The 112,989-nt window shown below is 38.8% G+C and overlaps 2 protein-coding genes and 1 long non-coding RNA gene across 3 annotated transcripts; 1 reads left to right on the forward strand and 2 right to left on the reverse strand.

Annotated features, from left to right (window-relative positions):
* Window positions 1–4,843: 4,843 nt before the first annotated feature.
* On the forward strand, window positions 4,844–78,971 carry LOC148873237 (endonuclease III homolog 1, chloroplastic-like). The gene is made up of 10 exons (XM_088970041.1): window positions 4,844–5,138; window positions 5,250–5,347; window positions 13,256–13,319; window positions 21,424–21,548; window positions 37,480–37,546; window positions 37,975–38,066; window positions 38,232–38,369; window positions 38,445–38,549; window positions 70,670–70,753; window positions 78,544–78,971. The coding sequence occupies exons 1-10, from the start codon at window positions 4,904–4,906 to the stop codon at window positions 78,685–78,687; spliced, it is 1,152 nt and encodes a 383-aa protein (XP_088826167.1). The 5' UTR covers window positions 4,844–4,903; the 3' UTR covers window positions 78,688–78,971.
* LOC148873238 (uncharacterized) lies at window positions 21,836–79,205 on the reverse strand. Its single transcript, XR_016107275.1, has 3 exons — window positions 78,990–79,205; window positions 52,664–52,725; window positions 21,836–22,205 (listed from the first exon to the last, which is right to left on the reverse strand). It is a non-coding gene; the product is annotated as an uncharacterized LOC148873238 (long non-coding RNA).
* A 6,012-nt stretch (window positions 79,206–85,217) lies between these two features.
* On the reverse strand, window positions 85,218–107,550 carry FTA (farnesyltransferase A). Its single transcript, XM_088962392.1, has 5 exons — window positions 107,132–107,550; window positions 99,488–99,597; window positions 90,765–90,885; window positions 86,169–86,264; window positions 85,218–85,931 (listed from the first exon to the last, which is right to left on the reverse strand). The coding sequence occupies exons 1-5, from the start codon at window positions 107,360–107,362 to the stop codon at window positions 85,491–85,493; spliced, it is 999 nt and encodes a 332-aa protein (XP_088818518.1). The 5' UTR covers window positions 107,363–107,550; the 3' UTR covers window positions 85,218–85,490.
* Window positions 107,551–112,989: the final 5,439 nt, after the last annotated feature.

Here is a 112,989-nt window from a genome sequence, read left to right on the forward strand (position 1 = left end):
GCATCATGGGCCCACTCCAACATCTATGAGGGAAGTCAAGAGAGTGGTGGACATTCTAGCCAAAATAGCAACTTAGTACCTTGGAAATCTTCTAGAGACACAAACAATAACCTTTAAACTTATGCTTGTTATAGAGAAGTAAGTTGTATTGCTTCTTTTGCTTCTTAGAGGGTTTCAAAACTTTGGCAACTTGTTTAGTACCTTTTTTTGACCGTGCTACATTCCTCTGTGGTTCTGATGGCTTAACACCACTAAGGGCTGGTGGGGATTCATGATTCCCTTGATCAAGGAGAGGGTCTAAACTGGTGTGATTATGGACCTATACCTTCTTTGTGGTGATGGGCATCTATTGTAGGGCTGCAATCGAATTGAGCTCTAATCAAATAGTTTGGGCTCGATTCGAGTTCCAACCTTGGGGTAAGTTTGATTAGTTATTTGAAGTCGAGCTCGAGCTCGACCTAATAAAAAGTTTGGCTTGAAAGCTTGCAAGATTAACACATCCATACATGCATACGTACATAATAAACATACACTATATATTACAAAATTATCATATATTTATTTATATTATATATAATATAAGAATATTTGTTTTTGAGCTTTCGAGTCGAACTCGAACTCATTGAATATTTAGTCGAACCAAGATCAAACTCGAACTCATTGAATATTTAGTCGAATCAAGATCGAACTCGAACTCATTGAATATTTAGTCGAATCAAGATCGAACTGGAAACTATAATTTGAGTCAAACTCGAGCTTGAACTCAAACCTAATAATATTTTAATTGAGCCGAGTCAAGGCATGCCAAAGTTCAGCTCAACTTAGCCTGATAGAAAATCTCAAGATATGGCACAGTTCTGAGCTTAAGTTTAATTCAAAATTCAGTTTTCATGATAATTTTAATTCATACTAAATTTCATGATATTTTAGTTCATACTGACTTTAATTCAAAATATCATGATATTTTATTTCAGCTCCACGGTTCCATACTTTCTATGCTTTACTTCTTGCCCAAAAAAATTCGCCAATCTGGACTAATAGCACAAAAAAGTAGCGTATAAATAAATTCCATTAAAAAAAAATTAAAACAATACATTAACTAAACAATTTAGAGTGCAAAGAACTAAAGTTCAAACATACTTTAATTCAAAATTCAGTTTTCATGATATTTTAGTTCATACTAATTTTCATGATATTTTAATCCAACAGTTTTAAATTGTCATATGATGAGTGCAATTTCAGTTGTTGAATGATGGGAGTGAGGGCTAGATGTTCAGGTTCCATATTCTATTGTGATAGATCATAAATCTTTATTGGAAAAAATAGACCATGAACATAACAAGGCAGGAATATTAGAGGTGATAAAATCATTAATTGGTAAAAAGTGATAAAATCATTAAACACTCCAGTTGTTATAAGTTATTTTGTGTCATTTTTTGTTTCAATTTGTTCATAGATCTATCATCTATTAGTTGAACTGATGTAGTCTTGCTGCTAGGCTGGCTAGGAAGTGATAGCTTCGTAAAATCACAATATTGAAGCATCATGAGGGAGATAAAGGTTGTAAAGGGACTTGAATTGCAATTTTAATTGAGTAGTAAGAATAGCCAAGGCAATGGCAGATGCATTGGCTAAGCAAAGGGATAAATAAACAAGATCTGTTCTGGGTGCAAGTTGGGTATATATAATGTATATCAACCTTATGTTAGGAAAAGTTGATATATTTGCAAAAGCCAGGGAAAGAGTGATTTTTGAATTCAGTCTTTTTATGGAATTGGTTCATAGGGACTGGATTTTGAGTATTGGGTATTGGGCATGCCCTTCTTTTTCTACACAATTTCATCCATTTCTCCAAATACAGGTCTCTCTCTCTCTCTCTCTCTGAGTTGAGCTGATCTGATAGTTATAATGGTGTCACTTCTGGTTCAGGATGTACAGATGGAACTATGCAGAACTTAATAGCTTGGGATTGGATTTAATTTCTTGGTTATTTCAAGGTGTGTTGATAAATGGTGTAAGGAATCTTTGATTATTTGTTTTTGTTAGGTCTAGAAAGAGTGGTAATCAGCTTGTTTGTGAAAATAAATTGAGATGCTCGTCTTGGTAGTTTATTACTGAAATAATTAGTTTTTTAATTTACTATTATTAATTTCATGTAAGAAATTCTTAGAAGTTACAAAATTTGAAATAACTTTACATATAAAATGCATATGGGGTATACATCAATAACGAGTAAGCATTTACATATTCTTTCTCTTTAGAGAATTTTTTTGTTCAATTTTATTTTTGAGAGAATTTGTTTACATTTAAAAACATTATAATATAATTTCCATTTAAACTAATTATTTAATTAAAATAAAAATTATGAACATCATATTGAAGAAATGAGGGTGTTCGCCCTCGCTTCAGGCATTTTAACAATGGATAAGATTGGAAATAAGAAACTAGGGAGGGGTAGGATTCCCAAAATCTATTTGTCATATTCGCTTCAGTCATTTTAAGATGGGAGAGGGGTAGAGTTGGAAATAAAAAATTCAGGGAGGGGTAGAGTTGGAACTATAAAATCAGGGTATTTGGATGATGGACGATTCGTCCATTTCTCTTTTTTATAATGGGTAAGATATTTCCAATTTTAATGTCATTTTCTAGTTTCATTTAACCATTTTATATTTTTATTGGATGAATTAATTATTTATATGAAACAAAACTATAAAATTATTATTTTTTAAATTGTTGTTGCAATAATTGGATTTTTCATTTTTCCTTGAGATTTTCATTATATATATATATATATATATATATATATATATATATATATATATATGTATGTATATAAAAAAAGTATGTATGTATGTATATATTACTTTTTGTAGTTGTAAGTACCATGAAATCTTAGCAGTTTGTCAAGTCTTTGAAGGTTTTGAGAGATGATGGGGATGAGAGAAGACGTCAGGAAGAGAGGAGAAGAGAGAAGGGAAAATCCCCTCATGAGAAACCCTAAGTCCAAAGTAGACCTGTTCATGGGCCGGGCCGGGCTTTTACTGTATATTAACAAATTTTTTTAAGGTCTGAGCCCGAGCTCGGCCTGACCATCGGGCCTACAACTTGGGCCCGAGTCTGGCCCTCATAAAAAGCCCGAAGCCCAAGCTTGGGCCCGGGCCCAAAATTTAGCCTATACTATTATTATTATTAATGTTGAAGCAGCTGAATAGAGAGAGATAGAGATTGAAATTATAAAGAAAAGAATAATATATATATATATATTAAATTAAAAATATATATTTTAATAAATATTATATTATTTGTATATTTTATATAATATATAAAATGCATATTGTATATTTTATAAAATATATAATACTAAGTCGGGCCGGGTCGGGCTTTTTTGACAAATCCCGAGCCCGGCTCGAAACACAATCATGCTTACTGTGTTAAGCCCGAGGTCAGGCCCGTGGGCCTAATTATATGACCAAGCCTGATCGGGGTGCGGGTCGGGCCGGGCCGGGCCGGGCCGTCGGGCTACCCGACCCATGAATAGGTCTAGTCCAAAGTTGTTGTCCCCCCTTGGGGAAGAATTGCCCTCCCCCTTTTTATAGAGAGAAAGTTAAGGCTATAAAGAAATTAAAGGAGTTCTTTTAGGAAATGAAATCTTTTATTTATTTGACTATTAAGGGAGCATCATTAGAGAATCCTATCAATTCCGAATTATCTCCGTATCTAACCCTATTATATTGACGTGGCGTGAGTGATGTCATTATTCGACAGGCGTACTTTCATTAGACCCACAAGCGGAATTTAAAGATGCACGTGTAAGCAATATTTATTCCTGATCTAATGTGATTCCACAGTTCTGTAATAGTCTTGGGTTCATTGCAATTCTACACGTGTCTGAAGTTCATCGCGAATCCATGTGCGTCTTTATAGATCATCACAAATTCGTGCATATTTAAACTTTATCGCAAGGTTATGTATGTCTAAGGTTTTATTGCGGATTTGTGATAGTTGATGTTCATCGTGACCCATTTCGAGTATGGGTTCATTGAAGATTTGTGATGAACTCATCGCAAACGTGCAATGGGTTATGGATATGGATTCGTGCAGTCATTCGTATAATGTTGGTTTGACACCCTTTGTACTCTCAAGGTCTTAGTGACCATTATATACTTACTGTAGTAAAAACAAAAAAGAAAATGAAACAAAACGTGGAAACTCGACTTGGTCCAACCCAAGGCCCATGAGCCACAGGCCTAGGCTCATCTTGGCCCCCACCCCCAACATACACGGGCTATGTTGGCACGGTTTGCTAGGGTGTGGGCAATATGAAAATGTGGAATTCACATATGCGCGGAGTGCATATGTGAACTTGAAAATGTGGGCTATGCTAGCACACACTTTACACCTCTGCTCCTTTCACCAACCATACAACACATTGCTAGTACATTCGGAACATCTATCGTAGTTGTATGTTGTTATTAATGGGAATATTTCTAATTTGTAATGTGATATTGTGTTGTTGGGTTGGTGGTGGGATCAGATCCGGTCACGTCCTAAATGGCCAACTGACTCGCAATGCACGAATTGATGATGTTTGGCATCAATGTTATTTTATGAAAAAATGGTAGCATGTAAGAGTCACATCATATATGCCAAATTCAATATTTTCTCAGCCGTCTGTGAGTGGTATAATGATGTAGAATAATCTTGAACGTTGAATACTATAGCCAACGCCATAATAATGATATCAAACAAAACCAACTGCTATTTTTTTTTTCTAAAAACAGCTTACGTGGCAGTACCATTTCCAAACAAAAAAAATAAGCACCGGAATAAAGTGTTGCAACACCCACGCCAAACACCTAGTTAGAAAATCCCGCCAATCGTAAATTACACATGCTGACATGCTATGCTTCTTCCCTCGATTCGAATGTTGTCTCATAATCTCTTGAGAAGTTTTGTACTTCCGTGTTCGTATGCACTATGCACGACTGAACTTGAGTGTCCTCTTTTATTTGACCCGACCGAGAAACTTCATTACCATGGCAAGGGAAAGCCACTGACCTTGAGAATGTTGAATACAAGGTTTTCTTCCAGAAAATTTGCAGCCAAATCCGATGCTTCAGTTTCAGAGACAAGCTCGAGTAAGAAACTCAGATTTCTGAATAGGGGTTTTATTTTTTCTTACAAATATTGAAGCCATATTTAATTTTTGCTGTTTTTATTTATTTGTTTTTTTTGACTCCGTTGCTTAGGTTCTAAATCTTCTAACGGCGTTTCCGGACGAAAGAGAGTTAAGAGGACAGTTGAAGTATCATCAGTGGAACCCAAAACAGAACCTCTGGAAGAGAAAGTAAGATTTTAAAATGACCTCTCCTGGTTAGTTAAGTACAGCTTTCACTATATTATAACAACTTACAAAGTAGCATAAAAAATGACATCCCTGGATACCCCCTGTTTAGCCAGAGAATCAGCCATAGTATTGGCTGACCCACTTACCCATTTTACCTCAAATCTAATGTTCCTAGTTAACCACTTTACTTTTTTGATGAGTTCTTTGTAGCCCCAGATGGTAGCATCCGGGTTAAGCAGCCACCTTGTTATCACCTGAGAATCCCTTTCAACTAGGAGATGCTCCGCCCCAAGCTGGTTAGCATTCAGAATTCCTTGTACTGCAGCTAGTATTTCCGCCCTAGTAGAGTCCCCCACTCCCACCAGTCCTGAGAATAAGGAGATGATGTTGCTGTCTTTGTTCTTCAGGACACCCCCAAAACCTGATGGCCCAGGGTTACCTTGGCTGCTTCCATCAAAATTTAACTTGATGATACCTTCTAACGGCGGATCCCATTCTGATAAGCGTTTGTTATTCTTTGTAGAAGTATTAGCTATTATTAACCAATTCCTCTACAAATCATCAAAAGAGAAATCATCGAATATCTCCAAGGTTTTCAGCCGATGTATTGCTCTTGTTAGATTCTTTCATTCTTTAAGAAAACTCTTGCAATCCTTTCCTCCCAGTGTCCATAAGGTTGCTGCCCTGACACATTTCCACATGAACTTGCCTCTTCTAGTGCGCCAAACAAAAAAAGAAGGGTTAAATAACATACTCAAATCAGTTGGCGGAGACCACCTCCCTCCAAATAAACTAAGGCTCCAACTCCATAAGTCTGTAGCAAGGGAGCAGGAAATTAGCAAATGGATACAGTCCTCATTCTGGGCCTTGCACAAGAAACACCAATTTGGGGAGAGACATAGAGAGGGTCTCTTTTTCTGCAAGTTTTCCAAGGTATTGATTTTCCCGTAGTAGACTTCTCAATAGAATACAACAATTTTTGTAGGGATAGGTCAGGCCCAAATCTCTTTGAAGGGGAATCCTTGGGAGATGGGGTTGGAATTGAGGGATTTTTGAAAAGAAGAGCAAGTGAAAACACCTTTAGGAAGGGGAGTCCAGACTCTTTGATCAGAAGAAGTGGGGTCCAGACAAACAGACTCTAGTAAATGAAGAAGCTCAGTGATACAAATCGACTCACCATCCCTCAAACCCCTACGAAAACCAAAATCCCAGTTTAAAGACAGGGGACTCAACGGGTTTGAAAGAAAATTTGCAATTGGCTCATTTATGTGAAGGGATAGGGAATAAAGCGAGGGGAATCGATCTTTGAGGGGTTAAGTACCCACCCAAACATCCTCACAAAATGTGATAACATCACAAGAGCAGGCATCATACCTGATAAAACTGAGGAAGCGAGGAACAATGCCATGTATAGCTTTCCAAGGTGTTGTGAGGGTAGCTCGACGAGATATCCCGACATCCCAAACATTTCCTGAGCAGCCATGAATACTCAACACTACCTCATGCCATAATCTCTCTCTCTCTCTCTCTCTCTCTTGGGGCCATCTCCATAACCACTTCCCTAGGAGAGTTACATTCTTCAGCACTATATTCCCTATCCCTAGACCTCCTTCTTCCTTAGGTTTATTAACTATCTCCCATCTAACTAGATGATCCTTCTTCACCTCCCTTGGTTCCCACAGAAAGTCCCTCATTATCTTCTCCAGTTTCTTAGCCTCCCTTGGTGGAATCCTGAACATTGATAGTTGCCCTCGGCCAAATCGAGCATCAACAATTAGTTTATATTTTTCTTATCTGGTTTTCATTTTAATTTGTTCTTTGATCACTCTCACATATTCATTTTGATATGTGCATTCTTGTAGAATTTTGAAAACATTAAAAACGAAGAACATAGGGGAGAAACCAATTCGAGGGTGGGGGGGCTCATAAGAGAAAACCCCTTTTTTGTGTTTTTAACTTTTGATTCCTGAACTAATCAAGACATACAACATCTAGAATTTATAAGAGCGAAAGTCCTATTTTCTATATTAATCCATCATTCAAATAAAATCCTACCAAATGAAACTATTGATTAAAATCCTATTTGAATTTATCAAACCTAAATCTAACCCTCTGCATGACTACTTGCTATTTTAATTTAACTAATAATACTAATATCTACATTTTCACAAAGGCTCAGTTTGGAAGGAGTACAAATACAAATATGCTGAGTGCAAACCTTGTATTTGATATTATTATGTATATATTTCCACTTTACATATTTATATTTGTACTCTTTGCAAACTGAGCCTATTGAAATCTATACCATATAATGCTGATACTAGCCTTTGTATCCGTCAAAGCCATGATCTTTTTCTTTTTTTTTTTCTTTTTTTTTTTTAAATTTGGGCGGAAAAACCAATTCCATTGATCCATTCAACAATCAATGGATACAAGCACTTTTTCATGGCCAATGAGACATTTCATGCATTTAGGGATAGAAGTCCACACGTTACAACATTTACAGTTAACCGCTACCTTAGCAAGTAATTTAATCTTAATAGCATCATATCAAATAAGATTTTTATAAATAGCATTTGTTTAAATATTTTAGTCTTCAAATCCTATCAATGGATTAAGACATTTTTAGGAACTATTAAAAAAATCAAAATCTAAATATCTTTTCACTTTTTAATTTTCAACCCTTTATATTTACATGCACACGTGCAAGAAACATACCTTTATACTAATATTTAATAAAAATTATGAATGTATCATTCCACTTCCCTTAAACAACATCTACCCAGATACCAAATTTTGAGGGATCTATGTAAGATCATCACCATCATCTAAGCATGTCCCAACTAAATGAGGTTGGTTGCATGAATCTTGGTTTGCCATTCTGTTAGGGATCTAATCTAAGATCAATGGACCAAAAAAGAGTATCATTTTTGTGAGCTACTCCTTGTCCTTGGCTGCATATGTTAAAGCACAAAAGCAGTAGCACCATCTTCTCCATGAGACTCTCCAATGATAATTGAATCAGAATAATCATCATGATGGCACCAATAATTTAGAGTGGACATTCTTTAAAACTGAAAGAACTAACATAGCTAATCAACTCAATCTTTATGTGACATTGGATCCTTTAAAATCACTATTAAGTGTGCATGTGCTTTGCACATGGTAATTCTAGATGATGATAATGATAGTAATAATATATCCAATTTTTTTTATAAACTTTATGTATTTTTTATTTTTTTGTTTTTTATTAATAATCATGTGGATTGAAAATCCAAATCTGATTACATAAACACCTAATCCAAATATGTGATAACTGGATTGAGTTGTGAAGTTTCAAGTATCATTGGTAGGCCTACTTGCTTGGCTAGATCATTCTTTTTGTAATATTTAATCTTTTTAGTGTATCTTTTTTTTGTTCATTTATAAAAAAATGTAAGATTTAAATAGAGTGAATTGAATGGGGTGAAAAGTAGTAGTTCAATTTGCAATTTAAACCTCATAATTAAATACGGTCTAAATTAAAAAATGAGTATTTTAGTCAAAAGAAAGTTCCACAATCTTATTCAAAATTTTAATAGTGGTGTAAAAATAGAATTATACATGTGTTCAATTTTTTCTATAACTTTTTTTTTGTATTTTTGTGTAAAAATAAACTTAATATGTCACACATACTTTTTGTTTAATATGATAAATATATGATATTATACATGTGCCTATTTAAGGGTTAATATGTTTAACCCAAAGTTTGAACTATATATTGATCTTTGCCAAACAGTAAAATAATTTCATTTTTGGTCAATTCTAAATTATGTATTTCATTTTCATTACCAAGAAAAATAATTCTTGTTTATTACACTTATTTTTTTTAATTTGATCTTAATAAAAATATCATAAATGTGTCTAAATTTTTCTACATTTTTTGTAAGTCTATATATTTATTTCTATTTTAAAAATTTTGTTACCTAACTATGACTTCATAGGTTGATCAATTTGATTTAGATGGTTGAATTGCTTAGCCACCACTTGGATTAAAAATGGTTTGTTTTTTAGTCAGTTTTAAAATATATGGGTTTATATTGTTAAAAATATTGACACAAATCTAATTTCATAAGAGAAAATGAGAGTTAATAATTTAAGTATAAGACTTAATGAAAGGGGATTAAATTAGGTGGGAAGTAATAATCGAAGTTACATTTTCAACCTTATCATTAGAGCTGGCATTAAAGCTGTAATAAAATGGCTTTTATACCCTTTTTCAAGCAAAGAAGTAAAGGGTAATTTTAGTCCAAAAAAAGTTTCACATTGCATTTACACTTTTATATATAGTATAGATTATTGTGATTAGATGATTTTTGTATCATCATCAAGTACCATATAAGTCATGAAAGTTTCATCAATTATTGTGTGGTGCCTTGGTGTTGTCGTTCATCCTGCATTTTTTAGTCAAAGCTGCATCTAACATTAAAAGCTTTTGAAGAATCTTATTGAGAAATGAGAACTAGATTATTGCTTGTAGGCATTCTTTGGAAGTTTGATCAGTTCTTCCTTTTGACAAACTTTGGTACTGAGAATCGAACTGATTTGATAATATCTGATATGTGCACTTTTCGAAAGAAAATAAGAAACAAATAATATAGGGGAGAAAACACTTTGCCCAACCCCCCACAGTACTTCCTTTTATACGGTCTACAGCTTGAGGCATATTAGTAAACTGGAAGATTGGCTAAGGAGGACTTAATAAGCGTTATCCTATCCGCCCCCCCCCCCCCCCCCCCCCCCCCAAAAAAAAAAAAAAAAAAAAAAAGCAGCAATTCCTCTTAGACAACCAACTTCTTTTCAAACTTCTCTACTATAGGATTTCAAAAGCTAATCCTTCTAGGTTTGCACCTAGAGGGAGCCCTAAATATTTGATAGGCTACTCACTCGAGAAACAACTAACTCTTCATCCCATGCCTCAATTTCTTCATTGCTCATATCAATCCTTGCTACTACACTCTTGCTCATATTCACCTTTAGTTTCAATAGCTTCTCACCACCAGTAACCCTAACCTCCTAGCTCCTTGCTCTGCGTCACTTTCACAGAAAACAATGATGTCATAAGCAAATTGTAAGTTATAGTACTATTTCTTGTACTCCACATAGCATCAGTAGTTTTTATTGTGGAATATGTTAATTCCAATAATATTTTGTGCTGGTTCCCATGGAAATGGAAATATAAAGGGCAGCCCAGTGCATGAGGCTCCTGCCGATGCGGGGTCTGGGGAGGAACAGATGCACACAGCCTTGCCCCTGCACATATAGAGAGGCTGTTTCCAAGATTTGAACCCTGGTTATGGAAGAATTCTATACTATTGTAACATACTTTTATCCATTGAACCTTGATCTTTGCCTTCACAGTAGAATAATAGCCATTAGTCAAACAATAATTGAAGCATATATGGTTTCAAACTACGCGATTTCTGTGACTAATGGTTGAATATTGCATAGTTTTTGATTGATATATATTGCACATTTGTTGGTGGAAACCTTGTTACTTGGTGGAATAAAAAGCAACCAGTGGTTGCTAGGTCAAGTGCTAGGATAGAATAGATAGCTATGAAATGTGGGGCTTGTTAATTGCTATTTCAGGAATTGGTGATAAAAAAAGAATTTTACTTCAGGAATTAGGGTGCACTGTTGAAGGTCCAATGAAAGTATATTGTGATAAGAAGGCAATGATCAGTATCACCATAATCTTGTAACACTTGTTTATTCTTCTCTTCTCTTCTTTCTTTCTTTTTTATCTTCTCAAAACCCCTTGGATCATTTAAATTTCTATAGTAAAACTTTAAAACAAAGTATAAGCGACATTTTAGTATATAATAGAATGTATTCACACATATTAGTAATATGTAGCCATAGTAATTATATTATAGTAAGGCACCTGCCCTCAGGGTGGCAATTTCTAACATAATCTACTTGACCCATCCAACCCATCTACTTGTAACCCACCTAAAACCATCCATTTAAGATGTGGGTTGAATATATGTTGATTGGTCCATTGTGTTAAATAAAAAGGGTTGGGTTAGGTTGGATATCCATTTGGGTCAATTATATCATTATATCAAAGATGTATATCACCATCATTGTAATTTTTATTCTCTCTCCTCTCTCTTTCTTCTTTCAATTTTCTCTCTTAATTTCTCTCTCTCTCTCTCTCTCTCTCTCCTCTCTCTTTCTACTTCCAATATTCTCTCTTAATTTCTGTGGTAGGGTTGGGAGGGGTCTCTAGGGACTCAGAAGGAAAGACATTAGCATTGTATTCAGGACCATTAACAGATGGTAATGCATTGAAAGCAGAGTTGTGTGGATTACTGCATGGGCTAAAATTTGCTAATCAATTCGGTTTCCACAACTTGGAGGTGGAAGGGGACTCACAGGTGGTCATTTCATGGACGAGAGGTGACTTCCAAGTCCCATGGGTCTATAGACTAGAAGGCATATCACGGGAGCTGAATGTTGTCTTCAAATGGTGAGAAGATCAGCAAATGGGATGGCAGATGTATTAGCCAAACGAGGGACAACAAGGCACCAAATGTTCTGGGCAAAATTATAAATTAGAAAGAGTGTCTCTAAGGTGGAATTTCCACCTATTGCAATACTTGATATTGATATTAATAAAATCTTTTTCTTACTGATAAAAAAAATCTCTCTAAATTTTTTTCTCCCTACTCTCCTCTCTTCCTCTTTCCTCCCTATTCCTTTTTTTATACTCTCCTACAAATTCTCTCTTTTCTCTCTCTTTGTCTCTTCTCTCCCTTACGTTTTTCTATCCTCTCTTTTTGGTTCCTCCAATATTTCTTATATTTTCTCTCGTCTCTCTCATCTCTCACATGGATTTTCTCTCCTCCCTGTTCATTTTTTTCTCTCTTTTCTTTCTCATCTTTCCCTCCTCATGTTTTCTCTGATTCTTTCCTCTCTCTTGTTCCAATTTTCTTTCCACTTTTCTCTCTCACAGATTCTCTCTCCTCTCCTTATTCCCTATTTTTTTCTCCTCTCCTACAAATTCTCTTTTTTCTTTCCTATCTCCCTCACATTTTTCTCTTCTACTTCCTTGTCATTTTCTCTCCTCTTGCTCTCTCTCTCTCTTTCTCTCTCCCCCTATGTCTTTTACCTCTTCCTCTCTCATGAATTTCTCTTACCTACATTTCCCTATCCTCTCATCCATTTTGGTCTATTTTTTCTTTCCTCTCTCGCTCTCTCTCTCTCATTCCTCATTTTCTTTCTCTATCTTACTTTTTAACGAATATTGACTTTTGCATTTGTATTGAATCAACCAAGTAATGAAATGTGGCAATATAGGAAAAAAACATTTTTTTAATTTTCGCAATAAAGATTTATCATTTATCTACACAGTTTTATATATATAAAATTTCAAATAGGTCACAATGGGTGGGTTAGGTTGGTTTGCAACCCATGTACATACAAGATGTATGAGTCATCAATAGATGTGGATCATTGATGGATGGGTTAGACTTCAACCCACATCCAACCCACTCCAACCCCTCCATTTGCCACCTGTACCTGCCTTGTGATTTTTGTTCCCTATGCAGGAGCCTAGTCACCTACCTATACAGGTGCCTTGTTGCTATATGTCATGATGTTAAGGTGAGGAACCAATCCGGTTAATTCATGATATAAGCTTATAGCAGTGATATAGCCCGTTTACTGTTAATTCTTTTGTTGTAAACTATATAATTATACACTGTAAAAGTCAACTCAACTCCAGCGTTTACAGAACTTGGTATTTCATCACTTCAGTGGAGTTTAGAACTGTGCTATACTGAGTCATCATAGAACTTATGTAATATTGGTGGCTGGTGTAACTATGATGGTATGTATCTTATTCTTATATGTACTCTGCAGATTTGTAGTGTTCCTGACATTGAAGAGTTTGCATATGGAAAGACAAACAGATCTTCTAGACCAAGTAAGATTCTTGCCCTTTGGATCAGTATCTGTTAATCTGTGTTTTCAAAACTGTTCAAGGCATTTAAAACAATCTTCAAGCTATACGTGAGATACAGCTTGCATGCAAATCACATGCCTCTTGGCTTGAGACCAATGATACTTGGATAGCTATACTAGGGTGCATATTGTGTCTGGTATTTCATTTCTGTGCAAATTCTGTATCTGACATCTTATTCAGCTGTGTCGCTGGGGGAACATAGGTGTAGATGCGACATAAGTTGTATACATCACACAAGGCTTTACACTTTTGTATTGCCTCCAGCCACAGCTGTGCAACTTATATGCTATATAAGAAGAAGAATTTTAGTAACTTCACTTTTTAAAATTTGATTTAAATGCAAGTTGAAAGGTTTAGAAGAGCTAGGGAAAGCCTGGAAAGGACATGTCTTGGAATCATTATAGGGCTGATAGACATTATGGTCGAGCACAGTGGAATAGGACTTAACTCCCCTGATAGCCCTTCATCTTCTATCTCTAACCATTCTCCACTGTTCACCCCCCCCCCCCCCCCCAAATCTCCTTCATTCCCACATCAAAAGTCTCCAGCTTTGTTTTCTATAACAACACTACCTCTGGGTTATTCTTATTAAATTCCTCATTACTGCCCTTCTATTTCTCTCCCTCAATCCCCTGACATTCTAACTTAACACCCTCATCCAATTCTCCCCCTTCCTATTTCTTTGAGAAGTGTAGAATTTCAACCCTTCACTGTTCTTCATCCAACAATTCCTCCTCGTCCCAACCTCTATCCTTCCCTATTCTTTCCTTTCTTTTGTTTTTCTCCTCCTCCTATTTTTCTCAAACTGCTTGAAAGCAGTCCTTACAAATTCTTCTCCTCCCCAAAAGAACAAACCCAAGGGTTTGCCCACTATCACCTCCCTCTCCACTAGTTTTCTGATTTCAACTTCCTCATTTTGAATGGTTTTGTTGCTTTCTTGTACTACACCCCTTCTCACCTCACCCCCTTCCTCTCTTCTACTCCTGTAACAGTCCCCACCTCATCTCTCCCTTAAGCCTCAAATGGAAAATTTCTCTTCCTTCCTTAAGCCTCAAATGGAAACTTCAGGGTTTTCTTGCCTTTCTCATACCTAGCAATCACCTAGACCCAATCTTCCTTTTAATTTTTCGATATCCCCTTCTCCCACTCTTTCGAATTACCCCCTTTAGTTAGTTTTTTACCAAATGTACCCTTGCCTCTTGTTACCCCCAATCCATTAGAATGAAAATTAGTTCTAGTTTTTTTTAGAGCCTCCTTCCCTTTTGTGGACCCCACTCGAAATAGACTTCCCTCTAACTCCCTCCGCCATTTGTGACCTCATCTCCCATTGATTCTTCACTCGTCCTTTAATCTTCCTCTTTCCCCACCTTCTCCTCCTCCACGTGTCCTCCACTACTAACTCCTTTGTCCTCCATGTCAGCACCCAAAATTGGACTCCGCAATCCCTTAAACTGCAAATTTCCCACCCAAAAACCCCACTTAACCATTCAGACACCACCAGAAGACTCCAGATACCCTAAAACCCCTTGCTTATCAAATTTCACCTCGAAATACCTTGGTTCACCCCTTGATCAAGTCAAGATTTAATTTCAGTTCATTTCATTGGTCGGGACCTATGATCCTTGAATCCCCTATATCTAAGCTTCTTTGGACCAATCCTGGGACCCTCGAAAATTCTACTCAATGTTAGGTACATCCTTTCCTAATTTTCCTTCTTTCAGCATGGCAACTCCTATCTTTTGCTTCCAGTGATCTCTTCCAAACTAGATTTCTTTCAACATAGTAACTCCTATCTTTCCCATTTTCCCTTATTTTAACTGTTGAAAAGCCCTTCACCATCATTTTCTTTGCCACAAAGTCTTAACCCCGATCTTTACTTTCGTCTGAGTCTGCTGCTTGAGCAAAAACTTCTTCACTTGCTGCTTTAAACCCCAAACTTTATCTTGGTGGAGGGGTGGACACCGATTTATTATTACTCAAAAAAGCCTATGAGGGGGCACTTTAATACTGTTGTAAGGTTTATTTAATTGTTACTTTATAGTTGTTGTTAGTAGGCTGACTTCTTAAGATACTGTTAGTTAGTTACTTGTCCTTTTTTCCCTTATTAGTTTGGTTCTAGGGTGTGCCGCCAGGGGCATACTTGTAATTCCTATTCTTTTTATTAAGTTAATATAAATAGAGAACTGGCGTCAGCCAACAATATCTTTTTCCCTTCTCAATTGTATCTCCCTTTTCTTCTCTTTCTCTCTCTCTCTCTCTCTCTTGTCTCCCACTCTCCATGAATGATTACATGGTATCAAAGCAGGTTTTCTGGGCTGTAAAAGACCTACGATCCCTCCTGTTTCGAGCAAGGTTTCCTTCTTTAAATTCTTGGATGTGGAAGACAGAGAAACCCTAGTAGGTTACTGGCGGAAACCCTAGCAGATTTCTGGCGGCACTTCCTGTGTTTTTTCCTTGGTCGTAATACCAAGGAAACCCTAGTCGGAGAAGGGCGATGCTGATAGAGACTCCCTTCCTTCTCTGTTTGATCCTGTGAAGTCGATTTTAGGTTGGCACCTTCGTACAGGTGCTGGACAGGTGTGTTCTTGTTTTTGTCTTCCTTGGGCCAATGGTATGAAGGGCTTATTCCTTGGTTATATATATTTGTTTGGATGTTGGATTGTTGGATTGTATGAGCTGCAGTCGGACTGATAGTAATGTCTGCCTTGGTTGTGTTGAACTGATTACCGGGTTGGTTTAATGATTGAACCATCTCAAAGTTGATTTCATCAGTGTCTTGTTCTCTTCCGCACATCCTAGAAGTAAATTCCTTGAGGGTTGGTATTCTGTTTGTGGCTGTTGTGTAGTTGTGCGGTGTTTGGACTGTTTTTCAGCAATATCCTATGGCGAATTATGAATCAACCTCATCGGGGGTTACACCAACTTGCAGCACAGTTGGTATGGGAGGCGAAAACATGATTTTTCCCATGCCAATTACCCCTTTAAATGGATTGAACTACCTGGAGTGGGCTAAAAGCGTAAAACTCTATGTAACGACAAGGGGTAAAGCTGGTTACATTAATGGAAGGGTGAAAGAACCCAAGGGTGAGACAACTGAACATGATAGGTGGGACCAAGAAAACAGTATGGTGATGTCTTGGCTCCTCGCAGCCATGGAACCTGATGTGAAGAAGAACTTTATGTGGGTAGACACCGCTTGTGAGATTTGGGTACAGGCCAAAACTACCTATTCTGAGCAAAGGCATTATGCCAAGGTTTACCAGTTAAAAGCTGAATTTTCATCCTGTAAACAGGGAAACCATAGTTTGTCTTCATATCATTCAGCCCTTACCTCCATATGAAAAGAATTAGATCATTATCAGACTATAGAGTGGAAACATGATGATGATGCTAAGGCCTACAGGAAGCTGGTCTCTCAGCAACGTGTGTTTGCCTTTTTGTTGGGATTGAACCCTGCATATGAACCGTTGAGGGTTCAGATCCTAGGAAGCAAAGAGTTGCCGACGGTTCACGAGGTATACTCCCTTGTTCAATCGGAAGAAAGCAGGCGGAGTGTGATGGTTACAGCTGACGGGGAGCAACAAGTTGCTTTGGCTACAATGAATAATAACTCCACGGGGAAGAAAAGTGACACTGAGAAGACTGATGATAAAGATAAGTTGTTTGTACCCACTATCGGCGTTCATGACATACACGTGACACTTGTTGGGACATCCACGGGAAACCCAAGTGGGCAGTGAAGAATCAAGAACAGGGTAAAAGTCAAGGTCAGAAGAAGATGAACACAACACAGAATGCAACACATGTGGCAACCCAAGATACTCAAGTTGCCGGTAGTACCCGGGACCACCCTAATAAGTCTGACCCCAAGGAAGATATAATGAATTCCTTCAGAGAGCACCTGGAATCTTATGGTAGGGCTTTGCGACAAATGGACAACTCAGTCATTGGTACTCCCTCTACTTCATTTGCATCTACTTCAGGTAGTACGGCTTCTGCATTCCATGTCACTCCCACGGATTCCCCTTGGATCATTGACTCAGGGGCCTCCAACCACATGATCGGTAAGCCGAATTTGTTTCAGACTTATAGCCTTTTGTCAGGAAGGGATAGAGTGAGACTTGCAGATGGTTCTTTTTCCTCCATTGCAGGCCAAGGATCAATATCTCTTCCCCATGGCCTTAACCTGAATTGTGTATTGCATGTCCCTCAACTTCCTATAAATTTGCTTTCAATTAGTAGCATTACAAGCTCTTTAAACTGTAGTATAACCTTTTTTGCTGACTCATGTGTTTTTTAGGACCTAACTACTGGGAGGACAATTGGTAGAGGGAGCCTAGTGGATGGTCTCTACATTCTTGACAACAAAGCTGGTCTCTCGGTGTCATCCTCAGAGTCACATAGTTAGTCAAATAAGAGTCAATTTTTTTTTGTGGCATAGTCGTTTAGGTCATGTTTCTTTCGAAATAATAAAGTCTTTGTTCTGGTTTTATTTAAGTCATGTTCAGTGTCAGAGTTCCAATGTCAAACGTGTCAGTTGAGCAAACAATGTAGAATAACTTTTTACTCAAGTAATAAAAGATCAAATGTTCATTTTCATGTTGTGTATTCTGATGTATGGGGGTCTACCAATGTAATCTCTGAGGGCGGATATAAGTACTTTATCACATTGATCGATGATTACTCTCGCTATACATGGGTAATTCCTATGCGTAGTAGAGACGAAGTTCCAAAGATTGTGAAAGACTTCCAGAGGATGGTATTTACGCAGTTCCATGTTGAAATATAGATCTTCCAATCCGACAATGCAAAAGAATACTTCCATGGGGAGCTCAATGAGTTCTTTGTCTCCCACGGATCTATTCATAGGAGCTCATGTGCCAGAACACCACAACAAAATGGTGTTGCAGAAAGAAAAAATAGATACCTCCTTGAGGTAGTTCGTGGGATGATGCTACATATGAATGTTCCAAAAAGTTTTTGGGTGGATGCTATACTTGTAGCTGCTTATGTCATCAATTGCATGCCCTCGAAAGTGCTGAACTACATGGCCCCTCATTAGTTATTGTACCCTCAGTCTCCTTTATTTTCCATTCCAATGAGAGTCTTTGGTTGTCGTGCCTTTGTCCATGATTTGTCTCCATCTCGAGGTAAGTTAGACCCTCGATCCATTCTTTGTATCTTTTTGGGGTATCCCTCCTCTCAAAAAGGGTATCGGTGCTTTGATCTTGTTAGTCATAAGTTTTTTGTGTCTATGGATGTGCCATTCTTTGAGTCTGAGCCATTCTTCCTTGCTTCTCCTCAGGGAGGGAATAGTAGTGTGGAAGAGGAGAAGCAGATTCAGGTATCTCTTCCTTCTATTCCGGACCTTGCTCCCTTCCGTGTCTTCCAACGTACACGTCGTAGAGATCAGTGATGTGATAGAGATGTGGAGCAGCCAAACGTTGAGTAACCGACACCATTAGACTCCCAGGAGGTAAGTCCACTCCCTAACCCTACTCCTACTGTGGATGACCTTGACATTCCTATTGCTCAACGAAAGGGAGTCAGGTCATGCACTACCAAACACCCCATTACCCATTTTGTCTCCTATGATCACATTTCTCCCTCATACCGAGCCTTCCTATCTATAGTTGATTGCATCCCTGTTCCCATAAATGTTGCAGAAGCCTTAAAATGCCTTGAATGGACAGATGCCATGCAGGAAGAGATTAATGCTCTTCACAAAAATCAAACTTGGGAATTAGTGAATCTTCCAAAGGGGAAAGACCCCATGGGGTGTAAATGGGTGTTCACGGTTAAGCACAAGGCAGACGGAACAGTTGAAAGGTACAAAGCAAGATTAGTAGCCAAAGGGTACACACAAGTATACGGGGTTGACTATGATGAGACTTTTGCTCCAGTAGCTAAGATGAACTCAATTAGGGTTCTCCTGTCCTTAGCTGCTAATCTTGACTGGGAATTGCATCAACTAGACATAAAGAATGCTTTTCTGAATGGTGACTTAGAGGAAGAAGTATACATGGTTCAACCCCCTGGGTTCTGTGCCAAGGGAAGTGAAAATAAGGTGTGCAAGCTGCGAAAGTCTCTTTATGGCTTAAAACAGTCTCCCAGAGCCTGGTTCAGTAAGTTTCACATGGCGGTTCAACAGATGGGCTTCAAACAATGTCAGTCTGATCATACACTTTTTGTAAAGAGATGTCAGGAACAGGTTGTTGTATTGATAGTGTATGTGGATGATATCATCATTACAGGAAGTTGGAGCTCAGAGATACAAAAATTGAAACAATTCCTTGCATCGAAATTTGAAGTGAAAGATTTAGGTCCCCTGAAGTATTTCCTTGGGATTGAAGTTGTCTGCTCAGAAAAGGGTATCTTTATCTCTCAAAGGAAATATACCCTTGATCTATTACAGGATATAGGCAAATTAGGTGCAAGGTCGACAGATACTCCCATGGATGTTGACCACAAGTTAGGTGACTGTGTTGGTGAACCTCTGAAAGATGTGAAACAGTTCTAAAGGTTAGTGGGAAAGCTGATTTATTTGTCCATGACCCGTCCAGACATTGCCTATTCCATTGGGGTCCTAAGCCAGTTCATGCACTCTCCTAAGAAACCACACATGGAGGCAGCGAAGAGAATTCTTAGATACTTGAAGAAATATCCCAGAACAGGTCAACTATTCAATAAACACAATCACTTAAAGGTGGAAGTCTTTACAGATGCTGATTGGGCAGGAGCTGTGAATGATAGAAAGTCCATAAGTGGGTATTGCACATTTGTGGGAGGAAATCTAGTAACCTGGAAGAGCAAAAAACAAAGTGTGGTAGCAAGGTCAAGCGCTGAAGCTGAATATAGAGTTATGGCACCTGGGGTGGCTGAAGTCCTTTGGCTAAAGAATCTTCTAGGGGAGTTTGGAGTTGTTGTTCATAGTCCTATGTCTCTTTACTGTGACAACAATGCTGCAATAAACATCGCCAGCAACCCTGTCCTACATGAGAGGACCAAGCACATTGAGGTGGACAAACACTTCATAAGGGAAAAATTGGAAAAAAGGGAAATTTTCATCCCTTATGTCAACTTCAAGAAACAACTTGCTGAAGTCCTCACAAAGGGGCTTCCATACTCGCGGCACAATGAGTTATGTAACAAGCTGGGCATGATAGACATATTTAGCCCAACTTGAGGGGGAGTGTTGTAAAGTTTATTTAATTGTTACTTTATAGTTGCTGTTAGTAGGCTGACTTCTTAAGATACTGTCAGTTAGTTACTTGTCCTTTTTTTTCCTTATTAGTTTGGTTCTAGGGTGTGCCACCAGGGGCATACTTGTAATTTCTATTCTTTTTATTAAGTTAATATAAATAGAGAATTGGCGGCAGCCAGCAGTATCTTTTTCCCTTCTCAATCGTATCTCCCTTTTCTTCTCTTTCTCTCTCTCTCTCTCGTCTCCTACTCTCCATGAATGATTACAAATATATTACTCTAGGAGCATGCAGATCTATATTTTCATGATTTTTACTTATCTTTTAGCAGAAGAAATTCTGAGAAAATATGAAAATGGCTTCAGATGACCTTCGAAAAATCATCTGTAACTAACAGTGTCAATAGAAACCAACAAAGAATTAAGCCTTTCAACTTTTCAAGCCCCTTCAACAGGAAGACCCAACCAATTCCAAGATAAAGCCCTTTAATACTCAACATGTTATAAAACCAAAGACCAAGTTTTAACATGATGAGGCAAATTGTCCTATTTCTATCATTCTTTTGGATCATCATAAAGGTGTGACAGTTCTGAAAGGATCCATGTTGAATGGTTGCAATCTTTGATTGGATATCAAATTTCTTCAATTACATGGTTAGCTTTCTAAATGCTGTCTTCTACTCTTCATCTTCATGCATGTTTCCCATATATAAAGCCACCAGCAGGGGAGTTGTTTCCCAATAGGCATTGACCCAAGAATTCCTTATATAAGGACTTTTTTTCTTTTGCTAGTTTAACTTTGTATACACAAAAAATTTACCAATCTAACCTGCAATTTTAAATCTTAAATTTTTTGTTTATCAGACCAAGTGGAATCACCTGATAATTGGGAGGAAATTCTTGAAGGTATCAGAAAAATGAGGTCTTCTGAGGATGCTCCAGTAGACTCTATGGGATGTGAGAAAGCTGGAAGTGTTTTACCCCCTAAGGTAAACTTAATTCTATAATTTTCTTGAATTATAGGTGCTTTCTGCCACCGGAATTCCAAATGGTATAAGATCAATGTCTGTCTAATTGACCCTCAAGGTCATTTTCTAAATGCAATTTTGCATGCACACAGACATTGGAGTCAGAGTCTGATTCGTTCCAATTGTCTGATGCAGCAAGATGGAAAAACATGGACTTATGGGTACTTCTATAGAAACCTTAAATACTATTAAAATAGTCCATATGTTTCAAATCAAGAGATCCAAATTACAAATAGGGTCAACACATATAGAATCAATACTAGAAATTATATTCACCATGAAAAATGATTCCTTATTTACTCATTCTAGCCACGAAACCAGCTATGAATTTTGCTGCCTAAATCAAAGGAAACAAGATGTTTAACCTGGAGGCTCAAGATCCACATGAAAAGATGCACATCATTTGCACATATGACTGCATCCATCCAATCTAAACATTTATGCTGTAAAATGTAATAAAGGAAAAGATTCTTCTCTTGTCGAGTTTCTTTGTCTAGTTGGGCTAGAGAATACATGATCAGTTGTTCCTTTACGTTCAAAGCACCTCAGATATCTTTACAGCCAGAAATTTGATGCAAGCATCCATCAAATATTAGATACCTAGATACCTGTGCATGCCTAGCAGTATCATATGTAACAAGTATTAAACCCTATACTTATTGGATATGATACTAGATGCTGCATGGATACTAGATGCAAATAGCATTGAACTTATGTAAAATGGTATGTTTTAACAAATTATGCCATAAAAATATCTGCACATGTTAATGGCATTTAGCTTCATAAACTAGATATAAATGCATGATATCATTATATTACATGGGGTTCCAGTACCAGTATTTGTGTCCAGGATTTTAGGAAATGGAAAGCCGTATCCCTGTTTCTTGTATCTGTATCTGGGCATTATAGCAGTAATTTTTTCACTTTCCCGTTGTGTTTGAGAACCTAGGCACAGAGAGTGATTGGATGTGGTCATAAGGCATGTTATCTCTATTTCTTGGATTCTCCTTGCTAGGAAACTACTAGGGGTCTGTTCGTTTCCTCTTAACTCTTATCTCTTAAGAGGAATCTTTTAAATTTAAGAGAAAAATGGTTGTTCGTTTCCTTTTATCTCTTATCTCTTAAAGCGTAATCATACAACTTTTTGTTTTCCAATGATACCCCCAAAAAGGCAAACAAAAACTCTCATATATGGGATCAAAACGGATGTTTGATCATTTTTAGAATTCAGAACAACATTCTCTACATTCAGAGTTCAGAGGAAAGAAAAGTTCATCAATACCAATATACCTCTTAATGTAATTATTGCACTTTCAGATGTCAGACTTCAGAGCAAACGAACATACCCTAGGTCTACATCTTTTGATGTGTTCTTAAATTGGGTTAGTCTATCCCTTGTTGAAGTAATAAAGAGCCTATTATCTAATGACATAGATGCTTGAGTCATTTGTTTTTTTAATTGTTGTGGTTATTGTTCACTTCATGGTTTGAGTCAACTTAGTTGTCTTCATTATATGAAGTTTGTCAATTGTATGACATTGTATAAACACATATTCTCCAACTAATGGTAAACGTGTATTTATTTTTCAACTTGTGCATACTGATATGTGGGGTCCCTTGAGAATCAAATTTTTGATTGGACTTCTTTACTTTGGTGCTTTTCTGAATGATATTCTAGATGTACATGAGTTTATCTTTTTAGAAGTAATAGAATTCAGGTCTGCCTTAGAGTTCGGCCTGACTGAGTTCAGTTATGTAGAAAAAGAAAAGGTGATAGAGAGAGAGAGAGAGAGAGAGAGAGAAATTCTGGTTTGAACTGAAAGAGTCAACTTGACTTCTCCCAGTCGGCCAGTAAGTTTTTATATTATTATTAAAACATAACTGAAAAGACCTATGTGCCCTTACTTAAGTTAAGAGCACTTGTTCCAACACAACCTTACCGATCAGCAACATTAGTCAAGGTATAAAGACAGAAATACCCCTACGCTAACACTCCCCCTCAAACTGGTGAGTATTTATCATATACTCCCAGCTTGTTACATATGTAGTCCACTCTTCCTCGACTCAAGCCTTTTGTAAATAAGTCAGCCCACTGATTTCCTGTATTAACATGTGTAGTGTCTAGCTCCCCATTCAGTACCTTCTCCCTCACAAAGTGACAGTCAACCTCAATGTGCTTGGTTCTTTCATGAAACACTGGATTAGAGGAGATATGAACTGCAGCCTGATTATCACAATAGAGCTTCATTGGAGTGTTAATGTTGTACCCTACTTCCTGTAAAAGGTTCTTTAGCCACACTAATTCACAAGCGGTGTGCGCCATAGCCGTATATTCTGCTTCTGCACTGCTTCTTGCCACAACCGTCTGCTTCTTACTTTTCCATGTCACCAGGTTACCTCCCAGAAATGTGCAATAGCCTGTAGTAGACCGCCTATCAGACATAGACCCGGCCCAATCAGCATCAGAATACCCTTCTATTTCAAGTTTTCCCCCACTCTTGTATATCAGACCGCGACCTGGAGCCCCTTTTAGTTACCACACTAACTACAAATGAGATGTCTGGTCTGGTAATGGTTAGGTACTTCAGTTTGCCCACAAGTTGTCGGTATCTGCCAGGGTCTTCAAACACTTCACCCATATCACTGCTTAGCTTGGTATTTGTGTCCATGGGTGTGTCAGTTGGTTTGGCACCCAACAGGCCTGTTTCTTCCAGCAAATTAAGCACATACTTCCTCTGGCACAGGTTAACCCCATACTTGGTTCTCGCTACCTCTATCCCCAAGAAGTATTTTAGTTTACCCAGATCCTTTGTCTGAAAGTGACCCTGCAGATAAGTCTTCAGTCTGTCAATACCAATGTTGTCATTCCCAGTAATAACAATATCATCTACATACACCACCAACAGTATTTTTCCTCCCGGAGAGTCATGACTAAATACAGAATGGTCAACTTTGCACTGTTTCATACCAAACTTCTTTACCACCTCACTGAACCTACCAAACCATGCTCGAGGAGATTGTTTAAGCCCATATATAGCCTTCCTTAGTCTGCACACCTTACCATCTTCCCCCTGAGCAACAAACCCTGGAGGTTGCTCCATGTAGACCTCCTCGAGTAAGTCACCATGCAAAAAGGCATTATTGATATCAAGCTGATATAGTGGCCACTCATACATGGCTGCAAGAGAGATCAGAACACGAACCGACCCTATCTTAGCAACCGGTGAGAAGGTCTCTGTGTAGTCAATACCAGAGGTTTGGGAGTACCCTTTTGCAACTAATCGCGCTTTCAGGCGTTCAACACTACCATCAGGTAGATAATTAACCGTATAAACCCATTTACAACCAACGGCTTGCTTCCCAGGAGGAAGAGAAGTGAGGTCCCAAGTATGATTATGATGAAGGGCTGAGAGTTCTTCTTCCATGGCACGACACCACCCTGGAGAGGCAAGGGCTTCCTGGACATCTTTAGGAACAATAACTGATGATAACAAGGTAACAAACTAGCGATGGGAAGCGGAAAGGTGAGTAAGAGAAACATAATTAGAAATGGGATGAAGGGTGCAAGTACGTTTACCTTTCCGCAAAGCAATGGGTAGATCAATCTCAGATGCTAAGTGCGGTTTTGGTGCCGGATCCGTCGACGGAGATGTAGACGGAGGAGTAGTAGCTGGTGCACGTGGGCGATGTGTATACACATGACGGATAGGTGGGCGTTCAATAGGTGGTGGGACCGGAGGCAAGGATTTGGTCACGACTGGAACCAAGGAAGGAGGATCGACAACGGGAAGTGGAAGAGGAGGAAGAAGCATCACCAGACCCCAAAAAGAACGGAGTTGACTCAAAGAATCTGACATCAGCACACACGATGGACCGTCGAGAACCAGGATGGCAACACCTATACCCTTCCTGGGTCCGAGAATAGCCAAGGAAGATGCACTTGAGAGAACGGGCATCGAACTTGTCGTTCCCGGGACCCAGATTATGGACGAAGCAAATGCACCCAAAAACTCTCGGCGTAAGAGGGAATGGAGACAAAGTGGGAAACAAGACCTGAAACGGAAAATGACCATCAAGGATGAACGTAGGCATCCGATTAATCAGAAAACGAGAGGTAAGCACTACATCACTCCAAAAAGGTTTGGGAACATGCATGTGATGCATTAGGGATCTTGCTGTTTCAAGGAGATGGCGATTCTTTCTCTCAGCCACCCCGTTTTGTTGTGGGGGGTAGGTACATGACAAAATATCTGTATCCATTATATGACATCACTTTATAAGGATCCCAAACATCTGAATGAACTAAAGAAAAAGGACTCGACACACGGTTATCAACCCTAGAACTAAAGGGAACACGATGGTGTTTCCCAAACTGACACGACTCACAATCCAAAACAGAAAGCTGACTCAAGGACAGGACCAAGGACTTCAAGACTTTTAGCGACGGATGACCAAATCGGCAGTGCCACTGTAGAGGAGAAAGAGATGACTGGAGAGCTCTTGAAGTCCTACCACCACCACCGTCAAGATAATACAATCCACCTGCTTCATGCCCTCCACCAATCTTCATCCCCGTCTTGAGATCCTGAAAAACACACATAGAAGGATAAAAGGTAATGGAGCAGTTAAGTGATTTGGTCAGCTTACTAACAGACATAAGGTTAAAAGGCAATTTAGGAACATACAGAACTGAAGAGAGAGATACAGGATCTAGGTCAACATTACCAACACCACAAATTGAGGATGTGGAACCATTAGCAAGGGTGACAGATTGTGATGTTGAGCAATGAGATAAGGAGGAAAACACACCTGGAGTATCCCGTTATGTGATCGGAGGCTCCAGAGTCAATGATCCAGGGATTGGGTGTAGATGCCAGACAAGCCATACCTGAGTGAGCAAAAGTCGTCGTGTTCTACTGTAATTGGATAAATCTCTCATATTCATCATGGTGAACACTCACCATCTCCTTCATGGGACCATCTGTGGATGTGGGAGGCATCTGGTCAGATGAATGATTCTCCTGTCTAAAGCTGGAACTTGAGTCATCGGTTGCGGCATGATTGGCCCAGGTTGAGGGAGGACCATGTAGATCATAACAATAGTTGATGGTATGTCCATCCATACCACAATGAGTGCACTTCCTCGGGCTTGAGCTACGTCCTCTACCACGGGCTCTCCCTGAATCTCTGCTCCCAGTACGACCACCACCACGATTATGAGTAGACCCACCATTACCACTTCGGCCATATGCAGAACCACTACCACTACAACGGCCAGACTGAGCTCCCCGAGCTCCACCTCTAACACCACGGCCTCTCGATGCAGCAAAGGTAGATCTATCTGAGATATTCGAGTTCTCAGTAGATCCGATAGAAATCCTCCGGAGTCGAGCAAATACCTCTTCTAGGAACGGAAGAGTTGATCCCTCTAATATCTGAGCCCGTACTGGTTCATATTCAGACTTTAGTCCCACAAAAAATCTAGTCACATCAAGCTGCTCTTTTTGTTGTTGCCGAATCTTGACATCAGAAGTGAGAGGATGATAGACATTCAACTCATTACGTATGTTCCTCATGTTAGCATAGTACTCCTCAAGACTCTGATTGCCCTGTTGCAGGTTAAAGTACTCTTGATAAAGCTGATAAACTCTGGTTGTATTGTCCTGCCCCGAATATAATTTCTTCGCATGGTCCCACACATCTTTGGCAGTATCAAGGAACATGAAGTTCACACTAATCCTGGGTTCCATACTGTTCCACAACCATGTGATGATCTGAGCATTCTCTTGCTCCCAGTCTTCATACTCATGAGAGTCAGAGGAGGGTTTCTCCTCTCTGATGTGTTTTACCTTCTTCTTTGCCTTCAGAAAGACTTCAACAGATTTAGCCCAAGGCACATAATTCTCTCCATTTAATTTAATGAAGGTCATCTGAACATTCAGGTAGTCTGTAGGCACTATCTCACTAGGTTTATAATCATTATTGTCTCCCATTATGTTATCACTGGTTCTGCACACTTGCTGAATTCTATTATCACTGAGATCTGCACACTACACACCACTAGGTCACACCTGTCACACTGTGCTCACATCACAAACCCTACTCCTACAACTACCTGAAATCTCACCACTATATGATCATATCTCTTCCTTCAAAATGCACAAAGAAACCAGCATAAACCCTAGCACTTACTGGCCGAAACCCTAGCATATGGTCTGAAACACACCTCCTATTTAATCCATAACAGATACCATGCACTGAAATCTCTTACCTTATCGCTGAAGTAACACCCATACGAGCAGGAAAGCAGTCCACACATGACAGCCGGTGCACACACAACAGCCACTGCCCACACAGTTTGGCCCTCTATTCTTCCTCTACTAGGAGAGGGCGATCTCAGAAATCACAGCAACCGACCACATACGACCTGACTGGAGGCATAGAGACCTCCAAGGGAAGAGGGCGATCACTCCTTTTCAGCCCTTTCCCTTATCTCCAATCGAACACAGAAAAAAAAAAGAGGAAAACCCTAGATAGGGTGCGCAGAGAATGAACCCTAGGCAAGCAGAAATCTAGGCAGATTCAAGAAGTTCTGATACCATGATAGAATTCAGGTCTGCATTAGAGTTCGGCCTGACTGAGTTCAGTTATGTAGAAGAAGAAAAGGTGAGAGAGAGAGAGAGAGAGAGAGAGAGAGAGAGAGAGAGAGAAGGGAGAATTCTAGTTCGAACTGAAAGAGTCAACTTGACTTCTCCCAGTCGGCCAGTAAGTATTTATATTATTATTAAAACATAACTAAAAAGACCTATGTGCCCTTACTTAAGTTAAGAGCACTTGTTCATACACAACCTTACAGATCAACAACATTAATCAAGGTATAAAGACAGAAATACCCCTACGCTAACAAGAAACTATAATAAAATCCCTACCATTGTTAAGGATTTTCATCAAATGGTTTTTACCCGATTTGATACAAATATTAAGCGTTTTAGGAGGGAGTATGTTAATTTTTCATTGACCTGTTATTTTACTATGGCGTCATTCATTAAATATCCTGTATCTTTATCTAACAGTAGAATGGTGTTGTTGAGCATAAGAATATACATTTGTTAGAGTTTTCTTGAGCCTTCCTCATTAGTGTGCATGTTTCAAAACTGTTTTTCAAAGGTAGTTCTTTCTGCATCTTATTTTATTAGCTGGATGCCCTTTTGTTTTATTAAATTTCAGATTCCATATCAACTTTTTGTATCTTGAATATCCTGCTTTTCTCTTCCTCCAAAGTATTTTATTGTGTTCCTTTAACATGTTATTGGTCCAGGTCTTTCTGAACTTGATACTTGGGCTATATGGTGTGTCATTATTGGTCATGCTTCTAATTAAAAAGGGTATCATTCTATCATGTTAAAGATCTTGTATCTAATAAAACATTTTTTACTATAGATGCCACCTTTTGGGAGTCGATTCTGTTTTTTCTTTCCATCTAAGATATTTCTACAGAAGAAGAATAACTGCTTGGAAGAAATGTATTTGACACCTCCGCCTTCATTTGTCTCCTATCTTCTTCTTACGTTTGTCAGTTTTGCATCCACCTTGTTTTACATACTAACTTTTGAAACAAGTGGGCAGAACCATGGGTTTGTAGAAGCTGAATTTTGATGGTAGCAGTGTTGAAAATCTGAGGCCATCTGGTTTTAGGGGCATTTTGAAATGAGGAGGGTAATGTAGTGGTTTTAGACTTGGGTCCAAGTGGTGTTGGGGACTCTCAATAATAGCTGAGTTGACAGCGGCTGTATTTGGAGTGCAGAAAGCTGTGGAAATGGGTGTTTCCAGCTTAATCATAGAAGGTGATTGAGTGATTCAAAAGTGATAACTCGCTGCTTGACAATTGTTGAAAATGCTAATTGGGTCTACAGTAATCTGTTGAAGAATTTGATTAATCACTTCATATTAATGTATGACAGCCCAGGGAGACCTAAGGACTTGGAGTGGATAGTGGAGGGTGGAAGATAGTGTCTTACTGGAATCTTTGGAAAAAGGATTTGAGGCCCAAGAAGTAAAAAATGCAATCTTCTCCATGGATCTATTGAAAGCCCTTGGGCTTGATGGTTTTATGATGGCCTTCTACCAAGACTGCTGGGAGATAATTGGAGAGGATTTGTTGGAGGTTTTTGAAGAGTTCTATGTGAGAGGAAAATTTAATTCGGGAGCAAATGCAACTTTTATTGCCTTGATTCCTAAGAAGAAGGACACTTTCCATCCTGTAGAGAACACTGATGTGGACCGCACTGCTGTGGTCCCCACTGTGTTTGTATGGCAGCACATTTTATATTTTTTGTTTGTTGTGTCAGTGTTAGTTGGTGGTTATTTCAGTTTGTTGTTACAGCTTGTTATTCCAGCTTTATTATTAGTTTATTTGCCTTGTAAGCAATTAGGGCAATTCATCCCTTTTACAATTAGTCAACATATAAATATTAAGAGTGGGTCGGCAGATCTGAATTTTTCGACCCTCTCTCTCTTTTCTAAAAAACCCTTCGTGTGTTTTTGCTTTTCTCCCTCTCTTCTTCTTTTTTCTTCTTTTGAAATTCTTTTCTTTTACTTGATCAACTACTTGGTATCAGAGCAAGGATTAGGGTTTCTCATGTGAGTCTTATCCAGCCAACCACATGAGAGTTGCCTAGGGCTGGAAGACTAAGAAGGAGGATCGGCTGATTCTTGGAGGCTACTGGTAGTGTGCGGCTACTACTAAGAAGATTGTAGAAAGTTGGGAGAGTTCCAGTAGTCAGGAAGAATTAAAAAGGGCTTCGGATCCCCAAGATTAGGGTTCTGCATCAGATAGAAGGTGGCGGCCAGAGATCTTCTTTCATAAAGTAAGATTTTTTTTTTGCTTGAGAATAACCTTGAAAGAACCATCTTGGTCTATTCTGAGAGGTGCGGTTGGAAAACCTTTTTTTTCTTTTTAGGGTTTTGAGAGAACCTAAAAATTCAGAACTGTCGGTTTCAGATCAAATCTGAACTGGGTTCATATAGAATTCTGTTTTTCCCTTGTTTGTGGAAGACCTAGGCCGGCTGTTATCGGTTGTTTGGGTGCTGTTTTCTATTACAACAGCTTCAAAAGTTTTTATTACTAATTCTTAACCAAGAATGGAGTTCAAGAATCAGGGGAAGGTGCTTTTGGGACTAGCAGTTCTGGTAATATGTTTGAGAATGCATTTCAGATTACAACTGTGAGGTTTGATGGATCCAACTATTTAGAATGGGCCCAATCGGCCATGATGGCTATTGGGGGTAGAGGAAAACTTAGCTACCTATTGGGAGATGTGAAAGAACCATCTAAGGAGGACCAAATGTATACCAAATGGGTTCAGGAAAATTATTTGGTTATGACATGGCTGTGCAACTCTATGCAGCCACATATAAGCCGAAACTATCTGTGGGCAAAAACAGCCAAGGAAATCTGGGATGTCATGAAAGAGACCTACTCCCAACCCCTTAATGTTGCTAGGGCCTATGGATTGAAGTGTGAGGTTAATAACCTTAAGCAAGGAGAGAAACCAGTCTCCGTTTACTTTTCTACTTTGAAATCTTTGTGGCATGAAATTGACCACCTAGAAACACTTGACTGGGAAAGTCAAAAGGATGCACAAACTCATAGAAAGCAGGTTGAGACTAATAGGGTTTTTGAATTCCTAGCTGGTCTGAATTCTAATTATGATATTGTGAGACAACAAATACTATCAGGGACGGTGTGACCTTATCTCAAGCCTACTCATTGGTGCATAGTGAAGAGACTAAGAGAAAGGTTATGATGCAACATCAGCCCTTCCCCCCAGCCTTGGTAGTAGTTAAACCTAAGTCTGGGGGTGATACAGAAAGGGATATGAAGAAGGAAGATAAGCGGGATCTAGTGTGTGAACATTGCAAGAAACCTAAGCATACTAAAGACACATGTTGGTAGCTGCACCCTCATTTAATCCCAACAAAACTGAGGAACAAAAGGGGTAATGCTCATATGGCTGTTAATACCGATTTTGCATCCTCATCGGGCACAAAAGGCACGCCTCTAGACACCTTAGCTGCTGTTAGGGCTGCCCTAACATAGTTGGAAAAGGAAGTTGGGAATTCAGCTCAATCATCTTAGTCATCATCAACTCCTTCATTAAGAGTTTGAAGTGAAAGATCTGGGAGAGCTACAATACTTCTTGGGTATTGAGGTTGCTAGATCTAAGCACAGAATCTTTATTCCTCAAAGGAAGCATGTTCTAGATCTATTAGCAGAAACTAGAAAGTTGGGTGTTAAGCCTGCAGATACACCCATTGAACAGAATCACAAGATCAGTGCAGAGGGTGGAGAGCCTCTTGAAGACAAAGTTATGTTCCAACGGTTGGTTGGAAAACTCCTCTATCTTTGTCTCACACGACCGGACATCAGTTATGCAGTCATCATTGTTAGTCAATACATGCACTCTCCTAGAACTACTCAGCTCCTTGCAGTTGAGAGGATATTAGCATACTTGAAGAGATGTCCAGGTAGAGGTATATTATTCAAGAATAATGATCACATGAAGATAGAGGTCTATACAGATGCTAATTGGGCTGGGAGTGCTGATGACATAAGGTCTACCTTTGGATATTGTGCCTTTGTAGGAGGTAACCTTGTTTCCTGGAGGAGTAAGAAACAAAGTGTTGTTTCTCGTTCTAGTGCTGAAGCTGAATATATATCTATGGCTAATGGTGTGGCTGAAATCCTTTGGCTAAAGTCATTATTTGAAGAGTTGGGTATTGATTATGAGAAGCCCTTAATGCTGTATTGTGATAATCATGCTGCTATTAATATAGCTCATAATTCGGTACAACATGACAGAACTAAGCATATCGAAGTCGATCGACATTTTATCAGAGAAAGGGTTGCATCTCAAGAAGTATGTCTCCTGTATATCACCTCCAACATGCAACTCGTAGATCTTCTCACCAAGGCTGTTCCAAGGAAGAAATTAGAGGCAGACCTATGCAAGTTGGGAATGACAAATATCTATTCCCAACTTGAGGAGGAGTGTAGAGAACACTGATGTGGATCCCATTGCTGTGGTCCCCACTGTGTTCGTATGGCAGCCCAACATATATTTTTTGTTTGTTATGTCAGTGTCAATTGGTAGTTATTTCAGTTTGTTGTTACAGCTTGTTATTCCAGCTTTATTATTAGTTTATTTGCCATGTAAGCAATAAGGGCAATTCAGCCCTTTTACAATTAGTCAACATATAAATATTAAGAGTGGGTTGGCAAATCTGAATATTTCTACCCTCTCTCTCTTTTCTAAAAAACCCTTTATGTGTTTCTGCTTGTCTCCCTCTCTTCTTCTTCTTTTCTTCTTCTGAAATTCTTTTCTTTTACTTTCGAATTCAAGACTGATTGTAGTCTTGATCAACTACTCATCCAAAGGATTTCAGATCTATAAGCCTAGTGGGAAGCATGTATGAGGTCATCTCTAAGGTCCTAGTTCTACAATTAAAAAAGATCCTCTCATCTCTAATCTCACCGTATCAAGGAGTCTTTGTAGAAGGAAGACAAATTGTAGATCAAATACTTATTGCCAATGAATGTGTTGAGGTGAAGAGGAGGAGAAAGGAAAAGGGGCTGGTTTGCAAATTGGATCTTGAGAAGGCATATGACATGGTGGACTGGGACTTTTTACTAGAGGTTCTCAAATGTAGAGGGTTTGGGGAGAGATGGTGCAGGTGGGTTAAGGGATGCATATCTTCATGTCATTTCTCAATGCTGGTGAATGGTATAGCGAGGGATTTCTTCCCTACAAAAGGGGTATTAGGCAAGGAGATCCGCTGTCCCCATTCCTTTTTACCCTAGTAGTCGATGTTCTAAGTGCCATGGTTTCAAGGGCTGATGCTAATAATTTGATAAGAGGTTGGAGGATTGGGAGGGAGGAGGTGGTGGTCACGCATTTAGAATTTGTAAATGACATCCTTTTGTTTGTGATTGGGAGGAAGGGGAATTATGGAACTTAAAGAGACTAGTGCTTCAATTTGAAAGGAAGTCCAATCTTAAAGTGAACTGGGGAAAAAGTTGTGTGGATGGACTCAATTTAGGGGGAGAGGAGGTGGATTCTCTAGCTAGGATTTTGGGGTGTGAAGTGGGGGAGTGACCATTACAATATTTGGGGCTACCATTGGGAGGTAACCCAACGGTAGAGAGCTTCTGGTACCTTGTGATTGAAATATTTCCAAGAGGTTAGCAAATTGGAAGAGGAATTACATCTCTTTAGGGGGTAGGATAACCTTAATTAAGTCAACTTTGGCCAATTTGCCAGGTTATTTCCTGTCTACCTTTAGAGTACCTATGGAAGTAGCAATCCGGTTAGAGAAGATAATGAGGGACTTCTTGTGGGAACTAGGGGACACTAAGAGGGATCACTTAGTGAAGTGGGAGGTGGTTTCTAGGAGTAGAGATGATGGAACCCTTGGGTTAGGAAATATAAAGCTAAGAAATACGACTCTGTTGAGGAAATGGTTTGGAGGCTACCGTTGGAATAGGACAAGCTTTGGTCGAGTGATTGTTAGTATTCATGGATTGGTAGATAATGGCTGGGATGCAGGGCTCAACCCTGGGGCTTCTCGGTATTCTCCCTGAAAAGCTATTCAAGGTATTTTTCCTTTGATGCTCCCTTATTTCAAATATGATGTCTGTGTAGGGAATAAACTCTTGTTTCAGGAAGATGTTTGGGTTGGTGAAAACTCCCTTAGGGATAGATTCCCTTCTATTTATTCATTGTCTAAAAACAAAAGGAAAGTGATCTCTTCAGTGTTTATTGATAATTCTTGGGATTTGGGCTTGAGAAGATTTTCTAGATCAGTCTAGTGGGGATAGCAGAATTTGGAAACCTTCCCCTTTTGGTTTTTTCAATTGCTCTTCTTTCTATAACAATTTGCTCCGGACTTCTAACCTTGCAGGGAACTTTGCTTCAAAGGAAGTGTGGTGTAGCCCTGTACCTCCAAAAATTCAGGCCTTTTGTTGGGAAGTGGTGCTCCAAAAAAATCAATACCTTCGATTTATTGCAGAAAAAGAGGCCAAATATGAGCCTCTCCCCCCCATGTTTGTAGTCTCTGCTTGGGTTCTAGTAAGACAATTTCACACTTACTAACCTCATGTGCCTTTGTGTTCTTTATTTGGTCCTAGTTCTCTTCTCTCTTTGGCTGCAGGTGGACTCCTCCTCGAGTGTGGTGAACCTCTTTGGTTCATCTTTCTACTGGCAACCAAAGGTTCGTGGAAGGGTTATGTGAAGAGCCACTAGAGCTGCTGTATTGTGATCAGTGTGGGAGGAAAGGAACAATAGGATCTTCAAAGATAGTTGTAGATCCAAGGAAGAGGTTGTGGAAGGAATAACCACTAAGGTTATCCATTGGTTGAAATCTTGTGATCTTTTTAAGGATTTCTCAGCTGAAGACATTTATAGAAACTGGAGTACTATGGCAACTACAACTTCTTCCAAAGCTGTGGTACAGGAAGTTTGGTCCCCACCTACACAACAGAGGGTAAAACTGAACTTCGATGGAAGCTCTATGGATAATCTGGGCCCATTTGGTGTAGGGGGTGTTTTCAGAGATAATGAAGGTAAGATATTGGCATTATATTCAGGTCCAGTTGGAGTTGGAGATTCCTTAAGAGCGGAAATCTTGGCACTATATCAAGGGGTAAAACTGGTCAAACGATTGGGGCTACAGCAGATTGAGATAGAGGGGGACTCCAAGTTGGTAATTGGGTGGATGCAATCATGAAAGCTGGGAATTTGGCAATATAGACAGCTGATAAGGGAAATACTTGGTATAACAAGGGAGGTGGGTGTTTGTTTCAAGTGGGTAAGGAGGTCAACAAATGGTTTTTCTGATGCTTTAGCTAAACAAGGGACTGTAAGGGAGAGACTTTACTGGGCAGTGCTGTAATGGTTGGTGTTTATTAGATCAACCTCTTCTAATAACGGTTGACTCCTGTATTTCAGTTTTAATTTTAATTTATCTTTAATGAAAGTTATCATTTCTGATAAAAAAAACTGTTGAAGAAGTTCAAGTACTTGACTGGAACTATGCAAATTAAGATCCAGTGGGTTAGTAGGGTGGCAAATGGCATGGCTGATATGTTAGCCAAGCAAGGGGTAAATAGAAATCGGCTTTTCTGGGATGAATTGTAATTGGGTGGGGTGGTAGTTGAGATAAGTATAGTTTATTAAAAATAAGCACATATAAATGTATTTAATTGGTCTAGGCTTGGGTTGGGATAAGGTTGGGCCGGGTTCAGGCTTCCTAAGGGCTAGGCCCGAGCCCAGCCTGAAAAATTTAAAAGCCTGAACTTTTGGATCCAGGCCCAGCCCATGTAAAGTTGCAGGCTGGGTAGGTTTGGTTTCGGGTTAGTCCCGCCCAAGTTGCACCCCTATTTAGGGGCATTTTAAACCATTACGTTTCCTTTCGGACCTCCCACTCAGCAACCTACATCCTTAAGTGATTTACATCAAAGTTCTGAATGGGGATTGGATGAGTGCATTAACCAAATTGTTCTGTTGTCTGCGAATCTCCAAACCCCTCTATAGTCAGGTACAAATGTGATATTTCGGTTTTGGGTACTCAATACTCATTGACTTCTTTCTGCTGTTGCAGAGATGGATCCAGCATCCAAGTCACCTGATGTCACTGTTTATTTAGGAAAGGCTAAATGTGGGAATGGAAGGTGTTGTAGAGAACAGTTGGATCAAAGGAATAACTCGGAAGGGGGAGAGATTGTGGCAGCTAATTATGACTGTTTTTGAAGAACTGAAGGGGAAGGGAGTGGAGGATATGGAGGAATAGACGAGAGTATTCATATAGTGGAGGATTGGGCTGGTCAGGGTTCTCTCTTAGGTTGGTGAAAAGGGGAAAAATGGGAGTCAAGCACTCCCGGAGTTGGCTGCAAGTACGGGAGTTCAGGTAAGCACACTCAAATAAGCAAAGGTCTATGTAAGGAAAATTGGTGGGGAAGGTAAAAGAAAGATTAAGAAATTGAGTGAGGTGGAGAGGTTGAAGTTCGATGTAAATGGGGACAAGGAATTCAGTTGGAGAGGAGAAAGGCAGAAGGGGAGTAGGGCTTGCCATGAAAGTTGAAAATGAAAATAATAAGCTGAAATGTTAGAGGTCTTGGCAGCGCTAGAAAAGGTGGGACAGACATGAAAATCTTGGTTTTTTCTTTTTTTTTTTTCAGAAAATTAGTAGAAAAATATTATATCTTCATCAATCTTTTGTGGGTCAGAAATCTTCTTAAATTCATGCTCTACTGAAATCTAGGGTAGTTATCAGATTCACAGAACCTTGCTCTGATGCCAAGTTGTGATATCATCTCAAATGTAAAGGAAAAGCAGGAAATAAGGAGTGGTAGAAGAGACTTGAGTTTGTGAGAATTGGGTCATGAGGTCATCATTCAACCAAGTTGTGTGATATCATCTCAAATCTATAACTGTAGGAATTTCCCGCTTAATTTTTTTTTTCAGTTTTTGGTTGTGACTTTGTGTTAGTTTCTGATGTCAACACCTGTATCCTTGTTGCATCTTATTTTTTTTTTTCATTCTGTAGTTTCTGAGAATATCTATAACCATATGACCTCAAGTAATGGCATTCACTAGAGCAACAAATGGAATAAGATATTACTAAACTATTGTTGTTGAGAGCAAGGTTGGTTCTCCACTATTTACCAATCACTAGTAGATGTTTAGTGGAGTCTGCACCCCACCTGTGTGACTCAAATGTTAATATAAAACATGTTTTTTTTTTCTTCTTCTTTTCTAAAAGGATTTTCTTGTGATGTATGAAGAATGGCACCTGTGAGTGTAATACTCTTCTTTTTTTTTTATATATATATCAGGAAAGAAGATTTGCAATTCTGGTGTCATCACTTCTTTCAAGTCAAACCAAGGATGAAGTTACTCATGGCAAGTTCTAATGATTATTTATTTCCTGAGGATTTGCAACTATACGCTAACTTATAGGCCCAGGGAAAAATTTTCAGTGAGTGCAAACAACCTATGTATGCATTTCCTGTCCATGATTGGATATCAGGACACATGGTGCATTTCTGAGGGGCTAGTATGCACCATTATGCAGTTTGCTCTGCACAAATTTTACCAGATTATTTCTTTCTAGTAGACACCCAGAGGAACCTGATGGATAAGATACTCCACTGTCTAATCATGTTGAATTTCAACATAGTATTTTTCCTTTTTGGGCTTGATAAACTATAGTCCTAGGTCTTGCATTTGTGATGCTTATATAGTTGGTAATTGCATCTACTATACTCAGGCAATTTATTGACTCCATTCTGTTACTTTCTTCACTCCACTAAATTCTTTTAGAGGTGCAGGAGCAATACAGCGGCTTCTTCAAAATGGTCTACTTGCTGCTGATTCCATTGATAATGCTGATGAGGCAAAAATTAGAAGTTTGATTTACCCAGTATGTTCTTCTTAGGCCACTCATTTGGGAATCACTAGAAAGTTGCCTAGTTGACTTTACTCAACATAAGCTCTCAAATACAGATTTAAAGGGTGACTCAATCTAATTTGATCTATTTTATTTTGTGTCACTAAGTGGGATTCTGCAATAACTTAATTTAATTAGGTTGGATTCTACTCGAGAAAGGCTTGTAACTTAAAGAAGATTGCAAATATTTGTCTAACAAAGTATGGAGGAGACATCCCTAGTTCACTGGAGGAGTTACTATTACTTCCAGGAATTGGCCCCAAGATGGCTCACTTGGTAGGATCAAATAACTTTACTTTCAGAAGAAACAATCTCATGGATTTATTTATTTATTTATATGTTATGATGTAGGTTATGAATGTTGGGTGGAACAATGTACAAGGCATATGTGTAGACACTCATGTACATCGAATTTGTAATCGACTAGGCTGGGTGTCACGGCCATGCACCAGGCAGGTATGTTACTGCAATTCTTCTAAGGAGTACCTCTACGGTGCATAAATGAAAGTCCAACTTAATGTCAACAACTATAGAAATGGATATTTGATGGATCATAGTTAAGATGCATGCTCAATATCTGATCCAATCACATAAAGAGCGATTTTCTTCAATTTACCTTTTCTCAGGATTTTTTGCCTTAAGTTATCCAGCTATCTAAGTGGGGTGCTGAAATCAGGTTTTCTTTATTGGATCATATTACAGCAAAGATGGTCTGGTAGGTCCTTTTGTGAATCTCCATTCTCAGCATGTCTGAGCCTGGCAGTACACCTTTTGGGTCAACTAAGGGGCTGTGTGGTAAAAACTGCCACATCAGATTGAGTTTAATGGTCAATTTTCTGTTTGGTTGGACCGTTGGAGACATTTTGAGTTAAGACGGTCATAAACCACATTAAAATTTGTGTTAGGTGGTGTTTATAGTAACGTGAGTTTGATATTTTTATTTTCTATAGGGAGCAAAGTCTCAACACCTTGACTGATGTGGTGATGACATGGATGAAATTTCTCATTGTTGGTGTTGGTGTGAAAATTTTAAGAAACATACAAAACATAATTCACTCAATCGAATGAATTGCATCCCTACCAGCCCATCTATTGGTATGAGAACTAGCAACTCAACAAAGCCAAGTTTGTTATGGAGAAGGGAACAAAGGGTGAAGTGACGGTCTTTCTGCTGGCCAAGAAGTGGAGAAGAGAGTTGGAGTATGAAGAAAATAAATTTATGTTCAAAGAGTGCAATAGCAATGGACAGGGATCACTGAAGATTAGGGAGGAGAAGAAAGTGGTAATTTTCCTCCTTGGAGAAGCAGCATTATGGCTGAAAGGATTTATGGATGGAGCAATATACTCAATGAAACAGAGCAGGTGGAGGAGTCAATTGGGGGTTGTATGGAAGAACTACACAGAACTAAAATGTATGGGAAAGAGTGGTTTGTGGCAGTCACAGAGGTCTTTGGGGAGGGCAGAAAGCAGACAACCTGCATTCCAGAAGGAAAAGGAAGTGAAGGGGCAGAAAGCAGACAACCTGCATTACAGATGTATTACAAGATTACTTGATTTACAATGAAGAAAACAAAATATTCATTAACAAAAGAAGAAAAATAGAGACAAGACTGGGAGTATATTAACATGAGAAATGAGGAAACTCCAGTTTCAAGTGGTGAAACAGAGAAGGTGCTGGAACTGGTATTTCAAGCACATTAAGCTCACACAAAATGGATTTAGAAGCACAAAAAAGGGGTATGGCAGAAAAGGTATGTACTGACAGTGGGAAGGAAAATTGAAAATTGGAAATCAGTTGTTGATTTGATAGTGGAGAAATTCAGGATCAAATCAACCTTGGTTGTTCCTTTTAGCAAAATGAGAGCCATACTTGATATTGGTGATGAAGCAGTGGAGTTCTCTTCCATACAAACTGAAGACGTTACAGTGAGGAGCTTCAACATAAAGCTGGTTGAGCTTCCATTCAATCTCTGGAGAAGGTCAGCACTTATTAGAATCACCAGATTGGAGGGTTGCTGCTTTGATAATTTGCGGGCGGTCAGGGCAAGGATCCAAGAGCTCTAAACCAGAGGAAATACCAAGATCCTTGGCCATCTTCACAGATAATCTGTGGAGGAGGATTTGGTTGATAGAAGTGGAAGCAGATCTGTGGAAAGGGATGTTCAGAGGAGGAATACAAAGCTGAGGTGGGGGGCTGGGTAGATTATGAACAATCAGAGGAAGAGGAAGACGATTCAGAATCAGAGATTGGGGATGACAGTTTGGAGGAGAACACTAACATGGTAGATAGGGGGAGGAAGTTTACAACACTGATATTCTCTTTGACAAAGAACAAAATAGGGAGACATTTGCGTTTGTTCATTGTCTATCTAATGAGGATAGAAGACTTAACAAGACTGAGTACACTTTGGCTACAGGGGAGGAAAGTCTAAGACTAAACAAGGAAAAACCTGACCACTTGAAGAACATTACACAGGGTGTCCATAAGGAGGTAATGGTTGACAACTAAAAGCTACAAATGAAGTGTGGTAGAAAGGTTCATATTTTTCTTTCTAGGTCCTGGGCAAAATGTTTCAACTATATCCTAGTGCTATTCTTGTGCCTTCTTCCCATCACATCCTAGGTGTGTGTGTGAATTCTGTTTTTAGTACTAATCCTTGTTCTATGTCTGTAGTTCGGTCTTCCAGATTGTCAGTAGCTGTTAAGCCACAAGCCTAGAAGTCCGGAAGTATAGAAGTGGGCAGGAAGTTGAGAGTAGAGAGTGAAGAGGAAAGGGGAAGGAAAATTTGGGAACTGAAAGAAAAATTTTTGGAGGAGTTAAAAAGGAAGGAATTGGAGAAGGAATATTCTAATAACAACAAGAGGGATGGAGATTCAATTGATAGTATGAGGGATGGAGTGGAAGGAGGTAAGGAAGGCAGGGTGAGGGAAGAAGATGAGAAGATTAAGGAGAATGAGAAGGCCTGAGTTTGTAGGAAAGCTGGGGTGTAACCTGAAGAATCCAAATGAATTAAAAGTCTTTCCAAGAAGAAAGGAAGAGGGAAAGGTGGAAAAGGAAGTATAGTGAAGCCGAAAGATTAAAACTTGATGTGTAAGGGGATAAGGAATTTAGGAAGAGGGCTGGGGAATGTAAGAAAGAGGGCTATAATAAAGGAAGTTCTAAAGAAAGAATATCCAGATGTAGTGATGTTCCAGGAATCTAAATTGGTAGAATTTGATTCAAGGTGGGATTAGTTGGGAAATGTGTCAATCTTGTGGGGCTTCAGGAGGTGACCTTATGGAAAGAGGAGATGATGGAAGGAGTGTAGGAACTTATTTGAAACTTTATTATTTCCATTAAGTTGAAACAGAGGTTAGATGGATTTGAATGGGTGTTGACAAATATAGATGGCCCAAATGGATATAAAGAAAGACAGGATGCGGGAGCAATTGGAAGACATTGGGGACAGGGGACTTTGGGATGGACGATGGTGTATAGGTGGAGACTTCAATGTAATCAGATTTATAAAAGAGACTAACAAGGTGATGGAAAGGGTCAACACAAGCATGAGGAAATTTAATGATTGTATCAACAATTTTGAGTTAAAGGAAGTGCCTTTCTTGCATAATAACTATACCTGGTCTAACCATCAGGCAGCTCCTATTTGTTCTTTACTTGATAGATTTTTGTTCGCTTTAGATTGGGAGGAACACTGGGGAGATGTAGTGCCTAGGGCTTTGCCTAGGTAAAATTTGATCATTGACCTATTATTATTGTTAAAGAAGAGTTGGGTAGTAGAGGCCCAACCCCTTTTAGATTTGAGAACATGTGGTTGTCTCACCCTGGATTTGTTGAAAAGGTAAATGAGTGGTGGGATGATGATAGTAATCCAAGGGTAAATTTGGAGGGAATGAAGTTCCATTGGAAATTAAAGGAATTAAAAGCAAAGATAAAAGATTGGAACATTTTGGAAGGATTGAATAGAGGAAGCAAGAGATTTTTAGTTCTTGGCAATAAATCCGATTGAAATATGAGGAAGTAGAGAAGAGAAGGGAAGAAGAGAGAAGAAAAGAAGAAAGAAAGGAAGAAGAAAAGGTTTGAGCAATGGAACAGTACTGGTGGCGCCAACTTCTATTATATTATATAGGGCGACAAAAATAAGAAGGGTGTTAGAATGTTAGAGTGATGTTTGGCTGATAAGAGTTCTTATTAGCCCATTCTTATGTTTAACTTATCTTGTAACTGGGCTTGTGTTAATGGGCCTGGGCCTAATCCTGTTTAATGATTTAAGTCATCTGGGTGTCCCATCACTAATCAGGGGCATCCCAGTAATTTCTTGTACCTTGTACCATATTCATCAATAAATAAAGGACTGGTCGACTGGATAGAACAGTTCGACATTCTCTTCAGTTCTGTGGTTCTCTTCTCCTCCTTGCTACTTCGAGTATAGCTCTTCAGATTACATGGTATTAGAGCATTAGCTCCTTCCTGCTTTCAGCAGGCGCACTCTTTTCTCTTGCTGTCCTTTCCTCTTCTCTCTTCCTTTTCTGGGTTGCTGCAGTGAAGACCTAGGAGTGTAAGAGAGTAAAGCAAGTTCGAACCTAGGGTTTCTCTTGGTTGTAGGACTCAAGGGAAGTAAGACCCAGAAGTAGATGTCCTACTAGATTACACCAGCAAGTAGTAGCTATTGGGCTACTAAGAGAGGTCTGTATAGGACAGACCTGGTTGAGGGCTGATTCAGCAGTCCTAGCACTAGCCGAGAGGGGGAGAACTTCCTCTACAGTTGCAGCTTCGTGCTCCAGCAAGACTTGTGCAGAACAAGTGGTAAAGACTTAGCTCCTTCAACTTCGGTTGCAGTCTTGGTGCATCAGAACAAGTGGTAAAGACTTAGCTCCTTCAACTTCAGTTGCAGTTTCGGTGCATCAGCTTCTACAGTTGCAGTCTTGGTGCATCAGCAAGACTCTTACAGAACTACGGCAACCTCAGTTACAGATTTTCTTCAGGTCGGTTATCAGCCCTACTCTTGGACTGAACTGGTTCAGTTACAGACCTTTACCTTTTACCAGAACTGTGGCAACTTTTGCACCACACAGTTGCAGCCTTAAACTTTTACCAACACTGTGAACTGGTTCAGTTACAGACCTCTACTTGCTACTGTACCCGTACTGTGAACACAGTGACCAATTTGGCCAGTTCTTAACAGAATCACCTATAGTACTGTGAACAACTCTTGGACTGAAGTCAGGATGTCCTCACTATCCGATGAAGTTTCCTCTAGAGATAACAGACCTGTTACAAGGTTCTCAAACCTGGAAAACCCTAATCTGCACAGCTTGCAGATTACAAGTGTGCTGCTAGATGAGTATAACTTCAAAGAGTGGTCTGTCTCAGCAATGCTGTTCATTACCTCTCGTGACCTCACAGGCTATTTGGATGGAGACAAGAAACAACCAGAAATTGGCAGTCCTGAATACACCGTGTGGCGCAAGGAAAATGCCACAGTCATGTCTTGGTTGCTGGCCTCTATGACTCCTAGGGTGGCCAGAATTGTTCATCATTTCCCCACAACTGCTAAAATTTGGGAGAAAGTATCTAAGACATATGGTTAGAAAAAGAACAATGCTAGAATCTACAGGCTGAACCAAGACATTGCAGCCCTAAGGCAAGGAGACATGTCCGTGGCAACCTACTTTGCAACACTGGAAGGCCTCTGGGAAGAGCTTGACCACCATTTGATCTTGGATTGGGAAAATGCTAATGATAAGGGGAGGCATGATAAGCAGATTGAGGAGGGCAGAGCCTTCAAGTTTCTGGCGGGTCTTGACCCTGTATATGAAGGTATAAGGTCACAGATTCTAGGGAGAGATGAATTACCTGAACTTCACCATGTCTACTACTTGGTGAGGAATGAAGAAGTAAGGAGAAAGGAGATGCAAGTTGACTTCCAGACACAGTCAACAGAACTACCTGGAAAACATTCAGCCTTAGTCTCCACTAAGGGGAATAGATTTTTAGACAAGAAGTCCCTCAAGTGTACACATTGTGGTGGTGAGAAACACACAAAGGAGAAGTGTTGGGTCCTGTACCCTCATCTGAAGTCAGCTGCTCTGAGAAAGGACAAAAGGAAACATAAGGGCCACACGGCAAGTAGGAATCTTGCCACCAACAACAGTAGTGACAACTCACAGAGTATTCAGACAGTGTCATCTTCCACCGCAAGGCAGGCTGCCGACTCCTCTGGACCAAGTACTTTGGGCTTCACAACTAGTGAGGTAGAGGTTCTCAGCCGGGCATTAGCCCGTCTGAAAAACAATTCTTTAGCTTCCACCTCTCTTTCCAAATCAGGTACAACCTCTGCATTTAGTGCATCTAGTTCCATTAATTCTACCTCTTGGGTGATTGATTCAGGAGCCACTGACCATATGACACATATGTCCTCATTCTCCACATATCATCTGTTGTCTGGCCAGGATAAGATGAGAGTAGCCGATGGGTCCCTCTCCACCATCTCTGGAAAGGGGGTGGTTGACCTAAGCAAGGATCTCTCTCTTAAATCAGTCCTACATGTTCCTAGTCTTACCTCAAATCTGTTGTCTGTTTCAAAGCTTACAAAAAACTTGAACTGTAGTATAACTTTCTTTCCTTCTCATTGTGTCTTCCAGGACAGATTGACGAGGAGAACGATTGGGAGTGGTCATGAGTATGGGGGCCTCTACTATTTTGATGAAGATGTCAGCTCAGCCTTGCAAACTTCTACTACTAGTCCGGAAAGTGTGGAGTCAATAGCTAGGCTGCACTTGTGGCATGCTAGGCTAGGTCATTTGTCTTTTTCTTCCTTAGCAATGTTGTTTCCCGAATTATGTAAGGGCATTCTGAGTCAGAGTTTAATTTGTGATGTGTGTCAAATGTCAAAACAATGTAGATCAATGTATCAAATTTCTAGTAATGAAATTCAAGCCCCTTTTGATTTGGTTCATTCTGATGTTTGGGGTCCTTCACCCATTGTTTCCATTGATGGCTTCCGTTACTTTATCAGTTTTATTGACCATTATTCTCGGTGCACTTGGATTTATCTGTTGAAAGGACGTGAAGAAGTTCCTCGGATAACTATGATGTTTTGCAAGATGGTTGAAACACAATTTGATAAAAAGGTCAAGCAATTCCGTTCAGACAATGCAGCTGAATACTTTGAAAGATCCCTGAACTCATTCATGGAAGATGCAGGCATGTTACATCAATCATCATGTGCTTACACCCCTCAGCAAAATGGGGTTGCTGAGCGCAAGAACATGCATCTATTGGAGACAGCTCGAGCCCTTCTTTTCCAGCACAATGTGCCCAAGCCATATTGGTCTCAAGCTGTTCTTACTGCATCTTACCTGATAAATCGGATGCCATCTAAGGTACTGGGTATGAAGACCCCTTTCTCTGTTTTGTTCCCACTCTTCCAGAATTTCCTCTTCCCCCGCGGGTTTTTGGTTGTACATGCTTCATACATGTGAAAGATCCAAAGAAGACCAAGCTAGATCCTAAGGCTATAAAGGGAATATTTTTGGGGTACTCTCCTACGTAGAAGGGGTATAAGTGTTATGATCCTGTCTCCAAGAAAAAATATGTCACTAGGGATGTAGTCTTTTTTGAGTCTCAACCCTATTTCCAGTCTTCTCAGAATCCTCTTCAGGGGGAGAGTAGTGGGTTGGAAGAGGATTCTCATTCTCCCTTCTTTTTTGTTCCCATTTCATCACCTTCCACTACTAGTAGCTGTAACATTCCGGGTCAACCTAGTGAGACTTCCACTGTGCCAGTTGCTTCTCCAGATTCGGCTGATGCTCTTGAAGGTTCCAGTAAACAAGAAAAAGAGATACTTACATATAGTAGAAGGAAGAAGGCCCCTCAACCTCATGATTGCAACCAGTTGAACTCAGATCAATCTGTCTCTGCAATCCAAGGTAATTCTGATTCACTCAATTCAGATTTGGATCTTCCTATTGCTCTCCGTAAGCCTGTTCGTTCTTGTACCACTCGACATCCCATAGCCGATTATGTTTCTTACTCACACTTATCCCCTGCCTATCATTCCTTTGTGTCTGCCCTTTCCTCTGTATGTGTCTCTTCCAGGTATTCAGAGGCGGCATCTGATTCGAGGTGGAAAGAAGCCATGAATGAGGAGATGAAAGCCCTAATGAAAGCAAGGACATGGGAATTGGTGGACCTGCCAGAAGGGAAAGGCACTGTTGGGTGCAAGTGGGTATTCACAGTAAAACACAGGGAAGATGAGTCAATTGAGAGGTACAAGGCCAGACTTGTGGCAAAGGGATTTACACAAAAGGAAGGAATTGACTACAAGGAAACCTTTGCCCCAGTAGCAAAGCTCAACACAATCAGGGTTCTACTGTCACTAGCGGCAAAATTCTCTTGGGAACTTCATCAGCTGGATGTGAAGAATGCCTTCCTAAATGGTGATCTTCATGAAGAGGTATTCATGGAACCCCCACCTGGATATGATGTTGGAAAGAAGGTATGTAAACTAAGGAAAGCATTATATGGTTTGAAGCAATCTCCCCGGGCATGGTTTGAGAGACTTTGTTTGGCCATGAAGAAAGTAGGGTACACTCAGAGCAGTGCAGATCATACATTGTTTACAAGGAGACAGGATGACAAACTTACAACACTCATTGTGTATGTGGATGATATGGTGATTACTGGAAATGACGTGAAAGAGATGAAGAGGCTGAAGGAGTTCTTAGCTTCAGAATTTGAGATCAAAGACCTGGGAAATCTGAGATACTTTCTTGGAATTGAAGTTGCTAGATCAAGAGAAGGAATCTACATATGTCAAAGAAAGTATGTGCTAGATCTCCTAGAAGAAACATGCATGATGGGGTGCAGGCCAGCAGACACTCCAATAGAACCAAGCCATGGATTACAAGAATCAATGGGTGAGGAATACTGTGATAAGGAAAGGTACCAAAAGTTGGTAGGAAAACTGATATACTTATCCCTTACTTGGCCAGATATTGCCTATGCAGTGCATGTTGTCAGTCAATTCATGCACTCACCAAAGGCTCCTCATATGAGAGCAGTGGAAAGAATCCTCAGATACTTGAAAACTTGCCCAGGGAAAGGAATTCTATTCAGAAAAAACAGCAGACTTGAAATTGAAGCCTACACTGATGCTGATTGGGCTGGGTCCGTTGGAGACAGAAAATCAACCTCAAGTTACTGTACATTCGTGGGAGGAAACCTAGTCACATGGCGTAGTAAGAAGCAGAATGTTGTGGCTAGATCAAGTGCAGAAGCAGAATACCGGGCTATGGCACACGGGGTTGCTGAACTCTTATGGCTCAGGACTCTCTTTAATGGGCTTGGTATCAAGACTGAGGGTCCTCTCAAGCTGTATTGTGATAATAAAGCTGCTATCAACATTGCCAACAATCCTGTGCAGCATGACAGGACAAAACATATTGAAATTGATCGACACTTTGTTAGAGAGAATTATTTCAGGAGAACTTTGTGTGCCTTATACTCCATCAGAGATGCAGATTGCAGATGTATTAACTAAAGGGCTGGCATCAACGAAGTTCAGGGACATACTTGGCAAGCTAAACATGATTGATGTTCATGCTTAGCTTGAGGGGGAGTGTTAGAATGTTAGAGTGATGTTTGGCTGATAAGAGTTCTTATTAGCCCATTCTTATGTTTAACTTATCTTGTAACTGGGCTTGTGTTAATGGGCCTGGGCCTAATCCTGTTTAATGATTTAAGTCATCTGGGTGTCCCATCACTAATCAGGGGCATCCCAGTAATTTCTTGTACCTTGTACCATATTCATCAATAAATAAAGGACTGGTCGACTGGATAGAACAGTTCGACATTCTCTTCAGTTCTGTGGTTCTCTTCTCCTCCTTGCTACTTCGAGTATAGCTCTTCAGATTACAAAGGGAAAAGACTCTTGTGCCCCTGCTGTAAGTGAGTACAATAACAGAAAACAAAAAAAGCTTTAACTAGCCAAACAGACCCTAACACAAATAACTAAATTATTTCAACACTCCCCCTCAAATTGGAGCGTAGATGTCAATCATGCCCAACTTGTCACACAAATCATTGTGCTGCACATGATGAAGACCTTTGCTGAAGATATCTGGAAGTTCTTCTGAGTTGACATATGGAGTACACACCTCCATTTACAAGTTTCTATCTAATAAAATGCTTGTCCACTTCAATATGTTTTGTCCTATCATGCATGACTGGATTAGCAACAATATTGATGGAAGCTTTATTGTCACAATAGAGAGACATGGGGTTGCTCATTGCAAAACCCAGTTCACCTAACAGATTTCTTATCCACATGATTTCAGCAACCCCATGAGACAACGCTCTATATTCTGCTTCAGCACTAGATCTAGCCACCACACTTTGTTTTTTACTTCTCCATGTGATCAGGTTTCCTCCTACAAAGGCACAAAGCCCACTGGTAGACTTTCGGTCATCAACTGCTCCTGCCCAATCAGCATCAGTATGTACTTCCACTTTTAAGTGTCCATGTTTCTAGAACAACAAACCAACTTCGGGAAACTTCTTGAGGCATCTAAGGATCCTCTCTGTAGCTTCAAAGTGAGTTGTCCTAGGATTGTGCATGAATTGACTAAGGACATCCACTGCATAAGCAATATCAGGCTTGGCCATAGACAAATACAAGAGTCTCCCTACGAGTCTTTGGAACTTCTTCACATCTTTCAAAAACTCTCCCTGACTGTCTCCTTGCTGATGATTAGATTCAATTGGTGAGTCAATTGGTTTTACCCCCAACTTGCTTGTATCTTCTAGTAGATCTAGTACATATTTCCGTTGGGAAATAAAGATGCCATTGTGAGAGTGGGCAGCTTCAATTCCAAGGAAATAACGTAAGGGGCCTAGATCTTTCACCTCAAATTGAGTGGCTAAGAATTTTTTTAGTCTCTGTATTTCAGCCTCCCAATCTCCTGTGATCACTATGTCATCCACATACATAATTAGAGCTGCAATTTTCCCTTCACCTTTTTTCACAAATATAGTGTGATCTGATTGGCATTATTTGAACCCCATCTGTTGAAGTGTTAAGTGGAACTTACTAAACCAAGACCGAGGTGATTGTTTCAACCCATATAAAGTTTTTTTTTAACTTGCACACTTTTTGTTCACTGCTTGTGGCACAAAAACCTGGAGGTTGGGTCATGTGCACTTCCTCTTCCAAGTCACCATTCAAGAAAGCATTTTTGATGTCCAATTGGTGAAGTTCCCAGTCAAGATTTGCTGCCAATGAAAGAAGAATCCTGATAGAGTTCATCTTGGCTACTGGAGCCAAAGTCTTTGCATAGTCCACTCCATATACCTGTGTAAAACCTCTTGCTACCAGTCTAGCCTTGTACCTTTCAATAGTTCCATCAGCCTTGTGTTTCACTGTGAACACCCACTTGCAACCCATTGGTTCCTTCATTTCAGGAAGATCTATCAACTCCCAAGTGCCATTTATGTGTAATGCATCAATTTCTTCCTGCATTGCATCTATCCATTCAGGTTTAGATAAAGCTTCTGCCACATTCTTAGGAACGGGGACATTGTCAACAGAAGAGAGGAATGCACGGAATGAAGGTGAAATGTGACCACAGGACACAAAATTAGAGATAGGATGATTAGTGGTACAATATCTAACACCCTTTCTCTTAGCAATAGGAACATCAAGATCATTGATGATAGGGGAATCGACATTGAGAGGAACATGCATATCAATAGGAGCAAGTGTACCTGGCTGATAAGAAGGATTTGCCTCTAGCGAATCCAATGATGTTGGTTGCATAGTGTCAGGTTCCACGGCTCTTGTACTCTACTAGCTTTTATGGCGACGATGAAAGACACGGAATGGAGGAGGATCAGGTAAAGGAGGTAGTTGAGTTTGAGCCGCCTGTTTCTCCTCAACCCTACTCTCCCCCTGAGGAGAAACCGAGAAGAATTGTTGATTCTCAAAGAAGGATACATCAATGGAGACATAGTACTTGCGAGAGGTAGGATCATAGCAACGATACCCCTTTCGAGATAAAGGGTAACAAAGGAAAACACAAGGAATAGCCCGAGGATCAAGCTTACCTCGAGTAGGGGACAAGTTATGGACAAAACGACGACACCCAAAAACACGCAACGGAATGGTGGACAACGGAGCTGTAGGAAACAAAAGCTAATGTGGGGCCTTATACTCTAGTAACCGAGATGGCATACGGTTGATGATGTATGTAGCACACAAAACTGTGTCCATCCAAAAACGTTTTGGCTCATTCATATGAATTAATAAGCCACGAGCTACTTCGAGAAGGTGACGGTTCTTTCGTTCAACAATACTGTTTTGTTGGGGTGTCCTAGCACAAGAGCTTCGCTGAAGTGACCCACTCGAAGCAAAAAAACTTCGTGAGATCACTATGGAGGTATTCCTTCGCATTGTTCGACTGGAAGATATGGATTTCAGTTTGGAACTGAGTGAATACTATGTGTTAAAAGTCTTTCACAATTTTTGGCACTTCATTTCTAGATCGCATAGGGCAAACCCAAGTGTATCAAGAATAATCATCAATCAAGGTAATGAAGTACTTATATCCAGCCTCAGTAGGTGGAGTAACAGGGCCCCAAACATCAGAATAGACAATATGAAATGGAAATTCAGATCTTTTATTTCTCAAAGGAAAAGAACTTCTACAATGTTTACTCAATTGACATGTTTGACATTGTAACTGACTCACTGACAAGGACTCAAACAACTTTGGGAACATAACTTTTAATGACTCAAAAGAAAGATGACCAAGATGACTGTGCCATAAATAGGCTTGACTCTCACTAGACAAACTCATGGACTCTGTAGCCACAAGACTAGCTTTATTCTCCAACACGTAGAGACCACCCACCATGCTTCCTCTAACAATCGTCTTCCCCGAGGCCAAATCCTGAAACACACATGAAGATGAAAAGAAAGTGACTGAACAGTTCAAGGAGTGAGTTATACTACTAATGGACAACAAATTTATAGGTAATTTCGGAACATGCAGTACATTAGAAAGGGTAAGGCCGAGCGGGAGAGGTATGTTACCTTGGCTAGCTATGGTAGAGAAAGAACCATAAGCTAGTCTCACCTTATCTCTCCCAGAGAGAAGGTTATATGTCTGAAATAAATTTGACTTACCGTTCATGTGGTTTGAGGTCCCGGAGTCAATAACCCATGGAGAATCAGTGGTATGAGATGACACATGGAAGGTAGTGGCAGTGTTACCTGATGTAGACGCGAAAGAGGTAGAGGGAGTAGGACCGGAATCCATCTGGCGGAGAGTCCTACCATACAATTCCAAATGGTCATGAAAGGAGTTGATAATTTCTTCCTTAGGGTTAGAACTGGGATGCCTCTCCTGAGTTACCAATGGAGTAGTCTCTGGAGATGCCATATTAACTGAGTTATACTTTTTCTGATTCTGCTGACTTGGTTTTTGCCTTGATCAGGTGTTGACTTCTTACCCAAATCCTGTGCCCATTTAGGTTTTCCATGGAGATCCCAACATGTATCTCTGGTGTGTCTTGTCTTCTGGCAGTGAGTGCACCAAAGTTTACTCTTATCATCTGTTCTTTTCTGAAAGTCACCTTTCTTAAAAGCACCTTTGACATTTGTATCTGAATTTCCCCGGACAGCTAGGGCAAGTGACTCCCCCTCTACACAATTCATCGCACTTCTTCTACTCTCTTCTGACTGCACTAAGGCATACACCTCCTGAACTGATGGGAAGTCTTTACTACTCAAGATCTGCACCTTGATGGACTCATATGAAGGGTTCAGTCCTAGGATGAAGGAAAAGACCCGTTGCTGAGATACAAGTGACTTATACACCTTTGCATCTTCATCACACTTCCAATTCACATTCTGGTAGTGATCAAGTTCTTTCCATATCGATGTCAAATCCGAATAGTACATTGAGAGACTCCTCTCCCCCTGCTTGCAAGTAGAGGATTCAGCTTGCAGTTGGTATATCTTGGCATAGTGTCTCTGCTCTGAATAGGTGGACTTTGCTTGTTCTCATATCTCACAAGCAGTTTCAGCCCACATAAAAGTCTTCCTTACCTGTGGCAGCATGGAAATCAAGAGCCATGACATCACCATACTATTCTATTGGTTCCACCTATCATATTCAGCACTCCGTTCTTCGGTTCCTTCACTCTCCCATTGATGTATCCTATTTTTCCCCTAGCAGTGATGTAGAATTTTATTCCCCTAGACCACTCAAGGTAGTTCAGACCATCAAAAGGAATAACAGCCATGGGGAAATTCATATCCATTCCCCCACTCACTCCATTGTGGATCATTGAAATCTCTGAAGTAGCAGAATTCTCAGACGACATGGTAAACACATGAAAAATGAGTGGCAAGAAAACGTTATAATAGGATTTCATGTGTTATCATTATTGGGGTGGGTAAAATATGTAATAAAAAATATCCATAAAATAAGTTATGATACACAAAAGGGAATCAATTATAGAACTACTGATTGGGATAAGAGAGAGAGAGAGAGGCAGAGGGCATTACCAGTGCAAATACTCTTTCTGGTTTGGATTACTTGAATTTGGAGCATCAGGATCGACCATTATCTGCAAGATAACTAAACCAACTGATGATATATGCATTTGGCATATATGAATATATTCAAATACATCATCACCGGGATCCACACTTATCTTTAAGATAACTAAATCAAATGATGCTATATGCCACACAATCATGCAACAAATTCCAAATTTTATTACTGAAATATATAAGAAAATTAAACCGTTTGTAGGGGGATTGAATCAGATATATAGGAGTTGGAAAAATAATGTAATATCCAAAACAAATGAACTCTTTCCCCTCCATGCTCTCAACTTTAGAAGTTTCGAAAAGAGACAGAGGAAGAGAAAGGCTAAAGAACTTTTCCTCAATTTTCCGTTTGTCTCTCTATCTCTCTTACTTTTTTCGTTGAACCAAACATAATCTAAAGTCGCATGTACAAGAAAAAAACAATGGAATAGACAAACATAAAACCCCTGCTATCAGTTCCTCCATTCAAAACCTTGTCAACTCACCCCTCATATTCTGCAACATCCTCTAGTTTCATAAATAAAACTAAAATGAAAAACCTTGTATCACCTCCAAACAATTTGAATCAAAAACCAATATTTCAATGCCCACAATAATTTCATAGGAACGTGAAAACGAAACCAAATAAAATAAAATAAAAAATCGAACAAAAGAACCAAATAAGAGAAGAAGGGCTACGATTAGAAAAGCGTGGATGGTAAGACGTGATTTAGTTGATAGGTTCTTTGACTTGCAGGAGTAGAGACCTAGGATCGAATCTTGCTGCCACCAGGGTTGTGGGATTAGAATTGGGATTTGCTTCTCATAGAGAGCACCTTACACCAACCTTACAACCACATCCCACCCTGTATTGGGAATATCTCCCCATGAATAATAAATACAAGTATGGGAGATGTTCTCAAAGTGTGGCCAGAACATGCAGTGAGGTCGGTGTGAAGCACACTGGGCGAGGAGGAGATATGGATTCTGGGGATTAAGGGAGAAGAATGAGCTACCCTGGTTGTGTCCCATGAATCTTCAAGTCCATGTTTGTCATTTTGACTAAACCCATGCTCATCATAAATTTCACGGTAATTTGATGATTCCTCCCCTGAAGATTCTGATCATTACTGTAACTTCCCCTAAAAAGAAAACATTAGGGTTGTACCAGTTGCAGATCTGATTTGATCAGCCCAGATTCAATCCTCTGTTCCGTCCAGATTCAGCAACTTGAAGAGAAAACTTGGTCACCCAGATTCAACAGCCTTGCTCTGACACCATCTTGGCAATAAATCCGATTGAAATATGAGGAAGTAGAGAAGAAAAGGGAAGAAGAGAGAAGAGAATAAGAAAAGGTTTGGAGCAATGGAATAGTACTGGCGGCGCCAACTTCTATTATATTATATAGGGCGGCAGAAATAAGAAGGGAAAAGATTGTTGTGCCCCTGCTGTAAGTGAGTACAATAACAGACAAAAAAGGCTTTAACTAGCCAAACAGACCCTAATACAAATAACTAAATTATTTCAACATTAGTCAAATTAGGGATTTGGATGCCAAGGAAAAGGAAGAGGATAAGGAGATGAGATGGGCATTAGGAAGCAATTGGAGGATCTCTTATTTAAAGAAGAAATTAACTAGAGGCAAAAGTCAAGGCATAAGTGGGTGAGAGAGGGGGTAGAAATGCAAAATGTTTTCATGCTTTAGCCAATGGAATAAGAAGGAAATTTTTAATTCATGAACTAGAGATTGGAGTGACTCTCACACAATATTTGGAGATTGAAGGGGCATTTATGAAACATTTTAAATCCATATACATGAGACCCTTAGAGAATATGTTGTGGTTAGAGAGACTAGATTGGCCCAAATTAATTGAGGAATTGAAGATATGGATTGAAAAGTTTTTTTATCTAGAGGAACTAAAGGAAACGATCTTCTCTATGGATAGATCTAATGCATTGAGTCCAAATGGGTTTACAATGATTTTCAATTAGGATCGGGAACTACCCTAGGAGAGATGGAGAAGAACGAAGGATTCACAATGACTGGAAAATGGAGAAAAGTGATTACAGCCGAGAGAAAAGGATTCTTGATGTAAGAAATTGTGTACCAAAAGAATCTTACGATAAAGATAAGGGAAGGAAGAAGAGGAACGATACTGTTGGTGGGTGAAGCTGTACCATGGTTCTAGAGCTTCTTGGACGGAGCAGTACGTGTAAGTTGGGGTAGGCCATGGAAGAGTTCCCTTAGACAGTTAAGGAGGGAGTATTTTGCTGAGAGAAAGAGAAACTCCAATGGTTGGTTCTTTGTTTTGGAGGAAAGTTTTGAGTAGAGAAAAAAGCAGAGGATCATCATACCAGTAGGCAACAGTCTGCAAAGCTGGAGTACGATAGCAAATGAACTTCACCGAAGAATGGCTATGAGAAAGATGGAAGAGATAAAGGAACCAGAAAAAATGACAACAATACTGGGAAAGGAAGAAATGACAAAGAGAAGGAAGCAATTAGAGAGGTTGGGGTTAGAAGAAAATAAAGAAAATACTGATTCAGTGGCGGTGTCTCTAACAATACCGGAACCAAAGATCTTGTTGGAGGGTGAGAAAGGAAGTTGGGAGCGAAGACTAATCTTGTCGGCAAAGAAGGAAGTTAATGACTGGAAAGACTTACTCGAGGAGGTGACTTCCAAGCTTGGTACTCGTCATACTGTGATACTAATCCCCTTCAATGACAGAAAAGCTGTAATGGATGTGGAGGGGGAGGGAGATAATGGACTTCAAAACTGTAGAAACAAGTGAGGGTCCTATAACAATAGAAAACTGGTGCCCATCTGCTAATGCAGTAACAATGGGCGACGGGAGTTTCAAGTTGAAGCTTCTAGGTTTGCCTTTTCATCTATGGCAAAAAACTACTCTCCAAAAAATCGCGACAGCCTTGGGTGGTGCTCTCTTATCCTTCAAGACGGTTGACTTGAGAGCAGTGAACTTGAAGGTCGCCGGTGTGAAACTTGAGAATGTTCCAAGATCCATCAACCTGTATGCGAATGGCTACTGGTACAAAATTTGGGTAGCATCGGAAGTCGAAGCGTCGCTCTGGTATGGAAGGTCGAAGCTTGAAGATGACAGTGACGTGGCAAAGTGGGTTACACTTGGCAATGAATAGGGAAAGAAAGTTGGACACATGTGCGGACTTGGGAAGGAAAACTTTACTGGGAATGAAGACATTCCCACTTTGGAAGCTGAACGACCAGAACCAAATATTCGGCCATTTAAAGAAAAGTTTTCAAATCTTTTTGAATCCAAAAAAATCCAAGGGCCATTCTTTCACAGAGGTAGTCAAGCGACGATCTGGTCGGACCAAGGGTTGGGTCCACCCAGAGGAGAAAAACTTGTTTTTAGGTCCCGATCTGACCCAACTAGCGTCCTAGTGGGTCAAACAAGGTCCAACCGGGAGAGTTGTCCATATGTGTTACTCGACTCAGGTGACACGTTTAAAGGTCACGTGAGTCGGCTCCACCTGGGTGTGACTGGAGACTGTATGGAAACTGTGCTGACGAGAAGAGAAAATTACAGTGGATCCCAGTATCCAAATCTGATGCAGCGAACCAAGGAAAGTTGGGAGAAGAACGCTCAAAGCCGAGGTATTTCAGAGGCGGAAGAGAGGAGTATGAAGGGGAGGACCCTGGCTGGGTTCACTGCGAATCCTCAGACGATGAATACGAACCAGACTCAGAGACAGGGAGTGACAGCTTTGGGGAAGATACGATGGAGAAAGATGTGGAGGACATGCTTAGTGCAGCTGTTCGTTGGAGAACATAAGGAATTAACCTCTAATAAAAAATATCCTAATAATGGTGGAATGCAGAAAGATGCAGAGTACAATTTGGTGGATAAAAGGGAAAACTGTGTATCAGAAAAAGGAAATCCAAATCAAAGAATGAACAGTGAGCAAGGAATGGGTAAGATAATATCAATCAATATCCAAGCTTCGAACAAAGGCATAACAGAGGCGGATAAACGATAGAGTGATGGAAGTAGTTGAGTCTGAATCAGGTTCAGGAAATTCCTCGCAAAATTCTATTATGGGAGTGAATTGTGAAGTCCAGACCAGTGTTGAATCTACTTCAAAATCAGTTCCAGGTATGTCTGTGCCTTTGGGTTTTGATACTAACTCTAGCTCTGGTCTTGCTGCTTGTACTCCAGGTTCCAGAGCTGCTTCCTTACTGTTTTCTCATGATGAAATTGAGACACAAGAGAAAGAGCAGAGAGGGGAGAAAAAGAAGGAAAGTGAAAGTGCGGACAGTGGGTATAAAGATACTGGAGAAGAGATGGAATACAAAAAGAGTGAAGGGACAGAAGATAAGGAATCAAAGGAGTCTGAATTGGAAGAAGCAGAAGAAGAGTCGTTGGCTGAATTTGTGAGAAAATTGGGATGTAAAGTAAAAAAATCTGAATGAGTTGAAAATGTACTTGAAGAATAGAAAAGAAGAAGGGAAGGTGAGAAAAAGAAAGATGAGTGAAGTTGAAAGGCTGAAGCAAGATGTGGAAGGGATAAGAAAATCAGGGAGAGAAAGGGCAGGGGTAGGAAAGGAGAAAAATAGGAAGGAGGTTATGGACAGAATAAGAAGGCAAGATGAAGATCGTGAGTTGGAATGTGAGAGGATTGGGGAATGCAAGAAAGAGGGTGTTAATAAATGAGCTACCGAGAAAAGAAAATCCAGATATACTCCTAATTCAGGAATCTAAACTCCTGACATTTAATAGTAGGTGGACCAGAAGTGTATGGAGAGCAAATGGCATCAGTTGGGCAATGAGTCCCTCATGGGGAACTTTTGGAGGAATAGTGACTGTGGAAAAATGAAGTTGTTGAAGGAGTTGAAGAATTGATTGGAAAGTTTTCAGTTTTTGTTAAATTCAAACAAGTGGGCAATGGTTTTGAATGGGTATTAACTAATGTATACGGCCCCAATGGATACAGGCAGAGGAGTGAGTTGTGGGAAGAGCTAGGAGACATAAGAGGATTATGGGAAGGCCCTTAGTGCTTAGGAGGGTATTTTAATGTAATTAGATTCACTGAGGAGTGCAAGAAGATGTGGCAAAGAAACACTACAAGTATGAGGAAATTCAACGATTTTATCAATGTGTTTGAGCTCAAAGAACTGAATCTGTCACATAGTTGGTTTACTTGGTCAAATCTCCTAGCTGATCCAATTTGTTCAAAATTAGACAGATTTTTGTTTACTGCTGATTGGGAAGAATATTGGGGAGATTTGATGTCAAGGACACTGCCTAGAGTCTCCTTTGATCATTGGCCAATTTTGATTAATAAGGTGGATCCTAGTAATAGAGGACCTATCCCATTCAAATTCGAGAACATGTGGTTATCCCATCCAAGTTTTAAGGAGAAAGTGAAAGAATGGTGGGTAGCAAGTGATCCAAGGGCTAATTGGGAGGGTATGAAATTTTAGTGGAAGCTGAAGGAATTGAAAATCAAAATCAAAGAATGGGGTATTCTTCAATTTGGGAAGCTTGAGGAAAGAGAACAACAGTTGATGAATCAGATTGAGGAGCTAGATGCAAAAGAAGAACAAGGTGAGTTTGGGGAAAGGGACAAGGAGCTTAGGTGGGAGTTGAGGAAAAACCTAGAGGATGTTCTCTTCAAAGAAGAAATTAGGTAGAGACAGAAGTCTAGACATAAGTGGGTAAAGGAGGGAGATAGAAACACAAAATTTTTTCATGTTATAGCCAATGGTAGGAGGAAGAAGAACTTGATCTCCAAGTTAGTGATAAATGATGCAATATTGACTCAGCAGGAAGAGATTGAAGGGGCCTTTGTGGACCATTTTAAATCAATCTTTAGAAGGCCTATGTCTAGCAGATTATAGATTGAGGGTTTGGAGTGGCCAAGACTACTGGAAGAGTCAAGGGTGTGGTTAGAGAGAAGCTTTGAATTGGAAGAAATAAGGGTAGCCATTTTTCAATGAATAGATTTGAAGCACCTGGTCCTAACGGTTTTATGATGGCTTTCTATCAAGACTACTGGGAGATTCTGAAGGATGACATCCAAAAAGTGTTTTCTGAATTCTTTGAAAGGGTGGTGATTAATCTAGGCCTCAATTCCACATTCCTGGTTCTGATCCCAAAAAAGGAAGATGCCTGTCACCCCAAAGAGTTCAGACCCATTAGTTTGGTACACAACCTTTATAAAATCATTGCTAAGGTGCTTTTTCGGAGGATTAGAGAGGTGCTACCCTTAATAATTTCCCCAAATCAGGGTGCCTTTGTGAAGAGTAGACAAATTGTGGGTCAAATCTTAATTGCAAACGAAAGTGTGGAAGACTTCAAAAGAAGTGGGAAGAAGGGGTTAGTGTGCAAATTGGATCTTGAAAAGGCATATGATATGGTGGATTGGTCACTTCTACTGGAAGTCTTTGAGTCTTTTGGATTTGGGTAGAAATGGTGCAAGTGGGTGAAAGGATGTATTAGGACTTGCCACTATTCCATCTTAGTGAATGGGAGGGTGGTAGATCATTTCCAGGATACCAGGGGTATCGAGCAAGGAGACCCTCTTTCTCCTTTCCTGTTTACTGTAATTGCTGAAGCCCTAGGAAAACTCATTGAGAGAGTAGACTCTAGAAATTTGGTGAAAGGTTGGAGGGTAGGAAGGAATAAGGTCCCAGTAACACATCTGCAGTTTGCTGATGACATAATTCTTTTCTGTGGTGGGGAGGAGGTGTGCTGGGTGAGTAACCTAAAGCAAGTGATCAATGTTTTTGAAAAGGTGACTAATCTTAAAGTTAATTTGGACAAGAGTTGTGTGATTGGCATTAATTTGAGTGAAAGTGAGGTGGAGGATAGAGCCCAATCTTTGGGATGTGAGATCGCATAATGGCCGTTGATCTATTTGGGGCTGCCACTAGGGGACTGGTGATTGAGAGATTCAATAAGAGGTTAGCATCTTGGAAGAACGATTACCTATCCATGGAAGGCAGAATAACTCTGATCAAATCTACATTGGAAAATCTGCCAGTGTCCTTTTCGTTGGTGTTTAAAATGCCTGGAGGAATATGTGGTTTTTGGAGAAATTAATGAGACTTCTTATGGGAACCAGGAGAGGAGAAAATAGATCATAGGGTCAGGTGGGATATAGTTACCAAAACCAAAAAAGATGGTGGGCTTGCTTTAGGTAATTTGCAGAAAAAAAAAATGAAGCTCTGTTGGGGAAATGGCTTTGGAGATTAACTTTGGAAAGGGATAAATTATGGGCTCAAGTGGTCTTAAGTATTCATGGGCAAGCGGTGGATGGCTGGGACTCTGGAGCTTTAGCTAGGGCTACAAGTGCTTCTCCATGGAAATCAATTCATGCTATCCTTCCTTCTTTCCTTCCTCTAATCAGGTATGATATGTGCTTTGGCGACCTTGTGAAATTTGGGGATCATGTTTGGGTGGGAGACATTCCGTTGAAGGAGCTCTTTCCTTCCTTGTATTCTCTGTCACGTTTTAAAAATGAGCCAATCTCCACTTCTTTTACCTCTTCTAGTTCATCCATTGATTGGAATTTGGGTTTAAGAAGGGCCCTTAGAGACCCAGAATTGAACCTCATTTCTAACCTGCTAAAAATCCTTGAGGGGGTGACTATTGATCCACTTAGGAGGGATAGTAGGATTTGGACTCTTTCTCCTTCGGGTGTCTTCTCATGCTCTTCATTCTTCAAAGTATTGGCTCATTCTCCACCTGTCTTTGGAATCCTTTTTCTAGTTGTAGAAGTCTGGGGTAGATCAATTCCTCCAAGAGTTAGTGCATTTTGTTGGGAAGTTTTCCTTGAAAAGTGTAACACTTGCGACTTACTTCAAAGAAAAAGGCCTAATTGGTGTTTATCCACTGGTGCATTCTTTGTAAGAAGAATGGTGAGAATTGTTATCACTTATTAGTTTCTTGTCCATTTTGTTCAGAAATCTGGTGTTCGTTTTTCTACCTTTTGGATGCGGGTGGACCCCTCCCTCAAATGTACAAAGCCTATTCCATTCTACTATTGTTAGGGGGCTGAAGAAGAGAGGGAAAATTCTATGGAGATGTGTAAGAGCAGCTGTATGTTAGATAGTTTGAGAGGAAAGGAACCAACGGACCTTTCATGGGAAAGAAAGAAATAAAGGTGTAATTACTGAATTAGTTTTCGTAAGGGTGATACAGTGGGGTAAGACTTTGCACATTTTTGAAAACTATTCAGAAGGAGATATCATCAGGAAGTGGAAAGAAGTGGCTTGGTCAGTTCCAAGGAAGAATGTATTTCACCCAGTTTGGTCCCCTCCAGCTTTAGGGTTCACTAAATCAAACTTTGATGGAAGCAGCGAAGGAAATCCAGGTTTGTTGGGTATAGGAGGAGCTTTCAGGGATGATGAAGGTCGAATTATCGCATTGTATTTGGGTCCTATTGGTTGGGGGGACTCTCTTAGAGCTGAAATATTGGCTGTTACGGAAGGGTTAAAAAGAGCTCAAGAATTAAATATCAGCAACCTGATAGTGGAAGGTGATTCTAAATTGACTGTCAACTGGTTAATGAAAGATGATTCTAGTTTGTGGAAGTTTTTGAATGAAAAGAAGAAAATTAGATATCTCATACAAAATATGGAAGTCAAATTTCAGTGGACTAAGAGGTGTGCCAATTCCTTGACAGATTCATTGGCTAAACAAGGGGTGGGAAGAGATAATTTGTTCTGGGCACATTGTAATCTGAAATGTTCTCTTGGGAGGGTTAAGAGTTTTTACCCCTCCCTTTGTATTTTTCTATATTAATATCTCTTAATAAAAGTATTTGTTATTTATAAAAAAAATGATTTTCAATCAGGATTGTTCGGACATTCTTAGGTAGGACATTCAAAAGGTTTATAATGAGTTTTTTGAGAGAGGGTGATCAATTCGAGGTAGAATTCTACTTCTACTTTTTCGCATTGATCCCAAAGAAATGTGGTGCTAGTCATCCAAGGGAGTTTAGACCTATTAGCTTGGTGAATAGTGTATATAAAATCATTGCCAAGGTGCTCTCTTGGAGAATTTGAGTTGTTTTTCTACACTTAGTGTCTCATAATAAAGGTGCCTCTATGATGAATTGACAAATAGTTGATTAGATCCTGATTGCAAATGAGAGTGTTGAGGATTTGAAGAGAACTAGTAAAAAGGAACTAGTGTGTAAACGTGATTTGGAGAAGGCATATGATATTGGTGGACTGGTCTTTCTTGATACAGGCGATGGAGACTTTCAGTTTTGGGGAGGGGTGGTGTAAATAGATATAAGGGTGTACGAAACTTGCCATTAATCAATTCTAGTGAATTGAATAGTGGTAAGCCACTTTCTAGCAGTTAAAGGCAAGGGGACCCCCTCTCCCCTTTCCTCTTCACTCTATTTGTTGAAGTGTTGGGCAAGCTAATAGAGAGGGTGGATTCCAGAAGTGAAGGGATGAGAGATCCATCATATGGATGGCCGAACCCTACAGGAAGATTGGGTGAAATTTCAAAAATTTCTCTCTCCCATGTGGGAATCATATTCCCTATTTTAGAAAACTGCATTTTCAGGGATCAATCTTGAACCTAAGCCGGACCAGATCTGAAACCAAAAGGGAGTGGAGGGATATACCTGATACGAAGTAGTAATAACCTCCAATGAAGGTGTTCACGCCCAAGGAAAGATCCAAAGACTGCTTCCACCGAAGATGACACGGTGCAGGATGAAGCAGAATCAATAGGATGGTTTTTTAGCAAGAACCGAATTTTTCAGCAAGAATCTGATGGAGGGCTAGTGAGCACGACTTCAAATTACCTTTTTTGCCAAAAGGTAATATCAAGAACTCTTCTTGATCGCTCCCACAGGTGGAGATCGAACTGGTATGGCGGCAAGATCAAGAGAGAAGGAGACAATGCAGTCAAACTATGTTGTCTCTCTCTAGAAATCAGTAGTCACTCAGATGATTTCTATTGTGTGTTGAGGGTTCGCCCTGCTCTCCTATTTATTGCCTTAAAGAGAGGTTCTCCTAATCCCATTAGGAGTTTCCTAATCCAAATCTTGTATCTGGATATGGACTCCCTTTAAGAGATAATGATAATCCTTATCTTATCTGCAGATAAAGATCAGCCCTCCTAATCTAATTAGGAGTTTTCTGATCCAAATCTTTATTTGGATCTTGACTCTCTGAGTAGATAGGGATAATCCCTTATCCTATTTGCTGATCTAAATCCCAGAACCACCCTCTTTTAATTAATCTCATTATGCCAGTTCGAATTGGGCTTTAGGCCCATTAAGCCCATCTGCTCACTCACCCTTCAAACTGTTGCCCAGTTGGATATCCTTGTATGGCGTGGGACCCAAACATTGATCTACACATCAGCCACATGGGTTGAGCCCAGCCTATGTTATAAGGCCTAGCCGAATTCATTGTAGGAAACAGTGAACCCCTGAGTCCATCACCATGGGCTCTTAATGGGCCCGACATTTACACTAAATGGTCATTGTGTCAAGCCACCTTATAAAAACCCAAGGACTGTGGGCAGATGCAAGATTAGCCCATCAGGTATTACCCTCAATGGTCTCACACTTAACCTCTCAACCCATAATGGTCAAACACTGCCCAACAAGAGAGGACCTCTCCCTCGGCTGCAAGGTACAATGCTGCACTCTCTACTCACATGGATCCCGGGAATTAAAATCTTTTGCAAACATTTTGAAACCATAATATATATATATATATATATATATATATATATATATATATATATAATGTATGTATGTATGTATATGTATATCTCTATATAAATATATTTTGCAAAACAAATTTCAATGGTTGAAATCAACTGCTGGCAGTTTTGGTTTCCATCGGAGAGAGTGCATCCCCGATCATTCACTTTGTCCGACAAAGGGGTTGATCCTATCACTATGATCACCCACTCAGATGAATTCTCGGATTGTCCCAACATGCCCAGGTTTTGACCCCCTCTAAGGATCTCATTGATTGGCATATCAAAGACAACCCAATCCGACACCTAGTATGGTATCAAAATCGAGTCTAGGGGTCAGGTGTAACATTCCAGTTTTGCCCATCTATCTCCAAGGTCCAAGGCAATATTGGAATTCTGGTCCGGTTCAGGGTTTCAAGAAAACCCATACTGCATGTACCTCAGGTCTCACCCCGGCAGCTGAGACAAGTCACCACAACCAACTTGGCAGCACATCAGTGTCAGCCTTGGTAGGATAAATCTCCCTAGATCTATCCAACAGCTGTGAAGATTCTAAACTAACACGAGTCTCATATGTGTCCAGTTTAAAGGTATTACACAGAAACACACCATAATAACATGAATCAAATATGTACTTTATTCATTTACATTAAATGTCATAATGTACATCATTCTGATTGGAGCTAAGGGCATACACTGTTAACAAGAAGTCTAGTTGGGGATTGGAGGGTTGGTATCCCTATTACTCATAGTCTACTGATTACATTGTTTTGTTCTGTGAGGGGGAGAATATTAGGTGGATTAGGAATCTGAAGTTGGTTATGCAACTATTTGAGATGTCTAAAGTGAATTTTGATGAAAGTTGTATTGTAGGGATAAATATGGATGAGAGGGAGGTGATAGAGAGGGCTGAAGTGATAAAAAGACTAAAGGAGTTCTTGGCATCTGAATTTGAGATTAAGGGCTTGGGTCATTTGAGGTACTTCCTTGGAATTGAAGTTGCAAGGTCACAACTCACAAGATATACATATTTCAAAGGAAGTATGCTCTTGATAGAGGAGATTGACATGATGAGGAGTAGACCAGCAGAGACACCTATCAAGCAGAATCTTGGACCGCAGAGTCCGTTGGTGAGGATTATTTAGATAAAGAAAGATATCAAAAATTTATAGGGAAACTTATTTACTTATCTCTTACCCGGCTTGACATAGCCCATACAGTTGATGTGGTGAATCAATTTATGCATGCTTCCAAAGTTTCCCATATGAAGGTAGTTGAGAGGATCCTAGATATTTGAAGACTTGTCCAGGGAAAGGAATTCTATTCCAAAAAACACAATAAACTAGAGATTGAAGCTTGAAATAGGATTACGTGAACGCTTTAGCTATTTAGTAGGTTGTGGAACTAATAATAACACTCCACACCAATAATAAAATACATAGGGCTCACGATCATTCAACCTCTCAATTTGGGCTCCATGTATTTTATCACTGGTGTGGAGCACTATCATTAGTTCCATAGCTTGTTGAACAACTAAAGCGTTCAGCTAATCCGATTTCTTGAAGCCTACATTGATGCTAATTGGGGATAGAAAGTCCACCTCCGAATATTGCACGTAGGGGTATAAGCGGATCAAATTCAAATTGAATGAGGCAATATCTAAATTCGAATCTGATTAGAAAATTTGATATCCTAATTCGACCAATTAATTATTTTAGGTAATTAATAAATATATAAAATAAATATTTTATTTATATAAAGTATATAAATTATTTATATAATTTAATTATTATATAAAAATTATATAAACCATTTACGTATTTTGTATATTATATATAAGAATTAAATAATCGGTTGAACTCAGATATTTATCGAATCGAATCAGGTTGTATCCGAATTTGAACCCGATTAGCTAATCGGTATGAATAGGATATCTGAATTTGACCGATTACGATATTCAAATTATTTGAATTCAATTCGATTATGTCAAATATGGAATTTGAAATCGGATTTTCGAACATTGTTGACACCCCTAATTGCACATTTGTTGGGGATAACTTGGTTACTTGGGGGAGTAAAAAGCAAAATGTGGTTGTTAGATAAGTGCAGAAGCTTAGTATAGGGACATGGCTTTAGGTCTTGCAGAACTATAGTGGCTCAGGATTCTTCTAGGTGAGTTGGGAATGAAGTTAGATTGTCCTCTCAAATTGTAATGCGACAACAAAGCAGCAATAAATATTGCTAATAATCCAGTATAGCATGACAGAACCAAATATATTGAGGTTGACCAACATTTTGTGAGAGAAAGAATCTTTGGAGATCTTTGCATTCCCTACACACCCTAAAAGATGAAGATAACTGATGTTTGAAGGGATGGGATATCCATCATATGGATAGCTGAATCCTGTTAGAAGGTTGGGCGAAATTTCAAAATTTTTTTTCTCCCATTTGGGAATCACATTCCCTAATTTAGAAAACTGCATTTTCAAGGTTTGTTCTTGAATCCAAAACCAGACCAGATTTGAAACCAAAAGGGAGGAGAGGGATATACCTGATACGAAGTAACAGTAACTCCCAATAAAGGTGTTCACGCCCAAGGAGAAGACCAAAACCCGCCTTCACTAAAGATGACACAGTGCGTGGTGAAGCAGGATTAGTAGGACGACTCTTCAGTAAGAACCAAAATTCTTCAGCAAGAATGAAACAAGGGCTGGTGAGCACGACTTCAAATTGTTTCTTTAGCCAAGAAACAATATCAAGAACCTTTCTTGATCAGATCAACAAGTGGAGATCGGACTGGGTAGGGATGACAAGAACAAGAGAGAATTTTGCAGATTGCTGTGTATTGAAACTGAGGAGTTCGCCCCTATTTATAGTCTTCTTTGGATTAGCCTCCTAATCTAATTAGGAGAGAGTTTCTTGATCCAAATCTGATATTTGGATTTGGACTCTTAAATGGATAATATCTTATCCTTCAGCTAATCCTAATCAGATTATAAATCAGATCTTGCCCCTTTTAATTAACTAACTTAAGCCCAATTCAAATTGGGCCTTAAGCGCATTAAGCTTATGTGCTCACTTGCTCCTTAACTTGTTGCCTAGTTGGCTCTCTTTGTATGGCGTGGGACCCTAACATTGATCTACACATCAGCCACATGGGTTCAGCCCAACCTTTGTTACAAGGCCAGGTCGAATTCACTGTAGGAGACAGTGAACCCCTGAGTCCATTACCATGGGCTCTTAATGGGCCCAATATTTACGCTAAATGATTCTTGGATCCAGTCACCTTATGAAAACCCAGGAACTGTGGGCAGATGCAAGATTATTCCATAAGGTATTACCCTCAATGGTCTTACACTTAACCTCTTAGCCCATAATGATTAAACGCTGCTCGAAAAGAGAGAACCTCTCCCTCGGCTGTAAGGTACAGTGTTGCACTCTCTACTCACATGGATCCCAGGAATTAAAACCTTTTGCAAACCAATTTGAAACCATAATATATAAGTATATCTTTATATAAATATATTTTGCAAAACCAAATTTCAAACACATTTGAAATCCACTGCCTGCAGTTTAGGTTTCCATCAGAGAGAGTGCATTTCCCTGATCATTCACTTTGTCCGACAAAGGGGCTGATCCTGTCACTATGATCGCCCACTCAGGTGAATTCTCGATTTTCCCCAACATACCCAGGTTTTGACCTGGTAAAGGATCTCACTGATTGGCATATCAAAGACAACCCAATTTGACACCTAGTGCAGTACCATAATCGAGTCTAGGGTCAGGTGTAACATTCCAGTTTGCCCATCTATCTCCAAGGTCCAGGGCAATATTGGAATTTAGTCCAGTTCAGGTTTTCAAGAAAACCGACACTACATGTACCTCAGGTCTCATCCTGGTAGTTGAGACAAGCCACCCCAACCAACTTGGCGGCACATCAGTGTCAGTCTTGGCAGGATAAATCTCTCCAGATTTATCCAACGGCTGTGAAGATTCTAAACTAACACGAGTCTCATAAGTGTCCAGTTTAAGGGCATTACATAGAAATATACCATAATAACATGAATCAATTATGCACTTTATTCATTTACAATAAATGACAATAGGTACATCAATTTGATTGGAGTTGAGGGCATACACTGTCTAACAATGTTCTGACAAAAGGTCTCCCTTCGGTGAAGTTCCATAGTTTACTTGGCAAGTTGGGCATGATAGACATCTATGCTCAGCTTGAGGGGGACTGTTGAAATGGATAATTATGTATGGGCCTTTTTCTTCTTTATGTTTCATACATGTTTCTGTAATTGGCCTGAAGTTGTTGTGCCTGAACTAGTTTTCTATTTGTTATCTTATTGTGCCTTTACTAATTAGGGGCACATTAGTCATTTTATGTAACATTAAACTCTTAATATAAATTATACTTTAGGGTCGGCTGAGGACACACTTTCTGCCCATCTACTATCTTCCCTCTTCTTTCTTCTCTCTTCTTTTTGTCCTAAACTTCATCTCAGGTTTGCAAACAATAGTCGATGATTTCTCCACACCTTTTGGGCTTATGGCTCTCACAGGCCCACTTGATGGCCCAACTTCTACTCCCTTATACCTTGACCCAGTCCTAACGACGCGTGTATTTAAGTTGTCACATGCTCCTGAGAACTCTATCAGTTTGCCAGTAATAACCTGGTTCGGGCCACTCCTTAACACTGCCTTAGAGCTTTGTTGGTTTGCTTCCTCTAGATTTGAGCCATCTGACCACCATAAATGGTCCTTAGGATGGGCCACAAGTTAGGTTTTGTGCTCTAGGGATTTCCCCTTTTCCAAAATGTGAAACATCCCTTTCCATTTGAATTTCCCACTCCTAAGCTGCTATGTAGCATTTCTTCTTCCACCCCTTTGTCTTCCACCCTACATCCCTCTCCACAACACAGCTTCAACAGAGCTTGCTAAGTAAACACTGAAGAATGACCCATACGAGAAGACCTTGACGGCTTGACCTTTCTGGGTACCCCCTCCAGCTTCACTCCAGTCAACTTCATTGCTGCTGATTGATGGTAACTCAGAAAAAAAGCATTTAGGCAACCACCTCATAAGCTGTTGCAATGGCGCCAAAAGTTCTTTGCTGTCGAAGATGAAATGGCAAGCCAAGGACCCAAACTGTTACGCCCATTTGCAAGTTTATCACCTTTGAACTGGACCTAGGGCTCCATTTAGCAATTCTTAACATTGCTGGATGAGGCTTAAAGACAAACTGCTGCTATTTCCGGCCTTTCCTCTACCAAATCAAGCAAAGCTTTATGCCTCTCAAGCAGTGTTGTGATCATTGTACCCTCTAGCTTCAAACCCTTTACACAACAATATCTGCTATCTTGTACCAGTCCCTCACATCATAACTAGTCTCAGCCACCGACTTGGATTCCCAGTTCTCCTTTCCATGTATAACAACCAGATTGCATTTATCACTATTAGCTTGCTAGAGTCACTGCCTTTCCTGTCACCTGAAGCTCTTTGCTCAGGGGCTTTACTTCCACCTCTTCCCCCACATTATCTTTAACATTTGCCTTTTCCACCATAAGCATAAAATCCCTTAGGATGCTTGAAAACTTCTCCCAATGTTTGCTCTTTCAACTTTTTTGGTGAACTTTTGCATGCCTCCACTTTTTTGGTGGTCATAGTGTTCCCAACCAGTTGAACCATCACCATCTTCACTTCTCTAATTTTCAAAGCATTTGTCCCTTTCACTCTAATCTCTTCAAACAGAAAACTTTTGGCCTCCACCTTCAATTATCTTCTCCAGAGCGGTTGGCATGAACTCCCTACTCATTCCCTACTCCACTCCTGATTATAGCTGCCAAAATATGCTCACTTCACCAAATGGTCTCTCTTGCCACCACTCTCATACCAGAAGAGATTTCGTTTGAGCTGTGATACAGACTCTTACTGTAAGAAAATAGAAGACATTAATCGAGAAGATTTCCCTTCACCTACTAGTGAGAGTGGGGTTTCCTTCTCTTCTTTTTCTTCCTCTTTCTTCATGAGACTTCTTGTTTTTTCTCTTCACTTTGGACTTTCTTACGACTCTCTAGGAGTTCGGTTGTCTAGGACACAATTTCTCTGGAGAGGCTGAAGCCTCTCCCCAAGCACTTAAATAGGGATTGAAGTAATTATGCAACTACCCCTCTCTATAGGTGATAGACACCTGGCCTCCCACTTAAAGAGAGGGAACACCAGTATGGGGCATCTCTTTTAATCTAAATGGCCTTTAGTTAGCCCACTAGTCAACCCATAAAGGCTCATGATTAAGTACATTCTCTCTTATCGTAAGTTTTGCCTTGAACTTTTCTACCAAGAAGAAACAAAAAATTTGTTAGAACCAGAATGGTGACCAGCCCAATCCACACAACCCAGGCCCAACACATCTGAGGCCCTACCAAGAATATTCCTCGGATCACTCATTCTACACTACCTTTGTTTGTTTACATGCGCTGTCCACGTTAGGAGAGATGAACGAGAATCAGTTAGCAGTCACTATCCTCTCCCTATGTGAAGTATAAATATCTTGTAATAATCATGGAGAGGCATGAACAAGAAACCCTATTTCCTTTGCTATTCTTCTTCTTCTCCTTCTTCTACCCCTTCCTCTTCTCTTTTCTTAATCCATTTCAGGAGGGAGAGATCCCTCGAACCAGCTCTCGGTAGCACTCAACCAGTAACTGAAGTAAGGATCCTACCAAAATTGCTTTCAACACTCACCAAACAGTGGTGTTTGTATTTCATGTTCAAACACCCAACTCAAATCATTTCAGATTGAAACACCCAGTGTACCAAACACAACCTAAATGTGTAGTGGACTAATTAGGTCCATTGTAATTGAACTAAAGTGCAAGGTTTAACCAATTGTTTTATGTTTGGCTGCTGGATTAGCTCTGACTTTGCCAGACACAACCAAATTGGGCTTAAACATATTTAAATTGGAATAATTGCACTTCCTTCTAGATTGAATGTTCTCAAAGTATTTGACCTTAACCTAGTAAGGGGTTTTGAAGGGATAAGGCATATCTGTTCTGCAAGAAAATTCATCCTAGTATTTTTTTTTTCTTGTTGGCCTAATGATTCATTTTGGTATACAATTCATAGGCCCTACTAGGACCTTTTTTCCTTTTTCACTAATCTGAAGTATCTTGGATCATAAATCTGATTTTTACAGCCTCTTATTTTCAAGGAATGCAGTTCTGAGCTTGTTCATTTTCTTGCTTTCGCCCAGAAAACTCAGACTCCAGAGGAAACAAGGCAATCTTTGCAATTATGGTTTCCAAGGGAAGAATGGGTTGCAATTAACCCTCTACTGGTAAGAACACTTACAATCTTCATTTTTCTGAGTTAATGATAATATGATATGTCTCCCAGGAACCGAAGAGTAGATGCCACTACAAGGGTATCAGTGCTATTTTCCACAATCATTTTCTGATCCTCACAGCGTATTCTGCTTAGTGTTATCTGTGGTGGATCACATAATGCCTCATGTAAATGATTATATTGCCTTTTATGTGATTTAGGTGCAAGTAACCTTATTGGTGTTAAAATAAACTTGCAGTGTCTGTTGCATAGACTATATATAATCTTAAAAGATGTCTGAAAAATATAACTTTTCTACAACTAAATTGATGGGGCATGGGTAGGGAGCTCCTATTTCAAGCCTTATAACAGGTTTAGAAGTGGATTGCATGTCTGAAGATCAGATTAGGAAGTTTATTTCTCCACTTTGATTGCTACAAAGTGGAGAAATTATAGTATTTAATGCTGATTAATGAGGGGTTATTGTCATTAATCAGCCTCCCCGCCTAAACCAACTAATATGCAGAAGGTACGATTAAATGGGGAGAAACATTTGCCATATTAGGGAAAAGGAAGATAACAGGCAGAAGTGGAAATACAATAGGAAAAAATTTGGGCATTTAAGTAAAATCAGTGACAAGGCCATTTGAGGAGATGAAAGGATTATTTTTACTAATGAAGAAAGCTAAAGCGGTACACTTCAATGCAAATGGAGATGGGTCCAATCTTGATAGTGCCTTGCTGTTCAGTGACATGATGCCATATATATGTGATTTGACCAGTTGGGCAAACTTTTCCATTTATGCACAACAGTTGTCTTCAAGCCATGGTTAAAAATGGTGGTGGTATGGAAATGTCAGCCATCCAAACATAGGAAACATGTCGGGAATGTCAAAAATGTAGGTTAGTAGTGGGTTTCTATAGAAAGCTGTACATAGGAAGGCAATGGTGCTGGATATCTTTGGGGGATGTAGAACCAAAAAAATTGAGTGAGAAGGCAGCTGTGTGGCTGGGGAGGGAGATTGAAGTTGGAGAAGTTAGGGAGGCTTTAAAGAGGATAACTGGAGAAAAAGCTCCAGGGTCTGATGGTTTCAACTTCAATTTCTTAAAACAGTGCTGGCATTTCTTAGAGAATGATTTTATGCGGATGATCAATGAGTTCAGTGAAACAAAGCAGTGGATAAGAGAGCTAATGCAACCTTTATTTTACTAATACAAAAGATGGGGCTGTAAACATAAAGGGTTTCAGGCCAATAAGTCTAATTTGTAGTCCCTATAAACTTCTTGCAAATGTTCTATCAATGAGACTAAAGAAATTTCTTCATGAAGTAGTGGGGAAGATTCAAATGGCATTTGTGGTGGGAAGATAAATTTTGGATGGGGTGATGGTGGCAAGTGAATGAATAGACTCAAGACTGAGAAGTGGAAGACCTGGCTTAGTGTGCAAATTAGACAGAAAAAGCATATGATCATGTGGAGTGGGGATTCTTGGAAGAGATTCAAAGGCTGAGGGGGTTTGGGGAAAAATGGAAGGGCTGGATGTGTGGCTGTATTTCATCAATTTCCTTCTCAGTGATGCTTATTGGAATCTCCACAGATTTCTTCCAAATATCAAGGGGGTTGAGGCAAGGGGATCCTTTGTCCCCTCTTCTATTTGTCTTAGTAATGGAGGCCCTAAATCTGTTACTAAGGAGGGGTGCCTAGGAAGGATGGTTAGGAGGGTTTAGTGTTGGGACTGAGGGGCCTTGCATTTCTCATCTTCAATTTGCAGATGATACTCTCATCTTTCTAGATGCAGTGGAGGAGCAAGTTCTGAATCTAGGGGCAGTGTTAGCAAACTTTGAATTGCAATCAGGTTTAAAGGTAAATCTGGAGAAGAGTGTCATGATTGAAATTGGAGATCAGCCAAGAAGAGATGTCTTCATTAGCGGCAGTCTTGGAATGCAGAACTGGGGAGCTTCCTTTGTCTTACTTAGGACTTCCAGTTGGGGCTAAATTTGATTCAACAAGCACTTGGAGACCTCTCAAAAAGAGAGTGGAAAGCTGGAAGGTGAGGTATCTCTCTTCGGGGGGGGGGGGGTAGAATTACCTTGCTAAGAAGTGTGCTTCAAATTTGCCAACTTATTACCTCTCACTGCTGAAAATACCAACTTCTATAGCTGATGAAATAGAAAAAATTCAGAGGGACTTCCTTTGGGAAGGGAAAGTTTGTAGGCCGAAAGTTTGAGAAGAGGCTTGCCACATGGAAGAAAAATTATTTCTCTGGGAGGGAGAATCACCCTAATTAGGTCTACATTGGCTAACCTAGTTTATTTTTTGTTAGTCTTTAAGGTCCCGATTAGGGTGGCTAGTAGGTTGGAAAAACTAATGAGAGACTTCCTTTGGGAGCTGGGGAAGGAGGACCATAGTGTTAGGTGGTGTGTAGAAGCAAGAAGGAAGGAGGTTTGGGCATTGGGAACACAAGGAATAGGAACTTGGCACTACTAGGGAAATGGTTGTGGAGATTTTCATTGGAGAAAGAAAAGCTTTGGGTCAAGATAGTGGGTAGTATTCATGGGATTGCAAACAATGGATGGGATTGAGACTCTAGGATTCTGACAAGGACTACAAGAGCATCTCCCTGGCTATTCAAGCTATTTTGCCTTGTTCTCTCCCTGGATCAGGTATGACTTGCACTTGGGCAATCTCATTAAAATTTGGGAACAAGTTTGGGTTGGAGATTCTCCTTTAAAAGATCAATTTCTGGCTCTTTTTTCTATCACTACCCTTAAAAATGAACCAGTTTCTACCTTCCTTGTACCTTCCAACTCAACTTCTGGGTTTGGTTGGTACTTGGGTTTGAGAAGAGACATAAGAGACTCAAAGTTAGACCGTACCTTATCGTTACTATCCATCCTTGATGGGGTTTTCTTGGATCCAATAAAGGCAGACAATAGAATCTGGACACTCACTCCCTTGGGTTCTTTCACTTATGCTTCATTCTTTAAAGCCCTATTACAACCATCTTTTGTTGGATTGTCCTTTCCTGTTAAAATTTGGGAGCTCACTCCCTTGGGAGTTTCTGTTGGGAAGCCTTTTTGGAAAGAGTTAATACAGGAGATTTGCTTCAAAGGAAAAGACCCAATAGTTGTTTGTCTCCTCAATGGTGTGTCCTTTGTAAAGCCGATGGTGAGTCTGGATACCACTTACTAATTTCCTATCAGTTTGCTAAATTCATTTGGGAATGGTTTACTTCTCTATTTGGATGCAGGTGGACACCCCCATTGGATGTGCAAAGCTTATTCACTTCCACTCCTAGCTGGTCAACAAAAAGGGGTAAGACTGTGGCGATGTGTTAGGGCTGCAGTTTGTTGGACTATCTGGGAAGAGAGAAACTCATGGATCTTTTCAGAAAATGAGAGAAGTTTGGAAGCAAAGTGGAGGTTACTCATATTAGGGTGATACATTGGCTGAAAACCTTGGACTTGTTTGCAGATTTTTCTGTAGGTGAGTTATTAAGAAAGTGGAAGGAGATTGCAGAATCAGTTTCAGCTAAGAAGGCTTCAAGTTCTTGTTGGACCCCTCCATCGCAGGGTTTTATTAAACTGAACTTCGATGGCAGCAGTATGGGCAATCCAGGGCCCTCCGGAATAGGGGGAGTTATAAGAGATGAAAAAGGGAATCTGCTAACCATGTATTCTGATCCAATTGGGGTGGAAGGTTCCTTGAGGGCTGAGATACTAGCGGCTCCTGAAAGGGTACAAAGGGCTAAAGATATGAATATCAAGAAATTAATCATAGAAGGAGATTCTGAAATTGTGGTGAACTGGCTAAAGATGACAACTCTAGGCTTTGTAAGTACAGCAATGGAAAGAGAAGATTCTAAGTGGCTGACTAAGGAACCCAAAATTCAATGTACATGGGTAAAGAGAAGGGAAAATTCATTGGTAGATGGTCTAGGTAGGCAAGGGGTGAACAGAAACTCTATGTTTTGGGCTGTGTTGTAATTGCTTTTTAGTTTGGGTGTACCTCGGTTGCTTCTGGGAGTTGAGATTGTTTAGCTCCCTTTCTTTGTAACTTTTTATTCCATTAATAAAATTCACTGTTATCAATAAAAAAAGCTTTGATTGGAAAATGGTTATGGAGGTTTAGGCTAGAAAAGGAAAAAGACTCATTATGGAGAAGAGTGGTGGTAGGGAAGTATGGGGTGGTGAGATTTGGGTGAGAACCAAGGGAGGTGCCCAATTCCTATGGGGTGTGTGTGGAAGGGTATAATGAGATTTAACCAGGATTTTAGAGGTATGGTGAGTGAGGTTTTGGAGGATGAATGGAGTGGGGGTGGTTATGTGATGTGTCCAAGACTGTACATGCTGACAGATCATGAGGTTACTGTGGCTCAATGCATTGAAGTCAGTGGCGGTAAGGTGGTTTGGAGTCCCAAGTTTAGAAGACCTCTGTGTGACCAAGAGCTGGAGGAATGTGTTCTATTGCTGAAGAAATTGGAGCATACCAGTATTTTTACTGCTCGTGAGGATGGTCAATGGTGGAAGGAGTGCAGGAATGGAAGTTTCACAGTGAAATCATTTTACATGGTCCTTACTAAGGACTGTGTAACTAATGATCAAGTGGGTGGAATATGGGGAAACCCAGTTCCTCGAAGAATTGAAGCTTTTGCGTGGTTGGCTGCAATTGATAGCATCCTCACATCAGATCATCTAAAAAGTAGGGGACTTTGCTTGGCTAGCTACTGCTACATGCAAGTCAGATGAGGAAACACTACACCATTTGTTTTTTTTCATGCCACTTAGCAAATTCATTTGGAGTTTCTATTGTTTCCTTTTTGGGATGCCCATGTTTCAATCATCTTCTTCAGCAGAGATCTTTTCCTCATGGCCGAAGTTCAGAGGAAGCTTGAGAGCTAAAATTGTTTGGAGCTGCATCCCTTTTGCAGTTGCTGGACTCGGGGGGGGGGGGGGGGGGGGGGGGGGGGGGGAGGAACAGGAGGCTATTTGAAGGAAAGGAAAGAAGCACTGAAGAGAATGTGGCCTCGGTTGTAAAACTCATCACAAGCTGGGTCATGTTTCTTCCAGAATTTGAGCAAACTAGACCTTCAGACTTTGCTGAACTGAAGTTTCTGATGTACGTTTGCTTTGGTTTAGGGTGTTATCTTGACACCTGAACTGATTGTAACTGTTTACGTTTTTTAATAAAATTTTATATTTTATTCTTCAAAAAAATGTCAAAATGTTGTATGAAAATTGTAAAAATTATATATATGGAGGAAACATTGTGATGTATGCAAAAATATACTATGGTATTTTATAAAGTGCTAAAGGAAGCAGAGATGATATACTATGGTATTTTATAAAATGCTAAAGGAAGCAGAGATGCACCTTTTTAGGTTATTATCTTGATGCAAATCATCAAACAAAGCCAGGAAGCTAAGGTTATAGATAGAACAATATGCTGTGAAGTTGTCTTATAGTTATAGATACTATGAGTTAAAACTAAGTAAATTCAAGAAAATTTTAAACTCATGCAATGAGCATTTAATTATAATAGATCAACTGAAGAATCATTTTTTTTAAGACCAATAGAAAAAGAAAATTTTTATTAAAATAATTCTTTTTACAGAGACTATTGAGTAAGGAGACATCACTCACTACAAATAGAGCAACAAACAGTAAATGGAACTAAACAATTAAAGGAAACATCAACTGCTACAAATCTAATGTTTGCCAATATCAGCTCCAAACTCTTCTCTTTTGGTTCCTTGAAAATCCAGAAGCAACAAGATCCAATCTAGCAGCTTTGAACCAATAGTCATGCATATCTTCTCCTTGGACTTCTATTCCCCATCAAAAAGTTGCTTGTTCCTTTCTTTCCATACTCCCCAGGACACTAAAAGGTTTACAACTCCAGATAATCTTTGCTTTCCTAACAAGAAGTGGGCCTTTGTACTTGGGAAATGCCTAACAAGAAGCAACCTAGCAAGAAGAGGTGTCAGGCTGGATGACATTAGCTATGGGGTATGTGGTCTTGAAGAGGAATCCATTGAACAACTCTGTATTCATTGCAAGCTCTCCTGGACTATCTGGTCTCATTTCTTGGATGCTGTTGGTGTTTGTTGGGTAATGCCGGGTACAGTGAAGGATCTGCTTCATAGCTGGCACCTTCTGGGCCTCTCAAAAAAAGGCAAATACATATGGAGAGCCATTCCAGCAGCAGTAATCAGTACTATATGGTCTGAGAGGAATGACAGAGTCTTCAGAAAAGAGAAGGAAGAACCAGAGGTGTTAATCCAATGTATTGTGGCCAGACTTGCTTCTTGGCTTTCTATCATCCCTGAATTTTGTAATCAGAACTTGTTTATGATGCTCAGCTCAGTTAGCCTGTGGGAGTTATGATCATATCCTTTGGGGGCGAACTAGCTTGTGGTTTCCCCCATTCTTGTATGATTGATTATCTTTTCATGATAAATAAACTTTACCTTAACCTCTTTTCTTTTCAAAAAACAAAAAAAAAAAGATAATCTTTGCTTTCCTACTTCCTTCCATACTTCCATTTTAAATAGCTGAAAAAAGAAGCTCCAGACAACTTGTGAAGCTGCAATCAACCAACAAATGCATAATACTTTCAGACAGTTTCACAAAAGAACACTCTGCTCAGACAACAATGTATTGGCCAACCCATCTGCCATGCCTTGGTAGGCCTTGGAACCAAGTAATAATCCACTCGCAACATAACAATGAAGATGCATATTGTTGTGAAGGAATCTGGTAAATTACAGGAATGGTTTGAGGTGTTACAGGTGGGCTTAGTTGGGAGATTCTTGAAATCAGATCCTGACGAAAGAGGTGTGGGAAGCTAGGCATGGGAGGACTGGAGGAACTCTGGATTTTATAAGGTAAGAAGACTGAATGCAGGGCTGTTCCTATTCATGTGTAATAGTAGAGAAGCATTTGATGAGATTTTGAGGAAGGAAGCTGTAAAGAGACTGGGCGGAATGGGCCTTAGCATCTTCTCTTGTAATTTCTTTTATTTTATTGTTGGCTAATGGGCCTCTCTTAATGGGCCTGTTATTTCTCTTTGTTTAATCTCTTTATGTTACTGCCTAGCTGGCCACCCACTTAAGGGCATACTTGTCATCACTCTATTTTTAATACTTAATAAAAAGGGTTAAAGGAGAAAGGAGAACAGATTCGACTTCTTCTCTTTCCTTCTCTTTTCGCCATCTTCTATTGCTGCTCTCACTTCTCTTCTTCCTTTCTTCTAATCTTCAAGTTTACACCTAAGATTTGAGGACTGATTTGCATCTGAAGCAAATGGTTTTGTTCATTATCCTGAATTGAAATTAGGCAGGTGATTTCCTATTGTGGGCTAGGTGAGAGAAATTTGCAGGGAAGATGCTTCATTTGGATCAATGTGTTTGGAATCCCCTTGTGTTCAGGACTATCCAAATCTGATTTGGTTAGACTTCTAATCACATTAGAGATCCATACCCAAATTCATACCCGTATTCAACCCAAGACACATGGGACTAGTCTAACTATTTAATGGGCTTAGGCCCATTACCAAGTGGTTTCTTAGTTAGATATGTTTTAAGTCAATTAGGCCTGAATAATGTATGGCATGGGACCCACAAAGCTCTCATATCAGTCATAAGGGTTACGGCCATGAATGAAAAAGACCAATGAATAAATGTTACCAATGAAACTGATGACAGCTTTTGCTTTAGTCGTGCAAAGTCTATATGCCATAAACAGATGGAAGCTTTATCCAATCATTTATGCTGATCGTTTCTTTGTTCCTGTATAATTACAGGTTGGATTTGGACAGACGATATGTACTCCTCTTAGACCTCACTGTGAAATTTGTGGCATAAATGACCTCTGTCCATCAGCTTTTAAGGAGAAAAGTTCTGTGTTGCCTAAAACAAAGAGATCAAGTTCTACTAAAAGGTCTTAAGGAATGCTGCTTTTTTAGGGATTTTTTGGAGCTATTTCTGGAAGAATGGAAGAATTTTTGTGCTTTCCTGATCCCTGCTGAGTCTATGTGTGAGTCTATGTTAGGGAAGTTTTCATGCATGCCCAGCATTAACATGAATTATTTGCTCCATTGGCTTGAGGCATTTCTTCTAGCATTTTGGACCCCTCGGCAACATATTGGCAAGAATATTTTCTGCAAAACTTGTACTGGAAGATACTCAATGAACAATTGTAATATAATTGAAAGATCAACTTAGATTTTAACTATTATTGCATATTTACCTGATTGGTAGACATTATCCTTATATATGGGTCCACAAAGCACTCCAAACAAATTGATACAGGTCTTGCCGGTCAGCAGGCTGATGTCTGTATGAGATTGGTGGGTTCCAGTTAGATAAGTTAAATAGCAGCTCGAAACTTGCATTTGCAGCGACGTTATGAAAAAGTAAATTGCGATGTAGCCGATGGAGCAGCAGGTAGGTATGCGATGTAGATGATTATTTGCCATTTGAGCTTGTAGTGAAGTCATGAGGAGTAAAAAGCAATGTCCAAAGAATAAGACCAAGCATTGAACCGGAAAAGGAAGAGGTTTATGGACCAGAGGTTCAACTGAGGTCAAACCGGAGGTTGAATCATTATGATTACTGTGTCACAAATACTACACACAATATTTTACATATAATATCAAACTTGAGAGTGGTGGATAGATGATAGTTCTTTAAAACAAATGGCTAGGATTCAAGCCACTCAGCTCACATTTTCCTTAATATGTATACCAGTGGGGCCCTGTGGTGCATGGGCTTTGTTAAACAAAATCCAAGTTGAAGGGCACTTTTGACATTATTAATTGGGCAAAGTCAAACTAAAACCAAACATTATTTGTGGGTTATGTATTGTTAGATAAACTTGTATTAATTTATATTAATTTTTCTATTAATGTTTATTTATTTTCGTTATATTTAGATACATTTGTTTTGATTGCTACGCATTTTTATTAGATTTTATTTATTTTTTTATTAATACTTATTTTAATTTTCGTAGCTTATTATGGTAGTATTTTTATTGTGACTAACTCCATGTGTTGGTATTATATATTATTAATTATCAATGATTAATTTATTACTATTATCATATCTATTTTTTATTAATTTGATATCTCAACATGGCAGAATTTAGGAATGGTAATAGGCCAGGGCCATACTCCCCATCCCTATCCTTGATTTAGGGCTATAGACGGATTGGATTCAAATTGGACCCAGTTGCATCCGCATCTACATTCAAATTGGACCCAATTGCATCCGCATCTACATTCAAATTGGACCCAATTGCATCCGCATCAACATTTCATTGGAATGTTGGATTTTAGATCAGATTTAGATTTAATCTGCAATCATTTTATTGTGATTAAAATGATTAAAAAATTAAAAAATATTTTTAAAGTTCTAATTATTTTTAACTTATACATGTATAATAAATGCAAATAAATATAAAATATTAAATTTATCAATCATAAGAATTATAATTATACATAATATTTATACATATCCATAATCGTATTACATATATACATAAAATGATAATTCTTTATCAGACTTAGGTTTTAATTAGATCGGGTGGTATTAAATCCACATCTTATCTGATTATTAACCTGATGCAAGTTCTAACATCCAAATTTAGGATAATCAGAATCAGAATCAAATTGGGCCTTGGACTTTCTGGGTCCATTGACAACCCTAACCTGATCCCAGTTGGAGAGAAAAATGAACCTCCATCTCCAATGTCCCCCATGGAGGACCTAAATCCTTGAATTCCTTTTTCTTTTTCAATTAAAATTTTACTTTGGAAAATTGTTTATTTAAAAGAAAGAAATTTGTTGGGCGCTTAACTATCATCATTAAATCATCAAGATAGCATAAAAATTGAAATTTGTCTAATATATGTAGCGACATTATAATAATCATATAGAAATATTTTCAAAATTTTAATATTAATAATATTTTAAAAATTTTTAATGTATATACCCCGTCCCTGTCCTGGATTGGTTATTTAAATTGATGCATAAAACTAAATTTATTAAAAATATTTGTTCATATTCAATTAACAATAATTACTTTTTATAAATCAACATTAAATGAAAAATAAAATTATTAAATCTTTTAAAATTTTCGATATCGCACGGATCACTGCTGATATCTATTAAAATAGAATATACGGTCAAAGCCTGAGTGTGTGAGAAATGGAATCGTACAGTAACCATTCCTTACAATTATCGTTAAAATGCCCCTTATTTATGATCGTGCCACGAGCAAACCGCCCTTCACAATTGCCGTTAAAAACCGCCCTTTACGATAATCAACACATCAGGGTAGCTGTCGACGAGCCAGAGATAAACGCACATCTAAGGAAATAAAAGCGTACGGTCAGATTAACTGCCAGCTGGAGGTTATGGTTCAGTGGGGAAGCATGAGTTGACCGAGTATATGGAGCACTATTGTGCATTAGATTTTGATTTTAAGTAGACCCCACCTGAGTTAATGCTTCACTATCCAATGGTCAAAACTAGGCCCCACATCTTCTTGTGTATATATATACATTCAATTGATTAAGAAAGTTTCCACTAGATTCGCTCTGTTGCCCGCGCTGAACACGGGCTGAACCAGAGTAAAGATGGAAGGCGGGGGGGGGGCTTGCCGCGAGTGTTCTGGTTTGTTAAATCTGGAATATAATTGTCAGATCGTCATTTGAGAAAAGGGTAAATAAAGTAAGAGAATGTTATAAAAATTGTATAAAGATTTTTTTTTTGTTATAATAATTGTATAAACATCACGAGTGGGAGGATCACGGGGGGAATTTGACATGTAGAATATTACATAGGCTCACATCTGATCATTGGCTAATTTGTCTTAAGAAGGGAATGGGGGCGGACCAAAGCCTTTTCGGTTTGAAAATATGTGGCTCACAATCCCGAGATTTGTGTAAAAGGTGAGAAGCTGGTGGGAGGAGGACACCTCAATGGCTAGATGTGAAGGGATTAGATTCCATAGAAAGTTTAAGAATTTGAAAGGAAAGCTAAAAGTGTGGAATTCTAATCAATTTGGGAAGATCGAAGAAAGAAAGTCAATCTTGATTGGTCGGATTGAAGGGATTGATAGAAAAAATGTAGGACAAATGGGTTTGGTAGGGAATGAGGAGAGTACAAATTTGAAAAAAGAGTTGGAAGTTACTCTATTGAGAGATGAGATATCATGGAAACAAAAGTCAAGAGAAAAGTGGATAAAGGAAGGTGATAGGAACACTAGATACCTTCATGCAATCGCAAATGGTAGGAGAAAGAAAAATTGCATCTCTACGTTGGAATTGGAAAATGGAATTATCATCACCCAATAGAATGACATTGCAAAGGCTTTTGTGGATCACTTCAAACAAATTTATAGAAAGTCAGTAGAGAATAAATGGATCTTAAAGGGTTTGACATGGCCTGCTTTAGATAGCACCTTGAGTAGAGAATTAGAAAGTGGTATTAAATTGGAAGAAGTGAAGGCAGCTATTTTCTCTATGGATAGGTCCAAGGCTCCGGATCTAGATGGATTTACCATGGTTTTTACCAAGATTTTTGGGAGTGGCTTAAGCAAGATTTAATGAAGGTTTTTGAGGAATTCTATCACAAAGGGATGATAAGTAGAGGGGTTAATGCTACTTTTATTGTATTGATTCCTAAGAAATCAGGAGCATGTCGCCCAATGACTTTAGACCAATCAACTTAGTGACAAATCAATACAAAATCATAGCCAATGTTCTCTCCAATCGCCTAAAGAGGGTACTTCCATCAATCATATCACAGTATCAAGAAGCTTTTATCAAAGAAAGACAGGTTATAGATCAACTGCTCGTTGCAAATGAGTGTGTAGAGGATTTTAGGAAAAATGGGAGGTAAGGTATTGTGTGCAAGTTGGATATGAAGAAAGCCTATGATTTTGTGGACTAGGGTCTCTTAATTGTAGCTTTGAGCAATTGTGGTTTTGGTGCAACATGGTGCAAGTGGATTGGAGGTTGCCTAAAATCTTGCCATTTTTCAGTCTTGGTGAATGGGTTGGTTATAGATTTATTTGATGCTATGAGAGGTCTGAAACAAGGGGATCTTCTTTCACCATTTCTATTTACTATTGTTGTATAGGTGTTCAGCAAATTGATCATAAAAGCGGATGAAATGGGTGTTTTTAGAGGGTGGAGAGTGAGGAGAGGTAGGGTGATGGTAACCCATCTTCAATTTGCTAACATCATTATTTTTTGTGAGGGGGAAGGTGAGGAGGCTAAGAATCTAAGGGAGGTTATTGATCTTGTTTTAGATGTTGACAAATCTGAAGGTTAATCTTAATAAAAGTGTAGTAGCTGGGGTAAATATGGGGAAGGAGGAGTTGGAGTTGTGGGCAAAGGAACTCAGATGTGTGTCCAATGATTGGCCTATGAAGTACTTAGGACTCCCTTTAGGTGCGAACCCTAGGTCTTTGATCTTTTGGAGTTCGGTAGTGGAGAGATTTGAGAATAAGTTAATGGATTGGAAGAGGAATTTTATTTCTTTGCGAGGTAGGATAACCTTAATCAATTCCACCTTAGCTAACATTCCGGCCTATCGGTGTTTAGTGTACCTCAGGTGATTGTTAAGAAGTTGGAGAAAATTATGCGGGTTTTCTTGTGAGAATCGGGAGAAGCAAAGAAGGATCACCTAATTAGATGGGAAATAGTTTGTAGACAGAAGGAGGATGGAGGGTTGGGGTTAGGAAAGCTAAAAGAAAAGAACCAGGCTCTTTTGAGGAAGTGGTTGTGGAAATTTCTGAGAGAATTAGGCAGGTTATGGCATAAAGTGATCGCTAGTATTCATGGGCTCTCTGTGAACGGGTGGGATGCTAAAACTTCTAGCACCTTGGAGAGCAATTCAAAAATGCCTTCCATCGTTTCTCAATCACACATATTCGATTTTAATTTAGGTAATAAGATCAATTTCTGGGAGGATCTTTGGATGGGTGAAGCCCCTTTAAAGGTTTCTTTCCCTTCTTTGTTCACCCTTTCTGCTCTCAAGTGTAAGCCAATTTCTGAGTTTCTACTCCCCTCTCCCTTGGCTAATGGGCTTGGGTGGAATTTAGGTTTTCGTAGAAATGTGAGGGACACTGAGTTAGGCATTGTTTCAAACTTTTACACATTCTTGAAAGGGTTTTCCTAGACCTAAGTAAACAAGATGATAGAATTTGGACTCTACATCCTTCTAGGGTTTTCAGTTGTGCTTCTTTTTACAAGTCGTTGTTTGTGCCTTCTCAACCAATTACTCCCTTTCCAGTCAAAGAGATCTGGTGTCATCCGATTCCCCCCAAAGTGAGTGTTTTTTATTGGGAGGTCTTCCATGGTGCGATCAACACTTGTGATATTTTACAAAGGAAGAGACCTGGATGGTGCCTCTCCCCAAATTGGTGAATTCAATGGTGAATCTGCTCTTCACTTGTTCATTTCCTGTCCATTTGCTTGTGGTATTATGGGTCGGTTCTTTTCTCTTTTTGGGTGCAACTGGAATACTCTAGACAGATTGGACAAGTTGTTTGATAGATCCACTTTCAACTGGCCAAAAAGGAGGGAAAGACTGATGTGGAGGTGTACAAGAGCAACAATAATATGGACCCTATGGGAAGAAAGAAATAAGTGTATATTTGAAGAAAAGAAAAGAAGCAATGAAGCATTAATTGAAGGGATCTTGGCAAAACTGGCCTTCTGGATAAAGACTTTGGAATGATTCTCAGATTTCTCTATTGATGATATATTAAGGAACTGGAAAACAATTGCAACCTCAACTTCAGCTAAGCGGAAGACACTAAAGGACTAGGAACCCCCAGAGGTAGGTTTCCTGAAATTAAATTTTGATGAAAGTAGTTTTGGGAACCCAGGGCCCTCTGGAATAGGAGGGGGTTCTAAGGAATGAAAATAGAGTGATCTTGGGAATGTACTCAGGCCCCATTGGAGTGTGTGACTCTAACAACAGAATTGAAGGCAGTACTTTAAGGGATGCAAAAATCTTTGGAAATGGGGTTTCGGAAGCTAATAGTTGAAGGCAACTCCAAAAGAGTAATAAGTTGGTTAAAGCAGAACAAGAAGATTCCTTGGTTTTTCAGAAACAAATTTAAGCATTTCAAGAGGTTCTCAAGGGATATGCAGCTGATATTTCAATGGGCTCCTAGGTCGGCAAATGGCTTAGCTGACCATCTAGCAAAGCAAAGGGTAAATAGAGCAGAGTGCTTTTGGGCTCGATTGTGGGACTGATCATCAATTTGTCTATGTATTCTATTGTTGGTAGCCGAGGCTGCCCATGTTTCTGTATTATCTTTTTTCTCTAAGAAATGAAATCTACTTTGATTACTGATCAAAATAGTAAATTGTATAAAGATTATTAATTTATAAAGTCCTTTGGAGTTCCTATAATTACAACATCAATCCGGCAACCATTCAGGCATGAAAACCATGGCATTACAAGCAGGTGGTTGGAGTTCCACCCATCGTTATCAGTAAGTTTAATCAGGTATTGTTCACAGTACACCAATTCAAGGCATTACAATACAAGTCCTTGATCTAGATCCTCTCAATTGAATGGATCAATACGGACAAATCCATCTAAAAATAAAACAAGAACACTTCATGCAGTATCCATCCCCCCTGATACCTAATATTTGAGAAGCAAATATTAAAACATGAATGATGACCAAAAGATCATACAAATCTTATGACAATACCAAATTTTCTTCAACTTTGGACAGCCCGTGAAGGAAGGTTGTTCTTACGCCATGCCCAATAGTTTGACCGCAATGAATCTACCCTTTCCAAGACAGAACAAACAGTCTTTGCCAAGTTTGAATCTGGTGTAGCTGAGTTTGAAGTTCTTAGAGACTCAACCACGCTTTTGAATTCCTGATCTGGTTGGAAACCAAGGCAGAGAAGGTCCAAAAGCAAGCTCAAAGCAAATACACAGTTCATGCTGGTACTCAAAACCTTCAGGCATACTGAAACCACCTGGGGGTCACTTAACAATAATGAAGCGTCACCTTTATATAAACCTCGAAGGTATCTCCATGGACTCTCATTGTCGGGGTTGGCTAGAATGGCTTCAACAGTGTAGCGTACTTCAGACTCTCTCATGGCTTGTAGACCTCCCAATAGTGGAGACCTTGTTATTACAAAATATCTCTGTTACAGTAACACAATTACAATATACCCGTTAGCAATTGCAGTCATTTGTCAAGCACATGTCATGCATCTTATAGAAGAGTGAAAATACGATGAATACAGTTCACAGGAATACAAATTTGATACGAATGATAAGCACAAAAGGATGTTGAGAGAACCATGGTAAATGCTCCACCATGAAGGCACATAGCTATTATAACATATCCAGCAACATCTCCTACAAGTTTTCAGCCTTACCTGATTCCAAGCAGAATTGTTAAAAATATCTTCTTCAATGAGCTTCCCACAGTAGTCAAGTTCGTCTTCCCATCCACCTAACGCCTGAAGAGACCACTGCATGGAATGATATTACTTCAGTCTCGTATTGCACATTCATATAACAGTAGTTTTTGAATCAGCTTCTCAAAAAACAAACAAAAGAATGAATGTATGCCTCATGGCCAGTCCCCAAGGCAATGGAATATGAATATGATAAAATAATGGCAGTAACATTGCTCCCAAAGGCAATGGAATATGATAAAATAACAGCAGATATGATCCATGGATCCAGCAAGAAACATTTAAAATTTCCTACAGTGCTGCCTTTAAAACTTAAAAATAGCTTTAAGTAGCCTTAGTTTTGAATTTGAAAAGGAATCAAATTATATGGTGAAAAAAAAAAAACCTAATCATCTATTGATCAAAAAAAAAAAAAAAAAAAAAACCTAATCATCTATACCTATGTCACTGATCAAGATTTACAAAAATATCATGGATTAATTGATTTTTTTAAAATAAGAAATATTATTTTGATAGATAAATACCATTGTAATATAGAAAACAGATGGAGAAGCTGCCTCAGAAATAGCACATGGAAACAACTTAAATGAAAAACAATAGCAGGAGCCTTTATGAGCTCCCTACTACATAGAGAAGGAAGAATAGAAGATAATATTGCTTCAGTGATTCCTAAAATGGTCCTGTTTGATTCCACCTAACTGCTTGAGTATCCCAGTCCATCAAAAAAGAGTCTTCTGTAAGTATCCCAAACACTTCTACAGAGGAATTCTTCAATTCCTTTCTTTCCAAAAAGAGAATAGTGCAAAAGGGAACAAGTTCCATAGTATTTTCCCTCTTGCACTGAAGCCCTCTTTCCATGAGGAAATGAACCTTGCCAGGTCCTCCAAATGTACTCATTTCAGAGAGAGAGAGAGAGAGAGAGAGAGAGAGAGAGAGAGAGAGAGAGATTATATTCAAAGACATTAGTAAGTCATTTAACCAAAATGAATCAAGCTTATTCATCTCTTTGTTGACAAGATCATTGGTAAGAATTATATTCAAGACTGCCATCAACATGAAGAAAGACACTTCACAGGGATACAGGTATTCCAAATCCATCACCATGGAAATAAGTTTTAATTGCTTCTCCCATGAGAGAGAATGGCAGATGAGAAAATACCAATCCTACTTTTTTGTCCATATTTGACCATCATCCATGGCCAGTTGTAAGCAACAATGTTTTAGAGTCTCCAATAGAGCAACTCAAGAGTCTGCCTACCAATCATTGACATCAAAACAGAAGAGCAGCACCCAAACAATACTGGTTGGTGGTATTAATTTGGAATTTGATCATTTAATTCAGATGGATAGGGGTTTTAATGGCTATGTAGGCTAATTCAGAAGTCAAAGCCAAGAGAGTTAGAAAATTTAAAGGCTTTCTTGATTCAAGATTTGGTCAAGAGTTGACCCTATATGGATCAATCTTGATTTTGGGCCAAGATACACCAATTAGGCTTCAATTGGGTTTTGGTTTCAGATCAAAAGTTTTGTATGTGGATTAATCTTGGATATTCAGGTTAGGAAGAATTAATATGGTTTGAAGTTGACTAGGCTTAGAGTCTGATTTGACTATTGAATAGGTGTGTATTAACCCTTGTGGAGATTGATGTTAGCAGATGGGTAGGATGGTCTTGGATACATGGGGGTTAAATTGGAGCTGAGATAGCCCTAGATGGGAACAGATTGATGGATATAGGTTAAGGACCTGGAGTCTGATTTAAAGTTGAAATTTTGCTTGATAACAGGAAGGCTATGACCTTGGGTTCAGTTGGTCCATCTATTGAATAGGTGTGTATTAACCCTTGTGGAGATTGATGTTAGCAGATGGGTAGGATGGTCTTGGATACATGGGGGTTAAATTGGAGCTGAGATAGCCCTAGATGGGAACAGATTGATGGATATAGGTTAAGGACCTGGAGTCTGATTTAAAGTTGAAATTTTGCTTGATAACAGGAAGGCTATGACCTTGGGTTCAGTTGGTCCATCTATGATATTCCGAGAAGAATGAAAACCAGGCCTGGGTTGGGTTGTTCTAAATCTCAGGAGGCAACTGTAATAGGGGCTTTTAAGTTTGAAAAGGATTTGATTTCCTTTGTATCAGAAACCCATTATAATGTTAACTTCATTAAGCTAGTGAATTGATTACTGATTAGTGATTAAAAAAAAAAAAAAATTGAGGCAACTAGATTCAAACCTAAAGGCAACTAGAGAAAAAGATTGTACCTAATATAAACTAAGAAGGCATCTAGATTAGATTGATCCTATTTAGGGTGGTTCTAGAGGGATTAAAACTAAGGTTTGAAACCTAAGGGGGACACAGGAATCAATCCTATGGTCTACTAAAAAAGTGAGCTGAGTTGAACCTCTAGACTATGCTTGAGTTGTGTTAAGGGTAAGGAGGCCTATTGGGTTTAGGAAGGGTCCTGGAGTAGACTCTAGGCTAGAGATTGCACCTACAGGTAATTTTAGAGTGGGTTGAACTGGGGTTGTGCCTAGAATAGCTGAGCAGGTTAATAGAGCTAATTGGAATAATTGAACCTAAGGGCAATTAAATTAGGATTTTGAAGAAAATTGGATCTAACTGATCCTATATGGAGATGGTTATGGCTGGACAAAACTGGATAAAAGTGGAAAAATATTAGATAACGTATGAATTTAGATTTACAATAAGCCAATTCGACCCAAGCTTACGAAAATTATGACCCCTTTCTGTTGAGAGAGCTGTTTTATGTTAAGTCTTGGGAGGCAGGGTAATCTAGTAATTACCAAAAGAAAATAAGGGCACTCCAGTCCTAAAATTATCATAAACAGGGGCATTATTGTACTTGCACTTATTCTCTATTAATATATATATATATGCTGACTTTCTTAGAGAGATTAGACTCTAATCTTCTCTTCTAAGAGAGGTTCGCCTGTTTTCTCTTGCCTAATCTCTCTCTCTCTCTCCCTTTCTGTTGAGAGAGCTGTTTTATGTTAAGTCTTGGGAGGCAGGGTAATCTAGTAATTACCAAAAGAAAATAAGGGCACTCCAGTCCTAAAATTATCATAAACAGGGGCATTGTTGTATTTGCACTTATTCTCTATTAATATATATATATATATATGCCGACTTTCTTAGAGATTAGACTCTAATATTCTCTTCTAAGAGAGGTTCGCCTGTTTTCTCTTGCCTAATCTCTCTCTCTCTCTCTCTCTCTCTCTCTCTCTCTTCCTGGTCTGAATACTAATACAGCTCTGCTCCACTTTCAAAATTCAAATCATTACAATACAGCCCAGAAAAGTTGCATCCTGTCAGTCCCTAGTTTAGATAAAAAACAAAAACTAAAAAGGTGAAAAGGCATTTAGATTTAGATTTTTTTTTTGTTTTTTTCTGAACTCTAAATCAGTGTTTTAAAAGGTGTCCTCCAGGTGAGGCGCTCCCAAAATGCCTTGAGGCATATGCCAGAGACACTGACACCTCTGAGGCGTACGCCTCATATGCTTTTTTCATGAGGCGTGCTAGAGGCGTACGCCTCATAAGCTTCATGCACATCTTATATAAAAAACACAGAAAAAAAAAGAAAAAAAAAGGAAAGGAAAAGAAAGGGAAGGGGAAAAAAAGAAAGAGAAGAAAAAAAAAAGAGAAAAGGAAAGGGAAGAGAAGAAAAGATAAGAGGAAAGAAAGTGGTTTGCCCCCTGCCCCTTTGGCTGGGGGGCCCCCCCTTTTCAATGCAGCCCTTTCAACTAATGTTATGCATCTTTATTCATCTTAATATAAAAGATTTTTATTAAAAATAAAGAAAAAATGAGATCCCCCCTTCCTCTTCATCCTCCTCCCCTTCCTCCTTCCTCCTAAACCCCCCCCCCTCTTAAGGAGGCTTACGCCTCCTTGTGTTCGGGAGGCTTATGCCTCTTGCATTCTGAACTACACCTCATGCCTTGGATCACGCCTCCATGTTTTAAAACATTGCTCTAAATGTCTTAACTCATTGATTAGATTCAAAGATCAAATTATTTGTGCCATTGCCATTTGTAAGTATTAACTTATATGAAATGATGTCATTAAAAATACTCTGGTTCAACTTTTATGGCCTGCATGGAAACCAAGGCAGGTATTGGCATCATATAGTATAGATAATGTAAAATTCAAAATGTTTCATAAAGGAAAAAAATGTCATCCATAATGATAAATTTGGAAAAAATAATGACTTTAAATAGAAAAGAATCATATTTTTTTGAGAAAATTTAACCAGAATTTAAAATAGAAAAGAATCATATCAAAACAAATTTTTGTTTGATATCTATAAATATGTAAATTTAAAACCTTATATTGATCAAATAAAAAATTGGGGAACATGTCAAGATACATTTTAGTAATGTTTCACGTTTTTACCTATGAAAATGAAAATATTAGGAAGTACTTAAACATTTTGAACCATGTAGAATACTCATGCTTAATGTTCCCAACTTGTTCACATGCCAATTTTCAAAAGATAAGCCTGCAACCTAGTGAAAAAAAATGCATTGCAGTTATACCTGCCTATGAGACCAGGCATGATAGTGCTTAGCATCAAGTGAAAGGACCTTCCTGGTGAAATCAAGTTCCAACTCTGTAGCTTTAGTTCCCAATTTCTCTGCAACCCAGCGCCTATGATGCCTGCAGAAATCCATCATTAGGATTAATATATAAATTTATAAAAAAAAATGAAGAAAAAAGGTAGCCATCCATCCTTCATGTCCTGAGTACAAATTGCCAACCTACCTGACCCACCCCCAAAAGCTCCTTGAGAAACAAAAATAGTATATTCCTTTAGATAGATTAACATGATCCAATCAGAAAACTCTAGTTTCAGTAAACAGCTCCAATTATAGATTCAAGGGGAAAAAAGATGCATCTAGTTCATGACACAAAGTGTATCATTTCTTTTTCTGAATAAGTAAACAATAGGGGGGATACACCCATTGAGATTGTTAGCCTCAGCTATCCCCCTAAAGACTTATAGTTGTATTACAAGTTGTGACAGAGTGGATATACATTTAAGGATTTGAGGGCAAGACATAGGTTCAGAGCACATGGCGAAGGTGATCTCGCATAGCTGAATGAACTTCTTATTGATATCTCGCACTCCATATGAGTATCGCAGAGAGTCAGCCTCGCAAAGCTAAAAACAAGCCTTTTCAGGGGTGTCAGCACTCGATTTTTTATACCTGACCAGGCCATATTAATTTCTCCAAAACACCTAAAAACCCCCAAGCAAACCAAGTTCTAGCCCAGAATCCTATAAATCCACCATTAGACCCATAGCCCTACCATGTGAACAAACCCATCCACCCGATACAAACTATCAAAATACTCTTGCATGCCAGTTCAGGGTGAAATTAAACTTTGATAGAAGCTCCTTGGGTAATCCAGGCCAGCCAGGAGTTGGGGGTCTTTTCAGAATTGAGGAAGAAAAGTATTGGCTCTTTACTCGGGCCTGATTGGAATAGAAGATTCCTTGAGGGCAGAAGTCATGGCCTTGCTCCAAGGCCTGAGATTGGTGAAACAATGGGGAATGCAATAATTAGAAGTGGAAGGAGACTCCAAGATGGTATTAGGGTGGATGCAATCTGGAAACTTGGGAGTATGGTCACTTAGATAGCCTCTAAGAGAGATTATTAGCTTAGCAAGGGAGATTAGGGTGCATTTTAAATGGGTAAGGTCAGCAAATGGAATGGCTGACACTTTAGCTAAGCAAGGAGTTACTAGGGAGGCTTTGTTTTGGGCTTGTTTGAAAGGTTCTTGTTCTAATGTTCCACCCATCATGTGGGTGGTAAAATTGTAATTGTACTTTATTTAAATTCATCAATGAAAGTTACTATTTCCTATCAAAGAAGATAAAAAGCCCTTATATGCCGAATAACCCTAAACTCTCACTCACCATCTAATATAGAGGCTGCAGTTAAACCTGTTCATGGGCTAGGTAGCCCGACAGGCTGACCCGGCCCAGCCCATACTAAATTGGGCTTGGACAAAATTTTAAGCCTGTGGGCTCGGGCTTCCCAAATAAGCCTAGCCCGAGCCCGAGCCCGACCCAATAATATTAAATATATAACAGAAATACGATATATAATATATAATTAATATGTTATAAAATACCTATAAAAGTCAGGCTTCAGGCTTTATAAAGGGTTGGGCTTGGGCTCAAGATCTAGGCCCGATGGTCGAGCCGGGCTCGGGCTCACGTCTAGTAATTTTCTGTTTATAAAGAAGCAAAGCCCGGCCTGGCCCATGAACAGGTCTAGCTGCAGCACTTAATTATGAAGAAACACATGACAAATCTAAAAGGAACAAGAAAGTGAAGCATTCACGTTTTAATTTTGTTTTGATGGTTTCGTAGGTTGTTTCTCAGTCAGTTAATGATTTGTAGTAGATTGTTATTGTTAGGAAGAGTCCTACAGGGCATATAGCTATTAGATAAGGTTGTTTTTGCTTTCTGTACTATTTTGGGACGGGCATTTTTATAATTTCAGGGTTTTATTGCTTGCCAACCTAAACAGAACCCCTATATAAGAACATTATTAGCTGCTGTTCAAAAAAGAAGGAGGATATTCAATTACTTCAAGCTTAAAAAAGTCGCAGTTTCTTTCTTCACTCTATTTTCTTTCTTTCCCTTGAATTTCTTGAACAGTTTGGATGATTTTTGCTGTAAAGATCACTAGAACAGATCTGTTAGACCTGTTCTGCATTAGGTCGTGAGCCTGAATTTTCTCTCAGACATGGCCCACAACAATGCTTCCAATGATGCATCTGAGATTCTCTCAGCCATCGGAGAGTTACAACAGCAACAAACAGCATTCATTCAAGGTTTAGAAACTGCTATTAGGCAGTTGACCGAAGCAATCACTAGGACTAATCTTCAGCCACCTAGTACAACCCTGACCCAAGAAGAAACTAGGAGTTTGCCTGTAGTACAACCCTGACCGAAGCAATCACAAGGATGATGTAGGGCCATGGTCTATAAATCAGCTAACCGGTCCCCCGACCTCACAAATGGTGTGTCAATATCACCGTCTTGAATCTTTTTCTCTAACGAAGTGGCAGTATACCTCAATATATTTTTCCCTCCCATGAAAAACAGGATTTGATGCAATATGAAAGACAGCCTGATTATCACAATGCAAGTGCATAGGAGTCTTCATTGGAATCCCAATTACTTGAAGAAGATTCTTAGGCCCTGTTCATTTACCGGTAAATAAGAGAGGGGAAGTTGGTAATGGGTATCTCTTTCCCATTGACCAACTTTACAATGTTCTTTTTGCATTAGTTATTGGGCCCCACGATAAAGAGATCTTAATTTATCTAGGCAAAACTAACCCATCTCCCAGGTGGGTAACTTTCCCACTAGGGGGAAAAGTTTATAAAACATGATGGGACAAGTTTGCCCTTTTCACATTAGCTTTTTATGGGTAAAAAGGTCACTACATTACTTACTTAGGAACCAAAAGAACATGGGCAAGTGTTACCCAAGAAACATTTACCTAGGTAAGTGAGAAATTTGTAAATGAACAAGGCCTTAAGCCACACTAATTCTCCTGTTGCTTGACTTGTGGCTCTATACTCAGCTTCAGCACTTGATTTAGCCACAACGTTTTGTTTCTTGCTCTTCCAAGAAATAAGATTACACCAAAAAACATACAATACCTTGTTGTTGACCTCCTATCCATTGGCGATCCAACCCAGTCAACACTTGTGAACCCAAACATAGTCAATAAATGACCATAATCTTTATAGATGATTCCCATACCTGGTGATCCCTTAAGGTACTTCATGATTCTATACACAACTTCAAGATGTGGGACACACGAAGAGCTCATAAACTAATTTACAACACCCACTACAAAACAAATGCTTGGATGGGTGATAGTGGCGTAATTCAGCTTGGTCAAGTAATTCAACCCCGATTTTAAAATAAATCCCCATCCCGGATACAATCCCCGTTGGGGAACGAGGAACCGAATCCCCAAAATTTTTAATTAATACTATTTTTTGAAAAATAAATTTACTTAAAATAAAGGAAAGTTTTAAAATATATATATATATATATATATATATATATATTTTAAATTATTTTTTATAGGTAAAAATTCATTATCAGCAAAAAGATAAATGTTTGTTACAAGAACCACAAGGGGAGGCACGAGGTGCAGCCTCACTCTTTAAAAGAAAACAACACTAAAATTACAATTGGGCCCAAAACAACTGATCCCCAATTACTCCTTGCTTGGCTAGATAGTCAGCAAATGCATTAGCCTCCCTTCCCACCCAATGTATAGTAAAATTCATATGTTGTGTTACCCATTTGAATTTCTTCATTTCATTTCTATAACACCATATCACTGAGTCTAGGTCTTTAAGCCAACCCACCACCACCTTGGAGTCTCCTTCTATCACCAAATTCTCCAAGCCTATCTCACTTGCAATCTGTATACCTTGTAGGACTGCATACAGTTCAGCCCTTAAGTAGTCTCCATTCCCCATCGGTCCTGAGTAGAGTGCTCTCAGATTCCCGTCCTTATTTCGTATGGTCCCTCCAATTCTAGAAAGGCCTGGGTTGCCCTGACTACTCCCATCAAAGTTCAGTTTCATAAAGCACTCAATGAGAGGTGTCCAAACCAGTCGTGCTTTACTCTTCTACATCGAACTAGAAGCCATTGCAACGATCCCCACTCCCTAATTCAGATTTAATGGGAGGTGTCCAAAACAGTCATGTTTTAAATATATTTTGATATATATATAATATAATCGGGGTCAGGATGAAGCGAGGACTTCATTCCTCATCCCCGATCCCAACCCCCGGTTTGGGGATCCCTATTACCTATTAATCCCCATCCCCGACCTAATGGGGTTAGGGAGGTTGGGTACTTGGTGGCTGGGGAATATTGCCATCCCTAATTCAGCTTCCCTACAAGCCTCCTATATTGCCAAGGATCATCAACTAACTCTCCCTATTTTGAAACTAGCTTAGTGTTGGGATCCATGAGTGTAGCAATTGGTTTACATCCCATCTTGCTTGTCCCCTCAAGTAGGTCCAACGTATACTTACGTTGTGATAGAGAGATCTCTTTGGTTGATCTCATCACTTCTATGCCAATTAAATATTTCAATTTGCCAAGATCTTTAGTATGCAACCTCTCCTGTAGAAATTAGTTAAATTCACTGATGCCTTGTGAGTTACCCCTTATGATAACAATACCATCTACATAGACAACAAGAATAAAAATACCGCCATTAGAAGTTTTTTTGAACACAAAATAATTAAACTAACATTTGTGTAAGCCAAACTCCACAACTACTTCACTAAATTTGTCAAACCAAGCATGTGGAGACTATTTCAGACCATACAACGCCTTCTTTAACCTGCAAACCATACCCTTATACTCCCCTTGAGCAACAGACCTAGGTGGTTGCTTCATGAACACTTCCTCCATAAGACCACCATGTAAGAAAGCATTCTTAGCATCTAACTGATACAAGGGCCAATGATTAGTCGCAAGCAAGGAAATGACCACACAGACAGAGGTGATCTTAGCAAATGGAGAAAATGTTTGATCAAAATCTACACCAAAGTCTGAGTAAACCCTTTAGCGTTACATAAGCTTTAAGTCTCTTTATTGTATCATTAGTGTTAAATTTCATTGCATATACCCATCTACATCCCACAAGTTGCTTACTAGAAGGGAAAATAACAAAATCCCATGCCATTTTGATGAAGTGCCAACATTTCTTCTTCCAAAACTGCCCTCCACCCAAGATTAGACAAGTCTTCCTATCATAGTTGTCAAGGTGATGCCTAGGTGACAAGACGCCCTTGGAGGCTCACCTCGCCCAATTGCCAAGTAGTTTTGCATACTGCAATGACTTCAAAATCTGAACCAATAAGCAAGGGAAGAACTTAAAATTTTGTCTAATCAACACATTCTTCCCTATAACAAAAATAGGGATTCAGTCCCTATATTTTTTGAATTTTCTTTCATTTCTTCTTTTTCATCTCATAAATATGTTGATTTTCTAGACTTAAACATGAAGTTTATAATTTTCTTATGAAAATTATGGATAGTTATTAAAGAAAGTTGGTTATGGAACCTACGAAACTACCCTAGGATATGTGATTTTTACTTAAAAAAATCCATCGCCTAGGCGACAAGGCGCCCCCCTTGTCACCTAGCCTCGCCTTGGCGCCTTGAAAACTATGCTTCCTATAGGGATTTAGGGATAGAGATTGCACAAAGAGATGTAACAAAGGCAAGGACATAAGGTGATAATGACTCTGTTTTGACTAATAGGGTGCATTGTACAAGAATGATTGATTACCTTTCTGAAGGTCAATGGATAAATCAAGGTCTGAAACTGGCTGCACAACTAAAGCAACAATAGTAGCAATGGACCCACAAACAACAAGGCAGTTGATGTTGGAGTTGAAGCCAGTCACGTTTGTAGATACACTTGTTGAATAGGTGGCCTAGGTAGAGTAGTGCAAGTAGGCTCTAGAGAAGAGTCACAAAATGGACAAGAAGTGGGTGAGAATCACCTGGTGGAGAAGGAAGCGAATCAGTAAATGAGAAATACAGAGTAAATTCATGAAAGGTAATATCAGTACTAACAAAGTGACGACAAAGAGGACTATAACACTTGAACCCTTTCTATGTCTTTGAACATACCAAAAAGAATACTTAACTGCACGGGGATCAAGCTTGTAACGTTGGCGATCAAAAAGATGGGCAAAGCAAACACATTCAAAAATACGAGGTGGTAAAGAAAACAAGCGAGCATCAGGAAACAAGACAGAATGAGGTATCTTATTTTGAAGAACTGATGAGGGCATTCTATTAATGAGATAACAAACAGTAAGAACACCCCAATAAACCTTTGGCACATTCATCTGGAAAAGGAGGGCCCGTGTAACTTCTAGTAGATGGATGTTTTTGCATTCAGCCACACCATTCTGCTATGGCCTATCAACTCTTGTTGGGGGATGTGGATACCAATGATACTGCTCTTCTATAAATTGGTTTTCATCCCCGTCATTGCTTCGCAGCACTAGAGAATTCTCTTGAGATTAAGAACATAATCTCTCTTGTCCTCTACAAAGAAGATATCATCCGCATATTGAAGATGAATAATGTGGATGTTATCTTGACCGACCATAAATCCTTTGAATAAGTCCAAATTTACTGCCTTGAACATGAATGCATCAAGGATGTCGTCCAATGATCTGAATACTAGTAAAGATGATTAAAGGGGATCCTAAAATGGTGGTGGGGTAGCTGAAGGAACCAAAGTCTATGCTTTGGTGTTTTAGGGATGAAATGAAGAAATTTAAATGGCTCACTAGAAACATGGCTTTGAGGACACAATGGGTGAGGAGATCAGTCAATAGGGTGGTGGATACCTTAGCTAAGCAAGAGGTGAATAGAAATCAATTGTATTGGGTCCAGTTGTAATATGTAACCTTTTATTATGTTGGGAGAGGTGGCACCTTGTGCCTCTCTAAGGGATGCTTCTATTGCCTACTTTTATTGATTAATAAAAAAGGACATTGTGTGATGTCAGCATACTTGTAAGATTATTCCCTTTATAAATTTTAATAAAATTATTCTGAAAATTCTGACATTACCAATAATTAAAAAAAAAAAGCTTCATAGTCTAGCAAAATTTCCAACTCCAATTAGCCTTAAGAAACCATCTGCCCCAAGCACTTTAAGTACTGTACCAACACCATAGGGACCTAGAATGAATGGTCATCAAAATTGAGTTTCAAAGATCCCTAAATAGAGGAGCAACCATTCTTAAATACCTAGTTGCCTAATCTAGCACTTGACTACCATCTTGTAATCCTTTTCATTTTAATAGAATCTTTTTTTCTTTAGTATGGGTGAAAAAAAAAAACTAGCAATGAACTACCAGTGATGCAGGATGCATAAGAGTAATATTCGAGTTAGTCATGAATTATTTGGTCCTTACTAAAGCTGGAGAGAGAATTAAATTCAAGAATGTAAATGGTCAAAACAAGGGGTTTCCACAATTTTATCAAGAATGCTAAGAGTAATTTTGTGTGCATGTCATTTTCCAGCCATTAGGATCTTTTAGTCCAATCATAAATTAGCATTGTTCAAAATTGCATAAATATTGGTCAAGTTGTTCATGAGTTATTTAGTTTTTTCTTCTACAATTGTTTGAGGAGGGAAGAAGGGAAGTTGTATTCTGCTCATTTAGGCAATCACCCAACTCACCCCCACAAATTGGAATCTAAAAGTATTCAATTCTTTTTCTATAAAATTTTTTCATCAATAGCAGTAATCAAGTTTAGTCCTAAATGTACTATTCATGTTTTTCTATATAAAACAGATCAGCACAACTTCATCAAGAATGGGATGTGGTTATATAACAGCTTCCTATGCCCAATAGTCAGAATTCCCCAAATATACAAACATAGTTTTCAAGGCACCAAGGCGAGGCAAGGCGATAGGGGATGCCTTGTTGCCTAGTCACCTAGGCGATGGATTTTTTCTGTAGAAAACATAGATCCTAGGGTAGTTCCCCAGGTACCATAACCATATTTCCTTAATAATTATTCACAATTTTCATAAGAAAAGTATAGAGTTCATGTTAAAGTATAGAAAATCAACATATTCATGAGAAGAAAAAGAAGGAAAAGAAAATTCAAAAAAATATAGGGGCTGAACCCTTATTTTTGTTATAGGAAAAGAAGAAAAGAAAAAGTAGTAGAAAATGTGTTGATTAGACAAAATTTAAGTTCTTCCTTACTTATTGGTTCAGGTTTTAAAGTCTTTGGGGGTTCAATACAGCATTTAGCAATGTTTATATTGATTAAACCCTAACAAATAAGAAAAATAATAAAAAGAAATTAGTATATAAACACATAAAATAAATATTTTAGTTTAATAGTGCCTATTTTATAATTATAATGTCAAAAAATAAAGAATAAAAAAGTATTTATAATACATAGTACAAAACTGCTTGGCAATTAGGCGAGGCGAGCCTCAAAGGGCGCCTTGTTGTCTAGGCGTCGCCTTGACAACTATGTATACAAATTAGAAGGAAACATTGGCTTATACCAGCCTTCAAAATGTATCCTAGCCTTTTACCTTAAGCACATATGGACAAGCATGTGCACACACAAATGCATGCACACTCAACCACCTACCCACACACATGCACAGATAAAAATGACAAATTCATGCCTATCAAGCCTCACCATATCTGATAATTTTTGGAGTTACTCTTGGCAATACGTTCAATGAAGTCCAATTCATTATGTAAGTCAGCATTAAGTGTTTCAAGTATGAGACGCCTGAAATGCCAGACCTGTAAAAAAAATATAGTAAAGGTTAGTGGCAAGATACAAAGGAAACCATGCAGTGGTTAACATTCACAAGACTAGAAAACTTCAGAACTCAGAAGATGCCGTGATCTATGGATCACTGTCAAGAATTAAGAGAACATGAAAATGCCAAATGGTTCCCTAATAAATGCATTAGTGGTTACAGATAACACTTCCATTGTGACCATATTGATTGGAATTAATAGATTTAAAGAGATGTATCATTTTTTTATAGACTTGCACATCAAGAGCATTCTTTTTATTGGAATTAATGGGCCAAGGAGGTAATACTGAACTTTGCTATAAATAGTAAACATGCGATTACGTGAGTATTTGGTTTATCAATTTTTGTTGCTGTGATAATAGCACTTAACTTTAATTTATAATTCATTAGATAAGAATCTAGTTTATTCCCTAACTTTTCAACTAAGAGTTTTTGCAAGAAAAGTCATAGGAGGGAAAGGATTCCCCCTTCCAAAAAATTCAGTCATAGGAGGGTAGCCAAGGCTACCTAAAATCTGTAACTTTTCACTTAATTAATAAAGTTTCTGTTGCTGATCATATATTATAATGAGGCCTTATCAGGCTACATCTTCATTCAAAACATAAAATTTTAATTTTTTTATCAATACCCAAAATATAAAAGTTACTCCAATTGTCTTCTCAGAAATGCTCTAAAAAGGGAAAGATAGTTAAAAGTTAGAAAAGTATTCATTATTTATGACAAGAATCTTCTATTATTCCTATTGAAAATGAAGATGCTTCACCTTTCAATCATAATACTCAACAATACACAATCTCATAGGTCGCATTGCAGCCCTTGTTCTGCAAATGTTATTCATCCCAGTGGTTGAGATTCTCAACAGATTGCTTAAAATAATCAATGACAGAAGCCTTGTTACAGGATTTGGAGTGGGAAGGGAAGAAAAATTTATCTAAAATCTGCAATCTGTAGATGACAATATCATCTTGGGGAAATACATGAGTGGAAGATTTCAGAAACTTGAAAGTCATTTTAAAAATAGTTGAGAGAGTATTGAGGTTGAGGATTAACCCACCTAAATGCAGTTTAGCAGAGATAACATGGAACAAGCTTAAGCAGAGTATGTGGGTACTCTTAAGTTGTTGAATGGCTGCATAGCCCCATACGTCTCCCCTTTCAATAAAACTCAAGGTCTGATTTTTTTTTATATGTAATCATAAAGAGGTTCTCAGAAAAGCTAGTGACAGAGAAATTTTTTTTTTATTGGAAATGGTAACTTCATTAAATAACTTTCCAGATTTAAGTACAGCTGTCAACCCCTAAGTAGGTGTTGAGCCCCAGTTATCTTTCTTACAAAACTGCCCAGAACATACTCTCCCTCACAGTCCCTTGTTTAGCCAACGTGTCAGCTGATCTCCTTGTCCATTTGAAGCATGCACCGATCTCCCTTAGAAAAAGAATTACATCTTGTTAAGGGGGAAGGACTACACACATTAAGTCCAGCTAGGCAAATCTGCCAGTGCATGTGATATTATTATTCAAAGCCTTGATAAAAGTGATAAAAAGAATTGAAAGAATCATTAGGGATTTCAGAACCAGGCATTAACATCAGGGAGACACCTAGAAATATCATCTTGTAATCTGAATAAGTGTATGCAAAAGAAAGGTGTATCATGGTTTTAAATGTCCATAAATTTCCTAATATTTCCACAACATATTTCCATTTCCATGGGTAGCAACACAAAATTTTACTGGAATCAACATATTCGCCAGTGAACACCAGCACTATGGAGCACAAATGATAGTATAATGACATAAGTCAGTGACAATATTGTAGATATGTGAAGTAGCAATGATATTGCCCACCTAATGTACATGACTACCAGTTTGAGTGAGTTTGATATCCATTTAAAAATTGAAGTTAAATATTAGTTTTTGTTTGTATAATAGATTATCTGTTTAATCTATTAGAATCATTTGCATTTTCTGAGTTCAAGTTTTGCTTGAACTCATTCTATCATGTAGTTTTGAATCTTAAGGTTTACAAGACAACTTCACAACGTATTACTTTGACTATAATGTTAGTTTCTTAGCTTTGTTTAATGATTTGGAGCAAGATAATAATTTAAAAAGGTGTACCTATGCTTCTTTTATCATTTTATATTTTTGCATATTTTACAATGTTTCCAGCATGTCTATAATTTTTACAATACATGATATTTCCAACATATCTGACATGTTTCCTATATTTGGACAACCGACATTTCTACTGACACCAACATTTTAAACCTTAAGGTGTATGGGTTCCAGAGCTAGGTCAATCAAGAGATTAAAATACGGCATTACTTTGAGAGAACATTGTAGAGGTTTCCTCCAAAAGAACATTCCCAGTAGACCTCAATTATCATGAGTAAATATCATTAGAATGACTTGGATTAAGTCCTGCCTTGCACCTGCAGGTAGGGTAACATTGCTTAGCCCTTGGAGGTCCTTACTAGCAGGCTAAACTTTGTTTTAGACCCATTAAATACCCTTTTGAAGTAAATAGAAATTTTGATTAAAAATAAAGGTTACATGTTTCAGTGAAGAGCTATTAGCCTCTTACCATATAAACAAAATCAATTTCCAAGGTCGTATAATGGTTAGCCCTCGTATGGTTAAGTTAGCTTTCTCTTGAATCTTTAAATTCACAATGTGCTAATATCCAGTCCACAATCATCGAATGAAGATCCCATATTAATTTGCCTCTAGATCTTATATTGTCTTAAAAAATACACCTTTCTCTCTAAACTCCCACGAAGGTGCATACCCCTAATGTGGATCTCCTGTTATCCAGACAACCTGCCCAATCTGCATCTATATAGGACTCCAGTCCCATGGTCTGAGAATAGAATTCCTATGCCCGGATATAGGTACGCATAGGGGTGTAAACGGTATTTGAAAATCTGATTTCGATTCGATATCTGAGTTTGACATAATCTAATCAAATTCAGATAATTCGAATATCTAATCGATCGAATTTGGATATTTATCGAATAAGGTCATATCCGAATTCGACCGATTATTTAATTCTTGTATACAATATATAAAATATTTTATATAATTTATATATATAGCAATTAAGTTATATAAATAATTTATATATTTATATACTTTATATCAATAAAATATTTATTTTATATATTTATTGATTATCTAAAATAACAATTAATCGAATTCGAATCGAATCAAATCAAATATTCGAATATTTAATCGGATTCAAATTCGGATATTGCTTGATCCGATTCGAATTCAATCCGTTTACACCCGTACGTATGCAAGTATCCTATCAAGGGCTTCCCAGTGTTGAACCCAAAGAGCATGCATATACTGACTCACAACACTAATAGCAAAAGAAATGTTTGGGCATGTCATACATAAATATAATAGTCAGACTACCATCCTTTGATATCTCTCAACATCCTTAACCAACACACTATCCAAAGCATTAATCTTGTGGTTCAGGTCAATAGGAGTATCAGTTGGTTTAACTCCTAACTTCCCAGTTTCCTACAATAGGTCCAATACATACTTCCTCTAAGAATTGAATATCCCATGCTTGGATCTTGCAACCTCAATCCCCAAAAATTATTTTAGTTCACCTAGATCCTTAATCTCAAATTCCTACTATAGTGACTTCTTGAGTGCATCAATTTCCCTTAGATCATTCTCTATAACAATTATATCATCCACATACACAATCAATAATGACACAAGTGCTTCTCTCTTCACAAAGAGAGTTGATCTAATTAGGTTTGTGTTCATCCAAAACGGACCAATGCTTCCCTAAACCTGTCAAACTATGCCTTAAGTGACTGTTTAAAACCATATAATGACTTTTTTATCCTACAAGCTTTTCCCTCACCAACATTCTCATAGAAACCGGTTGGAAGGTTTATATATACCTCCTCCTACAAATAACCATTAAACAAATGCATTTTTAACATCAAGCTGGAAGAGTGGCCATGAATAAGTAGTTGTTAGAGACAAGAAGATCCAAACTGAACTCATCTTAGCTACTAGTGCAAAAGTCTCCAGATAATCTATACCATAGGTCTATGTATACTCTTTTGCAACCGACCATGTCTTGTACCTCTCTATGTTGTCGTCTGCCCTGTACTTCACAGTGAACACCCATCTACATCCAACTGTCTCCTTTTTTGCTAGAGGATCAACTATCTCCCATGTCTAGTTCTTAATCAAAGCCTCCATTTCTTTTATCATAGTTGTTCTCTACTCAAGTTTGGAGAGAGAGTTTTACTAACATTCCTGGGTATAGACACAAAATCTAGGGAAGGAAGGCATGATAAGAAGGTGATATGGCACCGTAAGAAAGATGGTGTGAAATGCAATGGATTGTACACTTTCTCTTTCCCTTGTAGAGTGCAATGGGAAGATCAAGATCAGTTGTAACATTAGTGTTAAGTACAAAAAATGTTATCAATGGGATCAGAGGCAACAACAGGTGCAAGAGAAATACCTAGAATTGTATCAATCGAACCTAGAATCATGGATGGAATGGCAGAGATTGGTGCAGGCTCTTCCACTAGAGCATGTGTGGAGTCAACCCTCTTGCGTTGGCGCTGAAAGAACTGTGAGGCAAGCCATAGTGGATCAGGCAATGGGACTGGAGCTGATGGTGGAGCTAATGGACCAGATGAAGGAACAAGAAGAGGAACAAACTGTGAGCTCTCCTCCCCAAAACACTCCCTTGAGGAGAATCACCAAAGAAAAAGAATGTAAACTCAAAAAAGGTAATATCCATATTGACAAACCTGTTCCCCAACACTGGATCATGATAACAATACCCATTATGGTTTTGAGCATACCCAAGAGAAACACACTTCTTGACCTTAGGATCCAACTTCCTATGATGAGGACCAAGAATGCAAACAAAATAGACACACCCAAAAACTCTCAAAGGCATATGAAATATCTCACCATCTGGAAAAATATGGAATGGCACCTTAAATAGGCACATCATAATACTTCTCGCCACCTCCACAATGTGTATTTTTCCTCTCTGCCACTCCATTCTGCTACGGTGTATAAGCACAACTATTCTGATGAATCACCCCATGCTCCAAAAAATATGTAGCCAAATCCTTCTCAAAATATTCTCTAGCATTGTCTAATCTGATGCTGATTTTTTACTTAACTCTTGAGCCCACTTAGGCTTCCAATGGAGATCCCAACATGTGTCTCCAGTGTGCCCGGACCGCTAACAATGACTACACCAAAGTTTATCTTTGTCATCCACCCTCTTTTGGAAGTCACCATTCTTAAAAAAAACTCCCTCCATTTCCATTTGTACCCCCTCTGACTACCAAGGCAACTGTCTCCCCCCTGAACAATTCATCACATCTTCTACTCTTTTTAGACTAAGGCATAAACCTCCTAGATTGAGGGGAGATCTTTACTTCCTAAATTTGTACCCTGATACACTCATACATAGGATTCAGCCCCAAGAGGAAAGCAAATACTTGTTGGGAAACAAGGGACTTGTAGGCTTTTGCATCTTCATCACATTTCCAATCCACACTTTCATAATGATCCAACTCATTCAGAATTGACGTCAAATCTTAGTAATATACTGAGAGACTCCTCTCCCCCTGCTTATAAGTGGATGGTTCAGTTTGCAATTGGTATTATATTTGCATAGTGTCTCTACTCTAAAAAGGTAGATTTTGTCTATTCCCATATTTCATAAGTCGTTTCAGCCCACATGAAAGTCTTTCTCACCTATGGCAGCATAGAGACTAAGAGCCACAACATCACCATACTATTCTCTTGATCCCATCTATCATATTCAGCACTTCCAAACTTTGGCTCCTTCGCTTTACCATTGATATAACCTATCTTCCCTCTTGCAGTAATGTGGAGCTTAATTCCTTTAGACAAATCAAGGTAGTTAAGCCCATCAAAGGGAACTACAGCCATAAGGAAATTTATATCCAGCCCCCCAGTCAGTATGTTTTAACTAGCAGAAACACCAAAAGATGCAGAATCTTCAGAGAACATAATCAAGATCACTGTTCAGCTCTAAATACAGCTGATGGAAGCACAAAAGAATCACTTCTGACACAGGTTAGCCCTAGGAACACTAGAATTGCAGTCCACATAAACCACTCTACAGTCTAGAGTCTAGACACAAACAGCACTATTTGCCCCCCCCCCAACTCAATCACTACAACCACCAGGAGACAATACAACTAGTGCTGTCACATCAAAAACAGACCATACATGACCTACAGATCTCATATTCAGTCACAAAGATCACATGATCCACAAACAGGGGTTAAAAACCCACCGAAGAGAAAAGGGAGAAAGAGAAGGGAGAGAAGAAACAGAGGAGAAGAGAAGAGAACTATCAGAGTTCAAAAGCATGCTGGCGGCACCAGTTCTAATTATTATATATAGGGTGACAATAAAAAAGAGTAAAAAGACAATAGTGCCCCTGTGGCACATACTACATAAAATATTAACAGTTCTAACAATAATAAATTTTCATTGTTTATTACCCTAAAAAAATCAACCTTAGAAGTTCAAATATCAAACAGGAACTGCTTCAACGTTACAATTATTAGGACTATTGTAATGAATGGTTTAAGTTCTCATTAGTCTAGAATCTTCAATTCAAGCACTCTTGGTTTATTAGATATCCAGAAACATTACATCCTAGACATCCAAACTGGATGATTTTATGGTGAGATCTTGGAGCATCCCTAGAAATTTTACCAGAAGACCTAGATGGGCCACTAGGTGAATTTACCCCAATTTACTATCATCTAGATTGACTCCTACGGATTCTTGAGTGGGAATATAATATTCATTCCAATCATACAATGATCCAGCTTGACATAATTACTACCGAATCCAAAAGATATATACATCTCCAATGTAATTTGTTGGATTAAAAGTTAAAAGTTAAAACATGCTAAGAGTCAAACTAAAACGCCAATAAATTTATAACCCTAGTTCCAAAAGATATATACTATCATTACTTTTTACTATAGCATGGTCTTTTTGCTTGCTCTAGGTTCGAGTTAATGGAGATTGTGATAACCTTATTAGCCCATTGCTTTTCCCGAAGGCAGGTATGAAACTAGAAGTGTAGAGTATGTTACTGGATAAAGACAAGTTCTCCAAGATAGGTGGTATCAACACTCATGGTCTTTAGTCTTTACCAAACCACTTGAGTAACATCTGACCGTCAAAAGTACAATTTACGTAGGACCCAGACAAAACCACATTAAAATAATGAAACTCTGTTCTGAGTTAAAGCATTCAATGAATTTAGAACTGTTAATTTCCATTCGTGTATGAGCTAAAACAGCAAAAAGTTGGCAGAGACAAGTCCAGTTTCAACTTGGCCAAGCCCATAATCGACTCGATGAGCTTACAACCAAAGCAGAAGGCATTCAATCACAACCCACACGGAAAATTTTAATTCTTTTCTTCTCTCTCGTGATATGAAATCGAGATATAAGCATTACCGTGTAATTCCCTGCGTTCATGTCGATGGCTTCTTCAGTGAGAGCTAGCGACCGATGGGTCCTCTCGCCAGCTTGATAGACGGCTCGAAAGTAGTCCATGGTTTCCCTAAAGTCGTCAGTGTACGCTATGGGCACGACCGGGTTCGGACCGTCGTCCTGCGGGACGGGCTTCACATCCGACCATTCCGCTCTCTGGCTGAAAGGAATCCTCTCATCTTCGTCGGAGTCCATTGCGACCGGAGAACCGAATTATGGGATCAGAGTTTCTGACGAAAGGCCTCGGACAGAAACAGTGCTAGATATCAAACAGAAATAGGGTTTTCATAAGGAAAGAATAGAAAAGCAAGAGATTCTGTGCAAATGCAGCCTCCGGTTCTATGCTATTCTCTTTTTGGGTAAATTAAAAAGACCCCTTGTACGATAGGGTGAGTCACAAAGACCTATACTTTAATTTGCGACAAGGACCTCTAAACTTTAGCCGTTAGACAAAGACTTCCCTCCGTTAGCGTTCTGCAGTTTATTTCGAAAACAGATGTTCATCCGATTATTTAAAGTTTTCTAAATGTCCAAACTATCCTTTTTCTTCTCTACGTTGCATTGGCCATATTACGAATCATCTTTCACGATTTTTTCGTTCAAGTGCCATGACGGAATTCATAAACGGGCCCGACTCCAATGCCGATGCAACAATGCCGGAGCTTCAGATCTCCGACATCTCTCGATTAAAATGCAACGACATGATCGATAGTCAAGTTGGTTGTCGGTGCCATTGCAGGTGCCATGACGGAATTCATAGACAGGCCCAACTCCAATGCCGGTGCAACAAGACCGGAACTTTGGATGTCTGACATCTATCGACAAACATTTGCTCCTTGGGCTTCGCATTTAGGAAGAAAAACACCTGTCAACCAAAAATAAGTTCTGAATTAATTTTTCATGGAAAATCCATACACATTTAACTTAAATTATTGAACAGAAGCTGATTGATCATGTGACTATGATCCCATCAACTACGTTCAGAAGGATTTCACAGTCAACTTTGAGTTAAATGTGGAGTATGGGCCATGGGCTTAAAACTTAAAAGTAGTTTATTAGATATTTCAAAATTTACAGTATTAAACATGTTAGTTCTTTGCCTTCTCCAGCAACCAGATTGAAGTAGAGATCAACAATGGTGGGGCAGTTGTCATAACACCGAGAAGAGCAAAGCTTCTGTATGAAGGAACAGGACAATGATTCGGAACAATATACAACAAGACCCTGGTGCAGAGGAGGGGAATCCTTCATGCCAATCAGCAACTGATGACTGGTGATGGAACCAGATGGTGGGTTCATGCCTGCACAACCGATAGCGCCTTGTTCCGCCGGGACTTTGCCATGGCGATGACATAATTCCGGAGACTAGCATTATTGGTATTGTGAATGGCACAGATGTTCAGGAACAAGGCGATGAGTTTAAACCCCCTCTCCCAACCATAGACAAATATATCAATGCTAAATATGATGCTACAACTGTAAGGAACTTCAAACCACCCCCTCTCCCATTTATTTGACAGTTTCTTGTTGCAGGGACTGATGATATGCTGAATTCTGAAATTGCCATTTCCAGGTTATGAATGCAAAGCTTCTTCTAACGAAAGCACTTCAAGCAGAAGTCGGGTTGCCTGTGGACCAAAATATCCCTATAATAGGCTTTATTGGTAGACTTGAAGAGCAGAAAGGTTCAGATATTCTCGCAGTAGCAATTCGCAAATTCATCGGAGAGAGTGTTCAGATAATAGTCCTCGTAAGTATCATATAAGGGTAAGTCCGACTCAACTCCATTTGGGGCAGGTTCTGACAGCCCCATTTGGGCAGGTCCGATTCAACTATTCAAAGATCGTATGACAAAAGAAGGGGGGGGGGGGGGGAAACGAACTACTGAACTCTGTTTTTTTATATGTATTTCTTAGTTTCGTTTTATTGTTTCTTAAAGGAATAATCTTTTAAATGCAACAGTTAGGTTTTACGAGAGAATGGCAGAAAAAGAAAAATAAAGTAAGGTTAAGGTTAGTGAGATATGTTGGTAATTTAATGCCTTCCGTCGTAGTACAAAGAGGGTTTTTTTCAAATTAAGTGTGGAGGGTTTTGTCACTGACCTCATAGGCGCCCCACTGGCACCTCTGGGCAACCGTGAGGCGTGCATGCGAATTTCTTGTCGCTTGCACAGTTGAACGGAAGCGTTTGAATTTTAGGTTTAATTTGAAAATATAAATATAAATATATACAATATAAATACATACAAAATAATATAAAATATAAGATTTTACACTTTATATATATATTTATATTTATACTCCTCCAAACTGAGATTTGAGACACCCGAATATAACGACGTTACGTTCTATACCATTTTACGTCATGTCAACAATAAGGGCTGCAAGTCTGCAACTTGGTTGGGCTAGGTCAGGCTCGGGGCCAAACCAGGCCCAAACCTACATGTGAACCTACCATGGTTTTTAAAACCGGACCAGACCGGAAAAACCGGGACCTGACCAGTTCTGTTTTTCCCAAAAAATATTTTTTTCCCCAAAACCATTGATTTTGGTCAGCAAACTGTTGAACTAGCCGGTTAATCATTCAAACCGTTTTGACTTTTTTCAATTTTTTAATTTTTTTTTTATTTTTTCTTTTGTAAAAAATGGTTGACTTTTTGGATTGAATGGTCAAACTGTTTGAACCGATAACCGGACCCCTAACTGGTTTGGTTTTAAAAACCATGAAACTCACCTAAGCTCGAGCCCCACCAAAGTTATAGCTTGACCCGTAGGGTGGAGCCTTACAGGCTAACAATATCTAAAACTCTTACACTTTTGGGCCAGTGTTGAGATTTACCTATTCTGTCACCATTGTGTAGCCCCATCAAGTATAATAATAATAATAATAATAATAATAATAATAATAATAATAATAAGATACTATCAATGAAATGGTTGTACTGTGTTCTCTCAACTAGGGGTATTCAAATTCGATTATAAAACCAAAAATCAGATCAAACCAAACCGAATAAGTCATTTCGATTTGGTTAATTCGATTTTAAGATTTTACAAATTTCAATTTTTAGTTGTTGGTTGATTTGAGAAAAAAATTCAATCGAACCAAACCAAAAAACTAAATTAACCAAAACACAATACATATATATTCATATTTAATTATAAATATTCATATTAGTAATAACATTAATATATATTGGCATTACTATTTAGATTACTAATAATATATAATATGTATTTTAATTTTAAATGTTGATATATTTTAATAATAATTATTAATACAAATATAAAATACATTTATATTTTAGCTAACCAAATTAATCGAATTAAAAGCAAAGCGAACCGATTTAAATTCGATTCGGTTTCAAGTCTAATTCGATTTTATTCGGTTCATGAAAATGACCTAATTGAAATGTCGATTAGGTTAAAAAAATTGAGGTTTGGGGGGTTACCATATAATTTTCCCACCATGGAGGGACATTTTAGCAAAAAGTAAAAGAAAACATAGACTGAACCTAAATGTCTAGTCTTGAACTTGTAAACCTTTTTTCCTTTCTTCTTTCAAATTTAAGAGCCCTTTTCTATTTTTTATTAGAAGAATGAGGAAGTTAAGTATTGGAGTCTTAAAAGAGGTTGATTTAAATTGAGATCTTCAAATCAATTTAGGTAAGTTATTTTCTTCTTTAAATCACTACGCTTTTTTTCTTCTTGCATGTTGAGATTAGTTTTAAATCAAGAATTAGGGTTTATTTTTTTTGCCAAATATCCATTTTTCAGCCACTTTCTGGCAAGGAAAAAGATTCTAATAAGAACCCCAGACCATTAAGATCCCTATGCATCCAATCTTGTAGCATTTGAATTTGTAGATTATGAATTATGTTAAATTGTAGATTATAATAGATTGGAGGTCATCTAAAATTAGGTCATCGGAAATTGGCCCTCTACTAACACTTTTTGCCAAAATTTGACTCCAAAACATAGTTCTTTATAAGCTATTCGAGGTAAAACTCCTATACTAATGTTCTATGACACAAGTGTACAACTATATCATATGATTTCTCAGATGAACTTGAAAGACTTGATGAAAAAATTTGATTATTTGAAAATACAAAGAAACAACTATATCAAATGATGGACAAAGCACTCGCCAAGCAAGAAATTGTGCGACCAAAAAGAAGAAGATGACATTAAACTCTAAAATCTTATAATTGTTTTATCTTTTAGGATCTTGATGTAATCATTTGCAAGATGCACAACAATGAACTTAATTTAGACCTACCTCACTACTACAAAAATCATAGAGGTCAATGGTTAAGATAGAAAACTGGTTAGTCTTCCCCATACTCTATACTAGGCTTGATTGTCAAAATTTTAAGTGATGAGGTTTAAAAAGTTGACTCCCAAGCTCTAGGGGTCATCTACTTAAATTTTCTAAGGTTTGACATAATTAGTAGTTGACTGGCCATAAGGCAATAGTCGATTACTTATGATTGTCGAGCTTGGTACATTGACTTTGGTCAATTGTTGGTTAATGAGATGAGGATATTGGACCATGTCTATCAGCTGAGAATAACTTGTGTCAAGTAGTCGACTACCAAGAGAGGAAAGATTCTCACTTGTGAGTAGTAGTTGACTACTTGAACCTGATAGTCAACCACCTACTTCTAAAAGGATTTAAGTAGTAGACTATTTGCTCGTACTAATCAACTATTTCATGAAGAAAAAAAAAAGATTTTTGACCGTTTAAAGGCTCAAATATTCTTTCCTCTTTTGGCAAGTGTTCAACAATGTCGGAAGCAAATTCTAAACACTTCCATGAATGGTTTGATCCTTCCCAACAATTCTATAATGTTCACAAGCTCTCTAAGCTTAATTGGTGCTATATATACATGAGTTTGAGTTGAAAAATTCAAGTGAGTTCTACCAAATTGTTAAAAGTGAAAAAGAGGGTTATAGCAAAAAAACACCTAGAATGAAGAAATTATAAGCTAAAAAAGTTTTATCCTTGGAGAAAATCATAAGAAATCTATTTGTCCTTTATTAATTCTCTCCAAGAATCTTTAGTCTTTTTAAGTGCAATAACACATATTTATTTGTGTTCATTCTTGCATTTGAATAGTCTGTTATGTATTTGCATATCTGCCTAGTAAAAGCATTACTTTGTGCTATATTTGTTTATTGTCTTATTTTACTTATTGTGATTGATCAACTAGTGGTTTCTAATTTATAGTTGTTGAGCATTCTAGGATTGAACACTAAAAGGTTGGGATAACACCTATAAATCTACCTGGTTAAAGGCTTTCTTGGCACATAGGAAGTTTAACTATTGTAAAGGTTTTATTAGCACTCAAAAGGTTTTGTAGTATAGTAGAACCCCCATGTAGTGTGTCTTAGCAGAAGACTAGGCTTGGTTTGGCCAAATCTCTTTAACTCTGGGTGTGCTTTTAGCACATTTGCTATTGTTCTTTATACTTGTTGATTGATATTTATTATTATCACCTTATACTTCATATATTTGCTCTTTACCGTTTCAATTCAACATTTAGGCTGAGTTTGGAAGGAGTACAAATACAAATATGTACAGTACAAATTCATACAAAATAATATAAAATATAAGGTTTTGCTCTCTACATATTTGTATTTGCACTCCTTCCAAATGGAGCCTTAAGTTTTTGAAATGGCATTAGTTGGGGAGGAAATCTTGTAGAATCCAGCTTACTTGGGCAGCATCTACTTTTACTAAATGTGAGTTCTTCTATTAAATCTAAATTGTTATACTAAATTTAGAATGGAAAACGTGAGCTATGCTGATTTACTAAATCTGAA

This window comes from Nelumbo lutea, chromosome 1, assembly GCF_056320005.1.
Source record: "Nelumbo lutea isolate HS-2025 chromosome 1, American lotus-T2T, whole genome shotgun sequence".
Taxonomy (NCBI): Eukaryota; Viridiplantae; Streptophyta; class Magnoliopsida; order Proteales; family Nelumbonaceae; genus Nelumbo; species Nelumbo lutea.

Coding starts and splice junctions, on each gene's coding strand:
- LOC148873237 (XM_088970041.1), top strand. CDS start 4,904: ATGCTTCTTCCCTCGATTCGAATGTTGTCTCATAATCTCTTGAGAAGT. Junction 37,547..37,974: donor CAAGGATGAAGTTACTCATG/GCAAGTTCTAAT, acceptor TTAGAGGTGCAG/GAGCAATACAGCGGCTTCTT. Junction 38,067..38,231: donor TTAGAAGTTTGATTTACCCA/GTATGTTCTTCT, acceptor TAATTTAATTAG/GTTGGATTCTACTCGAGAAA.
- FTA (XM_088962392.1), bottom strand. CDS start 107,362: ATGGACTCCGACGAAGATGAGAGGATTCCTTTCAGCCAGAGAGCGGAA. Junction 90,886..99,487: donor TCCAAAAATTATCAGATATG/GTGAGGCTTGAT, acceptor GGATTTCTGCAG/GCATCATAGGCGCTGGGTTG. Junction 86,265..90,764: donor ATGCCTGGTCTCATAGGCAG/GTATAACTGCAA, acceptor CATTCCATGCAG/TGGTCTCTTCAGGCGTTAGG.